Source organism: Vicia villosa, linkage group LG2 (genome assembly GCF_029867415.1).
Source record: "Vicia villosa cultivar HV-30 ecotype Madison, WI linkage group LG2, Vvil1.0, whole genome shotgun sequence".
NCBI lineage: Eukaryota > Viridiplantae > Streptophyta > Magnoliopsida > Fabales > Fabaceae > Vicia > Vicia villosa.
The window spans coordinates 138,668,795-138,782,825 of NC_081181.1; the positions used below are offsets into that span (position 1 = coordinate 138,668,795).

The 114,031-nt window shown below is 34.1% G+C and overlaps 6 protein-coding genes and 1 pseudogene across 7 annotated transcripts in view; 2 read left to right on the plus strand and 5 right to left on the minus strand.

Annotated features, from left to right (window-relative positions):
- Positions 1-2,596, minus strand: part of LOC131652216 (RNA-binding protein L) — a 4,419-nt gene extending 1,823 nt beyond the window's left edge. Inside the window, exons 1-6 of one of the 2 annotated variants that reach the window (XM_058922019.1) lie at positions 2,136-2,596; positions 1,996-2,058; positions 1,563-1,647; positions 1,354-1,422; positions 1,075-1,156; positions 802-853 (exon numbers count right to left, since the gene is read on the minus strand). In XM_058922019.1, coding sequence (XP_058778002.1) covers positions 802-853; positions 1,075-1,156; positions 1,354-1,422; positions 1,563-1,647; positions 1,996-2,058; positions 2,136-2,480 — 696 coding nt within the window. In that variant the 5' untranslated portion in view covers positions 2,481-2,596. The remainder of the gene's footprint in view (positions 1-801; positions 854-1,074; positions 1,157-1,353; positions 1,423-1,562; positions 1,648-1,995; positions 2,059-2,135) is intronic. The other variant, XM_058922020.1, reaches the window with a different exon arrangement.
- A 10,080-nt stretch (positions 2,597-12,676) lies between these two features.
- Positions 12,677-14,403, plus strand: LOC131652217 (soyasapogenol B glucuronide galactosyltransferase-like). The gene has a single exon (XM_058922021.1). It carries the CDS (start codon positions 12,733-12,735, stop codon positions 14,215-14,217), a length of 1,485 nt encoding a protein of 494 aa, XP_058778004.1. The 5' UTR covers positions 12,677-12,732; the 3' UTR covers positions 14,218-14,403.
- Positions 14,404-25,941: 11,538 nt separating this feature from the next.
- LOC131646898 (soyasapogenol B glucuronide galactosyltransferase-like) lies at positions 25,942-27,412 on the minus strand. Its single transcript, XM_058916832.1, has one exon. The coding sequence runs from the start codon at positions 27,388-27,390 to the stop codon at positions 25,957-25,959; it is 1,434 nt and encodes a 477-aa protein (XP_058772815.1). The 5' UTR covers positions 27,391-27,412; the 3' UTR covers positions 25,942-25,956.
- An 8,119-nt stretch (positions 27,413-35,531) lies between these two features.
- Positions 35,532-38,416, minus strand: LOC131652218 (SUMO-conjugating enzyme SCE1-like). Its single transcript, XM_058922022.1, has 5 exons — positions 38,131-38,416; positions 37,972-38,055; positions 36,281-36,433; positions 36,063-36,176; positions 35,532-35,837 (listed from the first exon to the last, which is right to left on the minus strand). The coding sequence occupies exons 1-5, from the start codon at positions 38,194-38,196 to the stop codon at positions 35,775-35,777; spliced, it is 480 nt and encodes a 159-aa protein (XP_058778005.1). The 5' UTR covers positions 38,197-38,416; the 3' UTR covers positions 35,532-35,774.
- Positions 38,417-46,237: 7,821 nt separating this feature from the next.
- LOC131646899 (probable WRKY transcription factor 15) lies at positions 46,238-47,714 on the minus strand. The gene is made up of 3 exons (XM_058916833.1): positions 47,090-47,714; positions 46,792-46,917; positions 46,238-46,645 (listed from the first exon to the last, which is right to left on the minus strand). Exons 1-3 carry the CDS (start codon positions 47,656-47,658, stop codon positions 46,486-46,488), a joined length of 855 nt encoding a protein of 284 aa, XP_058772816.1. The 5' UTR covers positions 47,659-47,714; the 3' UTR covers positions 46,238-46,485.
- Positions 47,715-57,700: 9,986 nt separating this feature from the next.
- On the plus strand, positions 57,701-58,750 carry LOC131650154 (uncharacterized). The gene has a single exon (XM_058919882.1). The coding sequence runs from the start codon at positions 57,701-57,703 to the stop codon at positions 58,748-58,750; it is 1,050 nt and encodes a 349-aa protein (XP_058775865.1).
- Positions 58,751-72,438: 13,688 nt separating this feature from the next.
- On the minus strand, positions 72,439-74,811 carry LOC131650155 (protein FAR1-RELATED SEQUENCE 11-like; annotated as a pseudogene).
- Between the last annotated feature and the right edge of the window lie 39,220 nt (positions 74,812-114,031).

The window sequence follows — 114,031 nt, forward strand, 5'->3', positions numbered from 1 at the left end:
GCCCCAGAATAGAAACAATGCCCTATACTCCAGTTTACCATCTTCCTCTCCACACCAGAATACAGTCATAATCAGATCATGTCTCACGGCAAAGACCATGTCCATGTTAGCAGCGAGATAATCAAAATGGAGATTTAACCAAGGATTGGAGGAGAGATAAAATATGAGTGAACAGAAGATTCTATCGGATAAAGGAAAAAAAAGAGTATAACTAACTAGTAATAGTATATCTAGAGAGCAACCTTCAAGGTCCTACCATAAAGGGGCTTAGGAAAGAGTCAGAAATCATAATGCATGACTCTGCCGTAAGCAGGTTTTTACAAGACCTACATGCTGGGGCTAATAATCCTTTGAACAGTTGGAGTCGAGAAGGATAGCAAGAAATGTAAAATCATTCAATCCTATGAGCAAAGTCCATGTGATCTTAACACAAATTAGCGGTCAAGAAGAGAGTCAAACTGGTGAAACCATTGGGTGAATACTACTAATACTATTTGTTTAATAGTTGAAAATGGAATATGACTCTAAATAGTAGTACAGGGAAAAGAAACTGCTATATATAATGAAAAAGGTAGGTGGATTTCCCATGCCTCATAAAATTGTACAACCAACAAAAAAGACAGGCAAAAACAAGCTTTTGAATTCATCAATAACCACAGCAAGTGGGGGAGACCTGTTCAAATCAACAACATTTCGTGCTTTTTTAGCATGAGATGTAGCCAATTTTAATCATATAATAGTGAAAAAATAAATTTAAGGTGATGCAGAAATCAAATACATTGAGTGCTTTATAAAACTAACCAGATGTGGGAATAGATTGTCATGCAGAGCAAGCCCGTCAGCATTTCCATAACTATAACCAAAAATATATATTAGACAATATAGCATAAAATACGAAGAAAATAGCTACCCTAAAAATGTAATTGATAATTCAAACATATTGGTTTTTTTCTAGTGGAGAAATAATTTGACAACTGAATCTCGAAAAACTTGGGAAATTGAAAAATGTGTTTTATCTGAGCTAGAAGCAATCACTTCCATATAACAAAGCTGTGATTAAGTAGTGCAGATGACCTTTGTGCAGGTGGATAACCAATCATGTTCGTGTTGAAAGCAGGATTACCCATTCCAGGCATGTGAATGCTGCTAACACCTGCTAGTGCCGAAGAGTGCAAAACACGTGTAATGTGAGCTCAAATATAAAAGTGTCTATTGTGTGATCAATACTTAACTGGTCTACAAAAAAGATGTTAAACATTGAACTGAGTAAAAGAATACAATAGTAAAGGGGGAAAAACCCACACAAGACACGTACATAGAGAAGATCTATGCATTTATCTAGAATCAACTTACCAGAATCAGGAGCTGGCCATGAAGGTCCTGATCCTCGAGCCTTCTTATCTGAGCCAGCTCTCTCATCATCTGGTTGTCAATGAAAATGGAACTTAAACATAAGAAATTGAAACTTTCTACATTAAACCAAACCCACAAAACCTATCAATTTTTATACATCAAAAGTAGTTCTAGTCTGAATGACAAAATAAAGAAATAAAAGCACACACCTAGCCTTGCACGTTTAGCCCTAGAGTTGGATTTAGCCAGATCAATATAAAGAGTAGAACCCTTTTCAAGATCAAAGACCATCCCCTACAAACCACATCAATCAAAAACTTCAATATTCATATAGATAAACTGAATGACCGATATATTCATGATTAAACAGACACTTTAATCTCTAAATGTGTGAGGCAGTGTCATTATGAATAAATAAATAAATTAACAGTAATCACAGGCGTCCGTGTTGTTATCAGACAAGGACATGCCTTTTATCAGAAGTGTTCACAGGCGTCCGTGTTGTTATCAGACAAGGACATGCCTTTTATCAGAAGTGTCGGTGCTACAGAGATTGTGACACCACCGGACATTCAAAAACCTAAATAGCCGTTTAATCATAAATGTATCGATACCACACAAAATAACACATAATATCCTCACATTAAGAGCATGCAATGCCTGGATTGCAGATTGCTGATTCGAGAAAACAGCAAAAGCAAACGCCTGTCACACAACAAACACATCAGAAAGAAAGCAAAAAACAATAATCCACAACATGTTTTACGCGATCAGGATTGTACCTGCGACGTATTGTTGGGACTTCTAAGATGCGAAGACTCGTAACCGGGAAATTCGCGGAAGAGATTGTAGATTTCGCGGGGCTTAACATCTTCGGGAAGACCAGCGATGAAGAGAGTGCGAACATCGTTGGATGAAGATAGAGGAGGAACGTAAGCACCATACACGGGTGGTTGCGGATGGTACTGTGGAGGAAGATGATGCGGCGGAGGCGGTGGCGGTAGTGGAGCACCAGGGGGCGGTGGTATCATCGCCATGGGTTGAGGAGGAGGCGGCGGTGGATAATACTGATAAGTTAGATGATTGGGCGGTTGGTTCTGAGCGTAGTAGGCTGCCATGTCGTCCATTGGAGTTCGATTGCACCTCGGAGTCACAGCACAAGCCCTAGAATTTTGATTTCGATTTCGATTTCTTGTTTTGTTTTTGTTAAATTTTGAATTGCTTTGGTTTTTTTTTTTATTGAAATTTTTAATAGTACTTTTTTTTTCTTGATGGAAATAATAGTATTTTTTGGTTATGAGCATATGTCTCTTGATTGAAGTGGGCTGGACCGTTATAGAGTAGTTTGTGCAAGGGGTGTTCTTTTCACACTCACTTTTTTCCTAGTTCACCTATCTAGTTTATTTTGAGACGGTTATTTGTATTTACATATATAGAGTAGTTATAATTTCCTTTATTTCTGTCTTATGAATTAGAATACAAGTCATATATTATATCCGTTGCAAATTTTTTTTTAATTTATGATGGAGAAAATATATAATATTGCAGTTTAACTTACTTAAACTTTAATCTCTAGTTATCTTTAATAAAAAGTTATCTCTATTCATAATTATCTCAAAAATATTCATAATAATCTCCACAATGTGATTTATACTCAACAATCTCCACCTTGACAAATATCAAACTCATATGAAGACTTTCATCTTGACAACTAGGGAGGTACACCTCTTACTTAACACAAAGAAACATGTAACAAGTTCAGGAAATGTCTGAACTTGTCACTGATTATTGGCTTGGTCAACATATTAGTATTATTAATTCAAAGTATGAGCATTTTCAAGTAATATTTGCCCAAATGCAAGTAACTTACTGATCTTGTGAAAACTCTCATAAATATGCTTGGTCTTGGCATGATACACGTGATTGTTTGCCAAATAAATGGCACTCAGACTATCATAATCTAACTGAACTTCACCCTGTTCAAGATCCAATTCTCTCACCAACCATGTAAGTCATAAGACTTCTTTGGTAGTTTCACCTGTCACCATGTACTCTACTTCAGTTGTCGACATAGCTATTATGGATTAAACTAGTGATTTCCAATAAATAGGTCCTCCTGATAAAGTAAAGAAAATACATATCCTCTTGTATACCTCATATCATTCATATCACCTGCATAGTCTAAATCAATATATCCTACAACTGAAGGATCACCTTGTTCAATATTAAACATAATATCATAACTCAAAATACTCAACAGAATACCATTCAAGTATCTAAAAATCCACTTGACTACTTCCAAATATTGCTTTTTTAGTTTGAACATAAGATACTTTGAACAGCCAAAAACATTGACATAAAGGGCATTTGACATATACTCAACTTCTATATCTGTCTTTGGACATTGATTCAATCATAGCTTATAGTGATTCGTCAATGGAGTACACACAACCTTATAATTATTCATGTGAAACTTATCTGACACCTTTTCAACATAGCTTTTTTTATATAGCCATGATTTTCTAACGCGCATATCCCTCTAAATTTCCATACCAAAATCTTCTTAGCAGCACTTAAGTCTTTCATATCAAACTCATTTTCCAACATGATTTTTATTTCATTTACATCATGTAAATGATTATAAGTAATCAACATATCATAAACATATAGTAACAGGAAAATAAAAACGCCATCATCAAGGCTCCTAGCATAAATACAACAGTCATACTCACACTTTCTATAGCCAATCTTAAACGTGTATGAATAAAAGCACTTGTACCATTGTCTTGGATGTGAATAAGAATTAGTTTGCTCCTAGAATTAGGGTTTGTTCTCATTAAATGTAATTATTTAGTGTAATTACCTATATAGCCTTGTAACCTTTATATATAGAAGAAATAATAATGAGAAAGGCATCAAGCCAGTAGTTATTGACATGGTATCAGCCTCGTCGTCCAAACCTGTGATTTTTTGGTTTTGATCGTGGTTGTTGTTTTCGCCACAACATCCTGTCACTCGTGTTTTGTTGTTCACCGTTTTTGGGTCCTGATCGACAGTGAAATTTGTTTCCTGCCGATTTGTATCGTTGCCGTCATAATTATCCTTTGGATTTAGGGCTGCGTTTTCCTTTGCGATCCAACCGTGATTCTTGATTTCTTGGTTTTGCGGTTCGTCTTGATTGTTCTTCCGCTCGTGTCTCTTGGTGTTGGATTTTCGGTGTGTTCAGGGGGTTTGCCGTATTCTTGCGTGTGAGATTGTCGTATTCTTGCGTGTGGAATTTTCCTCTTTGGCTTTCGTGGTTTACTGTTTCTAAAGTGTTGGTCACCGTGAGTTTAATTTTAATTGGGATTGTTTCCTTGCTTTGGTTATTATTATTATTATTATTATTATTATTATTATAATTAATTATTATAATAATAAAATAATTGGTGAATTGTATCTAGTAGCACAAATTTCAAATGGCTTATGAAAAAGAAAGAGAGAACTTTTGTGTCCGTTTCACCGGCAAGAATTATTCTGCATGGGAATTTCAGTTCAAGATGTATGTTAAAGGAAAGGGATTATGGGGTCATTTAGACGGTGTTTCTAAGGCACCAACAGATAAAACAGATTTAGATGCGTGGGACATTAAAGATGCTCAAATCATCACTTGGATCCTCAACAGTATTGATCCTCAGATGATAAACAATTTGCGCTCCTTTTCAACTGCTCAAGAAATATGGAATTATCTGAAGCGCATTTACAACCAAGACAATTCGGCAAAACGTTTTCAGTTGGAGCTAGACATAGCCAACTACAAACAAGGTGATTTGTCTATTCAAGAATACTATTTTGGTTTTTTGAATCTCTGGACAGAACACTCTGCTATTATACATGCTAATGTTCCCAAAACCTCTCTTGCGGTTGTTCAAGAGGTATACAACACAAGTAGGCGAGATCAATTTCTCATGAAACTTCGTCCAGAATTTGAGCTTGTTAGAGGTGCTTTGCTCAATAGGAATCCTGTTCCTTCTTTAGATATTTGTGTCGGCGAACTTCTAAGGGAGGAACAACGTCTACTTACTCAAGGAACCATGTCTCATGATGCTGTCAGTTCTGAACCTGTGGCAATTGCATATGCTGCTCAAAGTAGAGGAAAAGGTCGTGATATGCGACAAGTCCAATGTTTTTCTTTCAAATAATTTGGACATGTTTCTCGCAACTGTAGTAAGAAGTTTTGCAATTACTGCAAACAACAGGGTCATATCATCTCTGACTGTCCCACATGTCCTCCCCGACCAACGCAACGTCCAACTCAAGCATTTCATGCCACTACCAACTCTGCAGTTGGTCCTCTCAGTAATGGTGCATCTACTGACAGTGTTCTACAACCTGAAATGATTTAACAAATGGTACTTTCTGCTCTTTCAGCCTTGGGAATTCAGGGTAAGTCTTCTAATGCTTCTCAACCATGGTTTCTTGATTCTGGTGCATCCAATCACATGACGAGTTCCTCTGAATACTTGCAAAATTTACATTCTTATAATGGTAATCAACAAATTCAAGTTGATGATGGTAATAAACTTTCTATCACTGATGTTGGTGACATCAACTCTAACTTTCGTAACGTGCTTGTATCACCCGGACTTGCTTCTAACTTATTGTCGGTTGGTCAATTGGTGGATAACAACTGTAATGTTAATTTTTCTCGTGTTGGTTGTCTTGTGCAGGAGCAGGTGTCGGGAAAGGTGATCGCGAAGGGGCCTAAAGTGGGAAGACTGTTTCCGCTTCAATTTAGTTCTAGTCATTTATCTTTTGCATGCAATACTATTTTGAACTCTTATGAGGATTGGCATAGAAAATTGGGCCATCCAAATTCCGTTGTTTTGTCTCATTTATTTAAAACTGGTTTGTTGGGAAATAAACATGGTTGTCCTGCTTCTATTTTATGTTCCGTTTGTAAATTGGCCAAAAGTAAAACACTTCCTTTTCCGTTAGGTGCTCATCGTGCTTCTACTTGTTTTGAGATGATTCATAGTGATGTGTAGGGAATGTCTCCTACAACATCTCATGCTCACTATAAATATTTTGTCACATTTATTGATGATTACAGTCGCTTTACTTGGATATATTTTCTCAGATCTAAGTCTGAAGTGTTTTCTATGTTTCAGAAATTTTTGACATATGTTGAAAATCAATTTCAAGCAAGTGTTGAAATTTTTCGATCTGACTCGGGAGGTGAGTATATGTCTCATGAATTTCAGGGATACCTACAACAAAAAGGGATCTTGTCTCAACGGTCTTGTCCCAATACCCCCCAACAAAACGGGATGGCGGAGCGAAAGAGTCGTCATTTGCTTGATATCACGTGCACCTTGCTTCTTCAAGCTTCTGTACCATCCCGATTTTGGGTCGAGGCTGTTTCCACAGCGGTATTCCTGATCAATCGTCTTCCTTCTACGGTTATTGATTTTGATTCTCCTTTCTTTCGTCTTTTTAAAATTCAGCCTAATTATAGTGATTTACATACTTTTGGATGTGTGTGTTTTGTTCACTTACCTCCGTTTGAGCGAAATAAGCTTGGAGCACAATCTATTCAATGTGCATTTATGGGGTATAGCAACTCTCATAAATGTTTTGTGTGTTATGATGTTTCTAATCACCGTTTTCGAGTTTCTCGGAATGTTACATTTTTTGATAATCAATATATGTTTCATTCTCTTTCTCCTGCCACAAATGATATTGTTATTCTTCCTAATTTTTCTGTTATGCCTCGATCTATAGAATGTTACAAACCAGGAATCACATATGCCAGACAACGCAGAAAACAGGTTCCCACTGCCCCTCCCGACACAGATCCGTCACCTAATCCTGAACCGGTCGAACCACGACGTTCTGGTCGAATATCTAAAGCACCGGATAGATATTCACCAGACAGGTATGATTCCTCACATACTTCTCTGTTTGTCTCATTGTCTAGCATATCTATTCCAACTTGTTATGCACAGGCTGTTAAAAGACTTACGCTGGATAAAAGCAATGAATGAGGAACTTCAGGCCCTTCAAGAGAATTTTACATGGGATATTGTCTCTTGTCCCCCTGATATCAAACCCATAGGTTGCAAATGGGTGTATTCTGTGAAACTAAATTCTGATGGGTCTCTCAACCGTTTCAAGGCTCGATTGGTTGCCTTAGGAAATAAGCAGGAATATGGAATTGATTATGATGAGACATTTGCACCGGTTGCCAAAATGACATCTGTTCGTACGATACTCTCTATCGCCGCTTCTAATGGGTGGTCTCTTCATCAAATGGATGTGAAAAATGCCTTTCTTCATGGTGACCTGACGGAAGATATCTATATGACTCCTCCTCAAGGCTTATTCTCTTCATCTCAAGGTGTGTGCAAGCTTAAACGCTCCTTATATGGTTTGAAACAAGCGCCTAGAGCATGGTATGAAATTTTTTGCTCCACTCTACTTGGGTTCTCCTTTACTCAGAGTCAGTATGATTCTTCTCTATTTATTCATCGAACGTCTACTGGAATTGTCCTACTTCTTCTGTATGTTGATGATATGATTATTACTGGTTCTGATAATGCTTCGATTCAAAGCCTTAAACAGCAGTTACAAGCATCATTTCATATGAAAGATCTTGGTCATTTGCATTATTTTCTTGGTCTTGAGGTTCACTCTACATCCAAGGGTATATTCCTCCATCAACACAAGTATGCCACAGATTTAATTTCTATGGCTGGTCTCCAATCGGCTACTCCAGTGGATACTCCTCTTGAGGTTAGTGTTAAATATCATTGTGATGATGGTGATCTGTTGCCTGATCCCTTATTGTATCGTCAACTCGTGGGTAGCCTTAACTACTTGACTATTACTCGCCCTGACATATCGTTTGCTATTCAACAAGTAAGTCAATTCATGCACTCTCCTCGCCACCTTCACTTGGCAGCAGTTCGTCGTATAATTCGTTACTTGAAGGGAAGCTCTCATCGTGGTTTATTTTTTCCTACTGGCGTTGCTCCTAAATTGAGTGCTTATAGTGATGCCGATTGGGCAGGGTGTCCTGATACTCGACGATCTGTCACTGGTTGGTGCATGTTTCTTGACTCTTCATTGATATCATGGAAAAGTAAGAAACAAGCGAGAGTCTCTAAATCGTCTACTGAATCTGAGTATCGTGCCATGTCTGCTGCTTGTTCTGAAATAATTTGGCTTCGTGGTCTTTTGGCTGAGCTTGGATTTCCTCAATTAGAGCCAACTTCACTTTATGCGGACAATACGAGTGCCATCCAAATTGTTGCGAATCCTGTTTTTCATGAACGCACCAAACATATTGAAGTTGATTGTCACTCAATCCGGGACGCTTATGATGACCGCATTATATCACTTCCTCATGTCAGTACTCAATTGCAGATTGCAGATATTCTTACCAAGGTTGTTCCGCGTCCACGTCATCAATTTCTTGTTAGCAAATTGATGCTCATTGACAAGCAACATCAATTTGAGGGGAGATGTGAATAAGAATTAGTTTGCTCCTAGAATTAGGGTTTGTTCTCATTAAATGTAATTATTTAGTGTAATTACCTATATAGCCTTGTAACCTTTATATATAGAAGAAATAATAATGAGAAAGGCATCAAGCCAGTAGTTATTGACATTGGAGACTGCTTTAAACCATACAAAGACCTCTTCAATTTACAAACTAGTATGTCATGTTCACTGTCACTCAACCCCTCTATTTGCTCCATATAATTTTGCTTATCTAGATTGTCGTGAAGAAATGTTGTCTTCATATCCATCTTCTCTAAATGCATGTCTCGGCTAACTATCAAGGCTAACATTTCTTTGATAGAAGTATGTTTGATGATCGGATAGAAAATCTCATCATAATAAATCCTTTTCTATTGTGAGTACCCATTTGCTGCAAGATGAGTGTAACACCCAAATTTAGAATTATTTAATTATTTGAACATTTGTGAATTATCGATGAAATTTGTATGACGTATGATGTGTGTGGGGTATGTTGTGGAGTAGTACTTGGATTAAGGTGAGTTAGAATGATTTTAATTTAAATAATTAAGTTATATTATTTAGATTAATAAGAATAATAATAAAATAAATAATTAGGAGAGTTGAGTAAGGGCATAATGGGAAGAGCATAGAAAGGGTCCTAGGGGTAAGTAAGTAAAAAGGTGAAAATAGAGAAAGAGGATTCATTATGTGTGATCGTGATTTTGGAGAAAATTGTGAAAGAAGAGGTTAGGGCACAAAGGGGATTTCGGTAGAACGCCAAGAAAAGACCAATTGCTAGGAAATTTGAGGGAATGGGGTAATCTCGGTTTATCATGATTGATAGGGGTTAAGATAAATGTATGTTTTGTCTTGTATGATGATTTGATTGGAAACATGATGAATTGTTGACTAATGAGGTATTTAGATGTAAAATACCATGATTTGGTGACTATGATGTATACTATGATGTGCCTTGATGTTCATATGTGATATGTGATGATTATTATGTGTTTTACAATTAGAATGATGTTTGGAATTGAATTTGGTGTGTCCTGGAACAGCAGCGACTCACAACTAAGAAGTTGTTGAATCACGAATTTCGTCGGGCAAGCTAGTGAGCTCGGGGCAAGCCAGTCTCCCTAGCGTCGTCGGGTGAGCCCGAGGCGAGCAAGATGAGGCCCCTGGAAAAATGTATGGGGAAGGGATTTCGCCCCATCGTCGTCGGGTGAATGAAGCAGCAATGACTCCAAATCGCTCAATTCGCCAGGTGAGCACCAGGCGACTAGGAAGCGAGCAGAGTGCTCCTAGGGCGTCGGGCAAGCTTGAGTCGAGCATTTTGTACCATTTTATTTAAAATGTTGTAACTTAAGTTTCAGGACTCCGTTTGACGTGTTGTTCGAAGAGTTGAGAAGATGACGCATAGACCTATAATATAATTGAGTCATAAAAGATGTTTGGTGTATGATTTCAGTACTTATGTGTTTATGAGATTGAATTATATTGTGTTGTTATGCTATGATATGTTGTATTTTCATGATGAACATGTCGTTGTTGTGATTTTGTTATGACGTTGCTATGAAGTTGTCGTAATGCTAACGATGGTTTATGATGATAATATGATGACATGTATGTTTTAAATATGTATTACAAGCTATGTGATAAGTATGTGAATGATGATGCGATTGACAAGTCGCGGTCGAGAATTATGTGACTCTGTTGGTTATCATGTATTCATAGCATATTTTAGGACGGTGGTCCACCTCAATCCCATTGTGCGGATTGAGTGCAATTTGTGAAGTGCTCTGGTTCCAAAAGAGAATCGATCCTATGGTGGGGATCTTTGGAGGGTGATGACCTAGTCATCAAAGAGATTGGTACCACATGTATTGAGTCAATATCATTGCATTAACATCTTATCTGGCATTCCATGGATTTTATTGACGAATTGTGATGTAATGATAATTGTGAAGTATGTGATTTTATGATGCTATTATGAAGTATTGTGAGTATGACATATTGGTAAATTATGTGCTTTTTATGATGATAATGTTGTTTATAACTACTCTTCTTTTCCTTATATCTTTTATAATGAATTGTGATTACTCACCCTTTCTGTTTGAATATTACCTCCACGTGGGTAACGCGCAGGTGATCAGGAGTAGTTTCGTAGAGACTTGTAAGATAGCTTCTGATTATTTTATCTAGTTTCATTATTAGAAGTTGTCTTGCTCTGATACGTAAGATCGGGTTGATAACGCTATATTTTGCGAGTTGTTATGCTCTTTTGATATTGACATAACTTTATGATGTTTTGGTTGTTACAATGGTTTTAAATCGATGAAGTTATGTGTATTGGAGTTAAATCGATGTTTCGGGTGGGGGAGTATGATGTTCTCTATTTTGGTTAGGACCTGGCAATTGCGAGATTGCTCCGTGCGGTGAAGTTATGTGTATTGGAGTCAAATGCGATAAGAATCCTTAGTTGTTGCGTAAATATGCCTCACGCACAATGTTGTTTCTTGGAGGAGTGTATTATAAGTTATATTCAATTGTATCATGTATGCCAAGGCTTGAAAGTTTTGATGTAGTACTAAGTTTGTTCATAAGAGTGAGAGCTCATTGTATTCTTAGGTTAGCTTGTATTTGCTGAAATTTGGGAGCATTTCTTGCCCAGATATTAACGGTTATTTTGAAGGTTTCTTTGAAGGTTAGCCTTTGCAAAGCTATGACAGAGGTTGGAAAGGCATAAGGGCTTTGTAGGTTCCCCGGTCAACTCTTAAAGGAACAAAATCTTGTTTCGCATTAACATAAGGAAAGGTCACTGGAACTAAATCATTTTCTATCGAGGAGAATGTGAAGTCTTGTTAGCTTCAGCGACCACAATAGTGGTGTGACGTTGAGTGGAGAATCTAATAATCTTCGATGTCACCATGACTTTGCGAGTTCGATATTTGACTTGTTCGAGAAAGAGATTGGTGCTTCGTGAGAAAAATCGGTGATATGAATCTTCGATGAAGAGACAATGGTTTTTCGTGGAAAAATAGCATAAATCAATAGTCGATTCTCATAAGTGGCGCCATAGTTTCGTTCAAAAACTACAAATAGATGATAAAGTGATGGGATATCGATGGATCATTATTCCAGTACGATGGATTAGATTTCCGATGCAATGGAGAGAGGGTGAATCTACAAAGTTAACCTTTCAACGCTTTAGTCACTAAATGAATGAAAAGTAATTTTAGAGTTGAAATATATTGAATACACGATATGACATGGATTTATCTTAATACAATATGGGCAGTTAAAACATTCGCGTGTAATTGGACGTCTTGTGTGGTTCCCGTTCAATTAGACTCAACAATAAGATATCTGATAGAGATTGTGATCGTGTGTTCTCAGCAAGAGCCGTACATTTGCTTTGCACTTTCTTCCTTAACCTTCGTTATTGGCCTTCTGTGGGATCCATGGGCAACCAAAATAAAAATATTTATTCAAATGTTAGTTTCCTAATTTTTAAACGCTTTTCTCTCCCATGCAACTCACGGGCTGTTGTCACTAGTGGATATAATTAAAAAATAAAAAATAAACTTTAAATCGCGAAGAAGAAAAGGAAAATAATCTCTTAAAAAATAAGCCCTCGTGTCCCACGATTGAACTATTAAATATCAGCTAAATAATCTTCTACAACAGAGAGGAACTGCTCCACGAGGTGCATGCAGAAAACCAAATTTGCTTAATTAAAAAAAAAAACTCAAAACTTTATAAATATTATCAAAGCATTTCATTACCGCAACTCACCTCTTATATATATAAACAAACAAAAATACTACAAAGTGTATTACAAAATCTTTGCATCTCAAAATCACCATCACCATGGGGAATCAAAATGAACCAAAACTGAAATCAATTTTCCTTCCATTTCTCTCAACAAGTCACATAATCCCATTAGTAGACATGGCAAGACTCTTTGCTCTTCATGGTGTAGACGTAACCATAATCTCCACAAAATACAACTCAACCATTTTCCAAAACTCCATCAACCTCGACTCATCTCGCGGTCGATCCATTAGAACCCATATCCTCGAATTCCCAGCTGCCAAAGTTGGTCTTCCAGTAGGAATAGAATCTTTCAATGTCAACACACCAAAAGAAATGACCCCAAAAGTCTACATGGGCCTTTTCCTTCTCCAGCCCGAAATCGAAAGCCTCTTCGAAACTCTTAAACCGGATTTCATTGTCACTGACATGTTCTTTCCTTGGACAGCTGATGTTGCTAAGAAACTCGGGTTTCCTAGGATTATGTTTCATGGCGCGAGTTATCTTGCTCGCTCTGCTGCGCATTCTGTGGAAATGTTTGCACCCCATTTGAAAACTGAGTCTGATACTGAGAAATTTGTGTTACCGGAGTTACCTGATGAATTGGAGATGACACGTTTGCAGATACCGGATTGGCTTCGAACTCCGAATCAATATACTGAGTTGATGAAAGTTATCAAGGAATCAGAGAGGAAAAGCTTTGGTTCTGTTTTCAATAGTTTCTATAAACTCGAAAGTGATTATTATGATCATTATAAGAAAGTTATGGGAACTAAGAGTTGGGGACTTGGACCTGTTTCTTTATGGGCTAATCAAGATGATTCTGATAAAGCTGCAAGAGGGTATTCGAAAGAAGAAGAGGGTGAGAAGAAAGAGGAGCAAGAAGGGTGGTTGAAATGGCTGAATTCAAAAACAGAGGGTTCTGTTTTATATGTGAGTTTTGGGAGTATGAACAAGTTTCCTTATTTACAACTAGTTGAAATTGCACATGCACTTGAGGATTCAGGTCATGATTTCATTTGGGTTGTTAGAAAAAACGAAGAAAATGGAGAAGGTGATGTTTTTCTTGAAGAGTTTGAGAAAAAGGTTAAGGAAAGTGGTAAAGGGTATTTGATTTGGGGTTGGGCACCACAGTTGTTGATACTTGAGAATCCTGCCATTGGAGGGTTGGTGAGTCATTGTGGTTGGAACACTGTTGTTGAAAGTGTGAATGTTGGGTTACCAACAGTGACATGGCCATTGTTTGCAGAACATTTTTTTAATGAGAAGCTTGTGGTTGATGTGTTGAAGATTGGTGTTCCTGTTGGGGCTAAAGAGTGGAGGAATTGGAATGAGTTTGGGAGTGAGGTTGTGAAGAGGGAAGAGATTGGGAATGCTATTAGGTTGATGATGGATGGTGGTGAAGAAGAAGTTGCTATGAGGAAAAGAGTTAAGGAGTTGAGTGTGGAAGCAAAGAAAGCTATTCAAGTTGGTGGTTCATCTTATAATAATATGGTGGAATTGATTAAGGAGCTTAAGGAAATTAAACTTGCTAGGGTTTAGTATGAGAAATTGCTACTAAAAATCACTTTTTGGGGGGTTTAATTTTGTCTATCTTTTGTTGTTCTTATGAATGTAGTTGTGGTGGTAACTTTGAACTGAAATTTGGAAGAAAATGTTGTGTTGGGAATTAGAATAAGGTAATAAATAATGTTGAATTGGTGAGATTTCTTTTTTGGAGAGATATGACACTAGTATTTTTTAAAGATGAACGAATAATTAAAATAAATTATTTTTGAAAAAGAATGATTCTTTTATATTAAAAAGAAGCACATATGTTTACTCTTTTACGGCCAACAAAGTCCACCGAAGCAACAAAAACAAGAAACTACCCACCAATGGATCAACCAAAGCCAACGCCGTTCCGGATTAATACATTAATCGGACCACAACAAATTACTCTTTTTTTTTAAAGAAAGTATTAAACCAATTCCAAAACATCCATCTTACTAAAAATGCCCTCTTTAAAAAACACCGAAGACCAAATCATCCATCCAAAAACAAGACTAAAAAAACAACTAACTTTGGAATTAATTTTACGGACTTTGATCGACCCATGCCCAACATATTTGATCGATCCACGCCTCATCATATGCTCAACAACAATACCAACCCAACAACAATATCAAATTCAACAACATTGTCAACCTACCCAAACCAAACAACTTTACAGCACCACATTTACCCAAATCCGCCAATAATTCTTGTCACAAACACAAAATCAAGAACAACACCCTGACCGTTAGCAACAATATGGTGACACCATATCCTACCACACTAATGACACATATGACACTTTCCCTTCCTACTAAGGGTGTTCAAAAATATGGTTAACTGAATTGTATACTTAAACTGAATTGAATTGCACTATAATAAAATTGAACCATTTAAATGGTTAACAAACTGAACCATTTAATTTAAACAATTAAATTCAATTTAAAACCGATTCAAAACCTGTTTTCTTTTATAAACTGGTTTAATTATATAATTTTTTCTCATTAAAAATAAAAAATCAATTAAAAGTAAAAACATAATAATAATTTTGTTTAAAAATTTTTAAAATAAAAAATTAAGTTGATTATTCAAACAAACTTATATATATATATATATATATATATATATATATATATATATATATATATATATATATATATATATATATATATATATATATATATATATATATATATATATATATATATATATATATATATATATATAGCTGTCAAGTAAGCCCTATAATTAAAAGCCCTAATTATTTGACCCCATTAAAGCCCTATTATATTGAGCCCCTAATTATTGAGATTTATTTTGGGCCCTGACATTTTAGACCCTTTGCATAATACATTTTTTTTTTGGCCTCATTTAAGGGGTCTTATTTTATTCCAAAAACTCATAGAAACTTCATTTCCTGTAGCATTATAGCACAAGACTCCATCTTTTTGCCGTTTAGCATAGCTTTGATTAGAGGTTGAATTTTATTTTGTGACACATGTAACTTCTGTTTGTTTTGTTGTCTTGGTAATTTTTTGAAATGTTAGGATATAATTCTTTCATAAGTTATCTTCTTTCTGCTGTGTGGGAAACCGTGGAAAAGAACAAAATGCTTCGAGATTGTTACGATGATGATGATGATGGATATGATGATATTAACCTTGATGATGATGATGGATATGATGATATTAACCTTGATAATGATAATTCTCACAATGAGAAAACAGAACAAGGGTCTTCAGAATCTTCTTTGTTTTCTATATCCACTGATTTTAGTAATAGAAAAAGAATCTCATTTTTATCAACCGAAAAAGTTGATAATGAAGTTACCAATAAAATGGTGGCACTCCAAGAAAATAGATGGGGCTGTTTTGTAGGTAAAGTATGATATTCTCTATGGTTCTGTTTTGGAATGTGTGTATAGATTTGTTGTTATTAACCTTATTGTGTATGGTTTGATGCCTAGAAAATGTGAAGGTATGAATTGTATGTATGGTTTTCTCTTTTTGGTTTATAATGATAAATTATTTATGAATTGAGATACATAATATGGTTGCTTATATTTAAAGAGAAAATATAAAGTCCTACTCAATATATATATATATATATATATATATATATATATATATATATTGGTTTTTATATACTCAAATATATTTTTTTATTTTGAAGTTTTTTGTTGGAAAAACTTTTTTTTTTTTTTGGAATTTTTTAACAGAATTTTTAATTTATTTTTTGTTAAAATTTTTTTAAAAAACTAATTTAACAAGTTGTTTGTTTTTTGAAAATTTTAAATATATTTGTAAAAAAAATTATTTGAAAGTTATTTATTTATTTGATTTTATTCTTTTTTTTTAAATTACGTTTTTTATTTTATTTGGGGCCTTATAGTCCTCTTTTAAATTTTGGGGCCTTCTAACATTGGGCCTTATGTATTTAAGAGCTTACTATTTTAAAATTATTTTAGGCCCTCTTATTATAGGGGCTAGGGTTAAATTGACACTTCTATATATATATATATATATATATATATATATATATATATATATATATATATATATATATATATATATATATATATATAAAGATAGGCTAGTGCTTATATTATAAGCACTAAGTTTAGCTTAAATATTAATCTATACAAGGACTTAGTAACAGAGAAATAAAGCAAACAATTAATTAGATGAGAGATATTGTTAAATTTGTTTGAATTATCGAATTTGAATTACCGAATGGTTCAAAGTGGCATTGAGTTCTTTCACTGTCAACATTTCTCCAATCCTAAAATAAATATAAATTGTGAAGTGAAGACGTAGTTACAAATTTGGAAGAAGAAGAAGAGTATCTTGTAATTACGTGTAGAAGGCAAATCGGAAGCATGTTGGAGTTTGGGTTGTTGGTGATTTTAGTATCATCAATGTATTTTGGTAGTAATGTGATTTACTTTAGGCCAAAGCAATTATACGTTAAGTTTGAAACGAGTTAGGGTAGTGCGGAGTGCACGCTCGTCGAGCCAAACGTGTAATTGAATATGAATAATAGAAACCGGGTTCCAAGGGGCGTAACAATTCGTTTAAATAGTTGCACCCTTTCCCAACGGACATAACAATTCGTTTGAATAGTTGCACCCGTTCCAACAGACATAACTGTTTTCCGAAAAGGTGTGTCTGTTCGTTTCTATCATTGGTCTCCTATATAAGGATTCTTTTGGTCTCGATTTGAAACACGAAATTACATACTTCCTCTCTACATTCTGATCTGTTCTCTATTGTCAGAAACAGATTGTTCTTCAAGAATTATCCCCGCAAAGATTTCGTGAACCCAGACAAGAATAGGGTCGAAATACTTTGTTCGGAAAGTGAACAAACACGATTCTTGAAGATATCCAGGATTATCACACCTATATCTAACAAACGAACAAAGTATTCTTTCTGATAATCATGGCTGGAGGAGGAAGCACCGTCAAGGAGATGACTAAAAGTTTCGAAAAATTGGACAAGTTTCAAGAACAATAATCGACAACATAAATTCGGGTTCAAGCATCAAAGAATGAACTACTATGTCGTGGACACATTTTGAACACGAGAAGAATCACTATTATGAATCCGGGTACGTTTTATATTTCTCATAAAAATTCATAAAACTATGAAAATTATATTACCAATATTAAAATTGAAAAATATTTTTGTCGAATTGGTACCGGAACAAATTACCGTTATTATGATTTTCCAAATTTTCGGTGATGATTAAGTGATAAGAAAGTATTTTAAAATAATTGATGTGTGTATTTGTTCATTTATATTTATAATATGTATCCATCGTGGTTTCAAGTAATTGTGGTTTCATGTATATGCTGCACAGTAACAATTACAAAGCACTACAAGTATGAAGTGCATAGATATATTAATAGAAGTAAACATGCATAGTTAAAATACATGAATACAATTATAGAATAAGCACAAAAGAAATTGCAGAGAAATATATGCAACGAAACATGTTTTATATTTACATGTTTAAAAGCAACAGCGTAAAGGCAACAATTCTCTGTTTTGTCATTATTATGCATATAAAATTCTTTTGAAAAAAAAACATTTTTTAATGGCCTCTCTGTTTCGTGAATATTGTGTATGTACAGTTTTATACAATGGCTTGTCGTATTGATCTGAAACGATACATGAATCATATATAATGTGCAAATTGAAACGGTGCATAAGCATTCATGAACCTCTTTGTGATTTCTATTTGTAGAATAATTTATTAATTTGTGAATTTGAGTTTTCAAAAAGGAGATCATTGCAATTGAATTGACCTTTCAATATACAAACATGAATGTTGAATTGTATTCTAATATTAAACGAAATAGAGTGAAATATATTACATCTATATTATACATTTTTAGAGGCATATAGATACCAATCGAAATGTATAATTCAATATCATAACTAAGTTGCTTCATAGATTAAAAAAAAAATGTTAATTATTAAAATGGTCTTATTAAAGTTTGTGATTTTTTTTTAATTAAACATATGAGTAATAATTTAGATGATATATGTGTATAACATGGTTGTGTTTAATAAAATTCATTATTACAAGACATATAAAATGGTTTATGAATTTTTGATTTTGGAGTGTAATGTAACTATTCAATTCGGAGAAGTTGAATTGGGAGAATCTTATCGCGGAGGATAAGGAATTTGTGATTCACACAAATAAGGAACTTTCTTGTGAGGAAGCTTCTCCAAGGATTGTTGAAAATAAAAATCTAAAGTTCGTCAATGATTGTTGAAAAACAACTTGAACTTTGAATTGGCAGAAAGTCTAAAAGGCTAAGGATTTAGGACCGAACAAAATCGATTGTCGGCATATTTCTTGTATTCAATAGAAGAAAAATGTGAGAATTTTATCCTTAAGATTCTAATTATTCTTCAAGTCGAAGATGGTCCTAAGATTTAAAATGAAGAGGTAACTTCAAGGGACTTCTTTTAGAAGGATGTTATCCAAGACAAAATGGATTCAACAATCTCAAACCATACTTGGTTGGAAACAAGTGAGTGTTTAGAAGGAAGTATCATAAAGATGGTATACTAAACACCTACAAGTCTAGATTAATAGCCAAGTGTTTAGACAAGGAATGTGTTAATTATTGAAACACATATGCACTAGTAGCAAGGACGACAACAATTAGAGTATTGTTTGCATTAGTTTTTGCATGAACTTATAGTTCATCAAAAGGATGTCAAAAATGACATTCCTAAAATGGAGATTTCGATGAGGAGATTTACATGGAGAAATCAGAAGGTTATATACTTTCTACTGATGAACAAAAAGGTGTACAAGCTTGTTAAAACCTTGTATGGATTAAAACAAGCACCAAAATAATGGCATTAAAAGTTTGACTTTGTCATTGTAAGATTCTCCGATTAAGGAGGAAACTTAAAATTAAAGAGGAGACACACAAGTTAGGGGGAGAATTCTCAATATTATCAAAACAAGAATTCAAAGAGTATGTCATCATCAAAAAGGGGGAGATTGTGAAAAATATATCTTATATTTAGTTTTGATGAAGACAAAGGTTATCAAAGAAGAAAAGGATCAAAAGTGTCATGCACATCAATGATGAAGTTTATCAAAAAGTTTTATCAAAGAAATTCAAGTGAAGAATTTGAGAGAAGTGAGCATAACTAAGGTACTCATTGCAATTTATATTATACTATTTTAAGTTGCTCATAATTTTATCTCTCACTTCATCTAAAAACCTTCTTGCATCATCATGCATGATTATCTAAAAACCTTCTTCATTTAATTCTTGTGATAAGTGTTTGTACATAAAGTTGTGTAAGAATATTGTGATATTCCTTTGTCTCTATGTTAATTACATATTGATCATTATCAAAAAGATGAAAGTCGATGGTACAATTGACAAGTTTAAAAGCTAGATTAGTTATCAAAGGCTTCGGACAAAAAGAAGGGATTGATTATTTCGATACCTATGCTCCAGTTGCCCGTATCACTACTATTAGATTGTTGATTGCCTTGGCGGCTATTCATAATCTAGTGATTCATCAAATGGATGTCAAAACAGCATTATTGAATGGTGATTTGGAAGAAGAAGTGTATATGAAGCAACCTGAAGGATTTGTAATGCATGGTAATAAGCACAAAGTGTGTAAGCTAGTTAAGTCGTTGTATGGGCTGAAACAAGCTCCGAAGCAGTGGCATCAAAAGTTTGATGAGGTTATTTTGTCTAATGGTTTCATTCTAAACCAAGCTGACAAATGTGTATATAGCAAATTTGACACATCCGGTAAAGGAGTTTTCATTTGTCTATATGTTGATGACATGTTGATCTTTGGCACCGACCAAAATCAATTTGATAAAACAAAGAATTTCTTGTCGTCAAAGTTCTCCATGAAAGATATGGGAGAAGCGGACGTTATTCTTGGTATTAAGATTAAACGGGAGAATAAGGGGATTGTAATTATGCAATCTCATTACATTGAGAAAATACTTAAGAAGTTCAATTATGGAAATTGTTCTCCAGTAAGTACTCCCATGGATCCAGGAGAAAAGCTTATGCCAAATACAGTTAAACTTGTGGATCAACTCGAATACTCAAGAGCTATAGGCTCTTTGATGTATGCTATGATTAGCACTAGACCGGATATTGCGTATGCGGTTGGAAAGTTGAGTAGATTTACTAGTAATCCTAGTAGACATCATTGGCATATGCGATAACTAGGATATTCAAGTACTTGAAGGGTACTATGAATTATGGATTGTCATATATGGGATTTCCTTCGGTGTTAGAGGGTTATTCGGATGCTAGTTGGATAAATAATGTTGAAGATTCATTCTCTACAAGTGGATGGGTGTTCTTGCTTGGGGGAGGTGCCATCTCATGGGTTTCCAAGAAGCAAACATGTATAACTAGTTCCACAATGGAATCTGAGTTTGTAGCATTAGCTGCTGCTGGTAAAGAAGCAGAATGGCTAAGGAACTTGGTATATGAGATTCCGATATGGCCTAAACCGATATCACCAATTTATATCCGTTGTGATAGTAGTGCCACACTGGCTAAAGCATATAGCCAAATATACAATGGAAAGTCTAGACATTTGGGTAATAGACATAGTATGATTAGGGAATTAATCATGAATGAGGTGATATCTATTGAGTTTGTTCGGTCGCAACAAAACTTAGCTGACCACTTGACGAAGGGGTTAGCAAGAGACTTAGTGAAGAAGTCGGAAATTGGGATGAGATTAAAGTCCATTTAAATCTATTAGTTATGGTATACCCAATTCCCTTCTAATACAACGTTAGAAGCAGAATTCAATGAGGAAAGATCATAGTTAAAGATTGGAGCAATTGTGTTTATATTCCCAAGGTATGTGCTCAGACCTGCAAGTGATGGCTAGGTTGAAGTATATCTTCTTAATGGTTCTTTTGAAAAATTGCTAATGCAGGTGCAAGATTAAAAGGATCACCTATGTGAGCATGAAGTTTTGCCGCTTCAAGAAGCTTGGACTTAGCTTCCTATATGCTTATTAATGGATAAGGACACATGGCTTGTAAAGTGTCAAGTATGAATAGTAGAGTATTGTAAGAAACATATGTGTACTATATCTTTAGATATTCAAATGGATTGACGGGTTCAATCATTATGACACCCCGATTTTCGAATATTTGGAATGTGTATTTGTACTAAGATGAAAATTCAATCGTAAGACATTTTCTTCTATGCATTTATTTGATCGTTATACCTGAAAGTAAATCAAGGATTATACTAAAATGGGGGGAGTTTGTTGGTGATTTTAGTATCATCAATGTATTTTGGTAGTAATGTGATTTACTTTAGGCCAAAGCAATTATACGTTAAGTTTGAAACGAGTTAGGGTAGTGCGGAGTGCACGCTCGTCGAGCCAAACGTGTAATTGAATATGAATAATAGAAACCGGGTTCCAAGGGGCGTAACAATTCGTTTAAATAGTTGCACCCTTTCCCAACGGACATAACAATTCGTTTGAATAGTTGCACCCGTTCCAACAGACATAACTGTTTTCCGAAAAGGTGTGTCTGTTCGTTTCTATCATTGGTCTCCTATATAAGGATTCTTTTGGTCTCGATTTGAAACACGAAATTACATACTTCCTCTCTACATTCTGATCTGTTCTCTATTGTCAGAAACAGATTGTTCTTCAAGAATTATCCCCGCAAAGATTTCGTGAACCCAGACAAGAATAGGGTCGAAATACTTTGTTCGGAAAGTGAACAAACACGATTCTTGAAGATATCCAGGATTATCACACCTATATCTAACATGGGTGATTTTATTGCGGAAAAGGGTTTAAATTTTGGAGAAAACAGAGATCGAGAAGATTGAGAAATTGTTGACGCAGAAGCAGAAATTGTTGAATGACGAAACGGTATATCAAATGCAACGGTTGTTATCTCAAGTGCTATAACTTGATTAAACCATGACAGTTTTAGATATTAAAATTTGAAAATAAAAAATAATTTCTGAATATAAAACAAAGATTTCAAAATTAAAAAAAATGTCGAAAATAATTTAATTTTTTTGGAAATAAAAAAAGCTCTTGAAATTTTTTAAAAGAATTGGAAATAATTTTTTTCACTGAAAATGAAAATAAAAAATATTTTTTTCTAAAAATAAAAAATTTAAGTTACAATATATATATATAGAAAAATATTTTTTAATATAATTTTTTTTTAATTATTAATGAAATAAACAAAATTGGTTTTAAAAAAAATTCAAAATATAAATTTGGTTTAAAATTGCAAACTGATTATAAACCAATATATAAAATAAACTGATTTTAAACTAGTTTTAAATTGAATTGAAACCATTTTAACAGTTAACTGAATTTTTATTGAAGTGGTTATTGCAAACTGAACCGAACCATAAATGTGGTTTGGTTCGGTGCAGTTTATGAACTATGAACACCCCTACTTCCTACCATAGCACCCAAAATGTACAGTTAAACATCACACCACCGAAGCACCTAACCACCATATGTCTTTTAAACCCTACAAGAACCATTACTTCACTTCCAACATGATTCATCAACCCAATTTTACCAACCACCCCACCCACATGTAACCCAACCGTCTCGACCCAACTTCGACAACATGGGCACAAATCTCTTTGAAAGCACCGCAAACTGGGACCATCGTATCAAGCATCTCTACCTCAAGCGAATCAGAACATACACCAAATACCTCTTGAAGATCAGAATCAGAGACCTCAAAGGCAAACACGGGGGTGTTTTTGTTTTACCGATGGGCATTTGGGTGGAGGGGATAGGTAAAAAAAATTCAAACGTCTTGTAATTTTCTTTTTACGATGAACGTATAATTTATCTTTCCCATACAACATTAATTACTATTCTAGATTTCCGTGAAATATCCAATATGTCTTATAATTTGATTATGAGGGGAGTAATTATTAAGCGCCATCCAAAAACAAGACAATGATTGATTTTGAGTGAAATATAAAAAGGTTACCAAAATCACCAAAAGCAAAGTCAAGATCTGATTTTATTTATTTATAAGAGTATATTATATTAATGAATGATGTAAAACAATACTCATCATTCTCATAAATGTCTTTTTTTATTATTATTTTCATTTTTAAAAATAATTTTTATTTTAAAATATATAAAGATATAAAAATTAATATTATCTTTTAAAATGAATGCTATTTTATTAAAAAATATGGAATGAATGTTATTTTCAATTATTACTTAATTATTTTTAATTGTATTCTCTATATATTAATATTTTTAAAATATTTTATTTAACAATAGTGAAAAATATACTAATAATTACTAAAAAATAATTAGATAGATGGTAGGAATCATGACATTGTTCATCCCTCTCAATGGATTGTCCTAGCTTCATCTTAAACTCTAACATTCATAAAACCTTTTCATATTCATTGGGCATGTCTTGCCTTGCCTATACCATAAGCCACTCTTATGAAACACACAACTCAAATCAAAATCCATCCTTTGTGGAAGTCCTAAATGGAGTTTATGATATTCCTATCTCACAACTCCCTAAACCTGTCCTATGGGGACCGAATCCCATCACCATCATTAAGGAAGATTACTGATGATTTCTCGGCAAGTGTGTCAATAGTGTCGAAGTAATAAAAAAATATATCGTATCCACAAGGACTACTATTTATAAAAAGACAATGTTAAGAAAGTAATAAAAAGACAAAATTTTGAAGTAATAAAAAGACAGTGTTAATAAAGTACCAAACGGGGGGAGGGGATTCGAGTTTTAATTGCGAAAAAGATAAAATTTTGTTCTATCTATAATACAAAAGCGGTCAGGTTTTGTATAGAATTCTCTATTTCTCCGCCTGTTGATGTTTGATGTATTACATGAATGACATCGTTGATATAATTCCACGTCGAATTAACAAAACTACTATGCCAAATCCCTTGGTGTATAGCTCACTAATATATACTAGAATCCATAGTCAACCGGCGTAAGTGAGATTAGGCGGTGCAATAACACGTAAATTCATAAGCCATTACTCGAGGTTTGTTATTCCTATTCAACCGGAACCGGCGTAAGTACAACAATTGCTCTAGATCCAACACATAGACTAATGGTCAGTATATGTGCCCAAAATCATCATATTAAAAGATTATCTCACATAAAAAGCATTACGAACAAGAAGCAATTGAATAGAATTATAACTCAAATTATTCATGCAATAAAAAATCAAACATATGTACCCACATTGTTAAAAGAGGTTCATCATACATCCCTAATAAGTTAAGAGCGGGAAGCCCCATAACAGAGTTGTATGGGACAAGGCATCTACTACAAAAAATTTTACTTTGTTTGTTTTAGAGTTTGCATCAGAGCTAAACCTTTCACTTGTACCTATTCGTGCGACAGACCAACTAGAAAACTTTGAATGCTCGGATGTAATATTGGTCAAGTTAGAGCATACACATCCGTTGAGCTTCTAGGATAAATTAATACTCACTTTATATCCCAATCATCATATTGCACTGTGATGACCATGGGATCGTGTTGGGAGGAAGAACGCCCATGGCGTCCTTACTAGAGAAAGTGATTTTGGATTTTGGCTCACTCCCTAGGGTTTTTGTGACGTCGGCGGGTATGATGTTTATTGTCAAAACCTTTATAGCATATTTTTCCTAGGAGAAACTAGACTCTCCCCTACCGATAAAACCTCCTGCAATGGTGTTGATAATGATCTCGAAACTTTGTTTTTGCATCGTCTATAGGAAGATGGCACAAAATAAGGGTTACAAATGATAAGTGTGACATATGTCAATTTTACCAAGCTCTAGAGTGGGCACAAATTTTACTTACTAAAAGTACAATACACGACAACTCTTGTTGTAGAGGCAAGTTAGATAAATCAATACTAGTGTTTAATAACAATAAAATACCATATAAATATTAATAATTAATTAAGTCAATTAAATAAATATAATATTTAATTATTACAAAAAACACACATTTTATTAACAAAAATTCTCACCAATTCAACATATTTATTACCTTATTCTGATTAACATCACATTACATTTTTTTCCATATTTGAACTCACACTAAGATCATTACATGGGATCAACAAAAGAAGAAAAACAACAATAAAACAAACAAACAAAAAAACTGATTTTTCGTAGAAGTTTCTAAGGTTAAACCCTAGCAAGTTTAATTTCCTTAAGCTCCTTAATCATAAGAAGACCCACCAACTTGAATAGCTTTCTTTGCTTCCACACTCAACTCCTTAACTCTTTTCCTCATAGCAACTTCTTCTTCACCACCATCCATCATCAACCTAATAGCATTCCCAATCTCTTCCCTTTTCACAACCTCACTCCCAAACTCATTCCAATTCCTCCACTCTTTAGCTCCAACAGGAACACCAATCTTCAACACATCAACCACAAGTTTCTCATTGAAAAAATGTTCCGCAAACAATGGCCATGTCACTGTTGGTAGCCCAACATTCACACTTTCAACAACTGTGTTCCAACCACAATGACTCACCAACCCTCCAATGGCAGGATTCTCAAGTATCAACAACTGTGGTGCCCAACCCCATATCAAATACCCTTTACCACTTTCCTTAACCTTTTTCTCAAACTCTTCAAGAAAAACACCACCTTCTCCATTTTCTTCGTTTTTTCTAACAACCCAAATGAAATCATGACCTGAATCTTCAAGTGCATGTGCAATTTCAACTAGTTGTGAATAAGGAAACTTGTTCATACTCCCAAAACTCACATATAAAACAGAACACTCTGTTTTAGAATTCAACCATTTCAACCACCCTTCTTGCTCCTCTTTCTTCTCACCCTCTTCTTCTTTTGAATACCCTCTTGCAGCTTTATCTGAATCATCTTGATTAGCCCATAAAGAAACAGGTCCAAGTCCCCAACTCTTAGTTCCCATAACTTTCTTATAATGATCATAATAATCACTTTCGAGTTTATAGAAACTATTGAAAACAGAACCAAAGCTTTTCCTCTCTGATTCCTTGATAACTTTCATCAACTCAGTATATTGATTCGGAGTTCGAAGCCAATCCGGTATCTGCAAACGTGTCATCTCCAATTCATCAGGTAACTCCGGTAACACAAATTTCTCAGTATCAGACTCAGTTTTCAAATGGGGTGCAAACATTTCCACAGAATGCGCAGCAGAGCGAGCAAGATAACTCGCGCCATGAAACATAATCCTAGGAAACCCGAGTTTCTTAGCAACATCAGCTGTCCAAGGAAAGAACATGTCAGTGACAATGAAATCCGGTTTAAGAGTTTCGAAGAGGCTTTCGATTTCGGGCTGGAGAAGGAAAAGGCCCATGTAGACTTTTGGGGTCATTTCTTTTGGTGTGTTGACATTGAAAGATTCTATTCCTACTGGAAGACCAACTTTGGCAGCTGGGAATTCGAGGATATGGGTTCTAATGGATCGACCGCGAGATGAGTCGAGGTTGATGGAGTTTTGGAAAATGGTGGAGTTGTGTTTTGTGGAGATTATGGTTACGTCTACACCATGAAGAGCAAAGAGTCTTGCCATGTCTACTAGAGGGATTATGTGACTTGTTGAGAGAAAAGGAAGGAAAATTGATTTGAGCTTTGGTTCATTTTGATTCTCCATGGTGATGGTGGTGGCTAGATTTTGTGACTTAGTAGTATTTTTGGTTGTCTATTTATATAAGTTTTGGTAATGAAATGCATTAGTTGAAAACTGTTTGTGTATAACTGCATGCACCACGTGGAGTAATTCTCTTAAATGATGAAAGAATATATTAATATAATATTTATTAGTTCAATCGTGGCATACGAGGGTTTATTTTTAAGTAAAAGATCTTTTCCTTTTTCTTCTTCTTAAATTTAAAGTTTGGCTTTCTTTCATAATATCCACCCACTCATGAATTAGTAGGGGTGTTTGCGGTGCGGTTTTGACGTATAAAATTATCTGAACTGCAAGAGAAAAAAGTATACGGTTTGGTTTGGTTGGCTTTTAGAAATAAAATCGAACCAAACCAAACTAATGCAGTTTGGATTGATTTGGTTGGTTCGTTTTTTTTTTACAAAATTTATAGAGCCATACATACACATTAATGACAACATAATTTTGTATTTAGTCATTTATGTGTTATCAAATAACAACAACATTCATCATATTTGGATAACAACTTTTCATTTAATATACAAAAATAATATTAAATAAAAGTGGAATAAAAAACATAAAATAGCAGTATAAAATAATATCAAAAACATTATAATGAAATAGAAAAAAAAGAGGAGATGAAATATTAGAGAAGATGAAAAAGAAAGAGTAGAAAAGATGCGATTAGATAAGAAGAAGAACATTAAAAATGTAATTGGAAGAAAGAACAGTAGAATAAAAATAATAAAATGAAAAAAGAAAGAACTTAAGAGATGAAAGATTAGAAAAGAATATGTGATATTCTTTAAGGGTCTACAGTCCAGGCTCATGGATTTCTTATAAATAACTCCACATGAGGTTAAAAGGGCCACCCAATTCATTACGCAAACGACACCACATACATAGTTTCTCACCTTTACGGTGTGAGCTTGCTCTAACACCACAACGACTCTAAAAACCTTTTACAGACCTCCACAACAAGGGGTTGTCACATATTGTACTTTTAGCAAGTATAATTGACACCTTGTGGAGTGTAAAATTGCAACTTAAAGTATTTCCTAAGGGACTTAACTTAAAGTCTCTCATACGGGGCTCAACTTAAAATCTCACCTAAGGGACTCAATTTAAAGTCTTGCTTGAAGAACTCAAATTGAAGTATCGCCTAAATAAATCAACTTAAAGTCTCGCATGAGGGACTCAACTTAAAGTCTCGCATGAGGGACTCAACTTAAAGTCTCGCATGAGGGTCCTAAATTTAAGTCTTGCTTTAGGGAGTCAACTTAAAATCTCGTATAAAGATCTCTAAGTAAGGAAAATAGGCTAAATTACTTCACCTTTTATGAAGACCTTGTGCTTAAGGGACTGTGTATTCACTACAAGAAATAAGATATATGGCAACGACTTTTTTTCAGCGACTTTTAATTTGCTGGCAATAATATAGATATAGCGACAACTAATTTAAGTTGTTCTTACAAGTCATTATTTTCTCAATAATCTCATTATCGTTGGGAAAAATGACTTATCGCAACAATAATTATTTTTGTTGAAAATAGTACAACTTTTTAATATGCATATTGTAACGACTAATATAAATCGTTGTAATAATTTTTTTCTCATTCTCAAATATCATATTATTAGCGGACGAAATAACTAATCTCCAACAATAATTATTGCCGCCGAAGATAATACAATTATTTACATACATATAGCAACGACTAATTTATATCGTTATAATAAATTAATTTTTGCAAAAATTTTATAATCAATGCAAAAATTACTAATTTATAACAATAACTCTTAGTTAAAAATATTTAAAAAATAATAATTTTTAAAGAGTACTTTTTTTACATATTTGTCGTGAGTATAATAAACAATATATCAAGTAAAAAAATTAAAAAATGCGAACGTGATATAAAAAAATTAATTCAAAGATTATATGTATATTTATTTAGTAATTTGCTTCTGTAATTACATTTTTTTTTTATGTTATTACTCTATACACATTATATCTACTACAATTTTATTCAATTTTTTTCTGTGCTAGTAAGAATGATTCCATGAAAATCATTGTCATTATAACTATAATAATAACAAGTTCTTGGGCATTTGTGGGATTTTTTTATGTGATTGAAGTTTTTAATGTGTATTTTTATTAGAGACTAAAAAATCAGCTTTATAAATAAAAAGTTTCAACCTTGCTGGCCAAGTTTTCATGCATTAAATCAGCATTTACTGTTCAATGGTGGCAAATATTCACGCAATGAATGTGTCTAGAATTAAGAGAATTTAAAATATTATTTTAGAGTTATGCAAATTTATGTCATAAGGGCATATTAAGTAAAAAAATTATATTAAGGACCATAATTTCCTTACCGATTGCATTAGTAGATAATTTCAAAATATAGTACTTTTTAATAAATTATTGATTATATTTATTAATTAAAAACATTTATATATTTTTTAAAAAAAAAAGAGAAACCACTACTTCCTATAAATTCGTTTTCTTTTTCTCATAAACCCTACAATTTCTCAACTGCTCTCTTATTCTAAAACCACTCACCATTTTCTACTGATTTTATTCTCTCTATCTCTATTTTACTCATATTCTGATTTGATCGTGCATATGAGTTTCCTTATTATTTTCATGGATTTGTTAGATGTCACACCAAAGAGAATATTTGTTTTGACTTTTTCACCAACAAATTTATATGTATTAGGGTTCCTTTTTCCTCTCACTCTTTTTCTCTCTGTGTCCAATTTTAAGAAGGCAAGTTATATGTTGTATTTATGAGTTTCATGGTTGTTTTAGATGAGGCATTTGATATATTAATGTTTAATTTGTATTACTAGGTTTAAGCACTGGAAAAGTGATTGATAAGGTCAATCAACATCATGGAAAGATACAAGTAAGTTTAGTTTAAATAAAATTATTTTTGTTCATTATATGGTAATTATATCTAATTTGAGATTGTTTTTCGGAAGATTGGAAACAAATTTTTGGAGTAATTATGTTATGAGTGGGGTATGGATACTTAAGTTGTATGAATAAGTAAAAGATTGTTGTTTTGTGGAGGGAGTGAGATTCTGTTTGTGTGCTGGTTTGTTTAGTATATTGAAGTTTTCTTGGCTCATGAATTTTTTTACTTTCAATGTTGGTCCTCTCTTCATAATCCCACCAATAGGATTTATGTTAGTAAATTTTTTATTAAAGTAGTCATATTGAATTATAACTTTCGATCGGATTTAAATTGCAGATACTTTAAACTAAAGATGTTTCAAGTACTGCTTGAGAAGAAAGGTTCAAATCAAGTTATGAGGAAAAACCAATACTCTTGCAACACTTTTGCAAGATGCAGTCAATTTTATTTATTATTGATGTAATTTTTATTTTTTATTTTTGTAATAATTGAATTATTTATCATTTTTCAATTTAAGACGTGGAAAGGGATAAGTTATGAATTATACATTATATTTTAATAATGTTTATATTAATTTTTGTTTATGTTTCATGTTAAAAAAATCACATTAATAATACTATTATTTATATTCAAAAATACTTTTTTTTAACAATTATGACAAATAAAATTAAAATTGCGATGCTTACTAATTTTTTTATATATAATTAAATGAAATTAGTTAATAGAAAAATGTAAATTAAATCAATTATTTTAGTTGTTGAGAAATAGATGGTATAGCAACAAGTTGTATGCTAAAAAAAAACTTATTGCAACAATTTTAATTGTTGAAAAATATATTATTTGCAAGGACTATAGTTGTTGTGTTATACCTAGTAAGGCAACAATAATTTTTGTTGCATAAACATTGGTTATGACAGCGATATTAAATGTCGTTGCAAAACTTTTCGCAACAGCACTTATACCAACGACATGCAACGACAATTATTTCGTTGCAAAAAATATATTTTGCAGCAATTTTGTATCTTTCTCAACAACTTTTATCGCTGCAAAAACTCTTTTTTCTTGTAGTGATTGGTGTAAGTAAAAATTCCCCTCCAAAGGGGGCACCTGAACTTTATTTGGATTGGTGGATTCCATGTTACCTATCAAAATTGGCACACCCTCTTTGCACCACTCTAAGTTTAGTACGAAACAAAAACGAAGCATGGATAATGTGTGTTGTTGAGCTAATTGACAAGACAAGATATGTCTCCCACCTAAGGGAATTCTCCGCCAAGCAAATGGAGGCCATAAGATACAAATAAATGGTGGTCCTAAGGGAAATGTTGCACAGCGACTTAGTACTTAGACATGTTTTTGTGCTCGTTATATAGAGGAAACTACAACCCAACTGGAAAGGGCCATACGGCATATTTTAGAAACTAACTCACTAAGCCTACAAGCCCAAGGATCTAGATGGATGACTCATCCCCAAAACTTTGAACTTGTTAACCTAAAATATTAGTATACTTAATTATTTTTAGGTTTCTAGTTAAAGATGAAAGGCGGTTTTCCTGTCAGTGTATGAATTTACTTGAAAAAATTTATTGATATTTACAACAGATTATTACGTTCTAGAGTTAACATAAATGTTAGATATCCATAGAAAGATCTTTGTCGTCTTAAAAAGGTAATATAAATGTTGGACTTTCATAGGAAGATCCTTGTCGCACTTAAAAGACAATATAAATGTTGGACTTCTACAAGAAAATCCTTGTCACCCTAAAAGAAAAATATGAATGTAATACTTCTCTAAAAGATCCCTGCAGCCCTTAGGGGGCAGTATACATGCTAAATTTTCATGGAACATCTCCTATTCCACTTAACTTAGTATCGTGTGAGGAACTCAACTTATAGCCTCATCTGAGGGACTCAACTTAAAGTCTTGCCTAGTGGAATCAACTTAAAGTCTAACCTGAGGGATTCAACTTAAATTATCAATACCAGCAAGTAAAGACTTTCACTTTTGGAAATTGTCGGTGTTACTTCTGCAAAGATTACTTTTTTGTTTGGGTTTGCATTTTTGGAAAGTGAAAAAGATGAAAATGTTACTTGGGCTTTGGAGGTGTGTCAGACTATGTTGAAAGACCAAGAATACTTACTACAGATATTTCACTTATGAATTCGGTTGCAAATGTGTTTCCTATATCATATGCATTATTTATAAGTACCATATAATAAAAAAAATGTGAGAAGTAGTCTTAAACTTGCGGTAGGGACCAAACAAATCAAGTGTGTATATAGAAAAATGGTAAAAATAATGGTGTGATATTGGAAAGCATAATGGATATTTGGTATGTTTTAATAAATTCCTCTACGAAAGATTTATATGTTGAATATGTCATACATTTCAGGACCGTGTGTGAAAATATCTGAATTTCTTGAAATATGTTGAAAGTACAATTCTAGACCAATTGAAGGAGAAAAGTTGTATGTACTTGGACCAATCAGTTTAAACACTTTGGAAACATGACAAATAAAAGAGTTGGATCCGCTCATGCTACATTGAAGGATTGGTTGGGAAATAGTAAAAGTTATTTATGTAGAGTTTGGGACTATGTGAACCAAATGATCCAAAATCATCATAACAAGATACAAACATTATTTGGTCAAACATCAGAGGAAAAATAGATGTGTTTCTTTAAAACGAGTCATCTTATTCAAGTGCGTATAACAGGGTGTGTATCGAACTGACATGATATGGTTTCTCCGAAACATTTTTTCACTTCAAAGTAGCCCTCCTTAAAATCCAACAGGATGCATTATGTGTTTTGTGTGGCTTTCAAAATCGCAACAATTAGTTAAAGTTTATTTGAAACTAGGATATCATATACCAAAGACATTCCCATAGTGGACATCTCATTTCATAAAAGAAGTTAAAACGTGGTTGGGCAACTTTTTGATTGGATGGAAGAGTTCATCAAGTTGAACGAGATTGAAAAAGAATCAAATCAACAAAAGTCAAAGACAAAATCATCCATAGATATAGATTTAGGTGGTGACACATTTTTTTATGCATTTTAATTTCTATCTTATGATGTATTTAGTTGGTGACTCGTTTTTTTTATGTAATGTTGAATTGTTGTTTTCAACAATGTAATTTGAATACATTTTAAAGTGTTTAAATGTATATCTAACATTACTCGTACAAATATTGGACACTTAATTTTCTATGCCAAAAACAAGTTATGTTTGTATTTTATATGTCAAAAAACAAGTTATGATTTTAACAGGTTTTGTCTATGAGAAGTGAATCCAAATTTTAAACTTTGAACATACCCCATTTCATATGCGTTAAAAGGGCGATTTTAGATTTCAATATCCAGAATATCCTCTCAAACGAGATTGAATTTTTAAGGTCCATATTGATCTAAAATTTGTATAAATATAGGTGTCACTTATGTTAACTAAAACACCATATAATATCTCAATATTCGTATCTCACATTTGTCTACTTCAACAGCAAAAAACCATCTCTTAAATTTAGGTTAGGGGTGTACATGAGTTGGGTTGGACTGAGTTTGACCTAACCCGTTACCCAACCCGTTCAAACTTTAATGTGTTGGATTCATCGTCCAACCCACAATTTCATTATCAAAATCGACCCCAATTGACTCGTTCATATATGGGTTAGGTTGGGTTGGGTTCGTGGGTTGTATTTTAAATTAAAAAATAATAAAAAAATTTCAATTTAAAAATATTGTAAGACAATTCAATACATTTATATTCATTTCTATCACACAAAATAGATGAAGCACATCATATAACACTAGATAATATTATAAAATTCCACAAGACACATTAATTTTATAAAATACGTAAGTTGAAAACGATATAAGAAAAAAAAAACATTTAGTCTTAGAACTACGTAAACTTATTGATCTAGTAGTATTATTGGTGAAAAATAAAGCTTTTTTGAAAAAATTATGGTTAGTACTGAGATAATAATTTTATATGTCTATTTAAAATAATAATAAAAATAAGAAATTACTAATGTCACATCAATGAATTTGATCAACGAGTTACAAAACTCAAACCCGATATCGGAACAAAAATTATATGGATTGTTGTTGGTTGGGTTGGATATACTCGTAAATGAACGAGTTCGGATAATTTATGGGTTGGTTCAGTTTGGATTAGCACGTTCGTGGGTCGACCCGCATCATGAACACCCCTAATTTAGGTTCACTGAGATAACTCGTCTTATCCATCTGAAACCCACACTAAAAATCTCTTGTGATACCTAGACAATCAAAGAGTTGTGGAGCTTTATTATCGTTCATCTTCTATTGACAATGTTGAAAAGATATATTTCAATAAATTTGAGCAATAAATATTTAATGATTATGTTAAGTACAACAGTTGCGAGATTGACCGACAATATTTTAAAGATGTTGAAATATCCACGATCATCTCTAATTGATGAAATGTAATATCTCTAAATGATAAAATGTAATGTTAATTCTAGATTAACGAAAAATCTATGCAATGTTATGTATTTTATAAGTACAAATTTATGTTGTTCTTTCCATTTCTACCATTCCTTTTGGTGTGTGGTAGTACTAAAGATTTCGAATTTTAATATTTGAACAACCCTTAAACATTAAACATTATTTCGTTTCATCTGTGTTTTAGTTTATATAACAGAAAATCCATGTGTTTTAGTTTATCACAACAAAGAACATTTTAAATTGTAATATTCAAACGAGTGTTATGAAATTGAGCTTAAGAATGAGGTTGGTTTCCGTGAATTTGAATTTTATAATAGCTTGTAGGCTTACGACCAATCCAGATTCCTTTGTATCCCGTCATTAAGCATGCAAGCTTGGAGGCTTACGAACAATCCAGAATTAAGTGGAAAAGATCAAGAGATTATGATCTTCCAAATATTAAGAATTAAGAGGAAACGTGCAGAGTTTCACTCTCCTTTGAATGGCACATGACATTCAAACATATTTAGATGAGAAAAGGTGAAAAACTAACATGTACTAACTAAAAGGAACAAAGTCAATCAAGCCGAAATTACAGCACTTTTTTAGAGGAAAATGCAAAATTCCATCTATAATTTATCTAGGATAAAGCTATCAATTGAAAAACCAGTTCACCACTTAGATCTATTATTGATCTTAATGGAAACAACAAATTCAAACTGGTAATCATAACCCCATATAATAGTAAGTTATCCATTTCTATAAAATGAACCAGCAAGTATTGCCAACAAGTATTATTAGTTGACTTTCACATTGTCATATATTAACATGTTATCCAGATCTGAGAGTAAATAAAAATAGTTAAAACCAAGGAGTCTGCATGTTATGGCAGCGAGCAATCACACAATTTTAGCACCAGGCAAGAAATAGAAAACAACATCTACCATACTAGAATAGTTCCTAAAGTGAAGCACATATCGAACTAGACAAGAGGTGGATATTGTTTTGATTGCTGCTTGACCCTTCTTTTATACTCCACTGCATCCTGCAGAATACATTATTATGTAAGGACACACCTTTTGTAATCACAAACAAATATAAGCATCCTAATCTAATTGGCTACAGCTTTATACAACAACCATTTCTTATAATCTATTCTTATAGCAGTGTTTAATAAAATGCAACTTGAAGAGCAAACATATTAACAATTCTTATGGAGCAGGGAGCCAAAATATCAATTGGAAAACGTGGGGAGATTCTGGTTATTTACCTGGATGAATAGATGATAGCCTTCTGTTTGGGCAGGGTCAGAAGGATTTGGCTGATCAAGCAGGTCTTGAATACCCACAAGAATTTGCTTCACTGTTATAGCTGGTCGCCACCCCTAAAAATTGTAAGAATAATAACATAAATTCACATTCAGAAGCATGTGAAATGGAATATAATACTTTCAAACGGTTATGCAATCATCAAAAGAATCATACTTACACTATCCTCATTAAGTATAGACAAGCAAACAGTTCCAGACGGATACACATTAGGGTGAAAGAAACTTTGAGGGAATTTGCACTTAGGTGGCTTGCTGGGGTAGTCTTCACTGAAGATCATTGTCAGTGGGTAATAGCCACCTTCCCAATCAGTCTGCAGCAAATGACAGTGACAATATCAAACAGGCAGCTCATTCATTTGCAAGTCTAAACCAAGGCATTGTCTCAGGTAAAGAATTTGACAAGGAGAATAACTAACATTTGTTCAAACTAAAGAACAGGCTACTCAATCACTTGCAAATGTTATCAAAGGCATGAATCAAAAGTACATTATTCACTAACACAAGCCTTCAATGATAAAATGTTGGTAATTTCAAAGGTACAAGATAATATCTTTACTATTCACGATAATATAGTTCAATTCTACAATGCTAGTATCAGAAATAAAGTATTGGTGCAAAAGAATTGATTAGTATCATGAAAGTATGTGTTAGCATGAGGTTTCACATTACTCAGTTTAATGTTTTCAAATCTAGAACTACAGATATTGTAGTAATTCTAGCACTGTCTATAATGGTTGTAATAAGGCTTGATTTGTTAGCTAGGAAATTAGGGCCGGTGACTTTTATCATACATTTAAATTTTCCCTAATGGGTTTGATAGTAGTGGAGAGTTAGTGATTATTAAAGAATACCAATTCTACTCTGAATCTTAGAGAGAGAAGTTACAAGAAATCTGTCGAAAATTTTGGCAACGCTACAAAGACGTGATAAGATTCCTGAATGGCAACAATATTTGTTTTCAACCTTTGTTTCATTCAATTTTTATCAAGTTACTGAACTTGATTTTGTTAGTGTTTGATAAATCCATCAAACCACAAATCTAAAATTCTTCATTGGATAAATAAAGATAATATCTCAATCTGCCCCTTACATAGCTATAATCTGTCAAAATACAATACCAGGAAGCGTGCTTCCAGGTACCATGAGGGGGAGGATTAACAAATTATCTAATTAAAAGTGAAATCAGATTAGTCATTCCTGGATAGCGGCACAGAGCTGCCGACCCCAAAAGTCGGATAGCATATTGCAGGATGACCACTCTATTTGATCATTTTTTAGGAGAAATTACAAATAATAATTATAAACATATACTTCATGTAAAATTAAACAATTAACTCAACACAAAATATTCATAAATCAAAGCACACATGACTCTTAGAGCATAAACGACTATGAATGAAGGAAGGTTAAGGTTTAGTCTCAACTCAATTTTGATTGAAAAATCCAAAATTATCCTTAAAACATAGTAACATTGTAAATTTAAGGGGTAATTTCAGTTTTTCTAGAGGGGAAAAGGATAACGGGTTAGAAACCGCTCCCGGCGGGAAACCACTCTTCTCCGCTTTTATGCTATTTACCCTATAACCGTCACTATAATGTTATGGATCGCTAAGTCTCTTCCCATGACAGTCGGCCTCTGATCCGCTATAGCGCGATACATTACAACTTATTATCAAACTAAGCCCTATATTTAACTACTTACTATCAATTTAGTCCCTAATAGTATGAGTAAAATTTGACAAGAGTCAAAGACCTTTTGAAATATTCAAACTCTAATTTATTTGAGAACAAGGTATATCGTTCTATATTCACATCTAAAATTACTAAAGAAAAAAGCCAAAAAATGTACCCCTTGCTTGCCAGGAATAGTGCAGTGCCAGACCATCAAATTGATAGTTCCATCAGGGAGCGTTTCAGGCTTGGCAACGAAACCCTAAATTGAGAGAAACAAGTTCCATCAAATTGATGATAAGTTAATCAATGAATCAATGAATAAAAAGTAACTCACATGTGGATGATTCTTTCTCCATGACTTTCGTTCCTCAGCAAGGCGTCCACGAGCAATACCAGACATATTTCGTCGCTTCTTTTTGGAATCGATAAACCCTTACCTCTCTCTTTCTCTGACTGTATCTGCGCCTTTAATCTCTCTAACAAACTTCCGCTTATTCTACTGCTGCAACGCGTCTTCTAGAATCTTCGCTTACTCCCTCTAATCGGATGAAATATAAACTGCGGATTTGTCACCTGATTTTTCGTTTTCTTTTATAACTAAGAATATTTGACAATTGCTGAGCTGTCCTCGCGTGAAAATCACGCTGACCCTGTCCCACACGCCTTTCCGTCACTATTCCTGTTTTTTCGACTAGGGATAGCATCACATTTCACACATGATACCAAATAGGGTTGGACACGCTATCAGTTTGGGTTGGGTTCGGATTTAATGGGTTAAATGGACCGAAATCATGAAAGTATTTGTTAGAATCAATTTTGATTGAATTTTTAATCGATTTTATCGGATTTGATTTAATTAATTTATTAGTTAAAATTGATTAATTTATTCAGTTAACAGTTAATTGATCATTAATTTTGTTATAAAATATTTAATTACATTATAACTTTTTTAAATAAAGCAATATTAAATAAAAAAAATTGGGCCTCTGAATAAAACAAATACTTCAATTTAACACTTTTTACAACAAATAAATTTTTCTATAGTTAAACTTAATAAATTTTAAAATAGTTCAACTTTCAACAAATCGTAAATAAGTATTCAAATTACAGTCAAAAAATATATTATAGTCATCCAAATTTAAAGTTTTAAATATTTTACAAATAAATTCATCAATGAACACTCTATTTGATTTTGTTTATATTTGTAGTTGAAACTACTTTTTCCTTATTCTAGTCTTTCTGATTAGTTCAAAAATAACCTCACACATACGAGATAAAAACAAAATACATGACCATCTGCAATTATCACCAAAAGATGTAGGGTCTAATGTTAAGACATAAGTATGATTAGCTCAACATTATAATATCTATAACATGAATATGTAGAATTTCCACAAGAACAACAAGATAATTAGTAGATGTATAACCTGCAAGTCGAACATTAGAAACATTTTCCCTATCCAGATTCAAAAGTTCTTCAAATCCAATGCAAAATCTTTCGTTTGGATAGAAACCGAAGACATCTTGATCATGTATTAATTCTGCAATGATGTCACATTAATGCTCATTAGCACATTTTAAATTACAAACAAAAAACAAATCAATGTTTAAGTTGAGAGACCTTCAAGAGATGAGACCTCCAAACAAAAAACAAATCAAGTTTTAACTTGAGAGACCTCCAAATTCAATGTTAAAATGATGACAAAAACATAATGATAGAATGATGACGATATACAATGAGAACAATGTTATAACAAAACTAACTAAATAAAAAATATCTCTACGATAACACTCCAAATTACTGCCACACATTGAAGAACCCACAGTCAGATGAATTAACAATAGGTATACCCCCAATAAGAACTTAGTTTCAATAAGTGATAAACAAATTCAAAAAGATTTCAAACATAATTTATAATCTGTGAATTCAAAGTCAAGCTATTAGCCTGTAGGTCTGGCCAAAATGCTTGAAGACTTGTAAGTTGCCAATAAGATGTTCTTTCGGTCCTCATATCAGTTTCATGGTACCTATGTGACATCAACTAACTTGGTTATAATTTTCAGTCATATTTTCGTCAATCAATTTCAATTTTTAAAGTAATAGATAAGCATACTAGTAAAACAAATAACAAAGGCTCATGAGCATAGTGGTATACAGCAAAAGGTTGTTCAAATCATCATAACTTGATAAGTTATTTAACTAGTGCATCTATATAACTTACTAAACTAATTCATAATCATAAAACCAACAACTTAAAGGATCATTATAAACCAGAAACTAAAAGAATCATTATAAACTGATAAGTGGGAGATGTCTTACCCATTTCATGGTGCAAAAGCATGAACCTTATTGATTCCAATAGTCCATATGCAAAAAAGGTTGCAACATAATTCCCAAACAATAAATATGAGTTTCAAAAAGATAAGCTTGTGTTGTTGAGTCCCAAATTGAATCCAAAAATTATAATTATATCTTTCATAACTAAGAATAAATTAAACAGGCTCAGCCTGCTGAAAAGCAGATGCTCCTCCAGTAACATGAAACTCTGCCATTTATTAAAAAAGTATAAAGAGCCTTAATTTCAACAAAAAATTATTTAAATAATGTTTAAAAAAATGAATTTTTGATTCATAAAGTACCTGAAACAATTGAATTGGTTATCTCATATTTTTCAATCATATTAAGGACTTTTGGTTGTTGTCAGAAGGCTTCAAGAAGTTTTGAGAACAAATAAGTGCCTCGACCATTTTAGGACTCAAAGAGCTCCTATACATGTCTAAAATCCTCCCCCGTTCTAAAAGTACTTTTTGAAGCTACACAGTAAATGGATGTTGCCAACACATCCCGAACCACTATTGCTAATAGAGGGTAATAGGTGCAATTCTTCTTCCAGCGGTTAAGAATATTAAAATTTTCCACATCCCATAACAAGTGTCACCTAAGTATTTATCTAGTTCATTTTAATTTTTCATTGTGTCTTTCTCCTTCAAGTGTCTTTCAAAAAGCATCATCCGGTCATCCCTTATAAAAGTGATGGATTATTAGGTTGGAAGATGTTTCTCTAAGGGAAGTGCTTCCCAATGGTGCATTTATGAGACTAGCCCCAATATTCTTATTATGATCAGATTTATACCAATTGTACCGTTTAAAGAGACTATTTTTTTACACACTCAACTCTTTTCCTAACTAGTTCAATATCAACCTCATACATGCCATTAAAAGACCAATAAATATAGTTAAACTTAAACCTATGGTAAATAATCACTCCATAGTAAAGAAAATGATTTACGTTTTTCACATACCCCCAATATTTCTCATATTTAGACGTCATATTTGAAACCATTAGAGACACAAAAGTCTTCATGTTCAAAGAAGTTTCTTGAAGCTCACACAAAATAGAAAACAAATTATGAAAGGTTGAATGCAGGGACACCTCATGCGAAGATGATAACACTTTAGTTGCTTCATAGAACATTTTAAAGAAAATCACAAAATTCCTAGATTTTTCCCAATCAATAGAACAAGGTGGACCTAAAGGCCAAAAAACCCTATGCATCCGGGATCCTCGTCCTCTAACTTTTCAAATGCTACTTGAAACTTTTCAGCAGCATCCAACAATAATTAAGTGGAATTCCACCTTGTAGAAACATGAATACAAAGTTTTTTTACATGTTATACCTGCAATTCCTATACACTCCATACATTTCAAAGCTATTTGTGGTGAAGACCTCAAAAACCTAACAACATCGCGAACACTTTTAATAGCCAATTCACGATATCTTTGTCCATCTCTCACTACCAAGTTTAAGATATGAGTAGCACGTCTCATATGAAAAAAACCTTCACCCATTAAAGCAATATTATTCTTAAGTTTTTTTTCCAAATGAGACACAACCGCATCCTTACATGTTGCATTATCAAGGGTCATTGTGACACTTTCCTATGCCCCTATTATTTCAAAATCTCCTCGACTTGCTTACCAATGGTTTCACCTTTGTGATTTAGAACTAAACTAAAACTAATAAATTTTTGTGGTATTTCCATATGTTGTCAATGAAGTGTGCAGTAGTGGTCATATAACTAAGATTTTGAATGGAAGTCTAATAGTTTGTGGTTAGTGTAACCCTAACACAATAAGATTTAAAAGGGCATATATACCTAACAAACAGTTATATACACAACCATATATCACCATCACACACACTTTTAAACATATACACATCTAAATTATATATATAGTGTATGCATCACTATCATCTTAATTAAACATACACACTTTTACACATACACATATCTAAATTAAACATACACATTTGAATACCTTTAGTCACTCCTTGCAAGTTAGCATCTCCAACTCCATGTAAGATATCATCTCCAACTCCATGCAAGCTACCATCTCCCTACAAGTTGCATTTTTCACGCTTCATCTTCCAATATACAAAAGGCAATAGAATTAGCAACAATTGTGAAGTTTTTCGTAGCTAACTTGTCTTACTTTTATAAGACATGTTTTTACGATTAACGTGAAACACAACAAAAAATTTAATTGGTGAAGCATTACAAAGATGGTAATGTTTCCACCCTTCAAAGTGTAACAACACATAAATGTTTCACGCATTTTTTTCATTAAAGCACAAAGATTTTATTTCTATCAATCCATTGTTAATCGACAGAAGAATAAGAAGAAGAACAAGAGAAATTTTGAAAGCTTTAAAAATGGAAGCTTTAAGTTTTTAGAGAGAGGGGGAGAGAGAGATGGATGGATAGAAGAAGAAGAAGAAGAAGAGCAACGAAGAGGCAGGGACTTTAGGTTGCCATTCTCTATTAAGACATCTTAGAACTTCATTAGTAGCAATTTTATTTGAAACAGGATTACCAAGTGCATTCAAACGGTTTACAAGATGAGTGAGCCTTTTTTGTATATCGGTAATGGTTTCACCATGCTTCATATGAAAGAGTTCAAACTCTTGGTTCAAAGTATCGTTTCTAGCTTATTTGACTTCATTTTTGTTCCCTCATGAGTAATTTGCAATGCAATAAGTCTCACATAGCTTTAGCGGTTTTACAATTAGAAACACAATAATATTCATCAACTCCTAAAGAGCATATGAGAACATTCCTTGCTTTCCAATCATACGACCATTTTCTCTTCCACGTTCCATTATGCTTCCGATTTAGGTAAAACAACACCATCCGCATTGGTCATAGTAATTTTCAAATGGGCCATTTAGGACGGATTTCCATACATTCTTATCAATAGAATTAAGATGGATACACATATAGTCCTTCCAATAACCATGGTTTTTTCCATAGAAAATGGGCACTATATTATATGCCCATTTAGATTCAGAATCAATTATCTATTAAACAATTTAAAAGCACAAGATAAACCGGTCCTCGTGATACCACTTGTTAGACTATAGGCTACAATCTAGAGGAGGTGAATAGATCGAAAATGCAATTTTCTTATTTAAAAAGTGTTTTAAAAAATTGGTTTAACTATGGAAAGTGAAAACAATTCTGGATCGACAATCACTTATCTTGAGCCGTTATCGAAAATATCGAATATGCGTTAAACCTTATAGAACGTATTTGATTGATGAGAAAATTAATCAATTTATTTTCAACAACTACGTTTGAATAAAACCATACACTAATAATCGATTGCCAATGAAATATCAAACAAAAACTTGACTTAAGAAATTTGTCGAACACTTGATATGCAATCAATTCTATTTAGATTTTTATTTTACTTTATTGAAATGGAAAAGCAATTGCAATCATATAAATTACAATCAACTCAACAAAAACAGTTTGCAAAATTATTAATCAAAGAGATTATCTCAATGTATTGATTGCACAAACAATAATTTCACAATTTGCAATAAAAATAAGAGAGAGAGAGAGAGAGAGAGAGAGAGAGAGAGAGAGAGAGAGAGAGAGAGAGAGATTTGTTTAAATAGTTCCACAATCGGCCTCGTTATGGGTATGTTTGCCCCCAATTTCAAACAAAATTGAGATAATGAAACTTAATCTTTGCAAATGTTGTTTACAAGAGAAAAAAGAGCAATCCACCCCTCAAAACCTATGTTTGATGTTGATTTTAGCTTCTAATTTGATCCTTCAGTTACCGCTACTCTTTCGACATAACCCTTTTCTTCGCAACTTTCACTCGGTTGAATCCAAATTGCGAACTATTGTGACCCAAGATTACCAAAATGATCATCTGACTACTGTTACCCCCTTTGGCATAAACATCTTTCTTCAAAGCTTTCACTTGGCTGAATTCAAATTCTGAAATCTTGTGAAAAAATCCTAAATTAATCCTTGATCTTTGAGAAAAACCCCAAATGGATTTACCTTGAAACCCCCAAAGAATTTCCAACCCAATTTATTACAACAAACCTAATTGGACCTTATCAAACTACCTCTTGATCACATAACAAAAAAGATTATGTTTAGTTGTTGTATATATGCAATGAGACAGGATGAAGATTGTTCCTATAAAACACGTTTGGATAACCCTCCCGAAGTAAATCAGGTAGGGTTGTAACTATTAAGAGTATTGTAGGTGTATATGATAGTTTTTTGGTGCAATATCTACTTGCCCTTTCCCTCCGGAGGAGGCTCCTTTTATATTGCTGATCTTATGACTTGACACCATTAAGAGGTGGCTCTTTGAATTCCCTCATAATAATGGTACCTTAACTCCCTATGTCGCTATAATGAAGCATAACACCTTATGTAACGTATCTGAAACCCTTTCAGACTTTTGTAACCGTCGAGTCGATATAACACCTCAGTCATCCAACCTGGCACACCATTGACCCTTATGTCGGTCCTCCGGGTGGGGGTGGTTCTAGCATGGTCCGACTTCACGTTTTTTTTACCTTTTTTCATACATCGGCTTCTTTACGAAATCTTAACCTTGACATTCCAAATGATAGTCGACTCGAGTATTTTTAGTATGTACAAAGATGATGAACAATTATTTGTATATTTTTTGTTTTAATCCCTTAGAAATGATGCATGAATATGTATATATGTGTGTGTGTGTGTGTGTGAGAGAGAGAGAGAGAGAGAGAGAGAGTGAGTGAGTATGAGAGAGAGATAGTTAGAAAGCAATAATAGAAAAAAATCAGACTTGCAAAATTAAAAAATTGGACATTTTAAAACAGAAGGAGTCGACTCATAGGAGCTGAGGAGTCGACCCATGCTCCTTGGAAGTCGACTACAGGTTGATAGAAAAGTTTGAAGAAAAATAACTTCACTGAGAGTCAACCCACAACTTGAGGGAGTCGACCCATTCGTGTTGTATGTCGACTCATTCTGGACAAAAAAATTTGTTTCGAAATGTTTTCAGTGGGAGTCGACTCACAACTCGAGGGAGTCGACCCATTCGTGTTGTATGTCAACTCCAAATGCATGTGTATCGACCCATTATGAGCAGAAAGTTTGTTTTTCATTTTTCATCAGCGGGAGTCGACTCCTAACATAGTTTTTCATGAAAATTCATATTTTTTACTTGTCCAAATGTTATTTACTTGTTTTATAAGTGTCCTAAGATGAAAATGCAACCTAAACATAGAAAGATAAGGTCAAATGTACAAATAGTACATACTACCTAGTTTTAACTTTATTCAAAACGTCTAAGAGAGGATATTGCACTCACATCAGTATCAGATGAACCAACAAGACTTGCACTCAAAATTTATTGACTTGAAGAACACGTATATAAAGTGCATATAGAGATTTTGTAGAAAGCCTCGGAGAAGAAATGAGTTAGGATTGCATATATTTTAATTATCCAAGATATGTATGAAGGGGCATCCACTAGTGTGCAAACACAAGGTGGGGAGACAAATGATTTTCTCATTACAATAGGTTTGTATCAAAATCCATGGCTGAAATTGAGGAGAGCTTCAGGGGTTTTAGGTGTCACCAAGGTACCCAAAAATTGAAGGAAAAATTTTATCAGACTGCGGTAAGATCTATGATATCTGAGAAAAATGTTGGACAATTAAGAATCAATACAAGAATAAAGTAAGTGTGGCAGAGATAAGGATGTTTTGTTGAATGTGTGGCAAGACTAGACATGATATGATTATAAATGACAATATTAAAGAGAATGTTAGGGTATCATCTATAATAGAAACGATAGTGGAAATTAAACTTTGGTGGTTTGACTATGTAGAGAGAATATATATGTAGATTCTTTTGGTAAAGAGAGTATATCAAATAGAGAAAAGTCAAACAATTAAAAGTAGCGAAAAATCTAACAAAATTACAAGAGAAATTATTAAAAAAATATAGAAATTAACAATTTCGTTATAAGCATAGTTCCAAATAGAACATTACGGTAAAAGTGGATTCATATAATCGATTTCACTTAGTTGAATGAGTACTACATATAAAACAATTGAATAAAAACAAAAACAAGAGTAAAACCCCACTTTATTGTTTCTATTCTTTTTACCAAATCCACCATCTCCACTTTTTTCTTTCAAAATACTACATAATACTACATGATTCACTTTGTTGGAGTTTGTGAAGAAAACAAGAAAAGCTAAAGGAACCAATATTGTACAAGAAAAGCAGTGCCGGCTGGAAGTAAAAAGATGCAATTGTACAAGTTGTTATTAATCATTGGCATAAAGACTAGTTTAGTTAACTAAAGTTAAGAGGATTCTATTCTAGGAGGAGATTATTACTACTAGCTTCAATAGTAGAGAGTGAGTGATTGTGTTCTCCTTCATAAGTAACCACCAACATAGATGGATCATCCAAAGCCCTTTCTACATGTTTGCGTGCTGGACATCCTTTAACACTGCTGCACTTGTAATAGCCCCTGTAATAATAGTAATACCCAACACAGTCCATTTTTATAATTAAAGGTTCAACAAACAAGCAATCTAGTAGAAAAAAAAATTGGTCCTTAAAGTAACTGAGGAACTCAATTAAAATTACAAGGTTACTTGGTAATAATAAAATTACCTTGGATAAGGTGATCCTTTAATTGGTTTCTGCCCATACTTTCTCCATGAATAGTCATCCGTTGGAATATCTGCCATCTTCAAGCTTATTGCCGCTACTCTCACCACTCTTTTCAACCTCATTTTTCTACAATAACATGAATGAGTTAGTTTAACTGATACGTAATAGTTGAGTTAAATGAGTGTAAACTACGTACCAAAAATTTAATATCTGACGATAATATTTATTTATATTTATATAAACTAATTAACTCAAAAAGAAGAACAACAAAACGAAATTTGATGATAGCAAGATATACCTCTTCTTTGAACAATGACAGTTTCTAGAGGAACTACCACACTTTCCAGAACCAAAATTCTCAGACTCACACTTTCTCTTCAACGAACACGACGAAACACAAGGCTTTCCCAATGAAGAAGAAACATGTACAGCATCACCGGTGACAGAAGACATGAACGAATTATTAGCAGATGAATAAGAGAAATCAATAATCTTGTTTTTCTCAGCAGCTTCATTCGTGGGGCCAATAAGAGGAGGAATCTGCTGCAACGGAGTAGCACGGTAGACTATAGTTTCAGAAGGCAAAGGCGCTCTTCTGAAACGAGCGTGACCAGTTCTCGTCCGGTTTCGACTCAGAAGTGAAACAACATTCTTAAACTTCGAAACGGCTACGTTAGCAACGGTTTCAACTGAGTCCATGGAACTAGGCTCTGCATTTGGAGAACATGATTGTGGTGGTGATAGTAACTTTATGAGCTTTTCTATGGTTTCTAAACCAGAAGCAGCTTCTTCAACTGCATCATTCTTTTGGAATTTGTTTGGTAAAGTGTGGTTAGTGTAGTATTCCATGATGAGTTGAACGGTCATAGTAGTAGTTACAAAGGAGAAGAAAAAGAGAGATAAGAAGTAAATAAAGGACGTTGATAAAGAGGATGGGTCATAAGGTACTTTTGGTCAAATGATTCCAAAGAAGAAAGAATAATGTGATAGTGGAAGGTTTGGTCCACTATGTGTGTGACTGTAGTGTCACGCTAGATTTCTCTAATCTCTTTTATATTATGTTACCGTCCAAAGGAAGTTAAGATTGTATACGTAAGATTTAGGTGTTTACATTATAAGAGCATCTTCAATGGTGTAACCCATTTTTAGGTTCTTTATGGGTTCCACTAGCCACATCATCTTAAAATAATTTTTATAATTTTTATTTTAATTGTATAATTCTAAAAAGTTATTATTGGGCCCACAACTTTACCTCATAAACTAATTTGATTGGGTACCACAATTTTTTCATAGTTGCATTGCAATGCAATGGTACTATGATGTGGCATGTCTAGGTGGAGAACTCAAAAGAAAATATCACCATTGAAGATGCTCTAAAAGAGAGAGAAAGTAGATTTAGGTACATATTTAAGGACAGACAAGCACATAACAAACATCTCCAACTATGGGTTCAAATCATGAGAGGCAGTTACAAGGATAGACTCCGAGCTATGATGCCTCAAATAAATTCAAAGCTAGATTGGCTAGAAATAGCAATCTCCAATCATGAGTTCATATTTATGTTTCAGAATTATGTTGTTTTGAATTGAATACAAGTTCTTCTATTTAATTTAAAATTTTTTTTAAAGGTTCAGATCCACATCATATCGATTATATTACAACCATAATTGATTATAACTTAACAAAAATGGAAGACCGTTGTTTAATCTAAAACATAGACGATTACAAGATTTTCATAATCAATTATTAGACGAGTTCACCTCAGAATCGATTACATAGAGAGCTTGGATTTTCTTGTGATGATTTTGGGCCCCTAGTGGTTTTTTGTTATATTTTTTGCCTCTACGAGAGCTTTTTGTAATCATAAAGACAGTGGCGTCCTCCAGGCGTCTTTTATATTAATCTCCTTTACACTTATTTTTCTCCATAGATATTTTCGCGTCACTATTTTTTACCGTTATTTGGATTACTTATTAGTATCATCTAATCACGAGGCGCGGCGGCTACCTGTAGCTCTTCTTACCACAATAATAGTAAGGATCTTTTATGGGTATTCAGTGACTTGATTGCTCCCTAGGACTCTTCCAGTGTTTTGATCGAATATAAGGGCGACAAGGATTCCTCTTAGGGATCCAGCATTTTGATCGTCTTTTAAGACGACAAAGATCCCTCTTAGGGACCCAACATTTTGATCACCTCTTAGGGTAGCAAGGACCCCCTTACGGATCTATCGTTTAGATTGCCTCTTAGGGCGGCAAGGATCCCTTTAATGTGTCCAACATTTTAATCGCCTCTTAGGATGTAAATGATCCCTTTTAGAAACCAGTCGTTTTGATCACCTCTTTGACGGGGCAAGGATTCCTCTTACGGATCCAGCGTTTTGATCGTCTCTTAGGGAGACAAGGATAAATCTTAGGGGTTCACCATTTTTATCGCCTCTTAGGGCAGAAAGGATCCCTCATAGGGGTCTAACATTTGGATGGCCTCTTAGGGTGATTCTCTCTAGAGCTTTTAGGTTTTTTGCAAAAGAGAATAACAGACGGACATACATTCTTTGAAAAAATAAACCGAGGTGCTTCATTAAAAACCCTTTCTTGATGCAAGGCATAGAGAAAAAAGAGTGCACCCTCATATAGCGATATGTCATTACAAACGAAAGAGATAATACACGTTTGTCAAAACTAACCGCAAAATAACTAAACTAAAGTCTAGGAAACAAACAAATGACGATAGGGAAAGTGGGATTAGAGGGCCTTCTTTATGGACTTTTAATCTCCAATCTCCTCGGTGGCTGGAGAGGGAGCCTCCTCTCTTTTGCAAACTTCTCTTGGCGGCTTTGTCCCTGAGCCTACTTTCCTAGCGTTCGAGCCGAAAGTACAGACCTTTTTCAGCTTCAGGCTGTCACCATAACATTTTCTGGCGATTTCCTGATTTCTTTGGATAGCTCATACCCATTCCTTAGAGAGAGAGAGAGAGAGTACTTCATCCATCAATACAAAGTGGACTAGGCGGCGTGCACGGTATTAAAAGATTTCTGCCCTATAATCATATATTACGAAGAGGGGGCATCAATAATCAAATACCCGAACTTAATTTCTTTGGCTTGATCTTGCTCTCTAAAGGTGTCTTTAGCGTGATGTAGCATTTCACTTTCACCTATTCCCTAGGGAATCCAACTAACAAGCCCTTGAAATGTTTTAGATCCTCTAGGTTGAGGCAAAGTCTTTCATATGTAACCCAATAGAGATTATCTGCATAACTTCCTTGGTCTATGAGAATTGTTTTGATCTCCCGTTCACCACATCTGTCGATAATGAATATGGGGTCATCATTGTGAGGGTGGATGCTAAATGCATCCTTCTTAGAGAAGGAGGTTGTGGCTTCTGGTGTCTTTAGATCTCCTCATCCTTCAATGTTAGGGAGGTATTTTATATTTAGAATTTGGCGAGTGTATCCTCTACGGGCAGAGCTAGTCTCCCCACCTTCTACAAACCCTCCTACAACAATATTGAGTGTGTGGTGCACAACTTTGCTACCCTTTCCTTGGGATGCCTTCTTCGTGTTGTTGAACCCGAGGCTCCCTACATTGTCTCTAACATGAGAGATGGATTTGTTTGGTCCTCGAGAGGAATCACCCTTCACATAATTCTTGAGGTGTCCCTCTTGGATAACCTCTCAATCCATTTCTTGAGTTGGTAATATTCTTCAATGTGGTAACCCTTGACTCCATGGAACTTGCACCATCTACCTGTTTTAGGACTCATCACATCTTCCTTCAAAGCTGGAAACATAAGGATGTTGTACAGGTGAAAAACCTCGCACCATATCACTTCACGACGAGTGTTCAAAGGCATGAAGCCATTTGCTGTCTTGTCTACTCTCTTGAATGCAATCTTGTCATGGATGAGAGAGGTATAATTACCCTTCCTCTGATGGAACAAACCTTCTCAGTGTTTCTATCCTCACCTTTTATCTAACATTCTGCCTTGGTGACCATTTTCTCTAACGAGAATGCATGTTTCTGACGAGAGACTCATTGAAGTGACTTGATGATAACAAGCACATAATTTTCAATAAGAACAAATATGCACTCTAATCGTATGGTTTAAATTGCAGAAGTTCTGAAGAATGTGAAAGTGATTTCTCAGAAGCAGAAGGCTGCATTGAGAGAAGTTTATAAGAATAAGATGTTATAGACAGTGATTTCTCATCAGCAAAAGGCTGCATTGAGAGAAGTTTACAAGAATAAGAAGATCTAGACGTTGAGAGAAGTAGACAAGAATAAGAAGTTCTAGAGATCGAAGGAAGTTTACAAGAACAAGATGTGTTGAAGACAAATAAAGAAAAGTCGTAAACTCTGATACTCAAAACGCTTCAAGCACCAACAAACTGCAAAGAATACTCTTATGATCAGAAGATCTAACGTTACAATCGTCAAATACAAGATCATCTCGTAACGGCGGGAAATTAATTACAGCGAACATAATCTTTGTAACACCCGAGGCCAAAGAAGGCAAGGGGGTGGTTGCACCGCATGAAACACCTGAGGCCAATGGGGGCTAGGGTGGTCGCCACATCGGAATGAGAGGGATCCTGAGGCCGTGCAGGTATGGGACTGCATGGTTGAAGGAAAGCTTATAAGGATTAATGAGTACTACCTATACCAACAAGATGCATCTTCTTTTCGGTAGCCCGTTCCATAAGAACTCCATAGTTAAGCATGCTTGACTTGGAGAAATTCTAGGATGGGTGACCTTCTGGGAAGTTTCTCTGAAAGCATGTGAGTGAGGTGAAAGCATGCTGAAAAGACATGTGTTGGTTTGTGGGGTCAGTCGATAATCCTGAAAGTAGTCTGGGGTGTTACAAATGGTATCAGAGCAAGACCTCTCCCAGTACGATATGGTTTGAGAACGAACCATGCGGAAGCTGGTGGACATGTAACACCCGAGACCGAAGAAGGCAAGGGGTGGTTGCACCGCATGTAACACCTGAGGCCAATGGGAACTAGGGTGGTCGCCACATCGGAATGAGAGGGATCTTGAGGCCGTGCAGGTATGAGACTGCATGGTTGAAGGAAAGCTTATAAGGATTAATGAGTACTACCTATACCAACAAGATGCATCTTCTTTTCGGTAGCCCGTTCCATAAGAACTCCATAGTTAAGCGTGCTTGACTTGGAGCAATTCTGGGATGGGTGACCTTTTGGGAAGTTTCTCGGAAAGCATGTGAGTGAGGTGAAAGCATGTTGAAAAGACCTGTGTTGGTTTGTGGGGTCAGTCGATAATCCTGAAAGTATTCTGGGGCGTTACAATCTTCATTTTTGGAAATATAATTAATCAATTTTTGTTCCTTGAGCAAACCGAGTTATGGTTTGATCTTGAGAAGATGTTGACGATTGTCTTCGTGATTTTGTAATCATTATTTTGAGTAGTGGATTAAGACCTCGTAAGAGAGAGACGAAATCACCTTAATAGGGTGGACTGGAGTAGTTTGAGTTCGAACGAACTAGGATAACCAAACGTGTCATAAGTTTTAATTCGTTTTTAAAAACCCAATCCAACCCCCTTTGTGTTTTTTCTTTTTTTTGATTTTCACTTCAAGGAGTCAGGCGCTCCGATAATAGCCATTTGAGTATTGATGGAGGAAAAGTGTTCATAAGGGTCACTGCGCCCATCAAACTTGACTAGACAAGAAGACTTGAATCCTCTAGGGACAAACACTTCCCATATCTCTTCTGAGAATGGTTAGGGATCCAACACTTCCATCTCATCCAGGGGATTGGACTCTTGCTGGCGATGTTTGATATTATTGACATTGTCCTCTAGTTTCTGATTCTGATGACATAGTTCGTCCATGGCGACATACATCTCCTCCAGGGAAATAACATCACTTCTACCATTGATATCTTCTAGCATAGCAGATGGATCTCCCTTATTAACCATGTCTAAGGATGGATAGGTATATGAGTGGAGGGTAGCTGTGAATATGGTGATTATAATGAAGAAGGTGTGACCCAGGTTAGTTTTACCAAGGCCCCACAATTGGCTCCACTCTAATGGTTTAAAATTATTGGTGGTTAGGGCTTGCCAGCCCGGCAAGAGTCTATGTATGATGGTGTTACAGTGTTTGCGGTGGTTTTAGAGGACCTACTTATGTGAGGTGAGAGGTTTTTGTATGTGAATGTAGTGTTTAGGGTATTATGCGTAAGTTATGAGCTGTCCATTCTCCCGCTAGGAGGGAGTATTTATTGAGGCCGTTGGGCTTAGGGTTTCAGAAACTCTTAGAGACAGTAACCGCTTCCCTTAGGGGAGACTGTTGACTACCTACTTTTTAGAAAATTGGGGTATAACCATTTTTCATATTCTCATATAACTAGTGAGAAGGTAACTGTAACATCCATGTCTTTTGTACCAAGGGTGATCCCTCATGCTTTGTGAGGATGCCGTCTAGGCGACGTCATACTAGGCGGGGACCCAAGAGTTGTTCCTGCTTAAGACTCTCATAAATATATCACTGCATATCCCTTTTATATGTACTAGGATAGTACAATTGCACATAGGAGACAACATGATCAATTTGCAATACTATGCAACTTTTGGCAGCTTTAGACAAATTTTGTACATCTTTATCAATTAATGTGACATCTCACCTCTTATTCATCCCTCTAGAACATTCTTCAAATCAATGTGTGCTTCACAAGTCAGAACAGTAACCAACTTTTTTTAACTTAAAGTATGCCACATTTTAAGCTCGCATAAACATTGTAAGAGGGCTCGTCTGGATTTTCAAACATGCACACTAAAAAAAATTTAAATCTAAAGATGGAACACCTAATGTACTCATCACCAAATATAAAAAATTATTTAAAAACACATAAAACTAATTCAAAACACTTAAGAAACATGGGATAAATTCGATAATTTGGAAACAAATAATTCACATAAATAAAATTATCACTCTCGAACATTCAAAATCCTTGAGTTACGATTGTTAACAAAAACACTTCTACTACGGAAATAGGGGTGAGTCTATTTAGAGTCAACCAAATTTAATGCTTTTTGAAATAAATAAAAAATAGAAGATACAAACCACCAAAGAATACAAGAGAAAGATGAAAATACACTATCAAAATAGAGGAAAAGTGAATATATGAACATATTTGTTGAGAAATAAGTTTTTGGTCAGAAAGATTTTTAAACATGGGAATATTGTGCATTTTTGGAAAGTTAATTGGATTTCAGGTGGTGATGTCCTTGAATAAATGATATTGAACCATGTGCTACGATACCAAAATGACTATCATGTTCTTTTTAACGCAGTGGATTAACAAAAGATATTTATGATGAAATAAGAAATATTCAGCTTCCTATTTTGGGCACAAGTGACTATCCAGGATGGAACTTAGAGAGTAATGATCACAAAGCTTCACCCCCTCTTTCACCCTTGAATCCAAACCTAATCTTATTTTTTCTAAATTAGCTTCTTGAAAAGGTTCTCCTAAATTCAGAAAGCTTGTTCATGGTGCCATTATATTCTTTCTTATGTTAAAAGAGGGAAAACACTTACGAAGGATGTCAAAAATACTCCTCAAATTTTATGCATATTCTTAGAAACTGCGAGGATATTAAAGCCACACGGGAGAAATTATCATTCGTGATGTGTGTCACTTCTTCAATTTAGGGACTCAAGCCTTAACGTGTTTGGTTTTGCATGAATAAAAATTGATTCAGAAAAAATTGATTTTGTAAAATAAATATTGGTTAAAAATAAAATGAATATAAGATTGTTTATAAAAGAATAAAAAATCATATTCAAATCTATGATTAATTTTTTTGTTAAATATTTTTGTTGAAAATGGTCTTCTCCTCTTTTCCTTCTTCTTTGGTATATTTTTTGGATCCTTCTTCAAGTAATAATATACATAAATTCATGCTTTAATAGTCATGCCATTGTATCATATAAATTTACGAACAGTTTAAGTATTTTACATATATTAATTTACATTACTTTTTGCTTATTGATTAATAATTAAAAATTATAATTAAAATATAATATTACTTATATAATATAAATCTCAAATTTAAATATTATGTTAAATTAGAATTGATATTGAATAAATCAATAATATTTACTAAAATATCTTCCATTTTATTTTATTATTTTAAAATTATTATTTTCTTTCATGTTCCCAATTTTTCTCGATTGTTTTCGTCAACTTATTATAACTATTATCTACCTTCAATTTTTTTTCAATTTATTTTACTTTATATATATATATATATATATATATATATATATATATATATATATATATATATATATATATATATATATATATATATATATATATATATATATATAAATCATAATCATTTCATTATTTTTTTAATTTTTTAAATATTTGTTTATATTCATGTTTTCTTCTATTTTTTTTATTTATCCTATTATATTTTCTTTTATATCAAGCTTTAAATTATTAACTTTAATAATAAATTATTGGCTTAATTATAGTTTTTGTGCTCCTATTTTTCCTGATTCATTAAATTGGTGCCCCTATTTTAATTTAAATAATAAATTACTTGTAAAACATGACAAATCATCCTATATAAACCTATTATTAAACTTTATAGATAAAAATATAATTTAAAAAATAAAAAAATCTCATCAATTTTCTTTGAAAAAGCATAAAAGGGGGACTAAAAGTGAGACCAAAACTGTTTGAATTTAAAATAGAGAGACTAATTTTTTGAATTAAACAAAATAGGGGACCAAAACTGTAATTTAGTCTAACTTATTTTATGTATTTGTTTGGTTAGACGATTCATCACGATTTAAAAATTGTTATTAGTATATAGTTTCATTTGTGTCGGAGAGTTATAATCTGAATCAAGTGTACTCAGTTTATTAACGTTATGGTAAATTATAATGTTTTAGTCCCTCAATATTAAAAAATTTATTACAAAAATATTATGTATGAATTTTTCATATTTGAATATCATATGACTTTTATAAGATCATAAGGATAAAAATATAATTTATTAATAAAACTTTTCTCCTTCCCTCCTAAACCAAATATATTTTTAACTAAAACCCTTACATTCCCATTCCCTCTCTTATTTTGAATCAAACACTTATCTGATTAAAAAAAACTCCCTCCCCTTCCCTCTATTAAAATCTCTCCCCTCTCCTCCCCTTTATTTTGAACCAACCAGATCCTTAATGAACTAAAACATATTTTATATGAAAAAAAAATTATAAGAGTTGCCAGCTAAAATGTCCTTAAGGTATTATTTATATAAATATATTCCTAAATTGAATTAACAATAAAAACTAAAGCCCTAAAAAAAATCCTCCAAATATGAAAAGTATATATTAATATTTTTCACCTTTCAATGTTCATAATTTTTCGGCTATCAGTTTTCAATTTTGTTTATTTTGTCTCATTCTTCCATTCAAATTTTGATGCATAATGGAGAGAACCAATCCTAAAAAAAAAATAAGCCACGTGTATTTTTGGAATTTCAAATGTATTTGGAATTTCAAATATATCCCGTTGTCTATAAATGGACTTTAAAAATATATCATAATCACTAACATGATTAAGAGTATTTAATTGAGAATAAGAAATTAGTACATATATCATATCTGAGATCAATGAAATTAAAAATAGTTATATTGAGAACAGAGAATCGATACAAATATCTGAGATACAAAAAGTTGAAAAAATGAGATAAAAAAAATTAAAAATATACCGATTGTGCGCATGTGCTTTATGACGTGTAAATTAGTCTCAATAAATCATATTCTATTTAATAATTGTTTTATTAACCTCATTAAAACATTAAAAAAAAGTTTATTGTTATAAACATTTATACTAGTGGATGTCCATCCCTCTTCTTATTCTTCATCTTCCTATTCCACTTTAATGTACTTAATTTTCTACCTTCCTTGGGTCCTATAAATAAGACTCATGTTACAATGTAAAGTTCACCTTTGAGAAGAATATAATACAATGTTGCTTGTTCTCTTCTCTTCCTATCTTTTGATCTCTATATAGTTCCATTTAGTTTATAATACGTTATCAGCACGACGCTCTCAGGTATGATTTGGAGGAGATTATTTTTTTTTATGATATTCAGTAATTTTATAATCATATTAGGACATTTAACATTTTGTAATTTTATTGTTCGATAATTTTATTGTAATTTTATGGTTAAGATTATGTAATTTTATTGTAATTTTATTTGTCATAGAATTGATGTATGTTTAAGAATATTATAAAAAAAAAAATCTTAGGTAGCAACTCAACTTTTTGTAAGATGGGTTGATGTTGTTGAGGTTGTGGATAACACATGTGGTTTTACAATGATTCCAATTTTGATGGATAGTGCACAAATAAATTTAATTGTGTCAAAGGATTAAAAGGTGGATTTGGCTTAAAGCATGAAAGAATTATTTTTGTTTATTCGATGGAATTGAATTAGAGAAAGAAGAAATAACTTTTTGCATCCCAGAAGGATATATGGTTTTAATTTTAACGCATCCCAGAAGGATGGTTATAATTTTTAGATCATTGTTTGTAACAAAAGCAGAGCATCCCTGAAGGATAGCGAAATAACATTGTATAGTTCATGAAGAACTCATAATGCTTTATTTTTATTTATTTATCTATTTATTTATTTTGTATATGTAAGATGTATTATGTCACTAAATTGATATATTTTTTTTATAAAAAAAAAACAAATAATTTTAAGACTAATGTGACAATCTAGTTTACTATTGTGTTATTTCTAAATATTAGAATTTACAAAAGTATTATTTTAAATATTAATATTTAATATTTCCTTTATGATAATTATCTCATTATAATATTTTTATTTCTTTTATTTTTATGATAGAACTACTAAGTATGTCAAATCTTACAAAATTGGATTTTGGGGCTCTTGATATTTCGGGAAAGAACTATTTAACATGGGCCCTAGACGCCCAAATTCATTTAAGCGCAGAAGGTCACGGTGATACTATTAAAGAAGGAAATAAATCATCTGATCAACAAAAGGCAAAAGCCATGATATTCCTCCGTCGTCACCTTCACGAGGATCTTAAAAATGAGTATCTTACCGTAACTGACCCACATGTCTTGTGGAAAAATTTGAAAGATAGATATGATCATCAAAAAACGGTTATCCTACCAAAAGCTCGATATGAATGGATGCATTTACGTTTGCAGGATTTTAAAAGTGTAAGTGATTATAATTCTGCAATGTTTAGAATAACTTCTAAGTTATTATTATGTGGAGAAAAAGTAACTGATGAAGATATGCTAGAAAAAACATTTTCCACTTTTCATGCATCCAATGTGCTCCTGCAGCAGCAGTATCGAGAAAAGGGGTTTATTAAATATTCTGACCTAATATCTTGTCTTCTTGTGGCTGAGCAAAATAATGAACTATTGATGAAAAATCACGAGGCCCGTCCCACTGGTACAACTCCATTCCCAGAAGTGAATGTGGCAAGGCACGACCACTATAGGAAAAATCGTGGTCGCGGTCGTGCATATGCACGTGGTCGTGGTCGTGGTCGTAATTATGCTCATGGTCTTGGTTTTGATCGTGGTCGCAATGGGAATCATAAAAACACATATTTCCACCCGAAGTGGAAAAATGTTGAAAAGAATGAAAAAGAGGGTCAGAGTAGCAAAACAAATGAAAATATTTGCTATCGTTGTGGAGGAAAAGGTCATTGGAGTCGCACTTGTCGTACTCCAAAACACCTTGTTGATCTTTATCAAAAATCACTGAAAAATAAAAAGGAAAAGATCGAGACTCACTTTGCTAATGAAGATGATGATCCAGATTATGGTAATATGGATGTTACCCATTTAGATATTGGTGACTTCTTTGCTGATCCAGATGGAAAAATTGATCACCTTATTGGAGATGGAAGCGTCAAGAAATAAAATTTGTGGAAATTTTCTTTTTATGTTTTATGGATGTTTTGAATTTTATTTTCTAATAATAATAAAGTGTGTTTTCTACTTGTTTGTTTACATAATTTACTATTTAAATAATTTGTGTTTTTAATGTGCGCTTATAACTTATTGTTAAAAAAAATTATTATTGTTCTTAGAATGAATATGGACGCTAGCTCCAGTAATGAAGATATGTGCCTTGCTGACAGTGCAACAACACACACAATTCTCAAGCATAAAAGATATTTCTCTAATTTAGTGAATCGAAAAACTGATGTCAGTACTATTTCTGGCACCTCAAAAATAATTGAAGGCTCCGGAAGAGCCCATATGTTGTTACGTGGTGGAACAATATTGCACATTGATAATGCATTATATTCCCCCAGGTCCCATAGAAATTTATTAAGTTTCAAAGATATCCGCCTAAATGGATACCATATTGAAACAGGAGATGATGGAGGGATTGAACATCTGTATATTACAAAACACAATTCAGACACAAAATGTGTAATGGAAAAGTTATCGGTTTTATCCTCTGGCCTGTACTACACTTATATTAGTACAACTGAAGCACATGCAACTGTAAACCAGAAGTTTACAAATAATGATAAATTTCTAATTTGGCATGACCGGTTGGGCCATCCCGGTTATATAATGATGCGAAAAATAATTGAAAATTCATGCGGTCATCAATTAATGAGTAGGGAAATTATTCCATCGAATAAGTTCTCATGCAGCTCTTGCTCACAGGGGAAATTGATAATTCGGCCATCACCAACAAAAATTGGAAATGAATCTATCAGTTTTTTAGAGCGTATACATGGTGATATTTGTGGGCCAATACACCCATCATGTGGACCATTTAGATATTTTATGGTTTTAATTGATGCATCAACTAGATGGTCACATGTTTGTTTGTTGTCAACTCGTAACCAGGCGTTTGCGAGATTGCTAGCTCAACTGATTCGAATAAGAGCTCATTTTCCCGATTATCCTGTCAAGAAAATTCGTCTTGATAATGCTGCAGAATTTTCATCTCAAGCATTTAATGAGTATTGTATGTCTATTGGGATTGACATTGAACACCCAGTAGCACATGTTCATACACAAAATGGACTTGCAGAATCATTTATTAAACGAATAAAATTAATTGCAAGACCACTGATTATGAGATGCAAGCTCCCAGTTTCTGCTTGGGGACATGCAATTTTGCATGCTGCAACATTAATTCGCATCAGGCCAACGAGTTACCACACCTCTTCCCCTTTACAATTAGTTTTTGGTAAAGAACCTAATATTTCCCATCTAAGAATTTTTGGATGTGCAGTGTATGTTCCAATTTCTCTACCACATCGCAATAAGATGGGTCCTCAAAGGAGGATGGGAATATATGTTGGATATGAATCTCCTTCTATTATAAAGTACCTTGAACCAACAACAGGAGATTTATTCACTGCTCGTTTTGCTGATTGTCATTTTGATGAATCAAATTTTCCAGCATTAGGGGGAGAGAATAAGAAGCTGGAAAAAGATATCAGTTGGAATGAATTATCATTATCTCATCTTGATCCTCGAACAAAACAATGTGAACTAGAAGTTCAAAAGATAATTCACCTGCAAAACTTAGCAAATCAATTGCCAAATGCGTTCACTGATCCAAAAGGTGTGACTAAATCATATATACCAGCTGCAAATGCTCCAATAAAAATTGATATCCCTGTTGGACAATCTAATGAGTCTCAACCACGCCTGAAGCGTGGTAGACCAATCGGTTCCAAAGATAAAAATTCTCGAACAAGAAAGGGAGCTAAGAATAAAGATGGCCCAAGTGAGGATATAGGAAATCTAAAAGAATCGTCAGACATAATAGACATTTCATCTCTAGAAGAGATTGATCAGGTACCTGAAACTCATGAAAATAAAGAGATCTCGATAAATTATGTCCAAAATGGAATACAATGGAACCGAAACGAAGTCGACATTGATGATGTTTTTGCATACAATATAGCGCTAAATGAGATAAATGGCAAAGAGAATGAGGAACCAACGTCTATCAAAATTTGTAGACAAAGTGAGGACTGGCCAAAATGGAAGGATGCAATTGAAGCAGAATTAAACTCACTCTACAAAAGACAAGTTTTTGGACCTGTAGTCCGAACACCTGAAGGTGTGAAGCCAGTTGGATACAGATGGGTTTTCGTACGAAAATGAAATGAAAAAGGTGAAATTGTGAGATACAAAGCTCGACTTGTCGCTCAAGGATTTTCCCAAAGACCTGGAATTGATTTTGATGAAACATATTCACCTGTAATGGATGCAAGCACTTTTCGATATCTAATAAGCCTAGTAGCACATGAAGGGCTTAATTTGCACATGATGGATGTTGTAACAGCTTATCTGTATGGTTCACTTGATAGTGAAATTTACATGAAACTCCCTGAAGGGTTCAATGTACCAGATGCACACAACTCCGAATCTCGAGAACGCTACTCCATAAGATTGAAAAAGTCTCTTTATGGGCTGAAACAGTCTGGACGAATGTGGTATAATCGCCTCAGTGAATATTTGCTTAGAGAAGGATATACAAATAACTCCATTTGTCCTTGTATTTTCATAAAAAGATCAGGAAAGGAATTCGCAATAATAGCTGTCTATGTGGATGACATAAATATTATTGGAACTCCTGAAGAGCTCCCAAAAGCTATGAGTTGTTTAAAGAAAGAGTTTGAGATGAAGGACCTAGGAAAGACAAAATTATGTCTAGGTTTGCAAATTGAACATTTGGACAAAGGAATATTTGTACATCAAGAAGGCTATATAGAAAAAGTGTTAAAACGCTTCTATATGGACAAAAGTCATCCGTTGTCTACTCCAATGGTTGTTAGATCATTAGATGTGGAGAAAGATCCTTTCAGACCTCGAGAAAAGTATGAAGAATTGCTTGGTCCTGAAGTACCATATCTCAGTGCAATTGGAGCACTAATGTACCTTGCGAATTATACACGTCCTGATATATCATTTGCTGTAAATCTATTAGCAAGATACAGTTCTTCACCTACACGAAGACATTGGAACGGAGTCAAACATATACTTCGTTACCTTAGAGGTACAATAGACATGGGTTTGTTTTATACAAAAGTATCCCAATTCGAATTAACAGGTTATGCAGATGCAGGTTACTTGTCAGATCCTCATAATGGTAGATCACAAACTGGTTATTTGTTTACATGTGGAGGTACAGCTATTTCCTGGAGATCGGTGAAACAAACCATAGCAGCAACATCATCTAATCATGCAGAACTTTTAGCATTACATGAGGCAAGTCGAGAATGTGTTTGGTTGAGATCCTTAATTCAGCACATCCAAAATACTTGTGGTTTATCTTTTGAAAAATTAAATACAACGATCATATATGAAGATAATACCGCATGCATCGCTCAATTGAAAGATGGTTACATTAAAGGAGACCGGACAAAACACATTTCCCCAAAGTTCTTCTTTACTCATGATCTCCAAAAGAATGGTGATATAAGCATCCAACAAATTTGTTCATGTGATAACCTTGCAGACCTTTTCACAAAGTCACTCCCAGCAGAATTTTTAATCAACTGGTACACAAGATTGGTCTTCATCGAAGAAATGACTGTTCAACTGAGGGGGAGAAATGAAAGGATATTGTACTCTTTTTCCTTCACTAGATTTTTTTCCCACTGGGTTTTTTCTAGTAAGGTTTTAACGAGGCATATCCTCAATGGACATCCAAGGGGGAGTGTTATAAACATTTATACTAGTGGATGTCCATCCCTCTTCTTATTCTTCATCTTCCTATTCCACTTTAATGTACTTAATTTTCTACCTTCCTTGGGTCCTATAAATAAGACTCATGTTACAATGTAAAGTTCACCTTTGAGAAGAATATAATACAATGTTGCTTGTTCTCTTCTCTTCCTATCTTTTGATCTCTATATAGTTCCATTTAGTTTATAATATTTATAACTTTGTATTAAAAATTTAAACAATTATTCTTGCTTATTATTACTCACACATTACATAGATAAAGTTGCAATAGTTTATTATTAATACTGTAAAAAATTCAAAAATCATAATAATTATAAAAAAAATTCAAAAGTCTTAATAGTTAATAAAAAAATTGTTAATATAATTTAATATTAAAAAATTGATAGTAAAATTAAAAGTTTATTTTTTCTTTCAATTTTATACAAATAGAGTCACCTATAAAAGTTGCACAAATTTATATGATATTAAAATATAAAACGTTTATGTAATTTAAAATTTAGAAAGATCCAAATACCCTTGAATCAATAATCCTCCTCTAAAGTTCAAGGATTATAAAAATCCATATTATATATATGGATTAACTATGTGATAAATTCCCATTAATATTCTTACAACAAAACAAATCATTTTAACAAAGGCAAGTCAAATCTAAAAATGGAAAATAATGTGTGTTTATCATCATCATTTGAGATTTTCCATCTCACATGTTAATTCTCCTCTTTGTTTCCTTCATCATCATCATGTTTATATTTTCCATTCCAAAAATCTCTGCAAAACTTATTAACTCCATTTGTTTCCTTCATCATTCCTTCATCATCATCATGTTTATATTTTCCATTCCAAAAATCTCTGCAAAACTTATTAACTCCATTTGTTTCCTTCATCATTCCTTCATCATCATCATGTTTATATTTTCCATTCCAAAAATCTCTGCAAAACTTATTAACTCCATTTGTTTCCTTCATCATTCCTTCATCATCATCATGTTTATATTTTCCATTCCAAAAATCTCTGCAAAACTTATTAACTCCATTTGTTTCTTTCATCATCACCATGTTTATATTTTTCATTCTAAAAATCTCTGCAAAACTTATTAACTCCATTCTCATCAACTTGAGACTGTCAAAACTAATTTGTTTGAGCATAAAAATGAAACATAATCAATTTGTCATATTTTAAAAAAATATGCATGTATTCATATCTTCAATATAGTAAATAGATGAAAAAAAACAATTTTATCTTAAATTGTTTGTCAATTTGATAACCAAAATACAGAAAAGCAAAAATAAAAAATAACATCATAACTAAATTATCAAACTCCTAAAAGTAAAATTCATCTCAAGTTAAATACTGTAACAATAAAAAAAATCTGAAGATTAAACCATTTTGCGCGAAGGATCGTAGAATATTTGAGCAGGCTTCAAACTCAAGATATGTCTCAACCTCATTTTTCTGGCATATTTTTGAACCTTCGGTTTCTGCTAGTAGAGAAACTAATTCAATAAAAAAATAGAGAAGATTAGAAGGGAAGTATATTAAAGAAGAGGGGAAATTATTTAAATATGATTTTAAAATTTTGAAACTTGAATATTAGATTTGTTTATTCTCCTTTGGAGACCTTTAATATGAAAAAGGATTAAAATACAAAAGAATTAATGGAGAGGATGAAGAACACGATATAAAACAAAAAAAATTTGAATACAACATGCATCAACAAAGCACAACAGACCGTGAAGAACACTATAGACAACAAAAAATACAATAATGAAACAATAGAAAGTGAAAAAAAAATGGTACTTATTTACAATAATGATACAAAAAAGTGGTACTTATTTATCTTCTTCAATTTAAAGCAAAAAAGGGTTTGGGTGTATGTGATAGAAAGAATTCAGCAACTATAAACTCTAGATCTAGGGTTAACAAGAACAAACATAAAACAATATTGCAACAACAATAAAAGAAAAGATTTATGATAATTCTCTATCTTTTTCTTAGGAGACAAAAGTCTTTAAATACAAGGTAGGATTCAACCCTAATGGGTTGTCCATACAATGCCCAACCGAAACATAAAAACTAACGAAAAATTATAAAATAAAAGACTTAATTTGTTATAAATCCTTGCAGAGCCACTTGGGCTTGTTCATGTTCCTAATGGGCCTAGTATCATTATCCACCGACCCAAGAACAACCTTGTCCTCAAGGTTGGGTGAAAAACAATAGACTCGACCCACTGTGAAGGCCCTCACAAAAAGTCTTCATTACGGTTTGAATGAATGGGAGACAGCTCACATGCATTTGGTAACGTTAATACAGGCTAGCCTTTGGGACGCGTGCTAACGGCTACAGCATTGAAGGGTGGAGATTGTTGGTTCAGAGAATCCAAGTAATTGGACGGTATGGATTGGCTTGGCGTGTTGGAAACAACAATCCCACGTGAAGTGGTACTTCCAATGCGTGAAGTCTGATGCATAACTTCAAACGAAGACTTGGACTTTATCACTTCCACCTTATCCTTTGCATGTGGATTTACTTCTCTCTGACCCCAAAGTGGTTTCTCAACATTTCTAAGTCTTTCTTGTGTAGAAACCACATCTTGTTGCTTAGTTTCCTCTCCCTCTTTTTCTTCTGCGACGGTGATCTTACGGAAGTTTTCATCGGAGGCGTGCAAGGTAGTAACATGATCTTCTCCTTCTCTTGTGCTTACGTTGAGATCTGTTGTGTGTTTAGGGTATGAATCTGATTGTTCTTTACTTTTGTTTGCTGGTTCCGAACTTGAAGCTTCCACGGTGGTGTTCGTTTCGTGAGGCACCCAACCCGGTGGAATCGGAGACAGAGTATTCAATGGTGGTTTACCGTAGAAGGCTCGAAGCTGAGAGATGTGCATGACGGGATGGATCCGTGAGTCTGCCGGAAGATCAAGACGATAAGCTGCATTTCCGATTCATTTCAAGATCTTAAAAGGACCAAAGTAACGTTTTGCCAGTTTTTGAGAAGAACGCCGGAACACAGATTGTTGGCGATATGGTTGAAGTTTTAGCCAAACGAGATCCCCTTCTGCGAAGGTACACTCCGAACTTTCTTGTTGCTCTGATCTTCCATTTTTATTTTGCTTTTTTCTAAGTTTGATTGAATAGCTTTCATTAGATCGTCACGGTGTTGCAGGGATGACTCTAAGGTGGCGAGTGGAGTGGCTCCGGTCGTGTACGAAGGGAAAGATGGTGGTGGTCGGCCATAGAGAGCTTCAAAGGGAGACATCTGAATAGCTGAGTGGTAAGTCGAGTTATACCAAAACTCTGCTAAGTGCAAAAAGTGAAACCATTTCTTTGAATTTTCGCTTGTAGAACACCGTAAATAAGTTTCTAAGCATTTGTTAATGACTTCGGTTTGGCCATCTGTTTCCGGGTGATAGGGTGAACTGTATTTCAAGGTTGTGCCTTGGACACGAAAAAATTCTTTCCAGAATGTGCTGAGGAACAGAGGAGCTCGATCGGAGACTATCGACTTCAGAACACCATGCAGGCGACAGATTTCAACTGAGAAATGAACAGCTAGATCCTTTGCACCAAACTTAGAAGGAAGAGCGATGAAGTGAGAGAACTTTGTGAGTCTATCGCACACAACCCAGATTGTTGTATGACCATGGTAATTTGGTAAGTTTGTAATGAAATCCATGCTTAAATCATTCCATACTTGAGTAGGTGTTGGTAGAGGCTGAAGTAATCCTTGTTTCTTTTTGTCATATATTTACTTTGCTGACAAACTGTGCATGTTCTGATGAACTGTTTGGTGTCATTGTAAACCCCAGGCCACAAGAAGGACGAAGATAGGCGTGCAAGTGTTGGCTGCAAGCTGGAGTGGCCACCTTCTGGAGTACTATGAAATTCCAGGATGATCTTCTGCCTCAGTTCTTGAATGTCAGGTAAATAAATTCGCTCTTTATAATATACCAATCCTTTTTTTTGCTGAAAGTTGTTATGGGGTCCTGGATCTATGAGTGCCTTATCCATAATCTGTTTTCCATCTGGGTATGACTTGTAATAATCCTTCAATGTGTTGAGGAGGAGTGGAACCAGGGAGGAGAAGGACAACAACAACGCACTATCATCCTGAGGAATGCGACTTAAAACATCCGCTACCTGATTCGCCTTACCAGGTTTGTAATGAATTTCAAACTCAAAACCTTGTAGCTTAGCAGCCCACTTCTGTTGTTCTGGTGTTTGTATGGTTTGAACCAACAGATTCTTTAAACTTTTCTGGTCCGTGAAAATATGAATGTGACGACCTATTAAATATTGTCTCCATTTTTTTACAACTTCTGTAATGGCGAACATTTCGTGGACATAGACCGAGGATGCTTGAAGACGGTTACAAAGCTTTTTGCTGAAGAAGGCAATTAGGTGGTTGTCTTGCGAAAGAACTGCTCCTACAAAAACTCCCGAAGCATTAGTTTCAAGGACAAAGGGCTTGGAAAAATCCGGAAGAGCCAGAATTGGAGTTTCGATCATTTTTCTCTTTAAAGTTGTAAAAGCTGAGTCAGATTTTGTGTTCCATTGTAATTTAGTAAAGTGTAATAAATTAGTGAGAGGAGCAGCGAGAGAGACGTAATGATGCACAAATCTTCTATAAAAGCCGGTGAGCCCTAAAAAACCCCTGAGCGCCGTGAGTGAGCGTGGCTTCGGCCAATCTAGAATAGCTTTTATCTTTGCTGGATCTGGGGTTACACCATCACTTGAAATAATATGACCTAAATAATCAACACTAGGAACAACAAACACACATTTGGATAACTTGGCATAAAATTGATTAGATAAAAGCAATTCTAAAACCAACTTTAAATGATGTGCATGCTCGGAAATTGAAGAACTATAAATGAGTATATCGTCAAAGAAAAATAACACAAAACTTCTCAAATATGGTCGAAGAAAATCGTTCATAGCCAATTGAAAAGAACTAGGAGTGTTAGTTAAGCCGAATGGCATCACCAAAAACTCATAGTGTCCATCAAAAGTTCTGAACATTGTCTTATAAGTGCCCTTAGGTGTCACCCTGATCTGATGGTAGCCAGAACGTAGATCTATCTTAGAAAATATAGTTTCCGAACCCAATTCATCAAAGAGTTCATCTATGGTAGGTATAGGAAAATGGTCACGAACTGTAACAGCATTGAGAGCTCTGTAATCGACACAAAAACGCCACGTTCCATCTTTTTTTCTAACCAACAAAACGGGAGAGGAATGGGGGCTGTTACTGGGCTTGATAATACCCTCGTGAAGCATCTCTTGGATCAATTTAGTCATAGCATCTTTTTAGGAGTGCGGGTAACGGTAAGGCTTAACATTGATTGGTGGGGTGTTGGGTAGGAGAGGAATATGGTGGTCATGATGTCTGGTTGGAGGTAAATCTTTGGGTTTAGTAAAGATGGATGCATGGGAATTGATTATATGAGAAATTGTTGAGGGAAGTGTTTTAGGAAGGGAATCAAGTATGGTGGGGGTGTGGTTAGTAAGTGGTGTTCTTGAACATGAGATGGTTGGTAAAGCAAAAGGTGGATGGAGGCAATAGAGTTGGTTTGAAGTAGGTGACAAAAATTATTGTATGAAGATGGAGAGATGAGGGTTTGGTTATCTCCTGTTATGGTGATGTCATTATTGTTGTACGTGAAAGAAATCTTTGGGATTGAGAAATCTGCCATAAGTGGTCCTAGGGTTCTTAACCACTCCATTCCTAGAACAACGTTTGCCCCTTCGATTGGCAACAAGTGAAAAGGAATTGAAAAAGAATTATGTTAGATCTTAATTGGGACCTTTGGGCAGACACCGGAACAAGAAAGTTTGGATCCATTGCCAACCATAACAGAAAAATTAGGTATTTGTTGAGTTGGAAGTTTGAGATGCTGAGCAATGTGTGGTTGTAAGATGTTTTGAGTACTCCCCGTATCAATCAAAACAACCACGGAAAGTCCTTTAATATAACCATTAAACTTTAAAGTCTTGGGTGAGAAGTAACCATTGGCATCTTGGGGTGAAGGTTAGAATTAAGTGTCATCAACTTCTTGGTTTAGAGTAGGGTTTTCGTTACTATCCATTAAATCTGATGTATCCCCCTCGTCATCGTCGATTAGCAACAAAATTTTTCCTGTGGTACATTTATGTCCCGGAATAAACTTCTCATCAGAATTAAAGCAAAGGCCTTGTGCTCTTCTTTCTTGCAATTGGACATTGGATAAACGGCGAATGGGAAGTTTGGGTGATGGGGTTGTGTTTAAGGGCTTGCTGATTGGTGTAGAATTAGGTGTGGAAGGGGTGCAGAGCTGTTTTGGGAGTTGTTGTGGTAAACGGTTTGTTGAATTTGGGTTTAGTATCACGGATTTTGGACTCAATCAGCTTGGCAAGCCCAATGGCTTGGGAGATAGAAACGGGTTTATGAATAGCAATTTCACTTTGAATTTCCGGTGTTAAACCTGAAATGAAGCAATTTAAGATAGCATCTCTAAATAATCCAACCACTTGGTTTCCTAGCTTTTCAAATTGAGCTTGATATTCCACAACAGAATGGGTTTGTTTCAATTTGAATAGCTCAGCTTGGTGATTAGCATATGTGGACGGTCCAAAATTCAATTTTAAAGCCTTTGTGAAAGAAGTCCAATCCAATAGTTCCTGATTCTGATGCATCCACTTAAACCAAGCGAGTGCTTTGCCTTTCATGTAGAAGGACGTCATTGATAAACAATTTTCCGCGGGTAGGTTATAGAATGTGAAAAATTGCTCATCTTGGAGTAACCACTATAAAGGGTTAGATCCATCAAACATGGCAAGTTCGAGTTTGGGTGTTCGAAAGGGTGGAAATGGAGGGTTTTGGGGCTGTTAGGGATAGGATAATTGAGAAAATTGAGGGATGGAGAATGGTTGAGATGTGGTAAATATAGGAGGGGTTGTATAGTATGTGGGGTCCATGTTGTGTTGGTTGGAAAATAGTCTTTTAGAGGTTGAGCGAAAAGGGGTAGAGTGGGGTGGTAGAGTGCTGGTTGTAAATGTTGGGGAAAGGAAAGGGATGGTAGAATAGGGCCTTGTTAAATTCGGTGAGGCTATGGGTGTGAGAGTAGTGGGGATAGCTGAAGTAAAATGGCTAGTCATAGGTATAAAAGGAGGGTTTTGAGTGATACCTGATGAGCTGGCTGAGTGAATAGTATTGTTGTGAACAGTACCCGCGGAAGAAACAGTAGGCGAATGAACAATGCTGCCGTGAACAGTGTTGCGTTGAACAGTGCCACCGTGAACAGTGCTGACGTGAACAATCCCCGAGTGAATAGTTGACGCGGAAATAGGGACAGCAGGCTATTTTTCAGCTTGAGTAGTCAACTTGGTGAGCAAACCCATGATATTTTCATATCTAGAATCTGAAACTTGTTTCTTATTGTCCATTCTAGTATGAAGCTGCTCCATATCACCATGGGTTTTGAGGAATCTCTCATCCATTTGTTGTTGGATCTCTTGCATAGCATTGTTAAGGTGAAGGTGAGCTGTTTGGACAGCTTCCTCTATAATTTCTTTAGGGTTTGGTGGATTGGGGGGTGCCATAAGATCAAGATGAAAGCACCAATTTGATAGAAAGAATTCAGCATCTATAAACTCTAGATCTAGGGTTAACAAGAACAAACATAAAACAATATTGCAACAACAATAAAAGAAAAGATTTATGATAATTCTCTACCTTTTTCTTAGGAGACAAAAGTCTTTAAATACAAGGTAGGATTCAACCCTAATGGGTTGTCCATACAAGGCCCAACCGAAACATAAAAACTAATGAAAAATTATAAAATAAAAGACTTAATTTGTTATAAATCCTTGCAGCCACTTGGGCTTGTTCTTGTTCCTAATGGGCCTAGTATCAATATGAAATATGAAGAGTCATTTAGTTGCATCGGTAAGACAAATAAGTTACATTGATAAAATAGAAAACATGACAAAAGCAGTATTTAATTTCCCTTAAAATTTGGAAAGCATGCAAAAATTCCAATGACCACTTTATTTTTATTTTTTTGCTTTCGCACCAGTTTCTACGGAGGCACGTGCACTGACAAAGCGTTGTTTCTGTCAAGAATCGAACTCGATATTTCCCAAATATCATCCTTTGTAGAGACTCGTGCACTCGAGCCCAATCACTTGGTTAATGACCACTTTCTTTTTGGAAGTACCTAAATCAGTCTTGAAAAGTCTCATTCTATTTATTACAAATTAATTTTCACAATAATGATTTCTATTGCCAAATTTTGATATTAGAAGTTTAAACAATTGTTAGTTTGTCATATCACTATATTATGACATGAATAAAACCATAATAATTTCTCATTACGACTATAATTAATTAATAAATAGAAAATTCGAAAACGAAAAATGACAATTAAGGATTAATATAGTTATGGCAGTAATTAATTTTATAATATTAAATGAGGTCAAAAACAATAATGTGATATATTAACAACACAAAAATGAGGAGAAATAAAGACAAATGCATTAGACAAAACTATTATAATGGCAAAAAGTAAAAAAAAAACATATATATCCATTGAAGCTATCATCAAAGAGCAAAGCAAATTTTCCTTTTGCCCATTTGATTTTGTTTGTGTTTTTTCTCTCCCTCATCATGAAAAACAACTTGAAGACAACAACATGATGAACAACAACTTGAGGATGATGAAGAACAACATTCATTTTATTGATTTGTTTTAAATGAATCTCACTCATAGATAACACCATTAATTTACTATCTTTATTCTTCAAATGAAAATCACTCATAGACAATAACATGAAGTACAACAGCTTAAAGATGATGAAAAACAACTTCAGAAGAAAACGATTCATTCATAGCAATAAATGTTAGTATCAAAATTTTACTTTTTTTGGACTGAATATCCCAAACGATTTCTGCTACACGAAACAGATCTACGAACCTCTCTTGTTCATGATAAATCAATATTTTAACATCATGAATTACAAATTGACAATGATGAAGAGCAACATATAAACAAATCGATTCATATACTCAAAAAATTTGAAATTAAAAATGAAGAACTGAAATTTTATCTTTTAAAATTATGCTACACAAACGGATGCAATTGCCTTTGTTTGGTTTATATTTGTTTGGTTTACATGGAGGATTTGTTTAAAAATTATGCTAACAAAAATAATGAATTGAGAAGGTATTGGAAGGGATTGAGATTAAAAGCAGTGCAATTTTCCATGCTTGAGATTAAAAGCATTGCAAGATTAATCATAATTAGGACTGTTGCAATTTAATTGGTTAAGTAGTATAATTACTTATAGGGATATGAAAAATACTCTCAAACTGATTTTGATTAGGATAATTAGGAAATTTTGATTGTAATTAACTTTTATATATTAAATTAAAGTAGATAACACATTGTACACGCGCTTTTAAATTGAAAAACTGAAACTTATTTTGCATACTATATATATGGCATGAATTGAAAAACGGGAAACAATATATAATTACTATAAAAACTAGAAACAATATAAACTACACAAAATATAGAAAACCTCATAATTAATAAATAAAATAAAATATTGCATAAAAATAAATAATACCTAAAAAAACTCAAATAAAAAATTATATTCAATTTAAATAGCAAATACAAATATTAAAATATTTTGATAAAATTAAAAAAAAAAACAAAAACTTAAACAAAATATAATTAAATCTTCATACTTGTGCCACAAATTTCATTTTCTATCCATCCATAATATATCATCAGAATATTCCTGTTAAAATATATATAAACATAAAAATTAATTTTAGTTAGTAACAAATATATCTAATTTTATTAAAATTAGAAATTTTATTTAATAAGAAATTTGTACCTATACTTTTGAAAGTAGAATTGGATTTAAATTTGCATCTTTGCAACTTTTCTTTTTCTTGCTTGTCTTCTCTTTTTCTTTTAGGGGACATGTAACAATGTTAAGTCCTTCACCTTTGCATAATCGACAAGAATTCATGTTATGAGATAACTTTTTTCCACCTTTAATGTGTCTTCGTTTAGGGCGGTCTTTTGTCTTGGAAATTGGAGGACAATGAACAATTTATTGTGATTCAGCTTCATTATTGCAATCCATTATTGATCCTCAACTACTTCATCATCTTCATGTGATTCTTGAAGCCGCCACCGTGATGACAAGTAGTAAGGCGGAATTTCATAACAATCTTTATGAAGAAAAATACTAAGAATGTGGCGACACAATATCCCCCAAAATTCAAATAGTTTGCAACTACATGCAGTTATCTTACCATCCCAAAAGACTTGATGTTTCCTTGTATTATCATCTTTATAGTATTGCAACACCAACACATTATCATTTTCATGATGAATTGAATATTGAATTGAATATTGGATGGACCTTTCAAACTCATCTTGAAACTTCTGAAAAGAAAAACGTGTGAGAACGCTATAAGCTTGTTCTTGTAACGGTGACATCAACTTCATATTTGACCCTTTGCACTTTTCTAACATTATATCGTACTCTTCTTTTTGCTTAATATCATCAATTGTTATATCAACCTGAAATTTATTTAAATATTTTTATACAAAGTTTTAAAAACATTTAGTACTAATATACTTGAAAATAAGTCATACTTGCTTTGCAAAGTCAGTTAAACTTGTGTGAGAATTGATGAATGCGTTAATACTCTTTGATCTTCCTGTGGTTGTCATTCCACCAAAGAAATATTCACGAAGATAAGCGAGTGCCCAATAGTTTCTAATCTCATACAATCCTTTCACATGTTTATTTGTCTGCAAGTTATACTTAGCAACAACTTCTGGTCATTGATGTTCAAATTCTTCACATGTCTCCAACTTACACAATCCATAAAAATCTTAACACCATTGTGCATATTTGTCTCGAAGTACAGCATTAAACCAAGAACTAAACTTAAAGGTTTTTTGTGCCATATACAAAAACTATGTTTTGTTGTTGACATTTCTTTCGATATTGCTTCTTTCATCCACGAATATTGGTCAGTTAATATAGTCCTCGGTGCCTTCTTCATTAAAGCTATAAAAGTCTATAAAAAAGGTTCAAATAAAAAAATTAAATTAAATGGGTCAAATAATAAAACTAAATAGAAAAAAAATCAATAATTACATTCATTAACCAACGAAATGCGGACACTGTTTCATTCTGTAAAAGTGCACATCCAAAAAGTATAGTCTTTCCATGGCTATTCATACCTACACAAATCCCAAACGGCATTTCATAAGAATTTACCTTGTATGTAGTATCAAATACAACAACATCACCATATTTTTTGTACCAATCAAAACAAGAAGTAGGGGACCAAAAAATATGCTCTAGCCTTTTTTCTTCATCAAGTGTATAAGCATATTGAAACTTGGAGTAACTCTTTTTTGCATTCTCACAATACTTTAGAAGATCGATAGCATCACTTCCTTCAACTTTTTTATTGGATTTCAAAAAAAGATTGCGAATGTCCTTTTCAATAAATGGAATATATCCATACTTCACATTATTCTCTAACTCTAAGACACGCATTATTTTTCTAACAGAAAGCCCACCTTCTTTTAATAAGAAAATACGATCATAATCATTTTCTGAGATACTTCGATAAGATGGTAAAAAACGCACCTCTGATTGGGTTAGTAAACCATGATTATGTTCAACAACAAATGTTGTAACTCGCCACTCACTTGGAAATATATCTTGAGATTTTTGTAGTTTAATTCGTAAATGAGCTTTACATTCACACTTTGCTGATTCTCTTTTTCTCTGTTCTTTTGATTGTGCTATGTCTTTCCAAGAAACTCTACCTTCACGATGACAAAAAAAATCACGCCGGCTAATAATTCCATCCTTTTGTTTTATGAATCTACCTTTTCGAATTGAGAACCCATGATGATATGCATATCTCTTGTAAAAAGAAAATGCTTCCTCTTCACTAAGAAAAATTTGACCAATAAAAGGAACCATATTTGTCTCATCACAAACTCCATCTTTATCAATTTCTTCTGAAAAATTATTTATCACAACATTCCTACTTGAAGTTATAAGATTTTAATTCTCCAAAGTTCCAATTTTTTCAACTTCTAACATGTCTTTTTCCATAATATTATGCTCAACATGGTCAACAATTCTTTCTAAATGATCACTCTCTACAGAAATTTCTTCTATTGGATATTCATTCAAATTAAAATTCATTGTATTAATAGCATCCATTTTTTATTATCTACAAATAAAAAATAATATTATAAAAATAAAGTATAAAAATTGAATGTAAGTAGTGAAGAATAAATATACAATTCTACCCAAAAATAAAATCATAATCCACCAAAACAAACACATAAAGATGGATATGATATTAAAAGCAAACAAATAAGTGGGTCTATACTACATATAAGAAAAGAAACTAAATTAGTTAAGTATAGAAAAACATGTACCTGTGGCAGGGCTTCATGGACCTAAAGTCATAGGATGCAACAGTGAAAAGGAAAGAAACACTAATAGTAGTAGTAATAAGGTATATGGATCAGGAAATGAAAAGATAAAAGTGTGATCATGTACCTAGCGCGTAATCTTCTCTTTCATAATTTTTTCTTTAATAATATGTAACGTTTCAATTTTTTCTTTCATTAATAATCTCTTTTTTCTAAACAAATAAGTGGGTCTATACTACATTTAATGCTCCTTAACCAGTGCCCCAGGAGCACCGGATAGCATTGCCCTTTTTTTTATGATAAAAGTAGTAATTTTTGTGAGAAATTTAAAAGTTTGTTTCTGACTTTGGTTTCTATTTTATGATTATTATTATAAACAACATTCAAAAGGGAGACGATAGGGAAATTTGAATTTCAAACTAAACCTCCAATTTAATTACCATTAAATCAATCAAGTCTTATCTTAAATTATATTTTTATCATTTATAATTTTTAGTCATAATTTTTAATTGAAGTGATGATCACATTTAAAATATTAAGTCATATTTTTTAAATGAAGTGAACGATCACATCAAGATGATCACAACTTATCCATCAACTTGATTCCTTTTATGTATATAGATCAATTCAATTGAAATAATTTTAACTAATATTATAACGTGTGTCTTTAATAATGTCTTTTTAAAGACACTTCTTGTCATCACATCTTAACTTTAATGTATATCATATAATGTGGACAACAAAAATAAGTAGAAACATAATCTTAATTGAATTCACAAGTGTCATATATACAATACAAATATTTGTAACGCACATGTATATGCATAGGTCACGCTAAAACATTAACAAATATTTTTTTTCATAAGACTCGTTCTTTTAACAAGACCAACAAATATCTTGGGAGACAAAATTTTAGTTAATTGATCCATTATCATTAGATTTATATCAATGTGTTCAAATAATCGACTACAATTAGTATATATTGCTTCCCCACGAATGAAGGAAAGGGTCTCATAAAACCGATCTCCCAAACGTTAAAGATCTTAACCTCTAAGATGTTATTGAGAGACATCTCATTTATCTTAGAGATGTTTCTAGTATGTTACCATTGGTCACACCTCTTTATGAATGAGTTCACATATTTAAAAAAGTTGGGCCAATAAAGGCCATCTTGGAAAATATTCACCACTGTTGTGTTAGTGCTTTCATGTTTGCCATAGGCGGAAGCATGACAATGAGTCATGATCACTTTCAAATTCTTCTTCCGAGATATGCCTATGGAATATTCCATTAGTGTCTTTCTTAAAAAGTATAGGCTCGTCCCAATAGTGTTTCTTAAGGTCTGGAAGTTTTTTTCTTATGTTGATAATTCATATCTTGAGGTAAGACCCCGATAACTAGGTAGTTAACAATGGCAACATACCATGGTATTTCTTTTTTAAATCAATGCAAACAACTTATTATCTAGGTGTAATACGGTGAATTGACTTTTATATCGAAATGTCGCGGTTAAGCATGAGTCGCCACCGACTTTTATTTTATCCAAATATTAGAAAGGCTAAAAGAACAGAAAAAAACCTTTAAAAGAAATTTTGAGTTCGGGGGGTAATTTATGCAAAGGGAAGGTGTAAGGCACCCTTTGCATCCATGGTTATCCATGGGCTCTTAATTGCTTTGCTCTTTTGAAGAAAAAAATTGTAGAAAAGAAATAAGACTTTAGCTTGTAAATAAGCGTAGCTTTTTGAAGGTTTATGAGAAAGAATATGAAAAAAGTTTTTTAGAGCAAGGCAAAGCAATTAGGGGCAATTACCTTAATAATGTAGAAAATAGTTCTTTTAGCCTTTCAGGGTGAAAGGGTCTATCCATGCCATGAGAGGGCAGGAAGCCTTTCATTTGGAGGTTGAAGGGTCGTCGCATTATCGTTCGCCATAAAACTGTCCCATGCCATAGAGAGGCAGGTAGTCTAAGGGAAGGATCAGAATAGCCTTTCGTAGGCAACCAGAGGATACCTCAGCCTTTCGTAGGCAACTTCCGAGGGTCGAGGTCATATTGGTGTATCGAAGGCAGCATCATTAGGGTCTTATGACCTTTGTATTTATCGAGGCAGCATGGCTGAGGTATCCTCGTATTCGAGGGACATGGCTATTCTGCAAAAACACAAGGCAACAGGCAACAAGGCAACAAGCAACAAGGCAACAAGGCAACAAAGAGGTTACCCCAAAAGCGTGCGTGAGTGAAACAATCACGTGATCAGATTCAGATATTTATCTTATAGTTAGGTGATTCTAATTGAATTAACAAGTTGCACTCCCTAGGGTTACTAACCACAACAATTAATATTAACAATTACGGGGAAGGGAAAGTGAAACCAGCGGGGGGAAGGGAAATTGAAACCAGCGGGATAATAATATTATAGATCTAACACAAGTAATAATCAAGACCAGGGTTTAGGGTTACCGATACTCAAAGCTTTGGCAATTGGGAAACCCTGAAAAAAAAAGTGGAAAAAAATAGAAAGCAAAATAGGGTCAGTGCATTATCAGTTCGGAAGCAAACCTTGCTAACCCTAAAAAATAAAAAGATAAAGAAATTTTAAAATAAATAGATAAATAAATAGGTACTTAGCTTCGAATTTGATCTGATATGGTTGGCGGTCGGAGGAAACCTCGGGGTTAACCCTGAAAAAGGGCAAAGGCAAAGGCAGAAAATAGATGTAAGTGTATGCAGAGTTCTTTATATTTAAAGGGTAAACCTAAAATAAAAGGAAACAAAATAGACTTTAAAATTAAATTGAATACTTAGCTTCGGATTTTGAAGGCGCGTAGTCGGGGTGTATGGGAAGAGCAACCCTGAAAAAGGGCACAGCAAAATAGAAATATTTCAGTGTATTGGAATGTTCGTCGTAAACCCTAATTAGGGTACTGTAGCGGCCGGCCAAAAATATTCGAGCGTTTTCACATTCGAAATACAGAGTCGCCACCAAATTTTATTTATCCCAAAAGGGAAGGGAAAATAATGATAAAACCCACAAAGAAAGATAAAAGGGATAAAATAAATATGATAACCAGATTAGGGTTCGGGAGTCGGTTAAGTAAGGGGAAGGTATTAGCACCCCTTACCTCCATCGTACTCGATGGGACCCATTTAGTTATTCTCGTGATCGATTGTTAGCTTATTATTTACTTGCGTTTTATTATTATAAGAAAGAAACAAAATTAAAGTTTTTTTATTATCGTGCTCGCCAAGACATTTGTGTCTTGTGCCTACGTATTCCCTAGTGCAATGGGAAAGTCAGAGCAATCGTAGTTCGGGATAAAACTACGAATTTTTATTGTTTGATTTTAATGAACGACGTGTGAATCGCTCTTTTATGAAAAAAAGTGTTGCGAACTAAGTTAAAAGGTTTCTTTATGGAATCAAAGCATTCAAACAAAAGCTTAACGGCCATCGTCTAAATGCTTTAGAGCAACTTGTACAAGTACGTACAACCCCCTCTTGATTCATCCACTATAAACCGAAATCGATTTGATAAAAAAAACGTTTTGTAGAGAAAGGTGAGACAAATTGAATTTTAAGGATCTTTAATGGAATCAAAGCATTCAAACAAAAGCTTAACGGCCATCGTCTAAATGCTTTAGAGCAACTTGTACAAGTACGTACAACCCCCTCTTGATTCATCCATTATAGATCAAATTCAATTCGATTATTTTTAAAGAAAACTTTGGAAATTTGGAAACGAGGAAGGAGCATTTTGTTTAAGAAAAGATTTTTGTTTAAGGAAAGACGCTTGGTGTTGACCAAGATTTTTTTAAAATTATGTGAAATGAGAAATAAGATTAATCAAAAAGACTTAGAATTGGACTAAGGTTTATTTGAATGAAAAAGTATTTTTTGAAGTTTTGAAAGATTGAACAATTCTAATAAATACGACAAGATGATATAAGAGAAACTTAAACATACAATCAAAAATCATATTCTAAACAAACTTTAATTTATTCTTGAATTAAAAGGAAAGATCATTTTTTTTAAAATCTATTAACTAAACTAAAAATTAAGTTAAGAATTAAGAAAAGTTGATGGGCTAAAGGGTGTAAGCCCAATTTAATGAAACAAAGGCGTTGGGGGTGTGTTCAGAAAAAATGATGGTGTTACAATTAAAAACACACGGGCTTTAAGGTCTGAGCCCACAAGCTAGAAGCTAGTCTCAATCCAAAAACTACTGGGTCGGATCTGACCCGAAACCCGTCAACTAAAACCGGGTTTGACAAAGGGACAAACCCTAATTTCGAAACGTCTTCCCTCTCTCTCTCGTTACGTCTCCTTGTTAACGACTCAACATGAACAGAAAGCCAAGCTTGCTACCTCTCTCGATTTCAATCAAACAAAAGCAAGCAACAATCAATGTAACCCTTATCCCCAAATGAAACCCTAAAACCCCAATCCAATATTCAGAGATTTACATGGTTACAAGAGGTTAGATAAACAAGGAACAACAAGTTAATATTTACATGCAGAAAACTAAAAAAGAGAAAGAGAGAACGGAGCTACAACCGGGAAGGGCTTTCACGAAGTCTGCTAATCGGTTCTGATTCTCGAGTCCCTTCAGGTACGATCTCCTTATGCTCTTGTTCTTTGTCTCAGTTCCTCCCTCTTTTCATCCTTTCGCTCTGCTGTGTTCTGAGTTTTTGTTTATGTGTTGTACCGTTTGGTTTGTTGTGTCGAACGCGATGGAGCAAAGGGGTTTCGGTGTGGAATGATTTGCGATGAGGATGATGATGAAACAGTTATGAGTCGGGTGAGATCTTTCTAGTTCTTTCTGAGTTCTTTAATCTCTTCCTCTCTCAATATTCTGAAGGGTTTTTTTTTTTTGAATGGAAAATGATGATAGTTTAGGGTGTTATATGAACTGAATATTGTGTGAACTGAGTATTGTGTTCTGAAAATTCGCTTCTGAACAAATTGATGGTTTGTGAATGTTTGGTTATTTGCTGCGGCTAGGGTTTTGCAGATGAGCCTCCTTTTCTTCAATGAAACAGTGTCATATATAGTCTCTAGGTTTGGGAACAATTCTAGGGTTGGATGGATTCAAACTTGGTTTGGAATTATAAAGGGAAATGTTGCAGGCTGCTTTTGTGTAACAGTTTGTATTTTACCATTTTCTTGCAATTTCTGATACTAGCAGCAACATAGTGATAGCAGGGTGGCTGTTTTGTCTTGTTTTGAGGACAGCAAGGTTTTGGACAGGCCATAAAATTGGGCCTTGTGAATTTGTTTGGACGACAGAAATCTTGGCAGCTTTGTCTATTTTCTTAAACTCTTTTGCTAATTTCTTTTGTGAACCAAAACCTAGTTTTGTGATTTGCAATAGGATTGCTTTTAGGCCCATGGTTAATTATGACATTGTATGAGGCCTTTTGTTGATTGAAAACAACTCCCTTGACAAAATTCTGATTCCTTCATCAAACCCTAATGATGAACTTGTGTATCCTCTTGAAAAATTCTTGTTCATATTTATATTTTTGTGGATTCTAACCATTTCTTTCTCTTGTTTCATGTGCAATGACATCCGTGGTAAAGCAATAAGAAGTGTGAATGAAGATTGAAGATTGAAAACTTCAAAAGAAGAAGATTGGAAACAAAAATAGGACTTAGCTTTGTGTAATTTTCATGTTTAGCCCTTTTTTGAGATTTCACTTTGTAACCTGACTTAGAATGAACTTGTAATCCTTATTTGAGAAATTCGATCAATTGTAGCTTCTTGCGGATTGAATGATAAAAAGAAACACTTGAGTAACTCAAAACTTGAATGGCATTTTGTGATTTTGTGATCTTCAAATGGAATTTGAATGAATTTGGCCTCATGTTTAGATTCAAGGATTGTACCTAGATGACAAGTATTCTTTACAACTTAAAGAAGTTATCTTATAAGTTAACTTATAATATCATCAAAAGCGTACAATCTTTATTTTATGAACCCTTGAATCAAACGTTCGCCGCCCTTATACGAAATTGCTACTTAATCTTGAATTCTCAAACGCAAAGAAACATAACTTCACTCTAAACCAATAATCATGATCAAAGATGATTCTTGAATTGATAAATTGGATCAATATATTGATGAAATAAAAACCCTAATTCACGCGAGCCACTGCTCAAGAGAAAAACCAGATGAATCTGTCTTATTTGGTGAGAAAGCCTCAAAACCACCGTGAAACCCTAAATCGTACAAATGTCGTTCATTTGAAATCATATCTTAGTGAATGAATGAATGATATGCAAATGATCTAGTGGAACAAAATGCATGGGTCAAAAATTGGGGTATGACAGATGCCCCTATTTAAGTGTCTTCAAGCCGGAGATATGATGATTGAAGTCTTCGTCTCGACGTGATTGAAGGGACTTAAATATAAGAATACACAATTTTGGACCCTGCAAAGGTGTACATGATATGATATGCATGATGAAAACTAATGGAATAAGATGTCACAAGAGACAAACTACCACTCGGGAAACCAAGTAAAGGACAAAGGAATTCCAAGAGGGAATATTGATCAAACAATCCAATTGGAGAAAGATTGTAACAAAGGGACGTCCAACCCCGCTAGGGAATGGAACCTAACTCCTTTGGAGAAGAGATTACAAATCCACAGGTGAAAAATAGCACACTGATAAAGAAACGAAGGATACACCAACGTTCATTGAAGGCGAACTACCAACTTTTACTGATGGTAAAGAAATTTGAAAATGCAGGAGTGTCTTCATCTGAACACCAATTTTTTGAAGGTGCAGGAATCTTCATCTGGACATCGACTTTTTACTTGAAGATGCAGGAATCTTGTCATCTGAACACCAATTTTTTGAAGGTGCAGGGATCTTCATCTGGACATCGACTTTTTACTTGAAGATGCAGGAATCTTGTCATCTGAATACCAACTTTTACTGAAGGTACAGGAATCTTCATCTGGACATCGACCTTTTACTTGAAGATACAGGAATCTTGTCATCTGAATACCAACTTTCACTGAAGGTACAGGAATCTTCATCTGGACATCGACTTTTTACTTGAGGATGCAGGGATCTTGTCATCTGAATACCAACTTTCACTGAAGGTACAGGAATCTTCATCTGGACATCGACTTTTTACCTGAAGATGCAGGAATCTTGTCATCTGGATACCAACTTTTACTGAAGGTACAGGAATCTTCATCTGGACATCGACTTTTTACTTGAAGATGAATCTTGTCATCTGAATACCAACTTTTACTGAAGGTACAGGAATCTTCATCTGGACATCGACCTTTTACTTGAAGATGCAGGGATCATGTCATCTGGATACCAACTTTCACTGAAGGTACAGGAATCTTCATCTGGACATCGACTCTCACTTGAGGATGCAGGAATCTTGTCATCTGAATACCAACTTTATCTGAAGGTACAGGAATCTTCATCTGGACATCGACTTTTCCTTGAAGATGCAGGAATCTTGTCATCTGGATACCAACTTTTACTGAAGGCACAGGAATCTTCATCTGGACATCGACTCTCACTTGAGGATGCAGGGATCTCTTCATCAAAGGTGTAAAGTAAATACACTTTTGATCCAAATTTCATTGGTTTGAGAGGTCTAAATGATTAGAGACAAAAATCAGTCCAGGAATAAGCTGGAGAGAATCGGTCAACCAAGACTCTTCCTCATGAGGAATAATCTCATCTAAGGATTTATCCTATCCAAAATGGAAAGGAAAGCTAAAGAAAAACACTCCCACGAGGGATAAACTCAGTGGGGAATTTAGAAAGTATATACACTTTTCTACTTAGGGAAGACGCATATCATTTGGAGATAGACACAACTTAATGAAGTAGGCCAAAAAGAAACGTCGAGAAATGTGTATGCACAAGAATAATGTAGGTATGGATGATGTAGTCATGAATAAATGCATGTCATGTATATGCTGACAAAACTGACGAAGATATATGTACTGGCGATGACCGAAATTTCATATCACAATTAAGTACTCGGCGAGCCTCATTGGGGATGACAAAAGTCACTGATGGAGAAAAATTTTGCTATCACACTTGAATCTCTTGATGGGATGGTAACACACATTTGGAGCAAAGTTTGTAGTCCAACCTCCTAATATTAATAATCATGAACTCCACCTTGAAAGAGAGGGAAACAAACTTTAGGGATCACTGGGGATCATTCAAATTCAGTGTTCAATTAGGGGACATTAAATCACACATCCCAAACCCACTATATGCGAATATCTGCAAACCATGCCATGATGATAGCCTGTTTTGAGTGACCACTCGGCTCTGTACTCGGTTATTTAATCATTCCCTTTTGTGTTCATAAACTGAAAGAAAAACCTTTCGTCGTCATTTTAAGAACATGATTACACTTGGAGAGATTTTGTCGAACCCCAACGTAACTGCCCCTGACTGCACGATTTATTAGAAGAAAACATCTTAAGAGGATTATTACAGAAAACCTGGAATCCAAAAATGCCCCAATATCTTTAAACTCTTGGAGAGATTCGTCGAATCTCGACGTGACTGCCCCAGATTGACTGTATTTGGCACAACGGAATCTTCAAACTTCACCCCATAATGGTAAACAAACTGTGAAAGCATCACTTGGGAAAGCAACCTTCCCATGCTTAAAGTCTTCAGGTAACATGCCCCTGGATGTGATCATTCTTTGAAATGATTCTCCAAATTCTCAATAGAGTTTCAGACCTCAAAAGATTAAGTTCAATCATTGATGCTTATATGTAATCTTCCTTAATATCAAGCAATGTTAGCAAGCAAAAAAAATGTTTATGTTGAGAATGATAATTCTAATGCAACATTCATGTAAGTCTTGAAGTTTTTATTGAATAGATGCCATAACACTTTGTGAATGAATCACTGGTTAAGATGCGTCATTGATTTTTGAAAGACATCATGCATAAGTGATACCAACACTGATCTTTACACAACTCATGGGAGTCAGAAAACACTATCTTATCAAAGTACGCTTTCGAAATAAACCTTGCTTCAATTAGGACTTTTGAGGGTTGTAACGTGGTTTGGTTCACGGTTTTCAAAAAAAGATTTAAAGGCTCGAAGTTTATTTGTCCCCACCCATTCTCCGTGATGTTCTCCAATCCTACAATCAGTTAATTTAACATGAGCATTATCCTTTTAAAAGGACTTTGTGACAGTTAAGGAACCAATGAAATTTTTTGAGTAACAGTCACCTCTTTTCCTCATAGTCACACGAATATGTTCTTTTGATTAGGATTTATACTTTGCATTCCTTTCTCGTCACTTTTCGTGTTTGCTTTCCCTAACTTTTGCCTGGACATATTCTTTTGAATGAATTGACGGTCCAGCGGGATGCCCTAATTTTTGCCTAAGTCATTTATTTTCAATTTACTGACTTAGCGGGCTTTTCTCTTTTTTACTTTTTTTTTGAACAAATCGTGTGATCATAAGTCATTTTGACTTGTGGAGAATATTGTGACCGACTCAATCTTTGGTAGATGAGGGATAACCATTTTAGTTGGTCCTTAGGTGTACACTTTTTGAACTTTGAACGCTCATAATTAACTGAAGACTACCCTGCCCCAGGTTAAAATTTTGAGGGTTATTTATTTATTTTTTAGAAAAGAAACTCCTACTTCAAAGCTCAAAAGGGGTTAACAAGGGATTATCTTCCTTATATCTCCAGTGTTTGGGAATTTGAAACAATGCCTTACATCATCAGCAGGGTTTTATTCAAAATAATACAACCAGAAACTTTTTTTTTTAATTTCATCATCCTCCCATCAAGAGTTGCATAGGCAAAAAGGAAAGTTGGTATCATAATGCAAAAAAAACATTTTATGAGTGAATACAAATGGACTACTTCAAGACAAACATACTCATTGTATTATCATTATCATTCAAAAACAAACAAGTTCTTACATACAAGCAAAGCATTATCAATCATTAAAGATTACAAAAATAAAAAGCAGAAGTGAACTAATCATCCGAGAAGACTCTCTCCATTTGGACTTGTGTTTTAAGGAACATCCTTAACTTCCAGGCATCCATTAACCATGCCTTCATCCCTACTTAGGCAAATAATCTGAGCATTAGGTCCATGCTTCCTTAAAAAGACACAATACCACTCTTGATCAATTTTTGCACTTCATCTCTTAAAGTAATCATCTCCTTTCGAAGTTCACAAATCTCTTGCTCAATATTTTCCATTTTTCTCTTAGCTCGAGTATTGTACTGATGAGACAACTTGATTTATGAAGACCAAGAGACGAAAAAAACTTTGGATAATTCTTAAAAAGCAAGACCAAATGCAACATGACGCATGATATGCAAAATGCTGGTTTTATTTGACTTTCAAGGAACTCAAGATATTGAATTCTTAACATAAAAGCATGAAGAGAGAAAGTAGATCCAAAATTAGATCAAAGCGTCGATCGAGTTATCATCAAAATTAATCATCCATTTTGATGGATTAGGGTTTTCACCCCATCAACACCCAAGATCCATTAAGTTTGATGAAACCTATGATGTTCACAAATAAAGACCTCTAAGTTCCTTGAAAATCAAGTGAAAAACTGTTTTTATGGATGCATGAATTTATGATTCACAGGTAGTAGATTTCAAATCAATTGGATAGAGAAAGATTCTGATTACTTGGCACAGAGTCTAAGGTTTTTATGTTGGAAAGGTTCTAGACACGGTTCTCAGAGTTACAAACTTCTTTTGAAAACTCAATCATCTAGTAAATAACTTACCATCCAACTACGTTTTCAAATGAAGCCTATTCTGAGTGTGGTTTTCGCACTTACCCACAGTAATAGTTACGTTACGCAAGTTGGGCGCGAAACCACCATTTCCTAAAAGTCATGGTTTAGGGTTTTTCTAAAGGTCCCTAGAGTCGGCGGTCCAAATTGAAAACATCATAGCCCAAGTAAATAACTTACTTAGTCACAGACGTCTCCTCAAAGGACCTACTCCAGGCGGGGTTTTAGTACCTCCCACTTGACACTACGTCAAGCAAGTTTAATACTAGACCACCATCTTATCTTACGTGTCACTCGAGCTCGGGTGTAGAGCTTTTTCTCACATGCGCCAATAATCAAGAGATTCCGACCATAATAATGAGAAACCAAACAAAGATATAATAAAGACAATAAATAAGCAAGTAAATAAAATTAGCAAATATCACAAAAAAAACTAAACTAGGGTTGACTCTCTTAAGTAATTTCCCCAGCAGAGTCGCCAGCCGTAGCGGCCGGCCAAAAATATTCGAGCGTTTTCACATTCGAAATACAGAGTCGCCACCAAATTTTATTTATCCCAAAAGGGAAGGGAAAATAATGATAAAACCCACAAAGAAAGATAAAAGGGATAAAATAAATATGATAACCAGATTAGGGTTCGGGAGTCGGTTAAGTAAGGGGAAGGTATTAGCACCCCTTACCTCCATCGTACTCGATGGGACCCATTTAGTTATTCTCGTGATCGATTGTTAGCTTATTATTTACTTGCGTTTTATTATTATAAGAAAGAAACAAAATTAAAGTTTTTTTATTATCGTGCTCGCCAAGACATTTGTGTCTTGTGCCTACGTATTCCCTAGTGCAATGGGAAAGTCAGAGCAATCGTAGTTCGGGATAAAACTACGAATTTTTGTTGTTTGATTTTAATGAACGACGTGTGAATCGCTCTTTTATGAAAAAAAGTGTTGCGAACTAAGTTAAAAGGTTTCTTTATGGAATCAAAGCATTCAAACAAAAGCTTAACGGCCATCGTCTAAATGCTTTAGAGCAACTTGTACAAGTACGTACAACCCCCTCTTGATTCATCCACTATAAACCGAAATCGATTTGATAAAAAAAACGTTTTGTAGAGAAAGGTGAGACAAATTGAATTTTAAGGATCTTTAATGGAATCAAAGCATTCAAACAAAAGCTTAACGGCCATCGTCTAAATGCTTTAGAGCAACTTGTACAAGTACGTACAACCCCCTCTTGATTCATCCATTATAGATCAAATTCAATTCGATTATTTTTAAAGAAAACTTTGGAAATTTGGAAACGAGGAAGGAGCATTTTGTTTAAGAAAAGATTTTTGTTTAAGGAAAGACGCTTGGTGTTGACCAAGATTTTTTTAAAATTATGTGAAATGAGAAATAAGATTAATCAAAAAGACTTAGAATTGGACTAAGGTTTATTTGAATGAAAAAGTATTTTTTGAAGTTTTGAAAGATTGAACAATTCTAATAAATACGACAAGATGATATAAGAGAAACTTAAACATACAATCAAAAATCATATTCTAAACAAACTTTAATTTATTCTTGAATTAAAAGGAAAGATCATTTTTTTTAAAATCTATTAACTAAACTAAAAATTAAGTTAAGAATTAAGAAAAGTTGATGGGCTAAAGGGTGTAAGCCCAATTTAATGAAACAAAGGCGCTGGGGGTGTGTTCAGAAAAAATGATGGTGTTACAATTAAAAACACACGGGCTTTAAGGTCTGAGCCCACAAGCTAGAAGCTAGTCTCAATCCAAAAACTACTGGGTCGGATCTGACCCGAAACCCGTCAACAAAAACCGGGTTTGACAAAGGGACAAACCCTAATTTCGAAACGTCTTCCCTCTCTCTCTCGTTACGTCTCCTTGTTAACGACTCAACATGAACAGAAAGCCAAGCTTGCTACCTCTCTCGATTTCAATCAAACAAAAGCAAGCAACAATCAATGTAACCCTTATCCCCAAATGAAACCCTAAAACCCCAATCCAATATTCAGAGATTTACATGGTTACAAGAGGTTAGATAAACAAGGAACAACAAGTTAATATTTACATGCAGAAAACTAAAAAAGAGAAAGAGAGAACGGAGCTACAACCGGGAAGGGCTTTCACGAAGTCTGCTAATCGGTTCTGATTCTCGAGTCCCTTCAGGTACGATCTCCTTATGCTCTTGTTCTTCGTCTCAGTTCCTCCCTCTTTTCATCCTTTCGCTCTGCTGTGTTCTGAGTTTTTGTTTATGTGTTGTACCGTTTGGTTTGTTGTGTCGAACGCGATGGAGCAAAGGGGTTTCGGTGTGGAATGATTTGCGATGAGGATGATGATGAAACAGTTATGAGTCGGGTGAGATCTTTCTAGTTCTTTCTGAGTTCTTTAATCTCTTCCTCTCTCAATATTCTGAAGGGTTTTTTTTTTTTTGAATGGAAAATGATGATAGTTTAGGGTGTTATATGAACTGAATATTGTGTGAACTGAGTATTGTGTTCTGAAAATTCGCTTCTGAACAAATTGATGGTTTGTGAATGTTTGGTTATTTGCTGCGGCTAGGGTTTTGCAGATGAGCCTCCTTTTCTTCAATGAAACAGTGTCATATATAGTCTCTAGGTTTGGGAACAATTCTAGGGTTGGATGGATTCAAACTTGGTTTGGAATTATAAAGGGAAATGCTGCAGGCTGCTTTTGTGTAACAGTTTGTATTTTACCATTTTCTTGCAATTTCTGATACTAGCAGCAACATAGTGATAGCAGGGTGGCTGTTTTGTCTTGTTTTGAGGACAACAAGGTTTTGGACAGGCCATAAAATTGGGCCTTGTGAATTTGTTTGGACGACAGAAATCTTGGCAGCTTTGTCTATTTTCTTAAACTCTTTTGCTAATTTCTTTTGTGAACCAAAACCTAGTTTTGTGATTTGCAATAGGATTGCTTTTAGGCCCATGGTTAATTATGACATTGTATGAGGCCTTTTGTTGATTGAAAACAACTCCCTTGACAAAATTCTGATTCCTTCATCAAACCCTAATGATGAACTTGTGTATCCTCTTGAAAAATTCTTGTTCATATTTATATTTTTGTGGATTCTAACCATTTCTTTCTCTTGTTTCATGTGCAATGACATCCGTGGTAAAGCAATAAGAAGTGTGAATGAAGATTGAAGATTGAAAACTTCAAAAGAAGAAGATTGGAAACAAAAATAGGACTTAGCTTTGTGTAATTTTCATGTTTAGCCCTTTTTTGAGATTTCACTTTGTAACCTGACTTAGAATGAACTTGTAATCCTTATTTGAGAAATTCGATCAATTGTAGCTTCTTGCGGATTGAATGATAAAAAGAAACACTTGAGTAACTCAAAACTTGAATGGCATTTTGTGATTTTGTGATCTTCAAATGGAATTTGAATGAATTTGGCCTCATGTTTAGATTCAAGGATTGTACCTAGATGACAAGTATTCTTTACAACTTAAAGAAGTTATCTTATAAGTTAACTTATAATATCATCAAAAGCGTACAATCTTTATTTTATGAACCCTTGAATCAAACGTTCGCCGCCCTTATACGAAATTGCTACTTAATCTTGAATTCTCAAACGCAAAGAAACATAACTTCACTCTAAACCAATAATCATGATCAAAGATGATTCTTGAATTGATAAATTGGATCAATATATTGATGAAATAAAAACCCTAATTCACGCGAGCCACTGCTCAAGAGAAAAACCAGATGAATCTGTCTTATTTGGTGAGAAAGCCTCAAAACCACCGTGAAACCCTAAATCGTCCAAATGTCGTTCATTTGAAATCATATCTTAGTGAATGAATGAATGATATGCAAATGATCTAGTGGAACAAAATGCATGGGTCAAAAATTGGGGTATGACAGGTACAAGTTAACCATGGTTAATAAAATAATAAACTAATTAAAATAATACCAAAGCTAACAGAGAGAAATCGAGAGTTCGAATCATTATATCAATTAAATAATTATTGGACATAATCCTAATTATTTAATTGATAAAAAATTTATTTGAAAATAATATTGAATTTTAAATAACAAATATGAATAAAATTGTAGAAAGTCGAACTTTCGATAAATGAATAATTATGATTTTATTATAATACATAAATTATTTGTATAAAAAAAATTAAGAAAACTATAATAATAAAAGAAAAAAAGAAAAAAAGAAATAATAAAAAAAGCATTTATGCAAAATAAAACAATAAGACACTTAGCTTCTTTTTTGGTTTTTGATCTGGTGTGTTAAGTCTTGGAGGTCTATGGTGAGGCCCCATTGTTGTTCCATCTGATCGGAGCTTGTTGGAGATCTAACGATCCAGGACTGAGGACGCACCATGGTCATATGGGAGATGTAGCATCAGATTTATAGGACAATGGAAACAAACAAATCGACAAAATATAGGTCGCTGGTCACGCTCGGACCAGTGACCTGGGAGTGTAGCACGCATACGCCTAGCCACTGAGCCATCTTCAATTCGCTGTTAACAAGGCAACCGAATAACATAATATATTAAAAATAAAGTCGTTCAGTATTTCAAACCAAAACTCGCGCGCGACTTGCTGGGGGTCTTCTTCTTCGTATGCTCTGTAAGTTTTGCTACGGAACAGACGCGATTTTGCTGCAGTTTAGAACGTGGCTAACACCTGCAAACTAAAAAATCACAGAACACACGACATAAACTTGTTATGAGATCATGTACCGATCGGATGTGATCTCCTGAACGTGAATATGCCCTTAGTTTCGTCTAATTTCAACTGTTTCGCAAAGCCCCAATTCGAAAGCTGTGAACCCTAGCCATGGTGAAATCTCCCTCCTGTACTCAAACTCCAATTGAACCATACAAAAAGCTTCGAAATAACATCAATAACAAGAATATACACGCAAATTTCATTCATTATGCATAAATAATCGAAAACGATTTTAAGTTAAAGGGACCAAACCGTAACCGTGTACGTGATGATTCTGAGCGCTTGAGACCTTGGGAAGTATCCAGATAGTTTCAAGGAACACCAAAGAATGGATTGCAATCTTCAAATCCCCTCGAATTGCCTTCAATCCTTGAATCCGAATCTCATCTTTCCTTGACTTTTTGAAGCTTTTGTGAGGGTCTTGGAAGCCAGCAATTTTCGTCCCCTTGCATTAGGATAGCCTCAGGTACTTATAGAGGTGAGAATAGGTTAACAAAATTGAAAGAAATCTCCTTGAATCAATGATTTGCAATCTTTGGAAATTTGATTGAGAATTTTATTAAAACTTGCTAAAATTGGTCTAAATCCAATCTTCTCTTGTCAACCTCTTTTTTTCACGAAATTATATCAAATCTAAGACCTTAATGTGATTAAAAAAGATTAAAAATAGACCAAAGTAAATCTTTTATATTTCCCTTCCAAATATTTGATTAAATTGATCTTTTTAATAAATAAAAATTCATATAAAATCAAATAATCATCAATAATTCATGGCATTGGATATGGACCCCATTGGCAACATGTGGGACAAGATTGGATCAAAATATATTGGGCTCCTTTGCAAAAAATCCAAATTCTTTCACATTTTTCCCTCCAAAATAGTCCAACTTTGACAAGGCCTATCTCTCTCAATTTTTGAGATATGGAAGTGTTCTAGGACTTTTTAGAAACCTTAGAGAGTCCTCTAACCAGTGTCTTTGGTCTCATATCAAAATGATTTTCCATGCTCCTTGTGTGTCCTTTTGAAAAAATGACTTTTTGTTAACTTTTGGAAAGGACCTATAATGTTTTAGTCCATATCTCTCAAATGAAGCATTTCTAGACTAGGTATGTGAGAGACAAATTTGTAGAGAATTCAATTTATTTCAAAATGAACTTTGGATGGAAAATTTCTGATGTTCCATGTGAGAGTTATGGCTGGTCAAAGTTCAGTTGACTTTTCCTATACAAACCCTAATTTAGAAACTTTTTGATTTGTTGATTTTTGATCTTTCCTTGATGAACCATGATCAATTATTGATCAAATGGTGAATGGTACTTCAATATGAGGATCTTTGACAAAAAATCAGGAGTTTTGACTTTACTTTGACCACAGTTGACTTTTAGGTTAACTTAGTCGACTGTTGACTTTCTGGACAATTGAGTAACCAATCCTTTGAATTGAGACTTGATACTTGTTATAGAGGTAATGTGAAATATATTGAGCCACATAGGATGCCTTGGAGCCATTGATTCACTAATCTTCCTTTGAATAAACCAAACCCTAGTTTCTGAGCCTTGTCTAGGAGAGTGTGTCTTGGAGCTTTGTGTATTGATTTGAATTTGAATAGGAGAAATAGTATGGGCAAATTTTGGGGTATGACAGCTGCCCCTGTTCAATTATCTTAAACCTGAAGATGTAGAGTGGTTTGTATGCCAGTCGGTATCTGAAGGTGGAAGATGATTGAACACTAGAATACCAATAAATTTGCCCTAGCGGAAGTAGGGACTTTTGTCGGAGATGGGCTTGAAGATGCCATCCAGGTGTTTGGAGAAGATGTTTGATGGAGATGGGCTTGAAGATGCCATCCGACTTGATATACTTGAGAGCCAGAATGTGTCGTACGTTAGACTGTTTTTGGGGAATAGACTTAGGTTGAGTCGTACGTTAGACTAGGTCTAGTTTGCATTAGCAGATGTCTGGAAAACCGTGCGTTAGGTCGAAGAATAAATCGTGCGTTAGACTATTCTCAACTGCATCCTCAGATGTCTGGAAAACCGTACGTTAGGTCGAAGAATAAATCGTGCGATAGACTATTCTCAATTGCATCCTCAAATGTCTGGAAAACCGTGCGTTAGGTCGAAGAATAAATCGTGCGTTAGACTATTCTCAATTGCATCCTCATATGTCTGGAAAACTGTGCGTTAGGTCGAAGAATAAATCGTGCGTTAGACTATTCTCAATTGCATCCTCGGATGTCTGGAAAACCGTGCGTTAGGTTATTGAATAAGTCGTGCGTTAGACTAATCTAATTTGCATCCTCATATGTCTGGAAAACCGTGCGTTAGGTCGAAGAATAAATCGTGCGTTAGACTATTCTCAATTGCATCCTTAGATGTCTGGAAAACTATGTGTTAGGTTGATGAATAAGTCGTGCGTTAGACTATTCCAATTTGCATCCTCAGATGTCTGGGAAACCGAGCGTTAGGTTGATGAATAAGTCGTGCGTTAGACTAATCCGATTTGCATCCGTAGATGTCTAGAGGGCCGTGCGTTAGGCTTTGCTTTGAATAAGGTTCGAACCTTTGTAATGTACCTGTCACATATTCACTTGGTAACAATGTCAGTTTTATGCAATGTTTATGATGTATGTAATGAATGATATGGAGTTCTCAAAAATGAATGGGACGCTTTGTATGTTATGCATGAATTATAACCGCATGCAATGTATGAATATGCATGTGATGTATATGATGTATGGCTATGATTTATGTTACTCGAAGCATCTTGATTGAGAAGATAAATCTCTATGTCATTGTGAGTTTGATGTTTTGATCTTTTCTTGGAGATGCTTAGCTGGGGATTTATGATTTCTGCTTGGGGATGAATAGTAACTTGATGTACCCTGATTGGGGATTAGAGATATTAATAAACCATGTTGCAGAAGAGCAAAGTGTTGGAGAACCGATAGTGTTGAAGATGTAAACTCTGTTGGGGAGCCATGTCTTTGTCGGGATGAGAGCATTTGAAGATATCTTCTTAATGATTACTCTTTGGGGATATGACCTGGTGAACCCGGCTCTGTGGGGAGACATGGATGTCTCGAAAGTTGCCCCCAGTATTATAGTAACTACCATTCCTGGATTTGATTCGGACACACCGCCGAGTATTGATCAAGATGTCAAACTAGACTTGCGTAGATTTTCCCCTGCTAGTAGAGACTTTGAAAAGATTCGCCTCGCGAGGATATTATGATATGTACACTATGGGCGGCATGCCCCTAGTAGTCATAGGCCAAAGACAATATCCCATGTTGGTTAGGAAGTAGCTTCAGATCGATTTGGGTGCATGCCCCTGATTGTTTTGGCATCCTTGAGAGATTCTCGGAATCTTGACTTGATTGCCCCAGATTGATCGGGAAATAGTTTGAAACCTACCTGGGATGTATGCCTTTGACTGTTTGACATTTGAGAGATTCTTCGAATCTTGACTTAATTGCCCCAGATTGATTGAGCAAAACGTGCCATGTCCCTTGTATACATAGGAGACATTGTTTCTTGGAGTAATCTTGTCTATCGGGATAACTTCCAGTCATTAGTTGTACCCTGTGCAAATTCTTTCTGATGCTAACATTTGAAATTATGTAGCAAAATATGTTTAATAATGAATTCATGAGATGCAATGCATATGTCTGTCTTGAGTTTGTTGAAAATCATTGAAACTGGATATGTAAAAGCATGATGTTTATAAAAACATGATGTTTGTAAAAAACGAAGTGTCAACTCAGCATTTGTGGTAAACCTTAAGGAGTCGAGATACCTTTTTTGGTGACAGTATGCTTTCGAACTAACCATGCTTCTATTAGGACTTTCAAGGGTTGTAACGTGGCTTGGTTCACGGTTTAAGAAACAAAGGATAAAGGCTCAAAATTTGATTGTACCCACCCTTCTTCGTGATGATCTTCGGTCCTAAGCTCAGTTAATTCCACTTATGCATTTAGGTTCCAAGAGACTTTAGGATTTGCACCTTTGATAATGATGATGGTTCATAAGCAAAGAGAACTTTTGAGATGGCACTCACTTCTTCCTTTTGGTAGTCACAACATTGTGTTGTTCAGGAATTTATTGACTTCTCTTTTTTCATCTTTTGATATCCCTAACTTTTGCCTGAACTGTCTATTTTGAGCTTACAGTCAGCGGGATGCCTTGATTTTTGCCTAAGTCTTCTTTTTGATTTTTTGACTTAGCAGGCTTTTCTTTGTATATGGGTTTTTTTTCATCATTTTTGTTTTTGAAAGATATTGTCTTCCTTGCTTAATGATTGATGAACCATCGTTGGCTTTTGATTGACATCTCCAACACTTCTTTGATGTGTGCGGATGAACGCTTGTGATTGAAACCTTTATTGAAAAGTGTACCAAACGATTCTCTTAAAATAGAATGCACAGCCAAATTAACTGAGAACTACCCTGCCCCAGGTTATGATCAAGGGTTTTAATTTGTTCAAGAAAGAAACTTCTACTTCTTAGGCTCAAAGGGGTTGACGAGGGATTAACATCCTTATATCTCCACTGTTTAGGAATTGAAACAATGCCTGTACATCATCAGCATAGTCCGTTCAAAAGCATACTGTATGAGGTTGCGGTATCGTTTTCGTCATCCTCCCTCAAAAGGTATACAACCTTAGCAGGAGTTGAGTATCATAAAAACATATGCAAAGTAAAGATGCAGTTCAAATGAGTGATAGCGAAATAATTAATTCAAGACAAGCATATGCAATGCACTGATGATGATTATTAAAACAGATAATGTCTATCATAAGTCGAATGTTTAAACAAACAGAAAAAGAGATTGCAACTGAAAGTAAAGCTAATGATTAAAAGTCCATCCACTTAGACATTAATCAGTCTTATAGTGATTAGGCATGTGAGTAGTGATCACTACAGGAGTTTTTGGATGGTTGAATTCAATTTCACCAGCATCGATCATGTCTTGGATCTTATTCTTCAATGTCTAGCAGTTATTTGTATCATGACCAGGACTATCAGAGTGGTATGCACACCTCATATTAGGATTATAGCTACGAGCGGAAGTATTAGGATTCTTAGGGGGATCCTTTAAAGTGATCAACTCCGACTTCAGTAGGTGTTGTAATGCTTGAGCCAGTGACATATTGATCTTTGTGAATTGACGCTTAGGTGTATCTGACTTGTGTCTTTGTTGTGGAACTGGTGTAGAGATCAGAATTGTCCCCACAGATTGGTTGTGATCATTGCGACCTTTCCGATTGTACACAGCATTAGCCATATGAGGTTCCTTAGGTGAGTTGAAGTCAATGATCTTGTCGTCGATTAAATCTTGGATCTTATGCTTCAACGGTCCACAATCCTCTGTATCGTGACCAGGACTATTCGAATGATAGGCACATCTCGCATGATACTTGTACCCAGGAGCAAGGTTTGTAGGAAATGAATATGGAGGTAGTAGAGTTATCAAGTTCTGGTTGAACAGTCGTTGCAGAATTTGAGGCAATGGCATGTGCAATGGAGTGAACTTTGCTGCGTATGTTGATCCTTTTTCTTTTGGGTTAACAAGGTTTTTCAATTCGTCTTGCCCCTTGGCCAGGTTCAGAATTAGAACTTTGGAACCGGATATTCTGAGCCTGAAGATTTTTGACTGATTGCTCGAGATCCATGATGCTGAAATAAACAGCGAGGAAGGATGAGAGACCTATTGTGAGAAACCTGCTATGCGATGTTATGAATGCAGATGCTGTAACACCCGTATAATTTTATTATTAATTTAAATTGGATATTTAATTAATAATTGGAATTATTAAGAATTTTGTGGAAATAATAGAAATAATGGTTGATGGCATTTGGGCCATGTGAGAGATTAGTAAGAAGAGGGGGGTGTGGTGTAGTAAAGCCCTTACTCATTTAATATTATTTTTCATAAAATAATCAGAATTGGGAATTGGGAAAGAAAGAACGTGAAAGAACAGAATTGGGAACAAGGAACGTGAAGGAGAACTGTAGAGGGAGAGACCAAGAACCAAGACTTTTATCTGAGGTAAGGGGAGACTCTCCGTTTAATCTCTTTTATCGTATTATGGGTGATAGTATGGATTAGGAGTATGATCGGATCCATTGATTCTATATTCTGAATTTTCATCTGTGTTCATCATTGAATTTGGACTGTTAGTCCCTAACAACTGATAGATTTAGGGTATGATGAATGAAATTGATTATGGGATCATATACTATGGTTATGGGCGAATTCGTATGCTGTTTAGATGTGATTTTTCTGGTTTTTAGACTCAAAATCGTGGACTGGTATGAGTAAAAACGAATGGGTTTTGGACTGTTACGAATTTTGCAGGTTCTGGGCATTTTCTGGTGTTTCGCGTATGAAACAGTGCCATACGCGTATGGGATGAGGTCATACGCGTATGGGGGACACTCCCAATGGGCTATACGCGTATGATACGCAGTTGCCCTGTCCCAAATACCACGTACTGGTGTTTTGCGTATGAGAGCGTATGAGGATGCTCATACGCGTATGGGAATTTGGAAAGAGGAAAATTATTCTGGTGATACGCGTATGGCAAGGCTGATACGCGTATGGGTTGGTTTCTAGGCCATTTTGAGTTCTGGTGAAATGCGTATGATACGCGTATGAGACATGGCGATACGCGTATGGATGCGTATGGGCAACATGATACGCGTATGGACGCTATGTGTGCAAATTTCTGTTTTGTGATTTTCTGGAAAGTTCGACGATGTGTAACTTTCGATTTGTAGGCCTGTTTGCATGCTGTTTGAGATTGTGTAAACCTTGTGATGTGATGCTATGGTTTACTGATGATTGATTGTATTGAATGATGTCAATGTATATATGAACATGCTTAGTGTTGATGATGATGATGATGAAAGGAGTATAGATGATGCTACTCATAGAATGGTAATGATGAAAGTATGTTATATATATGTTGCATGCATTCATAAACATGGGCTGAATCCTATATGATGAGAGGATTCAGCGAGGGGCAGAATTCCCATTGTGTGGAATTTGTGCTGGCAGGGCCGTATCTGGATGATGATAGATCGGTTGGTGGATGATTCCACTGGTGATGATTGGTACCACATGCATAGTGTCAGTTTCATACATGTGCATGATTTGTTTATAACATAATGATATATGTTACATGTTGACTGTCTGTTTATCTGTGGATGTGTGAATGATGATTTGTCTGAATATGAAACAATTGGGTGAATGATATAACTATGATATGTTATTATTTATGATGCAATAACATTGGTTAACTGTGATGAGACTCACCCTTACTTGTTGTCATTTTCAGATTGAGGATAGCGGCGCGACTTGGTGAGGATTAGCTCATAAGTCGGTTTTTAGTTATAGTGTCGGTGTCATGCTCTGGTAGATGTAACACTGGGAACACGTTTGTTTTGAGTTGATTATAACTCTAATTGGTTTTGTTGGTTGAGTCGGATACATTAATGATGAATGTTGACTCTATGTTTTTGATTCCGCTGTGTAAAATATGATTTTATTTAATGAGTTATAATTTCAGTTGTTTCAGTGAATGCATGATATGTACCGACGTGTGTTTTAATTACTTATGAAATTGTGATGCCTCTCTACATGTTACTCTGATTTAATATACTGTTATTTGCCGCGGGTTATTAGAGGGGTGTTACAGATGCAATGTTTTCAAGGATCTTTAGGGAATTTAGTTAGCAACTTTAGAAATTTAATCAGTCACAGCTTCGTCTGAAGAACCTTGGCTTTCGTATTTAAGTGTCCTTCTTTAAGAATCAAGCTCACCATATCGAGTGGGTCATCGCCTCTGATTCGGGATACTTCTGAATTTGAAGGTACATGGCTAGAGGAAAATAAATCCCCTTGCCCCTTGCTAGGTACTGAGTCTTTGAATTGGAAGGTGTGTGGCCAGAGGAAAATAAATCCTTTTGCCCCTTGATTAGGAAATCAGTCCTTGATAGGGGTCCCTGAAATTGTGCGCCCTAGATCCCTAAGATCCTTGAAAGGGTTAGTTAAATCATGTTATGCTTATGATGTCATGATGCCATGATGCTATGCGAATGTAGTTCATTAGACTTAGTGTGAGATAATAAGGACAAACAAGTCCTTTCAACAAAACCTACGAGGAAATGAAGGTTAGTAGCAAACACAAACCAGTCACACAAGTCACTCAAGTCACACAAGTCACACAATTTCCTTAGGCTCGGCTTGCATGGAGTTTAGATCATGTGAGATACCCTTCCCCAAAGGTATTTCTAAGGATAAGGAGATTTCAGCAACGGGTTCTACCAAGTGACTCAAAATTGTCAGCCCCCTCTAAAGCACCCTCGAACATGGTACGTGCATACCACGCAATGATACTTTAGGAAGAAACCTATCTGAGCTGTAGTATCGGGTCGCGACCATAACTTGGCATGCACCAAGAATAGCCCTCCCACTACGTTCCTAAAAGTCAGGATGGGTTAAAGGTGACTAAAGGTCCTTGAGCTCCGACGCACCCAAAGATACATGTGTAAACCTCTCTCATGCAAAAGAGGTACACAATAACCAGTGGAGGCCTAACTCAAGCGCGAACTTCATTTTGACCAACCCTAAGCATGCACAAGGGGGGTCTCCATGACTATGCCGCTCCTAATCTTAAGTGTTTTTGAATCCGGGAATAGGATTCGTCCTTCATTTTTTCCCAAAACAGCCCTGAAAAAATAAAGCAAGCAAAGCAAACAATAGAAAACATTTAAATGAATCCTAAACTTTTAAGGTAACCCCTCTTTTATTCGAAAAGTCCCCAGCAGAGTCGCCAGTTCTGTAATACGGTGAACTGACTTTTATATCGAAATGTCGCGGTTAAGCATGAGTCGCCACCGACTTTTATTTTATCCAAATATTAGAAAGGCTAAAAGAACAGAAAAAAACCTTTAAAAGAAATTTTGAGTTCGGGGGGTAATTTATGCAAAGGGAAGGTGTAAGGCACCCTTTGCATCCATGGTTATCCATGGGCTCTTAATGGCTTTGCTCTTTTGAAGAAAAAAAGTGTAGAAAAGAAATAAGACTTTAGCTTGTAAATAAGCGTAGCTTTTTGAAGGTTTATGAGAAAGAATATGAAAAAAGTTTTTTAGAGCAAGGCAAAGCAATTAGGGGTAATTACCTTAATAATGTAGAAAATAGTTCTTTTAGCCTTTCAGGGTGAAAGGGTCTATCCATGCCATGAGAGGGCAGGAAGCCTTTCATTTGGAGGTTGAAGGGTCGTCGCATTATCGTTCGCCATAAAATTGTCCCATGCCATAGAGAGGCAGGTAGTCTAAGGGAACGATCAGAATAGCCTTTCGTAGGCAACCAGAGGATACCTCAGCCTTTCGTAGGCAACTTCCGAGGGTCGAGGTCATATTGGTGTATCAAAGGCAGCATCATTAGGGTCTTATGACCTTTGTATTTATCGAGGCAGCATGGCTGAGGTATCCTCGTATTCGAGGGACATGGCTATTCTGCAAAAACACAAGTCAACAGGCAACAAGGCAACAGGCAACAAGGCAACAAGGCAACAAAGAGGTTACCCCAAAAGCGTGCGTGGGTGCAACAATCACGTGATCAGATTCAGATATTTATCTTATAGTTAGGTGATTCTAATTGAATTAACAAGTTGCACTCCCTAGGGTTACTAACCACAGCAATTAATATTAACAATTATGGGGAAGGGAAAGTGAAACCAGTGGGGGGAAGGGAAATTGAAACCTGCGGGATAATAATATTATAGATCTAACACAAGTAATAATCAAGACCAGGGTTTAGGGTTACCGATACTTGAAGCTTTGGCAATTGGAAAACCCTGAAAAAAAAGTGGAAAAAAATAGAAAGCAAAATAGGGTGAGTGCATTATCAGTTCGGAGCCAAACCTTGCTAACCCTAAAAAATAAAAAGATAAAGAAATTTTAAAATAAATAGATAAATAAATAGGTACTTAGCTTCGAATTTGATCTGATATGGTTGGCGGTCGGAGGAAACCTCGGGGTTAACCCTGAAAAAGGGCAAAGGCAAAGGCAGAAAATAGATGTAAGTGTATGCAGAGTTCTTTATATTTAAAGGGTAAACCTTAAAATAAAAGGAAACAAAATAGACTTTAAAATTAAATTGAATACTTAGCTTCGGATTTTGAAGGCGCGTAGTCGGGGTGTATGGGAAGAGCAACCCTGAAAAAGGGCAGAGCAAAAAAGAAATATTTCAGTGTATTGGAATGTTCGTCGTAAACCCTAATTAGGGTACAAGTTAACCATGGTTAATAAAATAATAAACTAATTAAAATAATACCAAAGCTAACGGAGAGAAATCGAGAGTTCGAATCATTATATCAATTAAATAATTATTGGACGTAATCCTAATTATTTAATTGATAAAAAATTTATTTGAAAATAATATTGAATTTTAAATATAATTGTAGAAAGTCGAACTTTCGATAAATGAATAATTATGATTTTATTATAATACATAAATTATTTGTATAAAAAAAATTAAGAGAACTATAATAATAAAAGAAAAGAAGAAAAAAAGAAATAATAAAAAAAGCATTTATGCAAAATAAAACAATAAGACACTTAGCTTTTTTTTTTGGTTTTTGATCTGGTGTGGTAAGGCTTGGAGGTCTATGGTGAGGCCCCATTATTGTTCCATCTGATCGGAGCTTGTTGGAGATCTAACGATCCAGGACTGAGGACGCACCATGGTCATATGGGAGATGTAGCATCAGATTTATAGGACAATGGAAACAAACAAATCGACAGAATATATGTCGTTGGTCACGCTCGAACCAGTGACCTGGGAGTGTAGCACGCATACGCCTAGCCACTGAGCCATCTTCAATTCGCTGTTAACAAGGCAACCGTATAACATAATATATTAAAAATAAAGTCGTTCAGTATTTCAAACCAAAACTCGCGCGCGACTTGCTGGGGGTCTTCTTCTTCGTATGCTCTGTAAGTTTTGCTAAGGAACAGACGCGATTTTGCTACAGTTCAGAACGTGGCTAACACCTGCAAACTAAAAAATTACAGAACACACGACATAAACTTGTTATGAGATCATGTACCAATCGGATGTGATCTTTTGAACGTGAATATGCCCTTAGTTTCGTCTAATTTCAACTGTTTCACAAAGCCCCAATTCGAAAGCTGTGAACCCTAGCCATGGTGAAATCTCCCTCCTGTACTCAAACTCCAATTGAACCATACAGAAAGCTTCGAAATAACATCAATAACAAGATTATACACGCAAATTTCATTCATTATGCATAAATCATCGAAAACGATTTTAAGTTAAAGGGACCAAACCATAACCGTGTACGTGATGATTCTGAGCGCTTGAGACCTTGGGAAGTATCCAGATAGTTTCAGGGAACACCAAAGAATGGATTGCAATCTTTAAATCCCCTCGAATTGCCTTCAATCCTTGAATCCGAATCTCATCTTTCCTTGACTTTTTGAAGCTTTTGTGAGGGTCTTGGAAGCCAGCAATTTTCATCCCCTTGCATTAGGATAGCCTCAGGTACTTATAGAGGTGAGAATAGGTTAACAAAATTGAAAGAAATCTCCTTGAATCAATGATTTGCAATCTTTGGAAATTTGATTGAGAATTTTATTAAAACTTGCTAAAATTGGTCTAAATCCAATCTTCTCTTGTCAACCTCTTTTTTTCACGAAATTATATCAAATCCAAGACCTTAATGTGATTAAAAAAGATTAAAAAATAGACCAAAGCAAATCTTTTATATTTCCCTTCCAAATATTTGATTAAATTGATCTTTTTAATGAATAAAAATTCATATAAAATCAAATAATCATCAATAATTCATGACATTGGATATGGACCCATTGGCAACATGTGGGACAAGATTGGATCAAAATATATTGGGCTCCTTTGCAAAAAATCCAAATTCTTTCACATTTTTTCCTCCAAAATAGTCCAACTTTGACAAAGCCTATCTCTCTCAATTTTTGAGATATGGAAGTGTTCTAGGACTTTTTAGAAACCTTAGAGAGTCCTCTAACCAGTGTCTTTGGTCTCATATCAAAATGATTTTCCATGCTTCTTGTGTGTCCTTTTGAAAAAAATGACTTTTTGTTAACTTTTGGAAAGGACCTATAATATTTTAGTCCATATCTCTCAAATGAAGCATTTCTAGACTAGGTATGTGAGAGACAAATTTGTAGAGAATTCAATTTATTTCAAAATGAACATTGGATGGAAAATTTCTGATGTTCCATGTGAGAGTTATGGCTGGTCAAAGTTCAGTTGACTTTTCCTATACAAACCCTAATTTAGAAACTTTTTGATTTGTTGATTTTTGATCTTTCCTTGATGAACCATGATCAATTATTGATCAAATGGTGAATGGTACTTCAATATGAGGATCTTTGATAAAAAAATCAGGAGTTTTGACTTTACTTTGACCACAGTTGACTTTTAGGTTAACTTAGTCGACTGTTGACTTTCTGGACAATTGAGTGACCAATCCTTTGAATTGAGACTTGATACTTGTTATAGAGGTAATGTGAAATATATTGAGCCACATAGGATGCCTTGGAGCCATTGATTCACTAATCTTCCGTTGAATAAACCAAACCCTAGTTTCTGAGCCTTGTTTAGGAGAGTGTGTCTTGGAGCTTTGTGTATTGATTTGAATTTGAATAGGAGAAATAGTATGGGCAAATTTTGGGGTATGACACTAGGAAAGAGTCATCAATAAGTAACTCTTCTTTCTTAACATTAGTTAATCTGGACAAATGGTCGGCGACCATATTTATGTCCCTTTCTTATCCCTTATTTCAATGTCAAATTTTTGTAACAACAAAATCCAATGAATCAGCCTTGGTTTTGAAATATTTCAAAGGATCAACAGTTGTCGGGTTGTGGTACTCCAAAGGTAGTGTGCGCAGATGTTAGTTACCAAATTGTGTTAATATTTAGGGTAATTTTTGGTAACTTTCGAGTCTTTATGTGCAAAGTATTAGTTATTTCATTTTAATTTAGTATATATAACTGTATATTTATTTTATCATCGAATAGTTCTTATCTATGCAATTTTTGTTGAAATTTGTAGTTTTGCTTGATGGATGGAAGCTTGAACCATGAAAAATGATTAGAAGTGATTTCAAGACCAAAAGCTAGGAATTTTGGAAAAAGCTACCGTGCTAAGCACGGTAGTATCGCGCTAAGCGCGGTTTTGAGAAAAAGATGGAAGTTTTGGCTGAAACTTTCGCGCTAAGCCCGGTTCAGAGCGCGCTTAGCACAGTTGGGCGGTTTAACTATTTTGGAGTAGCGCGCTAAGCCGGCTTCATGGGGCTAAGCGCGGTCTGCGAATTTCTATTTTTCTATTTAAGGAATAGAACAGAAATTAGGGAGGGTTACACCATTTTGAGAGCTAAGAAACCCTAATACAACTGTAGCAACATAGAATCAAAGAATCGGAGCATTGATCGTCGAGAAATCATCGTTGATGCTTGCTATTCTTCCTTCCTTCTTGTGCAAGCTACCATGTCTATGGATAGCTAAACCCTTTTGGTGTCAAGGCTTTGATGTAATCTTCCTTACCTTTTGTATGTTTTTCTTATGAATATTGTGTATGAATAAGTTATTAATCAATATAGATGATCTAGTTTGTTTACTCTTGAATTTCTATGGTTTAAATGTTTGTGAAATACAATATTTCAATCTTGATCTAACTCTATCATCTATCACATTAAGTCTAGACATAGAGTTAATGGTTGATAATCACTTTGTATCAGTTTATAAATGTTATTTGTATTGTTCAATCGGTTGAGAAATCGTTGGTTGAACAATAAGGTAAATCTTGCTATAACGTTGCGGAAACGAACGGTATAGACGAACGATACGTGAAGTATTGATTGATAACGAATTCATACGCATGTTCGTAGGAAGACATACAATTTTAGGTCGATAAAATCAAGTCTTGGTACTTTTCTTTAAACTTAGAACTTTCATAATTTTAATCCTTGCTACTAAACTTGTGAATGATCTTTTGCCAAACCAAACCCAAAAGACAAAAACCACGGCCCTTATCAAATGACAACCAGAGAATAACGCTATGGTTGAAAATACAAGTTTAAAGTATTTTTGACTGGTGCATGATACCATATTAGAGCTTGACCTAACTCATCTTTATAAAATCGGTTGATAAGATGAGGAGTGTCACTTTATATAAACTTTTTCAATGTTCTATTTACAGTCAATGTGGGACTTTAGGATTTTCGAATTGTGAATTGAATAGCTATCTCTCAACTAAATTAACTCATATTTTCTACATAATTAACCATTAACGGTAGTATTATAGTAGTGTAAACAAAAGAGGTATGTTCAGTATTTAATAAATATCCATTAACGGTAGGTTGTTATAATCAAGTAACGAGACCAGGCATAAACATGCCGTTTTTTATACATATATTTTATAGCACATCACTATCTTTAAATTAACAGGGCCATTTTTATTTTCTTTGTTTGAAAGTTAAATATGGTGCTGGCAACCCATGATTTTGACAGCTTAATACTCTACAGTCTACCCAACAACCACTCAATTTGTATTTTAGTCTTCAAATTTCTAATAAACGTTGTTGCATGTTTTTGTCACCACTATAATTATATAGTAAAAAAATAGTAACACCACAAATTTTATCATTTTGCCAAAACTTGGTGCTTATTGCCAACGTTTTAGTAATCATTAAGTTAGAGGAATTCGAAAGCAAAGAAGACTATATTGTGCAAACAAACAAGTTAGCCACATTCTAAAGGAACAAACTCTATGATCATTTGGTTTGAATGCATTGAATTTGTAAATGAAGCAACCCACCAACAACCTTTGATGTTGCTAGTTGCTACCTAATAATATCATACGGTTGAAGTTTGGTGTTACATTGTCGTGAAAATTATGGTTGGTTTGTGTTTTTTTTTATGTTGGTAATTCAATAGAGAGAAAATAAAATCTCTTGTTATTTGTAGCAATTTGATTCAATGTAGGAACAAAACTTGTAGCTGGTGATGCATGAGTAAAACCTGCCATTAAGACGAGTGTCACTCTCATTAGAAATTGACATTTGACATTAAAACAGCTTTAGCAACAAAAAAAAAAAAGATAAATATTTGGAATTGTCACATGTGGAATTCATGACATAAGGAAAAACACCAACCTTGACATAATGTATTGTATTCACACAATAAAAAATGTTGAATGAAAATAAAGTCTTGCATTTAAACTTCAAAATAAATGTTTTAAAATTGAGTTAAAAAATTGTTTTAAAACATAAATATAGATACAAACATCTTCCTCTAGTTTTTATTATAAAATAAAATAAATTTTTATTTGATCGAATAATTAATATATCTACTTAAAAACTAATATATTAATTACTCAATAAATTTTTAAAATAAACTTTATTATAATAAAAATCATATAGGGTGTTATAATTTTAGTTTGATTTAATTCAATTTTATTAAATTAATATCAAAACTGAAGATTACTCTTAGTTATAAATTTATAATTTAAATCATCTATATATTAAATATAAAATTCAATCGGATATCTAAAATGAGACACAAGTGATCTGAAAACAAAAGTAAATGGTGAAGGAAATCATTTTCTATTTACTTACATGATTTAATTCTTATAAAAAATTAATTAACCTTTTGAATAAAACATGTTTCAATATCATTTACATGATTTAATTGTTGGAGACAACTCGAGAGAGTCAACGAGTGAGCACTTTGGGACACACCTTTGTGAGAGACACACCACATCTCCACCTAAAACCTTAAGGTGATAGGTGTGTGGGTTCTCTTGCTTATAACGTGTTCATTCTTTCCTTTTTTAATTAATGTGGGACTTCTTCCTCACACTTGATTCTCAACATTAATTGATATTATTATTATTATTATTAAACATTAAAATTATGTTTTATATTTTTTAAGAGCTAAAAGTTAATTTATTTTTAATATTGTTTAAAAAAATTCATGATAAATAAATATTTTTATTTATTCTATTTTTTTAAAATATTGATCCTCTCACTCACAAATAAACTCTAATTTTAAAACATGAAGTTAATAGACGTGTGATTTTTTAATTGAGTAGGGTTAAAAATAATATTTTAAAACTCATATCGAACTATTTAATTAGACATGTATGGTTGGAAACCAATAGTGTGAACGATTTAGTCACATTAACAAACTGGATATGCAAAGGCCCTGATGTAATCGGTATGCCGCAGTTGATTTTCGATTAAACTAGTGAATCGTTGAACCAATTTAAGTCAGATATAAAAGGCACCTCAATATCTTTTTAAATCAAATATTTGCACATACAAGAACCAAACCATTCACCTTAGACATGCATTCTGTTCCGAATCAGAACCAGAATTATACTTGGATTGTCATGTTGGATTACTAATACAATGATGCAATTTTCAGTACAGCGGAACACGGGAGTGAACCTGTAAGGTTAACAATCTAACGTTCAAGTTGGTTAATGTGTAAAAAAAAGATAGAGTGAAGTATGAAAAGTATGTGTGTCATGTGATCTCACATATGTCTATGTGTGTGAATATATATATATATATATATATATATATATATATATATATATATATATATATATATATATATATATATATATATATATATATATATATATATATATATATATATATATATATATATATATATATATATATATATATATATATATATGATCCACTTACTTCAAGAGTAAGTGTTTTTAACTTACTCCACAATCTTAGCCTTTAAACTAGATTTAACCAAACAGTATGCTAATTACAATTATTGGGCTTCCTTTAGGATAATGTGTAGGCCTCCTTTATTGGGTCTTTGGTCGATCTAGAACAGTTTTCCCTCAGACTTATCGCAAGGTGTTGAGTGATGAGTCTTTTGAATTTGTGATGGCTGTAAGTGTTGGGTCGACCATTAATAGCTGGGAAGAACTTCGGATCCAATCACGAAGGAGTGGGAGATAGGTGCATTAAATACTAGTCATGTCATTGCATCGCTTCGTACAATTGAACACATATGACTTCCTACTTTGCAAGTTAGGGTATCCCAGTGCACTCGAGTGCCATTGAATTTCCAATTAATAAATATGATAGTATCTTTCCATTTACCACTCAACCTACAGCTTGGATCGTAGATTGATTTGGTTTATTCCTCCATGTAAAGGTAGTTTTGGTTTCTAAAAGACCTTTTCGTTCATATTACTCTTGCGGATGCTAACGACCTTCGGTTTTTTCATTATCTAGTTTATTTAAGGCTTGTAGCTTTGAGCCATTGAGTTCTTTCGAGTTTCCTCATTTACTTTTTCATTTTTAAAATTCATTTATTTTATTTGGGTATTTTTCTGTCTCCTTATTTCAATAGTGAACCTTTCATCCCCTTTTAATGACTGACTTGGGAAATGTTCTTGTAAATGTGTTGAATGACTTAGACGGTGGATATTCTTCATCGTCATTTAGGGTTGACCACCCAGAACTTTTGGATATTTTTTATGGAAACCTTTTAGAGGTTAGTGAAACTAATGTGCTTAGTGAAATTCCTAGGTCTAGTTTGGATTCAACCGAGAATGGTAGTGATCATGGCGCAAGGGAAGTAATTACCCACATTACCTTTCTTGCTTGAGCTTATTCGAACTTCGGCATTGCTTTGGCTGCCTAAGAACATTATCGGGCCAATTGTTCTATTTGATCCCTTTGAGTGACAGTTGAAGGGGATTCCATCGGTACAGAGGCTATAGTTTACACTGAATTTTGCAAATTTTCTGCCAATCTTAAAAACAATTTGATTTTCATGACAAATAAGAAATTATGGTGCGCCAAGAGTAACAGGTGGAGGCACCTAATGCTACTCAATATCAATGGGTAAATTTGGAGTTTTGGGGTATGTCTTTCGGCTTTACCATTGTCATTGTCATTGTCGTTGTCATTAAAGGCGCCCACGTGAATGTGAGTCCCTCATCAAAATGGTCAATTTCTCCCATTGATGATGACAAAGGATATGCCGCATGTTTGGGGATTGTTTCATCCTTTTCTACGAGTGTTTGTTCTACAAGCTGAAAATGAGTCTCCTTTTCACTAATTTCAAGAATGGAGTGCTTGAGCATTTACAAATTGCTTATTGTCAACTGCATCGTGCTGCTCGTGCCTTTGTCAACATGATTTAGTATAGGTATGAGTACGAGGGGCAAAAGGGTTCTACTTTAATGAATCTCTTTTTCCATATTTTCACGGTCTTGCGTACCTCAAAGAAAGGGACGCTGGACATGTGACTTCATAAACAAGAGATGGGTGAATTGTGGAGATTTGAAAAACTTTGGTTGAAAATAAAATATTTTTAAAATTAGAGTTTGAAAATATTTTTTAAACCAAACGAGTAAAAAAGCAGTGAAAAACCAAAGGAAAGAAAATCACTAGAAAGTAAAAGAGATAAGATAGAAAGAAAAACACCAAAGAATTACACTAATTCAGTATAAAATTACCCATTATTGTCACCATGAATTATTCTTGAGAGTATCTACTAAATTTAAGAGTATTTAGAAGGATGTGCCTACGAACCCCCTTACACAAGGAAATCATGTTTTTAAGCTAACTTCCAACCAAACAGTGAATAAGGTTTAGATTGGTTATCCTCCAAACTTAATAGATATTTTCCAACGACTGGTCTCAAACCAGGAAACAATTTTTAGTTGGATATCCTCCGAACCATACTGATTTTTTGAACAGGTTAACCACAAACATGGGTGAGATTTTATACGGGTTGATCTCAAACCAACCTAGCTTTTATACCAGGTTGAACTCATGAACCAAGTGAGATTTTAGCCAGACTGATCTCGAATCGATAAAGATTTTAACCGGGTTGAGCTCAAGATCTATTATGGAGATTTTAATTGTTAATCTTCATGAACCAAAAGAATGTTTTTTCGTAAAAGCAAATCTCATGAACCAAATAGATACTTCCTAAGACAATCCTCTGATACAAACAAAACTTTTACTGTTTTAGCTCGCAACCAAATAGTAACTCTCTACAGTATTTTCTCAAGAGATAATCATACTCTTGATAAATTATAATTTTACCCTCGCCTAGAATATTTATCCTCACCTAGACTCAAGAATACTCTTGAAGTACTATAGATAAATATATGTGAGAAGAATGAGAGATTTATATAAATTATAAGAGAAATGAAAATTAAGATTCAAACTCGTTTTCTTGATGTGAAAAAAGTGATAGAGAAGCTCTTTATTTATAGGCCAATATGTGTATAAATTTATAAATAATCCATGGGCTTGATAGATTAAATACCTTAAATAATCGATTTTTAAGGCCACTAATGGAAGATTTTGATATATAGTAATTACCAATCATTAAGAGGTTGTCCTAATCAATATTAGACTCAACCAAACAACACATAATCGATTAGGTTAATAGTCTAACCGATTATTTAGTTGAAACGGTCTTCTAATCAATCAGACACTCCCATAATTAATAGGTTAGGACTGAAAAACATTTCCTGGTGGTTTAAATAAAACATGAGAGGCTTCTCAAATATTTTTAATATGTGTGATTTAGCATAGTATTTCTACAAATACCCTTGTGTCTTTACAAAATATTAGTCTATTTAGCATACGAGCTTTTACACTTTCTCTCTTTCACAACTTTGAAGTTTCAACTCTTGACATAATTATCTTTGAGTTTATCAAGAACGCTGAATATTCTTAATGAGGCCTGATATACTTCGTGTTGATTACCATGATTTGAGAGTTGAGAGGTTAAACCATTGTCGATCCTTGAAACAAAAGTATTCACTTGAATTTAATTTGACTATAGTGTTGACTTTAAAGAGGTGACTTGATCTTCAAGAATATATCGAAGAGGATAGCTTGATGAACCATCTTAAGCATCTTTGACTGTTTGGCCTATCTTCACCAAATAAAAATTTCACTAGATATCATTTGATATCAGATGTTGTCATCATCAAACTAAGTAGTCATACTCAGTTGACCTGCAACTTTTATGATCCATAAGCTTCACCGCCTTAGATCACAATGACAGTACCTGCAAGCACATACATCCAATAAGGGATCCGGTCAGGTATTGGTTCCTTTATGTCAGGTCAATAAAAAATTTAATGTCTACATCTACAATTGGAAACACTTCAAGAATCATTATTATATGGTGACTCATCTTTCCCCAGCAACCAATTCCAAGTTCTGCTGGGTTACATCTCACAATTCAGCCTCCTTGGTCGTTGGTGGTCTAATATGGGCTATATGCATAAAGAGGATCAATAGGTGTTGGTCCCTGGATCATTTTGATCATCATTCCAACACTTACTACATCCCCTACGACCCTCTCATAACCTTTGAATGGTCAATGAAGGCCAATATTTTGGCATACTCGAACCAACTGAATGCTAAAGAGGGGTCTGACATTTTTTCCTTGACTCAAAGGAATGATTTATTAGCACCCAAAGGTAGTGGATATGGGCCTTCTCTGGAGATAAGAAAGAACTTTTAGGTAATAAAGTCTGTGTGCCTAAGAATAGTATCAACTTTGTTGTTCTTTTAAACATTCCACTAATGTGCCTTATCTCAATTTTTTAGATAATATATAGTCGTCGTGAGGGGCATGTTCAAGAAAAGGAAGGATTGAGTGGTTGTGGAAGCCAATTTCCCCTTACTATTTCGCGTAGCATGGCTCCTTATGGAACTCGGCCGAAACCTTTTGAAATTGGACGACCGCACCTTAAGGTAAATTGCAGTCCTCACAAAGATGGAGTAAGAAAAGTAATGGTTGGCAAAATAACTTTTTCGAGAATGGCAAGAAGAATTGAGGTAAATGGCCTATTCAAGAATATGGTTTGAATAATAATCTCAAACCTTCTGAATTGGCTTTTTCTAAGTGTGACCTCCTCGTTTCTAAAAAGCTCCAACTTTAAGAAGAGTCATCCAACCTCCATGGGGAAGTAAATCATTTATTCATCCTTAACGAGGAGGTGGACGTTCATGGTGTACCTTATGAGTTGGTTGTCATGATAGCCAATTTAACAACTTCTCTCAAGGATAAGGGAAAAGATTTTAGCATTATGGGGTCTTCCTCGGTAGATGTTTCCTCTCGTATTTCAAGGACCGAGGTGGCATTGAAAGAAGAGACGGATGCTCGCTCCACAGAGAAAAAGATCTATCATGATAATTTATCTTAACTGGAGGAGGATCTTACAACCACCACCAACAAAGTTTTTACAAATGCTTCCATTATGAATGATGTGGACCATATTGAGGTGTTTTGCCTAGACATTAGGGTTCCCCGTGATTTAGTCAGCTCAGATAACATGGTGGTTGATGGCGCGTTGGTCAAACGAGTGTGACTTTATCTACCATAAACATATCTTTTTGTAACTTTACACCTTCATGACTTTGTTAGTTTGTAAATCACATTATGATATTCTAGAGGTTATCCTTTTGTTTTCCTTCTAATTATAGTTTCTTCGTTAATTTGTGCTTGCTTTGGGACTACTCGTCTCATTTATTAAGAATTTACATAATTTTTTTTTATTTTGTCATTGTTTGTCCCATTTGTTGAAAATTGGCGTAATATATTTGTTTTGACATTATTTGTCTTATAATATATCATATCACTTGTATCTAGGGGTGGGAATAGGCCAGACCGACTAACAGGGACCTACGGCCTAGCCTACACAGGCCCAGCCCAGGCCAGGCTTTTTTTTCAAATAGAAAAAACCTAGGCTTTTTTAAAAGCTTATTTAGCTAAAAAGGCTAGGTCATAGAAAAAATCTTTTAAGCCTTGTAGGTTGACCTATTTAAATACTATATATGAATAATTTAATTATTATTATTATATTGTATTCATACTTTGAATTAAAATACAAAAGTCAAATTTAGTCATTTTGATGAACGAATGAAAATTAACTGCAAAAACTTTATGAACAATGTCATAAGTTGTTTTCTTAAGTTCTCTAAAAAAAATAGTATCAAAAAATTTATGTTAATAGGTAAATTTGAATAAGTCAACGCAAATAAGCATTTAGTCTTGTTGATCTTTTAATTTATTAATATATTTAAACATTAGTTAAATTTCTTATTTACAAATGCTCAAATAAAATAGGCTTTTATGTAGGCTTTTAGGCGAAAATGACATTCGGAAAGGTCAGACTTAGGCTTAAAAATAAGCCTTTGATAGTTCATAGGTCAGGTTTAGACTTTGAAATTTTTGACAGGTCAGGCTCAAGCTTGGCAAAGCCTAACTCGTCCCAACCTATTTCTACTTCTATTTGTATCTTTTCGTTCATAATATATCAATTTAATGATAAGAATTAATTGACCTTATAAATTCAAAAATTAAAATCTCATTGAAGATAATTGTAAAATAAAACTAAGATACTAGAAAAAAATTATATCATGCTTATATTTTGTATACCTGGTCAACATTTGTGAAAAGAATGTGGTAAAACATTTACTTTCAAGTTCATACATAATTAAATATGGAAGATTAAAAGTTGAAAATTTTCAAATTCTAAATAGAGGGTTTTTAGTAGTTTATTGATTAAAATTCATCTTTAAAAAATAAATAAGTGAAATATCGCAGATTCGAACCAGCGTCCTTACATCTAATGTCTTTATACACCTATCAAAAATACAATGCATTTTTTTTTTTGGTTTCTAACAATGTATCATATTTATGGATAGATCAATGTAAATGCCTAGATATAATTGTTTTTCTAGATAACAATATTAAGATAATTTAGACTCTGACTTACTGTGACTTAACATCGAAAAAAATTTAGTCAATATATTTGAAAAAAATTTCTTATTATTAAATTGGACGATTATTTTTTTAAAAAAATATATTAAAATTTAATCATAAATTTGTTTTCTCCTATTTTACTTATTTCACATAGTTACTCTTCATATTTTAAATTCAAACAAGTTTGATATATATATATATATATATATATATATATATATATATATATATATATATATATATATATATATATATATATATATATATATATATATATATATATATATATATATATATATATATATATATATATATATATATATATATATATATATATATATATATATATATATATATATATATATATAGGGGATGTATCAAGTAGGAGGAATTTTTAAATAAGAGATAAGAGGATTCAATGCTAACCATTGGATTAATCAAGAGAGAGAATTAAATTATTTATTAAAATATTAATGTAATTATTATTTCTCTCTCTTGATTAATCCAATGGTTAGCATTAAATCCTCTTATCTAAAAATCCTCCTACTTGATACATTCCCTATATATATATATATATATATATATATATATATATATATATATATATATATATATATATATATATATATATATAT

Bases quoted from the DNA above. Each gene is read 5' to 3' on its own strand.
- LOC131652217 (XM_058922021.1), top strand. From the start codon at position 12,733: ATGGGGAATCAAAATGAACCAAAACTGAAATCAATTTTCCTTCCATTT.
- LOC131652218 (XM_058922022.1), bottom strand. From the start codon at position 38,196: ATGTCTGGTATTGCTCGTGGACGCCTTGCTGAGGAACGAAAGTCATGG. The intron at 36,434-37,971 runs GTACATTTTTTG...CATTTGCTGCAG, and splicing joins CTATTCCTGGCAAGCAAGGG to ACTGATTGGGAAGGTGGCTA. The intron at 35,838-36,062 runs GTAAATAACCAG...TGTATTCTGCAG, and splicing joins GCTATCATCTATTCATCCAG to GATGCAGTGGAGTATAAAAG.
- LOC131646899 (XM_058916833.1), bottom strand. From the start codon at position 47,658: ATGACCGTTCAACTCATCATGGAATACTACACTAACCACACTTTACCA. The intron at 46,918-47,089 runs GTATATCTTGCT...ATGTTATTGTAG, and splicing joins TGTCATTGTTCAAAGAAGAG to AAAAATGAGGTTGAAAAGAG. The intron at 46,646-46,791 runs GTAATTTTATTA...CTATTATTACAG, and splicing joins AAAGGATCACCTTATCCAAG to GGGCTATTACAAGTGCAGCA.
- LOC131650154 (XM_058919882.1), top strand. From the start codon at position 57,701: ATGTCAAATCTTACAAAATTGGATTTTGGGGCTCTTGATATTTCGGGA.
- LOC131646898 (XM_058916832.1), bottom strand. From the start codon at position 27,390: ATGGAGAATCAAAATGAACCAAAGCTCAAATCAATTTTCCTTCCTTTT.